At 39.4% G+C, this 144,179-nt stretch overlaps 1 protein-coding gene and 1 pseudogene across 3 annotated transcripts; one reads left to right on the forward strand and one right to left on the reverse strand.

Annotated features, from left to right (window-relative positions):
• Nucleotides 1-14,566: 14,566 nt before the first annotated feature.
• On the reverse strand, nt 14,567-105,613 carry SP4 (Sp4 transcription factor). Of its 3 annotated transcripts, XR_009215589.1 has the most exons (7): nt 105,364-105,612; nt 104,831-104,946; nt 102,782-104,336; nt 55,245-55,473; nt 50,138-50,337; nt 21,996-22,791; nt 14,567-14,590 (listed from the first exon to the last, which is right to left on the reverse strand). XR_009215589.1 is itself a non-coding variant. In XM_032759660.2 (6 exons), the coding sequence occupies exons 1-6, from the start codon at nt 105,368-105,370 to the stop codon at nt 22,544-22,546; spliced, it is 2,355 nt and encodes a 784-aa protein (XP_032615551.1). In that variant the 5' UTR covers nt 105,371-105,612; the 3' UTR covers nt 19,226-22,543. The 3 variants fall into 3 exon arrangements, 2 of the variants coding, with proteins under 2 accessions (XP_032615551.1, XP_032615561.1); XM_032759660.2 differs by lacking the exon at nt 14,567-14,590 and having other exon boundaries at nt 19,226-22,791; XM_032759670.2 differs by lacking the exon at nt 14,567-14,590 and having other exon boundaries at nt 21,258-22,791; nt 102,782-104,327; nt 105,364-105,613.
• Nucleotides 105,614-131,764: 26,151 nt separating this feature from the next.
• LOC116810762 (large ribosomal subunit protein eL31-like) overlaps nt 131,765-144,179 on the forward strand; it is a 78,942-nt pseudogene continuing 66,527 nt past the window's right edge.

Here is a 144,179-nt window from a genome sequence, read left to right on the forward strand (position 1 = left end):
GAGACAATGTACCATAATCTCTGGGACACAGCTAAAGCAGTGTTAAGAGAAATTTACAGCACTAAATGCCCACATCAAAAAGCTAGAAAGTTCTCAACTTAACAACCTAACATCACAACTAAAAGAACTAGAGAACCAAGAGCAAACAAACACCAAAGCTAGTAGAAGACAAGAAATAACCAAGATCAGAGCTGAACTGATGGAGAAAGAGGCCTGAAAAACCCTTCAAAAAAATCAGTGAATCCAGAAGCTGTTTTTTATTGAAAAAATAATAATAAAATAGAATGCTAGCTGGCCTAGTAAAGAAGAAAAGAGAGAAGATTCAGATAAACATAATCAGAAATGATGAGGGGAATATCATTACTGACAACGCAGAAATACCAACAACCATCAGAGAATACTATAAACACCTCTATGCACATAAACTAGAAAATCTAGAAGAAAGAAGAAATTGACCCCCATAATAGACTAAAAATAAGTTCTGAAACTGAGTCGGTAATAAATAGCCTACCAACCAAAAAAAGCTCAGGACCAGATGGATTCAAAGTTGGATTCTACCAGAGGTAGAGAGAAGAGCTGGTACCATTCCTACTGAAATTATTCCAAAAAATTGAAAAGGAAGGACTCCTCCCTAACTCATTCTATGAGGCCAGCATCATCCTGATACTAAAACCTGTCAGAGATACAACAAAAAAAGAAAACTTTAGGTCAATATCCTTGATGAACATTGATGGAAAAATCCTTAACAGAATACTGCAAACCAAATCCAGCAGCACATCAAAAAGCTTATCCACCATGATCAAGTAGGCTTCATGCCTGTGATGCAAGGCTGGTTCAACATATGCAAATCAATAAATGTGATTCATCACATAAACAGAACTAAAGATAAAAAGCACGTGATAATCTCAATAAATGCAGAAAAGACCTTCAATAAAATTCAACACCCCTTCATGTTAAAAATGGTCAGTAAACTGGGTATTGAAGGAACATGCCTCAAAATAATAAGAGACATTTATGACAAACCCACAGCCAATATCATACTAAATGAGCAAAAACTGGAAGCATTCCCCTTGAAAACTGGCACAGGACAAGTTTGCCCTCTCTCACTGCTCCTATTCAACATAGTATTGGAAGTTTTGGCCAGGGCAATCAAGCAAGAGCAAGAAATAAAGGGTATTCAAATAGGAAAAGAGGAAGTCAAACTATCTTTGCATGTGACATGATCCAGTATCTAGAAAACCCCGTTGTCTCAGCTCAAAAGCTTCTTAAGCAGATAAGCAACTTCAACAAAGTCTCAGGACACAAAATCAATGTGCAAAGATCACTAGCTTTCCTATACACCAACAATAGGAAAGATGAGAGCCAAACCGTGAATGAACTCCCATTCACACTTGCTGCAAAGATAATAAAATACCTAGGAATACAGCTAATAAGGGACATGATGGACCTCTTCAAGGAGAACTAGAAACCACTGCTCAAAGAAATCAGAGATGACACAAACAAATGGAAAAGCATTTCATGCTTATGGATGGAAAGAATCAATATCATGAAAATGGCCATACTACCAAAAATAATTTATAGATTCAATGCTATTCCCATTAAACTACCATTGACATTATTCACAGAACTGAAAACAAAATATTTTAATATTCTTATGGAACCAAAAAGGAGCCTGAATATCTAAGACAATCCTAAGCAAACAAACAAAAACCAAAACAAAGCTGGACGTATCACACTACCTGACTTCAAACTATACTACAGGGCTACAGTAACCAAAACAGCATGGTACTGGTACGGGAAAAGACACAAAGACCAATGGAACAGAATAGAGAACCCAGAAATAAGACCACACACTTAGAACCAGCTGATTTTTGACAAACCTGTCAAAAACAAGCAATAGGAAAAGGATTCCCTATTTCATAAATGGCACTGGGAGAATTAGCTGGCTAGCCATATGCAGAAAATTGAAATTGGATCCCTTCCTTACACCATATAGAAAAATCAACTCAACATGGATTAAAGATTTAAATGTAAAATGCAAAATTATAAAAAAAAAAAACCTCAGAAGAAAATCTAGGCAATACCATTCAGGACATAGGCATAGGGAAAGATTTCATGATGAAGACACCAAAAGCAATTGCAACAAAGGCAAAAATAGACAAATGAAATCTAATTAAACTGAAGAGCTTCTGCACAGCAAAAGAAACTATCCTCAGAATAAACAGACAATGCACATAATGGGAGAAAATTTTTGCAATCTATCCATCTGACAAAGGTCTAATATCTAGCATCTATAAAGAACTTAAATAAATTTACAAGAAAAAAAAACCCATTAAAAAGTGGCCAAAGGACATGAACAGACACTTCTTAAAAGAAGACATACAGGCTGCCAACAAACATATGAAGAAAACCTCAACATTACTGATAATTAGAGAAATGCAAATCAAAACCACAATGAGATACTATCTCACATAAGTCAGAATGGCTATTATTAAAAAGTCAGAAAACAACAGATGCTGGTGAGGTTGTGGAGAAAAAGGAATGCTTTTACACTGTTGGTGGGAGAGTAAATTAGTTCAACCATTGTGAGAGACAGTGTGGCAATTCCTCAAAGACCTAGAGGCAGAAATACCATTTGACCCAGCAATCGTATTACTGGGTAAATGCCCAAAGGAATATAAATTGTTCTATTATACATGCACGTGTATGTTCATTGCAGCACTGTTCACAATATCAAAGACATGGAATCAACATAAATGCCTATCAATAATAGACTGGATAAAGAAAATATGGTATATATACACTGTGGAATACTATGCAGCCATAAAAAGGAATGAGATTGTGTCCTTTGCAGGGACATGGATAGAGTTGGATGCCGTTATCCTTAGCAAACTAACGCCAGAACAGAAAACCAAATACTGCATCCTCACTTACAAGTGGGAGCTGAATGATAAGAATACGTGAACACACTGAGGGGAATGACACATATTGGGGCCTATCAGAGGGTGGGGTGTGGGAGGAGGGAGAGCAGCAGGAAGAATAGCTAATGGATGCTGGACTTAATACCTGGGTGATGGGATGATCTGTGCAGCAAAGCACCATGGCACACATTTACCTATGTAACAAACCTGCACATCCTACACATGTACTAGTGAACTTAAAGTTGGAAATTTTTTTAAAAAGGGAGAGAGAAGTTATGAGATGTGGTTAGATTCTGAATATGTTTTAAAAGTGAAGCCACAATGTTAATGTTAATGTTAATGTTAATGATTTGAATATAAGATATATAAAAAGTAATGAGTATGGATTAATATAATTTTTTTCTGACAAAGTAAGGGATAGATTTAAAATGTGATGAAAGGCTGGGTGCAGTGCTCGTGCCTGTAATCCTAGCTCTTTGGGGGGCAGAGGCAGGAGGATTGCTTGAGGCCAGGAGTTTGAGAACCACCTGGGAAACATAGTGAAATCCCATCTCTAGTAAAAATAAGTTTTAAAAAGAGTACCTGAGCATGGTGCCATGTGCTTGTACTTCCAGCTACTTAGGAGGCTGAAGCAGGAGAATTGCTTGAGCCCAGGATGTTGAGGCTGCAGGAAGCCACACTCACAATACTGTATTCCAGCCTGGGCAACAGAGTGAGACCCTGTCTTAAAAAAAAAAAAAAAGCTGAGATAAGGAAACCTACAGAATAAAATAGATTTGAGGAAGGAAATGAAGAGACTGGCGTTGGGTATGTTAAATGTGAGGTGTCTATTGAACATTCACATGGAGATAGTGAAATGACAAATGGATTTATAGTATAGGTTCAGGAAAGAGGCCAAACCTAGATAAATAAATTTGGAAATCATCAGCACAGAAACCGATATCTGAAGTTATGAGACTACATAAGGTTACCGAAGGTTGTATAAAGACCAAATCCTGAGGCTGAGGAGGCACCAGTAAAGAACGCTGAAAAGAAAACTGGTAAAGATAGGGGATAGCAGTGAGAGAGTGTATCGATTAGAAATGAAAATAATGGAGTAGTTACTTTCAGTTGTCAGAAATGAAGAAGCCTCTGGTAAGACCATGATGGTGAGTAGCTGAGGTAGAGTGGGAAATAAAAAGCATATAATGTACAAAGAGAACCAAGTGAAAGCAGATTTCTAGAAGCCAATGGAAAAAAAGGACTTCCAGAAAAAGGGAGTAGCCAAATGTGCAAATGCTGAAGGGTCAAGTGACATGAAGACTTGAATCAATTGTTGGACCTCATCACATGGAGTGGTCATTCATGACTTTGAAAAGAAGTCTGTCAATGGAGCAGTAGGGTCAAAAGTCTGCTTGGAATAAGTTTAAGAGAGAGTGGAAGAAGAAACTTTAGAGAGAGTAAATGTGGAAAACTCTTTCTAGAAGGAACAGAGAAATGGAGTAGAAAGTAGGTATAGAAACAAAAGTTTTCTTTTTATAGGCATTTTCTTATTTTTAAAATATATCTCTGCATTTTCTTTTTCTGATGAAAGCGATTCAATAGAGATGGAAAAGTTGTTGATGCTGGAGAGAAAAGGAAAGAATTGCTATCTTTGAGTAGGTAAGAAGAGGATGCAATCTAGTCTCAAATACAGATTAACCTTTAGAAACACAGATTTCATCCATAGAAGCAGGAGGAAAGGCAGAGTAAGATATAGGTAGCTTGATAAAAGTGGGAATGGGAGACATAGATGCTTATGTCTATTTTCAACTTCTTTTTTTTCCTTTTATTGGTACAGATGGGGTTTTACCCTATTGCCAGGCTGGTCTTGAACTCCCAGCTTCAAGCCTCAAGTGATCCTCCACCTCAACCTCCCAAAATGCTGGGATTTGTGAGTCACTGTGCTGGCCCTGATTGTGTCTATTTTCTAATGAAATAAAAGCAAAGTCATCAACTAAGAATGGAAAATAGGGAGGAAGTGTTCAGGAGACTGGAAAAGTGAATAAACTATGGGATATAGTATATTTGCAGAGCAGCAATAAAGGCCCACTTGAGTGTAATTATCATGGATTTGGATGTTTTCCTCCAGCCTTATTCAACTGCATGGTTATTAGAGCTATGTTGGCTGGATTTCGCCATGACTGGTTTGGATTTTGCCAGGATAGTTTGATTGAGAGCCATTACGGCGGGAGAGTTCAGGGGATATAAAAGTGACTCATTAATATTTTACTATAATAACTAAGCTGGGTAAGGAGGGAAGTGAAGACATGAAGAAATTGAGAGGCAATAAAAAGGCAATGACATCAATGGATTGCTCGACCAGGTAGGGTCAAAGATTTTTAAAGTGTGAGTAGTTGAGTAAGTGAGCTAGAAAGATAGGAAGTAGCAGCAATAATATAATGGTTAGAAGTGAATTAATGTAATGGGGGCAGTTACTTACATTTATTGGAAATGAAGAGGTCTAGGGTAAGACCACTGGGATGAGTAGCTGAGGTAGGGTGGACTTGAGGATCACTGTAAGAGAAGGGGTCACATAATTAAGGCTTTGAAAGAATCATCTCTATGGCTATTGAAAGCACTAGAAATTGTTACAGACATAGTGTTAGACAGAGTGACAGTGTGCCAAGAGCTCTGTGAAGGAGTGGCCAGGGGTCTGGGGATGACTACAAGTTTGTGTGATTATGTGAATTATCTCACATAAGTCTCTCAGTGACTCTAGAGATACTACAGTTATTATCTCCATTTAACATATGAGGCAGCTGGCACTCAGATTAAATAACTCACCTAACATATGGTAAATATGTAATCTCTTGTTTGGGAAAATAGTATTCATGCTGAACACCTCAAGGATGAATTCATACTTGGCTTTCAGTACCAGACTAATAAATAACAATACATAATTATTTCCAGTCTCGTATTATTCTATAAGGAGGAATAATCCAATCTCACAACTCTTCAAATTTGATGGGCAGAGAATTTTAAAAGAATAGGAAGGTTTTGAATAACTGAAAGGAAAAAGAGTGCCCTGAGGAGAAAGGAAAAGGGCAATGTATTAGTCCGTTCTCACACTGCTATAAAGAACTACCTGCGATTTATAAAGAAAAGAGGTAAAATTGGCTCACAGTTCTGCAGGCTGTACAGGAAGCATGGCTGAGGTGGCCTCAGGAAACTTACAGTCATGGTGGAAGGTGAAGGGGAAGCCAGCATGTCCTACAGGGCTGGAGCAGGAAGAATAGAGAGCAGGGGGAAGTGCCACACACTTTTAAACAACCAGATCTCATGAGAACTCACTATCATGAGAACCGCAAGGGGGACATCTGCCCCCCATGGTCCAATCACCTCCCATCAGGTCCCTCTGCCAATACTGGGGATCACAATTTGATATGAGATTTGGGCAGGGACACAAATCCAAAGCATATCATTTTGCCCCTGACCCCTCTCAAATCTTATGTCCTTCTAACATTTCAAAATACAATCATGCCTTCCCAATAGTCCCCCAAAGTCTTAACTCATGCCAGCATTAACTTAAAAGTCCACAGTCCAAAGTCTCATCTGAAACAAGGCAAGTCCCTTCCACCTATGAGCTTGTAAAATCAAAACCAGTTGTTACTTCCAAGACACAATTTGGATACAGGCATTAGCTAAATACTCCCATTCCAAAAAAGAGAAATTGGCCAAAAACAAAGAGGCTACAGGCCCCATGCAAGTCTGAAACCCAGCAGGGCTGTCATTAAATATTAAAGCTCCAAAATAATCTTCTTTGACTCCATGTCTCACATCCAGGTAATACTGACACAAGCAGTGGGCTCCCAAGGCCTTGGGAAGCTCCTTCCCTGTTGCTCTGCAGCACACAAGCCCCTTTGCTGCATTCATGGGGTGGCACTAAGTACATGCAGCTTTTCTAGGAACACAGTGCAAGCCAATGGTGGATCTACCATTCCAGGATCTGGAGGACAGTGGCCCTCTTCTTACAGCTCTACTAGGCAGGACCCCAGTGGAGACTCCATGTGGGAGCTCCAACACACACATTGCCCCTCCAAACTGCCCTAGTAGAAGTTCTCCAGGAGACCTCTGCCCCTACAGCACACTTCTGCCTGGACATCCACGTGTTTCCATACATCCTCTGAAATCTAGGCAGAGGCTCTGAAGCCTGAATTCTTGGCCCTCTGTGCACCTGCAAGCTTAACACCACATGGAAGCTGTCAAGGCTTATTGCACCCTGTGGAGTAGCAGCCTGAGGCGTACCTGGGGGATGCTTAGCTACAGCTGGAGCTGGAGTGGCTGGGACACAGGGAGCAGTGTGTCCAAGGTTGCACAGGGCAGCAGGGCCTTGGGTCCAGCCCGCAAAACCATTCTTCCCTCCTAGGCCTCCAGGCCTGTGATGGAAGGGGCTACTGTGAAGGTCTCTGAAATGTCTTCAAGGCATTTTCCCCATTCTCTTGGCTATTAACATTTGGCCCGTCTTTATTTATGCAAATTTCTGTAGCCACTTGAATTCCTCCCCAGAAAATGAGTTTTTCTTTTCTACCACATGGTCAGGTTGCAAATTTTCTAAACTTTTATGCTGTTTCCCTTTAAAATGTAAGTTCCAGTTTCAGACCATCTCTTTGTGAATGCATATGACCATATGCTGTTAGAAGCAGCTGTTAGAACAGCTTTTGCTGTTCAAAAACAGGCCACTTTTTGAATGCTTTGCTGCTTAGAAATTTCTTCCACCAGATATCCTAAATCATCACTCTCAAGTTCAAGATTCATCTCCAGCCACCGTCTAAGAATATGGCCACTAGGAGGAGCCTGAGGAAAATCTGGGTTCTCTTAGTGAGGAAAGGGGAAAAAGCATTCATTTGGTAGTCAACCAAGGGAGGTATGAAGGTGTTTTTGTCTCAGATGCCCCTGCTACATATATAACATCATTGGAAAAATCACTTTACACTAACATGATTTCCCATAAATGACGAATACTTTATTACTTTTTTTAAAGTATGGCTAAATGTTAAAGGAACTTTATTCTAGCAGAAGCCCTTGACTGAGGTCAACTTAAGATTTTGCAAAGAGAAAAAGAAAAACAAGGTAAAATTGAGAAAACCATGTGACTTGAGGAATTTTAATATCTGGTTTAGAGACAGAAATAAGCAGGTGAAAGACAAATATAACAGGGAACTGCTGTTTGGGTCATCAGATACATAACATGGACAAGGGTGGAGGCAGAGAAGGATTATCCACCAATAGAAGATGCATGCAGATCACAGGCAGAAGTCAACTCATAAGGTAAAGACCATTCAAAGCAGAAATAAAATTAAAGTGATATGGTCTTACCACTGCTGGTTTTGATAGAATAATTAAAAAAATAAAAACAAAAACAAAAACAGCCGAGCATAGTGGCTCACGCCTGTAATCCCAGCACTTTGAGAGGACAAGGCAGGTGGATCACCTGAGGTCAGGAGTTCAAGACCAGACTGGCCAACATGGTGAAACCCATCTCTACTAAAAATACAAAAAAATGAGCTGGGCATGGTGGTGTGCACGCTTAATCCCAGCTACTTGGGAGGCTGAGGCAGGAGAATTACTTGAACGTGGGAGGCAGAGGTTGCAGTGAGCCGAGATTGTCCCGTTACACTCCAGCCTGGGCTACAGCTAGGCTTTGTCAAAACAAACAAACAAACAAAACTGAAGCATTTCTGTAGAATATAACATGAATTTAACAGTTAAAGGAGGAAAAATAGTAAGGAAAAACTAATGAATTTATAGGAAAGAATAATGTTGCAATATCTACAGAGAAAAAAACTGTGGTGTACTGTCAAAAGCAAGCAATCAAGGCCAGGCACAGTGCCTCAGGCCTGTAATCTCAGCACTTTAGGAGGCTAAGGCAGGTGGATTGCTTGAGCCCAGGAGTTCAAGACCAGCCTGAGCAACACGGCAAAACCCCTTTCTACAAAAAAAGTTTTAAAAATTAGATAGGCATGGTGACATGCACCTGTAGTCCCAGCTACTGGGGAGGCTGAGGTGGGAGAATCAACTGAGCCCAGGAGGTCAAGGCTGCAGTGGGCCGTGATGGCACCACTGTATTCCTGCTTGGGTGACAGAACAAGAGCCTGTCTTAAAAATAAATAAATAAATAAATAAATAAATAAATAAATAAATAAAGTAAGCGATCAAGGAAGGAAACAACCACCACAAGAATCTCAGGAGAGGAAGTCCTCACCTAGTACTTGTCTTCTTTTTCTGTACCAATATAATACACATTACCCTACATTATACATAACTGTATAGTTTTCTTAGATTTCCTTGTAAATATCTAAGCCCTTTGAAGGCAGGCACTATCAGGGACTGGGTCATTTTGTTAAATCCCCTGCAGCATCTAACTTAGGCCCTCTAGCAACACTATTGTTCATGTATTTGTTGAATTGAAAGAAGCACTACAAAGATGTTAAGGAGGGAGGGACTTCTGTGACCCAGGAAATTCCAGTAAGGGAAAGAGTTAGAGCCCCTGAAGGAAAAAAGGGGAAGGATAAATCTGTAAAAAGAGATTTAAATTACAGGTAATCAGAACAGGAAAGAAGCTTTATTTTAGGAGTATTAGCTCCAGAGAAGAAAGAAGATTTAGGGATTAAATAAATTCATCCAAAGAATATGAAAGGGAGTTAAGTTGTAGGGGGTATAAGCACAATTATTTCTGAACTTCTTCTAAATCGCATTAAACATCATTATTTCTATTTCTGTTCCTTACACCTTTCCTTGAAATCAGAAATGAAGAGAAAGCTCAGAGAAAGTGGTCAAAGTCAGGCACAGGTGGGAATTAAATGAGGATCTGCAACTCTCTCAGCATTGAGGCAGCACACGTATGTAATTAAAGTGTACATTTGTCTAGTGCTTAATAGTTTAAAGACCTTTCCATATGTGATATCTTACTTATTGGAGAAGGATTAAGGGAGGATATCAGTGTCGTTAGGTCAGGTAAATCTCTGTCTTTATTTTATATTTACTTTGACTATGCACCTGTTGGGTGTGACACTGCTAATTGTTTGCATTCTTGCTTCTCTCTCTCTCTATATATATATATGTGTGTGTGTGTGTGTGTGTGTGTGTATGCATTACCTAATATGCTGGTAATGAATTGTTGCAAGATATAGACTACTACATGTAACTGAAATATTTCCAATTCTTTAAAGATTAATATGCCCTCTTTAAGACCCAAAATTCCACCAGCATCATAAGCTCCTTTCCCAACAACCACCATCACCACTTACCCAGCAATTTCAGGACCCCACAAAGAAGGTATTCCCCTTTGTGACACTCATAGCAAAGGTTGCTTGGGCTGAGAAACGTTCGAGTTAACAAAGCATTCTTTCAGTTCACACCAACGGTTTTTCCCCCCATAACCATACAAGCCCTGTGTGGTGCATGTAAAGTGGAGGATGTAAACACACTAACCCTCTACAAACCTCAGGTTTGTCCTGAAATAGACAAGATCAAGTTCTTAGAGAAGGAAAGGGGTTGATGGAGGCAGAAGGGACATAATAAACATGATCTAAAATGTCTTTCACTGATTCTATGAAGCACATTTCCCCCCCGTATTTTAACATCTTTGAAAGTGAGATGTCATTTGTGGTCTGCCAACAGGCAGGTCCGTTGTAGTTATCATTGCCCATACATCTCCAGCAAAACTTGCAGAATGTATATCATTAGTGTACAGAAAATTCCCAAAGATAATAATGGAGCCTCCTTTTAAGAAATGCTGCATCGTTTATGCTTTTAAGGGTACAGAAGGTATTGGTCGAAAATTGTTGACTTATGGTATGTTATCTATTATTGCATAAAAATTTACCCCAAAATATAACAGTTTGAAACAACAAACACTTATTAGTTTCTGTTGGTCAAGAATCTAGGACCAGCTTAGTTGGGTTTGCCAGTTCAGGGTCTCTCATGAGATGTAGTCAAAATGTTGGCTGGGACTGCAGTCATCTGAATACTTGACTGGGCTGGAGGACCACTTCCAAGCTCACTTAGGTGGTTATTGCCCAGATATCTGAGCAATATTGGGCCTCTTGATAGGATTATGTATGACATAGTGTGTGGCCTCCCTGAAGCAAACAATCTAAGAGAACAACTAAGAGGGAAGCCACAGTGACTTTTTATGACCTAGTGCCTGAAATCACAGCTGTCACATCCACTTTATGCTATTCATTAGAAGAAAGTCATTAAGTCCATGCCACACCCAAGTGGAGGGGAATTAGGCTCCATCTATTGAAGAGAGGAGTATCAAAAAATTTGTGAACATAGTTTTAAAACTACCACTCGTGGGCAAAAACATGATAAGGTTATCACTGGCCAGGCATGGTGGCTCACACCTGTAACCCCAACACCTTGAGAGGCTGAGGCAGGAGGATCACTTGAACCCAGGAGTTTGAGACCAGCCTGGAAAACATGGTGAGACCCTGTCTTTATAAAAAATTTAAAAATTAGCTAGGCATGGTGGTGTGCACCTATAGTCCCAGCTACTCAGGAGGCTAGGGTGGGAAGATCGCTTCAGCCCAGGAGGTCAAGGCTGCAGTGAGCCGAGATCATTCCACTGCACTCCACCCTGGGCAACAGAGTGAAACTCTGTCTCAGAAACAAACAAACAAACAAACAAAATCACTGATGTGAATAAACTATTTCATGTATATATGTATGTATTTTAAATTGGGACATAATTGTATGTATTGTGTAATGATCAAATCAGGGTAATTGACACATCCATCACCTCAGACATTTACCATTTATTTGTATAGAGAACATTCAAAATCCTTTCTTCTAGTTATTTTAAAATACACTACAATTTATTGTTAATTATAGCCACCCTGCTGTGCTATAGAATTTATTACTCTTATCTAACTTTAATTTTATATCAATTAACCAACCTCTCTATCCCTCTGCCAACCCCGTACCCCTCCCAGCCTCTGGTAACCTCTATTCTATGAGATCAACTTTTTTAGCTCCCACATATGAGTGAGAACATGCAGTGTTTTTCTGTGCTTAGCTTATTTCACTTATCATAATATCCTCCAGGATCATCCATGTTGCCAAAAATTACAAATCATTTTATTAGAGCTAAATAATATTCCATTGTGTATATACACCACATTTTCTTTACCCATGCATCCATTGATGGGCACTTTGGTTGATTCCATATCTTAGCTATTGTAAACAGTGCTGCAATAAACATGGGAGTGCAAATATCTCTTCAATATTCTGATTTCCTTTCCTTTGAATATATACTCAGTAGTAGAATTGCTGAATTAAATGCTATTTCTATTTTTAGTTTTTTGAGGAACTTCCATACTATTTTTCATAATGACTGTACTAATTTGCATTCCTACCAACAGTATATGAGGCCTTCTTTTTCTGCATACTTGTCAGCATTTGCTATTTTTTGTTTTTTTGATAATAGCCATTTTAACTGGGATATTTCATTGTCATTTTGACTTGCATTTCCCTGATGATTAGTGATGTTGAGTATTTTTTTCATGTATCTGTTGGCCATTTGTATGTCTTCTCTTGAGAAATGTCAATTCAGATTATTTTGCCCATTTTTTAATCAAGTTATTTGCTTTTTTCTGTTGGTTGAGTTCCTTATACATTTTGGATATGAATCTCTTGCCAGATGGATAGCTTGCAAATATTTTCTCCCATTTTTCAGGTTGTCTCTTCACTCTGTTGTTTTCCTTTGCTGTGCAGAAGCATTTTAGTTTAATATAATCCCATTTGTCTATTTTTGCTTTTGTTAACTGTGTTTTTGAGGTCTTATCCAAAAAAATATTTGCCTAGACCAATGGCTTGATATGTTTCCCCCATGTTTTCTTCTAGTGATTTCAGTTTGGGGTCTTACCTTTAATTCTTTAATCCATTTTGAGTTGATTTTCGTATATGGTGAGAGATAGGGGTCGAGTTTTGTTCTTCTTCATATGGATACCATTTGTTGAAGAGACTGTCCTTTCCCGATTGTATGTTCTTGAACTCCTGGCCTCAAGCGATCTTCCCACCACAGTCTCTCAAAGTGCTGGGATTACAGGCGTGAGCCACCACACCCAGCCTCCAGTTATATGTTCTTGGAGCCTTTGTTGAAAATCAGTTGGCTGTGAATACGTGGATTTATTTCTCAGTTCTCTATTCTGTTCCATTGGTCTACCTAGACTGTTTTTAGGCCAGTATCATTCTGTTTTGGGTACTATAGCTTTGTAATATATTTCAAAGTCTGGTAGTGTGATGCGTCCCAGTTTTGTTCTTTTCATTCAAATTGCTTTGGCTATTCAGGGTCTTTTGTGGTTCCATACAAATCTTAGCATTTTTTTCTATTTCTGTGAAGGATGTTGTTAGTGTTTTGATAGAGGTTACACTGAATCCATAGATTACTTTGGGTAATATATTTCACTTGTATTTCTAATGTAGAAAGAAGAATGATATATGATAAAATATATCAATAAGTCTAACAGCTCTTTTATAAGTTTAAAAAAGCTTTTAAATGGGATTATAGTGTAATTGGCAGGGTTTTTTTTAGTGGTATATGAAATAATCAATTGTATCTTATATTCCATAAATACAGTTAACAGATTTTTTAAAAAAAATCACTGAAAAGACAGTTTAGGAAGTAATCACATTTGTTGACGTACAAACCTGCTGTAATCGTTTCCCTTTCTCTGATTTGCCTTCTAAGATGGTTTGAGGCATCATAATCCACTGAAGCTGCATCTTACATATATTTTACAGTAATTTTTGAGTCTTAAGTATCCTGAAGTGAAATGACTTTTCCACTTGCATTTTCCCTTGATTTTCATGTTTCTCAGCAAAATCTTTAAGTAACTGCATGGGCCTTTTTATTATCTTAATAACTAAAAGAATGGTTTCGGGATTGGGTTTTTCCATACACATACCGGAAGTCTGAAGCATGGGCAGAGAATAAACGCACCTACTCAGGGTGCACATTAATCTGGGACACCAGTATAACCACACTGGTTGGTTATTAAAATATTGACATAATTCCATACAAGGAGGTAATTCCATACAAGAAACTTCTAGTTCCTGACTCCCCTACTACCACCCCATGACCTCCCCAGAACCCAGCAACTAAGGGGAGGGAGGGAAATTGCTCTAGGACCTTCCTCCATTACTATGTCCAGCATCCCTTCTGACTGATGAATGCTGTGCTGTGTTACAATTGAACACAAGAATAAAAGTACTTCCAGCTACTTATCAAATTGGTGGACATATTTACATAGACTTTTAGTACAAATTGGCATCCACAATATCGTGAAAAACAGAGCAAAACAAGGAGAAACGAGGTTTTTTTCTATAGAACCCAAAACTCTGTTCTAGTCATACCTTGCTCCATAAAAACAAAAATACAGGCCAAGCACGGTGGCTCACACCTGTAATCCCAGCACTTTGGGAGGCCGAGGGGGGCAGATCATGAGGTCAGGAGTTCTAGACCAGCCTGGCCAATATGGTAAAATCCTGTCTCTACTAGAAATGCGAAAATTATCCAGGCGCTTGTAGTCCCAGCTACATGGGAGGCTAAGGCAGAAGAATCGCTTGAACTCGGAAGGCGGAGGTTGCAGTGAGCCGAGATCATGTCACTGCACTCCAGCCTGGGCAACAGAGCGAGACTCCATCTGAAAAAAAAAAAAAAAAAGAAAATTTAAATAAGGTTATAAATGATAATCAGAATAGGGCTTAATTTTCTAACAATTTTATGTCTGTCCACATAATTAAGGACAGAGAATAAGCAACTATAATGCCAAACCATAGTAACAAATTTAATTCTGCCTTATAAACTATAAACATATATGATGCTCCCCCTAACATGTACACACATACATTTCATGTGTACATGTATGAACTTGACAAAGAATAAGCTAACGTAAAGAGCTGCAAAAACATAAAATAGTTACATTAAAGTGGTAACTGTTTACAGTATTACTGATTTGGTTGAAATCTTTTTTTCAGTTAGCTTATTGTTTGCCATTAGATTCTTTTCCTCAACAGTGATTTTCAGACTTGTTAAGCTGACCAACTACTTGGAAGCCATAATGCCCTTTACATAGCACCATGATTTACTGATGTATTTAATTCCAGCATAACATTATACAGGCAAGGAACAATTTTACCAGCAGAAAATATAACTTTATTATGGTTCCACATCTAAACATCTAAAAAATACTACTACTATAAATAAAATATTTATGAAACCACAATTCATAGCAACATAATAAATAACAAAATTTGAACCAAGCCAACCACCTAGAAAGACATGATTCAAAGACAAACTGGCGTTCATGACAACTGCTCATTTAATTTCCTCCTCTTCCCTATAATTTGCTTTCGTCTGATCTTAACACCCACATCTGATTTCTTAAGTCTCTGACCCTGACTTGAAACCTGTTAACTTGCTTCAGATTACCTGAGCCTCAGCTCCTCCCCATAGTTATGGTCTGAATAGACCATAGCATCTCTGCAACTGCTGGCCTGCCCATTCCTAGGCATAGGGCAAATGGATCTCACGGAGCTCCAGAAATCCAGCTGAGGTTGGGATGCAAGAAGGCAGAGTTAGCATAGAAAAGAAAAACAGCATCCCTTGTGCCTCAATCTGACACACAAGTGCTCCATAAATGTATTAATTGGAAAAAGCATCTCCAACAAACGTGAGCTTGGGAATGAGCAGAGCAACTCAGAGTTAAGAACAGGATCTGAAGCAAAGGTAAGAGTTAAATGGGCAAGAAGGCTGTAACTGGACAACTGAAGCTACAGCCAGCAGAGATGCCTCAGCCTTGCAGGGCATTATAAGTTTAGACATTTATTCTATATCCTATCTTATCTCACAAAGAATCTAAAAAGCAAAGTAAAAGTAGAGCATCCTATTATCCTTTTCTGAACCAAGTCTGAGAGGAAGTTGTCTAAGAAACTTTCGAACTCCGTATTCCATGTTTTCTTTTTGTGGCTGCAATTTGGTAGGTAGCTGAAAAGAGGGGTACTTTTGCCCTGTATGCCTGGGTTTATTTAACACATATATTTCTAAATATAGAGAATGCTTTTAAATATGGAAAATCATCCACACATATACCCACAAAAGTTAGTGAACAACATATGAGCAGCTGTTTCTGTTTTGCAGTAATTGGTTTGCTTCTTGTTCACCGGTTTGCTTGTCTGTTATCACTTTGTGGTAGGCAAACAGTAATTGTAATTAACATTTAAAAATTAGGAAATAGGCCAGGCGTGGTGGCTCATGCTCATAATTCCAGCACTTTGGGAGGTGGAGGTGGGCGGATCACTTGAGCCCAGGAGTTAGAGGCCAGCTGGGCATGGTGGTGTGTGCCTGGGTGACAGAGTGAGACCTTGTCTCAAGGGAAAAAAAAAAAAAGAAACTAAGATTTAAACCTTTAATTTTTCTTAGAATTGGAAAAAGACTGTCACAAAATTTTGAGGTAGAGTACGGCAAAGTAGCTCACAATTTGAGAAAAATATGTTTGAATTTGGAAATTCCCACTGAAATTTCATTTGTAAAATGGGATTTGAGAATTAACTTTTTGATGTATTGTTGCCCATTTTCAAGACATTTCAGCATTGGTCCAGGTGGGAACTATTCCATGCTCCCTGCTATGGTCTGAGCAGTTATGTCCCCCCCAAAATTCACGTTGAAACCGAATTACCAATATTACCAGTGATATCAAGAGGTGGAACCTTTGCGAAATGATTAGATCATGACAGTAGAGCTCTCATGAATGGGATTAGTGTCATTACAAAAGAGGCCCCAGAAAGTTGTCTTGTCCCTTTCACCATGTGAAGACACAGCTAGAAGTCACCATCTATGAACCAGTGAATGAACACTGAATCTGCCAGCATCTTGACCTTGGACTTCCTGGCTCCGGAAGTAAGAAATAAATTTCTGTTGTTTATAAGCTACCTAGTCATCTTGTTATAGCAGCCCGAATGGACTAAGACACCCCTCTGCCTTTTGGGTTAACTTATAATTAACAATAATAATGTATTAAACACAACTATGTGTTACTCAATATAGTTTTATTTGATCTTAACAGACCTATGTATTATTCATGCTTAACATTAATAAGCATTGCTCTTTTATTCTATGAAGTAGAAAAAGAGAAGTGCTGAAAAGTTCAATAACTTGCCCACGGTTGTGTGCCTACTAAATGGCTGAAGCAGGAATCCAGCCTGAAATCCTCAGACTCTCCGTTGATCTCTTTTGGCACGATGCTTAGCTATTAACCAGGGAGATCAACCCTCTGCATTATAAATAGGCCTTTATGCTCGTTTTCCTTCCCTCTCTCTGTTCCTTCCTTCCACTATTTCTACTTGAGATTACTCTCAGGTATCCAAAAGTAAATAATTTCATTGCCACCTGTTACTAAGAGGAACAGAGCCCAAGGTTTATGCTAATCAGCCCATCTTAAAAGAATGGAAAATACATGCCTTAAAAGTCCTGCTACCGAATTACAAGTTGGTTGTGTGTATATTAAGCAGGCATTACTGTTCGGGCGGTAAATATAGCAATATATTATTAAGATCATAAAGGAATAAAGTATTTCAAATTTGCTGTGACACTTGAAGTCTGTGCACCCCTATAATTAAGCATCTGAACTTTTAATTAAAAAATAAACAATACTGTATATTTTTCTATCTTCAAGTTGTCATTATCAATGGCATTGTAAACCACACCCTATTAGTATTGCTTTTAGCACTGCTTCAACTTTCCTAACTTACTACACCAACAGCTTTTGTCAATTTTCAAGGTGATTTATCCCCTTTTTTCTTTATTACTGTCTTTTTCATGTGGCTGAAATTCCTAGAAGCACAAGAACCAAACTATATTAAAAATTGAAAAACACAATGACATTTTTCTAATTGCACTATCCTTTTTTTTGAGACAAGAGACTCGCTCTGTCACCGAGGCTGGAGTGCAGTGGCGTGATCTCAGCTCACTGCAAACTCCACCTCCTGGGTTCAAGCAATTCTGCCTCAGCCTCCCGAGTAGCTGGGACTACAGGTGCATGCCACCACGCCCGGCTAATTTTTGTATTTTTAGTAGAGATGGGGTTTCACCATGTTGGCCAGGCTGGTCTTGAACTCCTGACCTCGTGAGCCACCCACCTCGGCCTCCCAAAGTTCTGGGATTACAGGCGTGAGCCACTGTGCCTGGCCTGCATTATCCCCTTTTATACAATATCATCCTGATGCTTTCTAATGTGAATTTTTCAGGTAATTGAAGTGTATCTTTACTTTGGATAGAAAACATCCTTTGACAATTCCTTACTGTCTTATTTGACAGAGCAGCATAAATTCTTTGATTCAGTCACTGTTATGAACACATTATTTTACAAAGTTGTAACACAACTATGCCTTTAGGACCTTGCTGTACAAGGTTCTCTATCCAAACACCTTATAGCCCCTGCTTACTACCTAAAACCTAGAGTCTCTGGAGTCTTCTGTCAGTGGGCCAGCGTACTTCTCTTGCTGCCTAACATCCTACCCTCGCCACCCTGGGCCAAACCCTCGCTTTGCTATGTCTGTATCTGGTGTGAGTTTGGAAATGTGTTAGCTGAAGTTGGTAAAATAATGTATTCATGATGTTACTAAAGGTCTTCATGAGATTTGCAGGGCTCTCCCAGGAGGAAGACAGTTTCTGCTTGTAGTCTTTGTGGTATCTATGTGGCCTATATTGCTTCTCAGTGATTCTGTGAGCTTTAATATTTTAATTATGTTTTTCGTTTTCAGGTCTTCCTATAATTTCCTAACATTGATTGCTTAAAATATTTAAGTAAAAAGTGTCTCTAAGTCAAATTTTAATTTCCATAAATGTCTACATCAATGGCTACAAATTAACATGTAATTTGAATTGCGGTTCTTTGGCGGTATGTTCAGAGAAATGTATGTTCAGAGAAATGGTGACCAGATCTCAATACGAGGAATTACGAAGGGTTGCCAATGTGTTCTCCAGTGAGAAGCATTTAACTCTCCAGTGTTCATGATAAGTAGGTTGATAGTTCAAATAATTTATTGCTGCTTTATAGTATACATAATTAAATGAAACATGTTAAACTCAAGGGAATTTTTAATAGGTTACTTGCAATTGTTATTGCAGGCAACAACTTGTACATGATTTTATTTCCAAATCCACAAAAAACAAATTTTATACAAATCAGCACTGTAAAAATGTCAATTACAGCCCCAGAGGCTTTGCTGGCAGAATAATTGTCTAAATTCTAGAATATGGGAAACAGGTTTTTTCTGGATTCATCCTTTTTTTTTCATTTTCTTTTTTTTTTTTTTTTTACAAAAAAAATTTACAAGTGAAATGTTACTACAAAACTTTTTATAAGGAATTTTTGCAAAACATTTACATTTTACCATCAACTATTTCTGTTTTAAAATCATTATGTAGATTTAATACCCTATGCTGCACATCAATTTATGTGGGATGACAACTTAGTGACATGCATAAAAAAACACCACAAGGCATTAAAATGGAGACTTAAATACAAATATTGTTGCAATAAAACAGTTATAAAATTGAAAAATAGGACCTAAACATCATGCTTATCTAAGTTTGACAAATTAACTTTTTCTCCTAGATTACACACTTTTATTACTGCTCTCATGAGAGTGTGATAAATAATGACTTAACATCAAGTTCTAATGTAATCAGCAACACATACACAAACCTAACCAAAGAAAGTATACTGTAAGAAAAAACTATTCTAACACTGGAGTTTTACCATGATAAATACATAGCTTTGCACTGATAATTACAATAAAGAAAAGTTTTATAATGGTGGTAAAGGGAATGAACAGTGAAATGCCATTAAACAAGACTCTACTGCACTTCTGTGCCCTATTACTTATAACAGCTATATCCCACTGAGTCAAATAAAGGACATTGAAATTTACGATTCTTCTAAAGACAGAAAAGTAGACTCAGAATGGTATGCAGAACAGACTGTCAAAATATTTCTGATTTCAGTGGTGAAATGTGCACCTGCTAACACAAATTAACATATTTTATACGCTATAAAGCTATCCAGATTCATTTGATAAATTTATAATAGGCCTCATTGTTGATTAAAAAATAACTTCCATTTCTAATGGACATACATAGGTTTGCATTAGAACTGGTTCATGGAATAATGATGCAAAGTGTTCATACTTGGTATTAACAACAACAAAAAGTGTCACTCTGAGGAAACATGATTAAAACATTAAGAAAGTTTCTTTGCATAAAAAAATTTATAGCACTGATTGTGTAGCATAATGATAGATAAAATATATATTTGATGTTTCAGCTCCTATATAATAAAATTAAAATTAACACTACCAAATGCTCCTCTGTACCAAACAAAACAACAAACCAATTCTGATGTTTTAAAGCCAGATACATCAGTTGTTAAGAGTACATTAAATAAAATATACAAAACAATTTACAAAATCCAACTAAAATTTAAAGACTCTGTTACAAGTCTACAAAAGCTTTAAGAAACTTGAAATTTATAACCACAGTGTAAAAATTTTTTTTTCCTTTAATCTCAAAGCTTTTTTATACAAACTGAAAGCACAAAAGACCTTCAGTTTTATATAACGCTACAAAGGGCTGGCCTAAAGTGTACATAGTGTAAACAGTGATCATTACAGTATTTTTCCTTCATCAAAAATACAAGAAACATCACAATTTTGGAAGAGAATTCGCATGAGTAGTACTTTTCCTGAAATTATAGAGAATGCACAAGAAAACACGTACCTATATTCAAACAGTCCCCAAAGCAATGATGTTAATAAATTGAGCAGGTAGGTAAAAACTTTGTTTTCAAATGGTCAATTTCACTGATTATGATTCTGTGTAAATACTTTTTTAAAACATAAAATATCCTTATTAATATTTAAGTTACTGGTTTATAATCCAAATTTTTTCATATGAAACTTTTGGCCATCTTTCCTAATAAGACCCTTTCCTAGCTGGGCATGGTGGCTCATGCCTGTAATCCCAGCACTTTGGGAGGCCGAGGTGGGCAGATCACCTGAGGTCAGGAGTTTGAAACCAGCCTGGCCAACATGGTGAAACCCTGTCTCTACTAAAAATACAAAAATTAGCCAGGCGTGGTGGCAGGCGCCTGTTAATCCCAGCTACTCAGGAGGCTAAGACAGGAGAATCGCTTGAACCTGGGAGGCGGCAGTTGCAGTGAGCTAAGATCGTGCCACTGCACTCCAGCCTGGGCAAGAGAGCGAGACTCCATCTCAAAAAAAAAAAAAAAAAAAAAAAAAAAAAAAAGACCCTTTCCTGTAAGACCCTTGCATAAACAATAATATATTTTTTTCTTTAGTCACTTACTTCACTGAAAATTATTCTGCCTTTTCAAAAATAAAAATTTTGCTTCATAATATATCTATTATATATTAGGCTAATTTTTGGGGAAAATTCAGTTATTGATGTAACATAAAAACATTACTGTGTTATAATTCCTAATTACTTCTTACATAGCACTAGAAATAAAATGGGACTGGCCAATTTTTAGTAGAGGAAAACAAGAATTACAATGTAGTTAAAAGAGAATTTTCTGCTGGCCTTGGAAAAAAGTATAATTCTTTCTTTGGCTACCAAGTCAAAGCATAAAGAATTCTGCACATTGTCAACATAACTCATATTTACAAAATACGAAACTACAGAACAATTTACACTCTATGCAAATATTTCCAATATAAACATTTTAAATGAAATTTTGTGGTTCAACCTAGGGTTAGGAATATAATCAATCCTAACTTTAGAACATTGCATGTTAAGATGCCTCATTTTATTTTTCTGAAGCTATGATGAGTTTTGTTTCGACCATTTTTTTCCCAGCATTTTCCTAAGGTGTCAACCTAAAAGTTAACCTAAGATTTAACTCTACGTTCCTCTTGTGTCTCCAAATGGAGAAAGTAACTGGACTTCACTGATTGTCTGCATACACACTACTATAATGTATTGGTAATAAAGATCTGAGACGCATCTCAGATTACTGTTTTGGAACTTACCTAATTCAACTGTTGAAGAATTTCTAACATTTAGAAAAGACGGCCAAAACTATTTTCGGTTGATTATCCAAAAATCAAGCGAAGGAAATATGGTATCATCCCTATCATCAGTTAACTATCTGTTTTCTGTGCTATAGAGAAAAAGAATACACGTAAATTATTACTGACCGAATTTATAACAAAGTACTTTCAAAGAAAATTAAGTCCAATTAAGGTCCAGCCTGCAACTACTAAGGTCTTTTTAAACATGTTAACACATGATATTAAGAGATGGGAAGATTCTGTCTAAAGGTTATGTGATATATTTCCAAACAACTACAACTTATAGTATGGAGGAAATACTTTTCTGTTTCCAGTACATCAGTTTGCTTTTTGTATTTTTTAAAATTCAACACTTCATGTGTTGACCCCAAACCCTGGAATACTTAAAGAAGCCAAGAATGAAAACATAATTTCCTACTCTGTAATCCACTTGACCAGCCCATTTCCAGATTTTCAAAGGTGTGTAAACAAGTGCAGCACTAGAGGTCTCTGTTATAAATAACTTTTCAGAATTCTTCCATGTTGGTTGAAACATTGGGAGTTGCTGGATTCGAATCTTGAGAAATGGCTGCAACTGTGACAATTCTTGGGGAACCAAGCACCTCTGTAACAGATGAGTCCAGTTCTCCCGAGGTAACAATGGCAAGAGCTGTCCCACCACCTTTTTTATTCTGGTGCGTTTTGACATGTTTGGAGAGATGATCACTCCGCATAAACCTTTTAGAACATTCCGGGCATTCAAATCTCTTTTCACCTACATAGAAAAACAGTAAATGGAGTTATACACATTTTACTTCAGTGAAATTATAATTCTTAATAATCTCCCTTCTGGTCACATTATACGACTTTTTGTACAGTCTCACTAGTTGCAAAATGCTTTGTTTTATTTAAAAACGTTATCAAATAAGCAATGCAAAGAGAAAGACCATGTGATTGAGACGAAAAGACCTGAAGTTTAAGTCCTGCTTCTGCTACGAACTGGAAATAAAAGCTGGAGCAAGTAAATAGCCACTGGAACCCTCAGTTTTCCCATCTACAAAGCAAGAGGGTTTTTAGCAGACAATTTAAAATATCTCTATCAGGTGTAACAAATATATATAATGTTCAAGGCTCATGTCCACTCTTCTTCAAAACTGCTAACCTGGATTTTAGTTTTAATCTTGGAGGCATGAAGTATCTTAGAACTATTTCAAATAAACTAAGTTAATAATTTAATAGTGTACTGAGCTCTTTACAAGGCAAAAATGGGAGGTAGGCATATGCTACATTTAGAATTTAATAAAGTTTTTAGGTTTCATAAGATAACAGTTTCTGTTGTCCAAAGCAATTCTTAAATATGTTTTCTCCAAAATATAAGATAGTTTTACTGGACTGACTTCTTTGTTTTGGAATAAAAGCTAGTTTAATGTTAACTAAAAAGAAAAAAAGCCATTTTGTTTTTGTGTATAATAAATGAGGCATATCAAAATTTGGTTAACTGGTTTATCCTGATGTGCACAATGAGTAACTGTTAGCCGTCGATCTTCCCTCTAAAATTGTTACTTAAGGGACTGAAACGTTGTTTTCCCAGTCTGATAGAACTTGGATAATAAGTGATAGGGTTTGGCTCTGTGTCCTCATCCAAATCTCATCTTGAATTGTACTCCCATAATTCCCATATGTTGTGGGAGGGACCCAGTGGGAAATAACTGAATCATGGGGGGTGGGTTCCCCATACTGTTCTTGCGAATAAGCCCCACAAGATCTGACAATTTTATCAGGGATTTCCGATTTTGTGTCTTCCTTATTCTCTCTTTGCCTGCCACCATCCACATGAGATGTGATTTGCTCCTCTTTGCCCTCCACCATGATTGAGGACTCCCCAGCCATGTGGAACTGTAAGTCCAATTAAACTTCTTTCTTTTGTAAATTGCCCAGTCTAGGTATGTCTTTATCAGCAGCATGAAAACAGACTAATATAATGAGAAAATTCAATTTGGATAATTTCTTTTCTTGGCCCTGCTTTTGACTTACCAATAAAAAAAATCTATAGGCTCAAGTTGATCCACGTCAGATACTCTCTTTTTCTTTACATTCTCTTTTTCTTTACGTGTGTGCTTTTACTTTTGAGTAAACTTTGAAAAAACCATTAGTCTTCCTTATTGTTATAAACAAATATTAAAACTTACAGGTCCACTGCACTCAATACAATATTGTATTAAACATCCACCTGAAGTAATACAAAGAAGATGCACCTCCATGTCATACCACACACCAAAATACATGCTACAAAGATTTAAAACCAAGTATTAAAAAAAAGGAAAATATTTCTACAACCTAGAGTTTGGAGGTACTTTAAAAAGTACAACAGGTTATTTAGAAACTATAAAGCAGAGAATAGACAAATCTGACTACACAAAAATAAAATACTTTGCATGACTTAAGATCCCATAAAGTTAAAGGAGAGAAAAAAAAGGTCAACAGAAGCATAAAAACCATGTGATAAAATTTAACACATTTTGATAAGAGCTCTTGGCAAACCAGGAATAAAAATTTATTTCTTTTACCTGCTATACCTCTACACATAATTAATGGAGAAACTTTTGAACTATTACTTTATGCATCAGGAACAAGGTAAGAATGCTATTATATATATCATTACTATTTTCAACATAATATGAAACATTCTGACGAAGCCTACATATAAGACAGTAAAATGAACTGAGGTACAATCATTGGAAGAAAAAAAATTGAAATAGATTATTATTTACAGTTATTACTATTTACATAAATAATCTGAGAAAACGAACAATTAGAATAAATTTGTCAAGTGGCCAGATTCACGATCAATCGATAATAAGCAACACCATCCATTAATTATATAAATCAACATGTAATGCAAATATTGAGGCTACAGTGAGCCACTGCACTCTAGCCTGGATGACAGAGCAAGGCCTTGTCTCAAAAAAAAAAAAAAGTGTGTAGACAAGGCCCTGACCCCAGGTCAAACACAAACTATATGCCAAGCCACACTTGGCAAGCCTGGTCTTGGTATCTTATTCCAGGGTCTAGCTAGGTTCTGACAGGAGGAACCTGGGACTTCTCTGTACAAAGGTGGAGGCAGTGGCCTACTTAAAAAACAAACAAACAAAAAAAACTGTATTTAGGCTGGGAGCGGTGGCTCACACCTGTAATCCCAGCATTTTAGGAGGCCGAGGTGGGTGGATCACCTGAGGTCAGAAGTTTGAGACCTGCCTGGCCAACATGGTGAAACCCTGTCTCTACTAAAAATACAAAAAAAGTAGCTGGGCGTGGTGATGCACGCCTGTAATCCCAGCTACTTGGGAGGCTGAGGCAGGAGAATCACTTGAACCAGGCGGGGTGGAAGCTGCAGTGAGACTTGGATGCTAGGAGATAAATTACCTGCTGTAACTGCCCCAGGTGTGCCTGCCTACCAGACATTCCATCTTGCAAGACCACCATTAAAAGTCTCGCTTCCATTGTTCGTGTCTCCAAATCCATTCTTTGGGTTTGGACAGGTGAATGTGTGTTTCTCACAAACCTGGGGGCCTGTCTGGGATCTCTGTGCCTGCATGGAGTGGGATTCCAGCCGAGAGGGGAGAGGTGTCCCACCCCATTTGGGTGGCCCACTCTGTCCAGGAGTCCTGGCTCCCCACAGAAGCCACAGACAAACCTGAGACTGTTACTCAGGAGGCAGCAGAGGTGACACAGGGAGAAAAGCTGGCACTGCAACAACCAGGCAACCTCACGCAGGAGCCAAGGGAGGAAAATTGGACTGTAAGTACTGTCTTGGTGGTTGGGCATTTTCAGAGGTTGAGTGTGTGTGACTGAGATGTACCCTACATATGAAGCAGTGCGGAGTCCCAATCCATGGTTCCGTTCTCCCATGAGGAAAATGGACAAACAATGGACAAAAAGAACGGTCGGAGAATGGATGAAGTGATTCTTGGGGTGTGCAAGAAACCTCCAGTAGGGGGTGCTGAGAACACAGGGAAAAGCTCAGACACAGACTGACCAAAAATGGGAAACAGAAATTCTAGGCCTAGGGGACAAGGGAAAGAGGGAGCCAAAGAGACTCCCTCTGACATTTACCAGGATAGTCCTATGGCCTAAGTTTGGCTCAGATAAAAATTGGGTGTGCCAAGCTTTAATTCTCTACGTGAATAATAAAACCCCAACCTCACAAGAAGAGATAGGTTATGCTCTCTGCTGGATCAAGGAATTAGCCCCCATATTCCCACTTAAAGAAGAAGAAAAAGAGCCTAGTAAAAATCCCTCACCCTGGGAAAAGCCCTGGGACCCCGTCATGCATGCCCCTCCATATATCTCAAAAATAGGGGACAGGAAAACCAAGGGGCAGCAGCAGGGTTAGAAGAGGAAAGACCCGGACACCATGGCGGAGCCAAACCAACTGCTCCTCTAAATCCTTATCCAAATTTAAGAAAAGAACTACAGGCCGGGCGCGGTGGCTCACGCTTGTAATCCCAGCACTTTGGGAGGCCGAGGCGGGCGGATCACGAGGTCAGGAGATCGAGACCACGGTGAAACCCCGTCTCTACCAAAAATACAAAAAATTAGCTGGGCGTGGTGGCGGGCGCCTGTAGTCCCAGCTACTCGGAGAGGCTGAGGCAGGAGAATGGCGTGAACCCGGGAGGCGGAGGTTGCAGTGAGCCGAGATCGCGCCACTGCACTCCAGCCTGGGCGACACAGCAAGACTCGGTCTCAAAAAAAAAAAAAAAAAAAAAAAAGAACTACAACACTGTAAGAGGGATATTGAGAACTTCCCTATTCCTTCCACACAGCAGGCACCTAGCATGTTCCCTCTTAGGGGAGTTCCCATGGGACAGGGAGAGACTGGCTTTGTAAATGCTCCTCATACAAGTATTGAAATTAGGAATTTCAAGAAAAAGATGAAACCACTTCTAGAAGATCCACTCGGTTTAGCAGACCATCTGGACCAATTCCTAGGATCCAGCTTTTACACCTGGGCTGAAATGATGTCCATCAAGAATATTCTGTTCATAGGAAAAGAAAGGGGAATGATTAGGAGCGTGGACATGACCATCTGGGAGAGGCAACACCCTCCCAGGCAAGGAGTCTCACCAGCCAAACAAAAATTTCCAAATGTTAATCCCGAATGGGGTAATAACGATCCCAAGGACCGCACCCAAATGTAGGACCTCCAGGAACTAATAATTAAAGGGATCAAGGAGTCCACTCGTAGGACACAGGACACATTCAAGATTCAACAAGAAAAAGAGGAAACTCCTTCTGCATTCCTATATAGGCTCAGAGATCAGATGAGAAAATGCTCCGGATTAGATCCAGAGGACCCAGTAGGGCAATGCCTTTTGAAGGTTAACTTTGTAACTAAGAGCTGGCCTGACATTACCAAAAAATTACAAAAGATTGATGGATGGAAAGAGAAACCAACTGAGGATTTACTGAGGCAAACTCAGAAGGTCTTTGTAAGGAGAAAGGAAGAGAAGCAGAAACAAAAAGCAAAAATCATGGTTTCCACTGTGGAAGAGGTAGTCAGAAAGCGTTACATCAAGATCCCTCACTTAGGAAACAAGGGAATTATAGATTTTGACACAAAGAAAGAAGGGAAATGCAGGGAAAAGGTCCTAAGACTATGAGTGGATGTTACAAGTGTGGAAAGACAGGGCATTTTAAGAGAGGATGTCCTAAATAGAAAAAAGAAAAGGTGATACCTCTCATGACTGTTGATGAAGACTAGCGGGGGGCAGGAGTGCCTTCTGAGTAGATCCCACCAGGAACCCTTAATAAATTTGAAGGTGGGACCTGAGGGAGAAGTGACATTTTTGGTTGATACTGGGGCAGCTCACTCCTCCCTAATTCACCAACCAAGGGGTACAGAACTCTCTAAGGAAAAACTGACAGTATCGGGGTAAAAGGGGAAGGATTTCAGGTTCCAATATTTAAGAAAATTTTAATTACATCAGGACCAAAACAAATTGAGGGGTCACTTGTTCCTGAAGTAGGAACTAACCTCCTGTGTTGAGACCTGATTGTGAGATTGGGTTTAGGATTAGGAATACAGGAAGGACAAATAAAAGTAATGATGGGCCTCCTAACAGAGGAGGAGGAAAGAAAAATTAATCCCCTTGTGAGGGTTAGGGAAGGCAATAGAGGGTTAAAAATCACACCCTTACAGATTAAACTAAAACAACCAGAAGTAGTTTGCAGATAACAATATCCCATTTCTACTGAAGGGAGAAAAGGTCTCCAACTGGTAATAGAGGGATTAATGATGGACAATGAGAACCCTGCATGTTACAATACTCCAATTCTCCCAAAGAGCCTGATGGGTTGTATAGATTGGTGCAAGATCTAAGGGCTATAAATCAAATTGTCCAGGCCTACCACCCTGTGGTGACTAACCACTACACCCTCTTTAGCAAGATACCCTATGAACGTAAGTGGTTCAATGTGGTGGATCCAAAAGATGCATTCTGGGCATGTCCCCTAGACTTTAGGAGTAGAGAACCTCTTTGCCTTTGAATGGGAAGATCCTATAACTAGGAGAAAACAACAGTACCCCTGGGCTGTGCTGCCACAAGGTTTCACAGAAGCCCCAAACATATTTGGTCAAATCTTAGAAAAAGTCCTAGAGGAATTTCAACCTTCCAGGGGAACCCAGTTGTTACAATACATAGATAATCTTTTAATTTCTGGGGAGAGCAGGGCCGAGGTATCAGAAAGCACCACAAGCTTAATTTCCTAGGAGAAAGGGGATTGCGAGTATCTAAGAACAAACTGCAGTTTGCAGAAAAAGAAGTTAAATATTTAGGACACCTGATTAGTGAAGGGACATGAAGAATAAACCCAGAGAGAATATTGGGAAGAGTAAGTCTGCCTTTGCCTAAGAAAAAAAGAGAACTCCAAAGATTTTTAGATTTAACTGGCTACTACAGGTTATGGATTGACTCATATGATCAAAAGACAAACACTCTATCAAGTTACTAGAAGAAGAACCCGATCCCTTGCAATTGTCCTCAAAGGAAATTCAGGTGGTAAAAGAGCTAAAGCAGGCCCTCATTACAGCCCCGGTCCTGGTCCTCTCATCTTTAGAGAAACCATTCCATCTGTTGGTAACAGTGGATCATCCTTGGGGTGCTCATTCAAACCTGGGGAGAGAAGAGCGAATCTGTTGCTTTTGCCTCCAAGCTTCTCGATCCTGTCTCTCAGGGGTGGCCCAAATATGTGCAAGCAGTGCTGCCACAGCCCTGCTGCTAGGAGAGTAGAAAGCTAACGTTTGTTGGGGCCCTAATAGTAAGTGCCCCACACCACGTCAGGAATATATTAAACCAAAAGCCGGGAGATAGTTTGAACAAATTCTTGGATTCTAAAATATGAAGCCGTATTAGTATGAAAAAAAAATTATTTGCTTGTAACAACAAATATTTGCCTAAACGCAGCCAGTTTCCTATGGAAAGGAGAGGAGAACAAAGACATCAGACCAGAACTGCTTAGATATCATAGAATAACAAACCAAAGTAGGACCAAACCTTAGGGAAGCTCCACTACATGATGGGATAAGGCTCTTTGTGGATGAGTCGTGACGAGTGATAGATGGCAATGCTGTCACTGATGGAGATAAACACTCCCTATATGAGAAAGGTAGATTACCTAATGGCTGGTCAGCCCAAATCTGTAAATTATATGGTCTTAACCAGGCCATAAAGCTCCTTAAAGCCCAAGAAGGCACTATATATACTGATTCTAAATATGCTTATGGGGTAGTACACACTTTTGAAAAAATCTGGACAAAGCAGGGTCTAATAAATAGCAGGGGAAAATAATTGGTACATGGGGAACTGCTCAAACAGGTTTTAGAAAGCCTCCTGCTTCCAGCAGAGGTAGCCATAGTTCATGTAAATGGTCATCAGAAAGGGAACACTATAGAAGCTACAGGAAAAACAGACTTGCAGACGAAGCTGCTAAGCAAGCCTCCCTGGATAAAGAAATTAGACTATGTAGCCTGCTCCCAGACATCCCTAAGCTAGTATTAAGACCCCAGTTTACCAGAGAGGAGGAGGAAGAATTAGACAGGACAGGGGTCACTCAGACTGAAGATGGCAAATGGGTACTTCCTGAAATAAGTAAACCCCTAATGAGAAAACTAGTATCTACATTACACAAATGGAGTCAATGGGAACCCCAGGCTTTGTGTGATACAATACTTAGGAATTATGGGTGTATAGAGATTTACACCCTTGCTAAACAAGCATGTGGAAATTGTGTAACTTGTCAAAAGATAAACAAAAAGGTGATTTAGAAAACAGGAAGACCTCCCGGAGTAAGACCACTTCAACGCATTCAAGTAGATTTCACAGAAACGCCCAAAGGAGGAAGACTAAAGTATTTACTGGTGATGGCAGATTACCTTTCAGGCTGGGTAGAAGCCTTTCCCCTTCCAACAGCCACTGCTGGGAATGTGGTCAAAATAATATTAAAACAGATTTACCCAGCTTTGGACTGGTGGAAAATATTAATTCACACAATGGAAGCCACTTTACCTCAAGGGTGTTAAGGTGAATTATGGAAGATTTACAAATTAAATGGGATTATCTCACCCTTTGGCATCTCCCTTCCTCTGGACAGGTAGAAAGAATGAATCAAACTCTCACAAAGCATATCCCCAAACTAATCTTAAAAACTAAAATGCCTTGAACCAAATGTCCCCCAATAGCATTCCTTAGATTAGAACAAGCCCCAATAAAAGACTTGGGATTGTCCCTCTATGAGTCATTATATGGGCTCCTATGTTTGCGCAGAGCTACCGATCTTCTGGCTATGGAAACCAAGGATCAATTTTTAAAGAAATTATATAGTGGCCATATACTCCACCCTGTCATCCCTTAGGTTAAAAGGACTTCTGACTCAAACTTCACCTCTGGAGTTCATGGCTCACCACTTTCAGCCTGGTAACTTGGTGCTGATTAAGACTTGGAAAGAAGACAAGCTCCACCCAAGCTGGGAAGGTCCCTATCAAATGCTCCCGACCACTGAGACAGCCATGTGAACAGCTGCATGAGATGGACTCACTACACTTGAGTCAAGGGACTGGTAAAGGAGACCCTGGAAGGGAGGGGAAAAGACCAGTGGAAAGTGCATGGGTCACCTGAGGAACCCTTAAAGTTAACTCTGAGAAAAATCTAAAAAGAAATCATGGGCTGGCCCCAGTTCTGGAAGAGTCTTGGTTATATGGGTTAGGGGCAGACATCACAGGGAAAGACCCCCTAGGGTGATTTATTCTCAAACTCATCAAAAACTCAACCCCCTACGTGTCTGGTACTGCTCCAAGCCCAGGCCCTAGTAAACACTTTAGTCTACCAAATAATGATCCTAAAAGGCTAAAAATAATTGAAGTAAAGGATGTAAAGCAAACCTTAAAAATTGAGGGTATGGGGATGTGAATGCCTGGGTTGAGTGGGTCACATTTTTGGTACAAGCCCTCAACAAGAGTAACTATAACTACTATGCATGTGCTGCAGGAGGACCTCAGGCACGGGTGATTCCATTTCCCCTAGGATGGAATACTGATCCTGAAGGAATGCGTTGCATGTTGGCTCTATACCGAGCCAAGGATACATGGGAAAATGAGACTTGTAAGAGTCCATCATTGCTCTTTCCCGCATTGCGGAGAGGGGTCGGAACCCCTCATCCTCTGCAGGGAATATGAACTACTCTTCTTGCCTTTCTAGGCAGGGGGCAGAGTTCAATAAGCCCATGGGAGAACTCTCAACTTGTACCCACATCCTAAGCATCACAGGTGAGTCAGGCAATGGCAATTACTCAGCTCTCCATACACCATGGCTGATGTCTGGTGGTATTGTGGGAAAAAAGGACAGTAAGTTGTTACCGTCCAATTGGACTGGGACTTGTGCTTTAGTCCAGTTGGCCATTCCCTTCATCCTGGTATTCCATAAGATACCCGAAAATACACATGGCTACCTAAACTGGAGAGATTTGACGTATCTTTTGATCCCAATATATATGTTAACTCTATAGGAGTTCCCGGGGGGGTGCCTAATGAATTTAAGGCCCGAAACCAAATAGCAGCTCGGTTTAAGTCAGCACTCTTCTGGTGGTCAACTATTAAGAATGTGGACTAGATTAACTACATCTATTATAATCAACAGAGATTCATCAATTATACTCGGGACATCTTCAAAGGGGTGGCTAGCCAGTTAAATGCCACCAGCCAAATGGCCTGGGAAAAGAGGCTTGCGATAGACATGATACTAGCAGAAAAAGGGGGCATATGTGTTATGCTGGGTGGGAAATGTTGTACTTTCATTCCCAACAATACTGCCCCAGATGGGACCAACAGAAAAGCTTTACGAGGACCAACAACTCTGGCCAATGAACTGGTAGAAAATGCTGGAATTGATGACCCATGTATGGGTTGGCTAGAAGATTGGTTTGGAAAATGGAAAGACATGGTAGCCTCAATCCTTACATCTCTCATAATTGTGGCAGAAGTCTTAACAGCAGTGGGATTTTGTATTATCCCTTGTGTGGGGGGACTAGCACAGAGATTAAAACAGCTATTAAACAAATGCCCATGACTTAACCAGCAAAATAACCTGGTACTATTAGAAACGAAATTAAACTCACTCTCCTATGGAGAAAGTAAAAGACCTCTAGAGCAATTCGAGGACAAAAATGATTTAGATGAAAACGAGACCAAAGGAAGTAAACAGAAAAGAGAAGGGAATTTGTGAGAAAATGTTTTAAATGATCTATTTTCAAGGCATGATAAATCTAAATACTGGCAACCGGCCTGCGGATGTAACAAACTGCAAGGCTCATGCACCTATAAGGTCACAATGAGCAAACAGAATGTAGAGAAGGGGTCAGCCCATAAAAGCGAAGAACGTTTCATCATTGGGAAATCGAAACCTAAGCAGGGAAGGGATTATACCCTTATTAGGGGGATAATGAAAGTGAGATGATGTCTGGGAAGATTGTAACCCTGTAATACTCGGCCAGTGAGGAACTAGGGGAGGGATTTGTGTGCTAGGAGGTAAATTAACTGCTCCAACTGCCCTGGGTATGCCTGCCTACCATACACCCAATCTTGCAAGACTGCCATCAAAAGTCTCGCTTTTGCTGTTCTTTGTGTCTCCAAGTGCATTCTTCAGGTTCAGACAGGTGAATGTGTGTTTCCCACATTAAGTAACATGGTAAAAGGGACTGTGCAGATTTAACTAAAGTTATGGAGCTTAATATAGGGATATTATTCTGAATTATCCAGTAGTGCATAATGTAATCACACGAACTCTTAAAAGCAAAGAGCTTTCTTTAGCTAGAGTCAGGGAGATTAGAATAGTGAGGGTTGAAACGTGCCCTGCTGTTGCTGGAGGGGGCCACATGGACAGTATGAGAAGGAGTGTGGGCAGCCTCCAAATGTAAACACTGGCTCCCAACTGCCAGCTGGCAAGGAAACAAGGACCTACATTCTACAACAGAAAGGAAGTGAATTTAGCTGACAATTCGAATGACTTTGGAAGCAGGTTTCTCCCCAGGGCCTTCAGTAAGGAATGCCGTCCTGCTGAAGCCTTGATTTTGGCTCTGTGAGAAACTGAGGAGAGCACCCAGCTGAGGCCCCTTGAACTCCTGACCTAGAGAAACTATGAGGTAATAAATGTGTGTTATTTTAAGTGGCTAAATTTGTGGTAATTTGTTGTGGCAGCAACAGAAAACTAATCTAGTTACATATGACATAACCTTATAAAAAATTTAAAGCCCAATAAATTATAGCTGACCTAATATATGGCTCAAGATATATAAAAATCATTACAAATATCCAAAGTATGTCAAGAACAAATTTCAAATTTCATTTCTTCATGAAAATCTCAATGTATCCCAAGAAATTTTTAATAAACTGCTCCTTTTGACTAGATTATCTAGGAGAATACCATGCTTTATCACATTAAGAAAATGTAGTCTTTTAAAAGGATTTAAATATAATGTTCATATTTAGAAACTACATTAGACTACTTACTATTGTAATATTCTTAACAGTAATTTCCTTTGGAAAAAATTTGCTGAGATTTCAAATGGAATGATAAATTGGAATGGATGAGTGGAATAAACCAGATCTTTTAAGCTTTCTGTATCTTAAGCACCTATCAAGAGTCAGTTATCTAGCTGTCAGAGTTCTGCCTATAATCTGTTTTTCAAATTGCTACTCTCAAAACTAAGCTACTATAATGTATGAAACATACTTTTTAAATTACTAATGCTATTTCTAAGTTTGTCATTTGATAATATACCTCCATATTTATAAATTAAAATTAATTTCAAGAGCAAATTCAGGAATATATTAGTTTCCTGGGGCTTCTATAAGAAAATACCACAAACTGGGTGCCTTAAAACAACATAAATTTATTTTCTCACAGTTCTGGAGGCCAGAAGTCCAAAATTAAGATCTTGGCACGGCCTTGCTCCCTCCAAGGACTCTAGAGAAGAGTCCTTTCTTGCCTCACCCTAGCTTCTGCTGACTGCTGGCAATCCTTGGCATTCCTTGGTTTGTAGCTGCACTGCTTCAATCCCTGCCTTTGTCTTTGCCTGGACTTTTCCCCTGTGTCTTCTCCTCTTAAAAGGACATCAGCTATTGAGTTTAGGGCCCACCCTAATCCAGTATGGCTTCATTTTAACTTCATTTCATCTGCAAAGACCCTATTTCCAAATAAGGTCACATTCACAGATACTAGGATTAGGATTTAAACATATCTTTTTGGAAGAAACAATTCAACCCACTAAAGGAACATTTTTAAATGTGTGGCATTTAGAGACCGTAAGACCGATCCTTTCTCTTCCTCCTCAAATTCCTACATAATCTGAAGACAAAGATGAAGACCTTTATGAAAACCCATTTCCACATAATGAATAGTAAATATATTTTTTCTTCCTTATGATTGTCTTAACAGTTTTTTTTTTTTTTTTTTTTTTTCTGAGACAGTCTTGCTCCATCGCCCAGGCTGGAGTGCAGTGGCGCGATCTCGGCTCACTGTAAGCTCTGCCCCCTCCCAGGTTCACGCCATTCTCCTGCCTCAGCCTTCCGAATAGCTGGGACTACAGGCTGCCACTGTGCCCGGCTAATTTTTGTATTTTTTTTTAGACGAGGTTTCACCGTGTTAGCCAGGATGGTCTCGATCTCCTGACCTCATGATCCGCCTGCCTCGGCCTCCCAAAGTGCTGGGATTACAGGCGTGAGCCACCGCACCCAGCCTAACAATTTCTTTTCTCTAGTTTACTTTAAGAATCTGGTTTATTATACATATAACATGCAAAATACATGTTAATTGACTGTGATCGGTAAGGCTTCTAGTCAACAGCAGGCTATTAGTAGTTAAGTTTTAGGGGAGTCAAAAGTTACATGCAAATTTTCAAATGCTTGGGGGTTGACTTGCCTCACCTCTGTGTTGTTCGAGGGTTAACTGTAATCATTTTTGAATGTAAGGACTCAAGTTATTCAAACTGAGAGCCATGTAGTTCTTGAAACACCCCTACCTTACTCCCAGTCTATCAGTCCCTCATACACTCTCTTTCTTACTACGCAGCCTAGAATATCTAAAGTCTTTTCATGAGTACCCTAAATTTTCCAGTATCATTTACCTGGGGGTAAAGGTAGATAGTTGCCCTTGGTATACACTAGGATTGGTCCCAGGACCCCGTAGATCCCAAAATCATTTGATGCTCAAGTCTCTTATATAAAATGGTGCATACAGTATTTGCATATAACCTACACACATCCTCCTATATACTTTAAATCATCTCTAGATTACTTTTATGACTAATACAATATAGTTGTTATATGATTTTTAATTTGTATTTTTTTTTACTGTTTATATTTTTTCAAAAAATTTCTCTCTCTAGTTGGCTGAATCTGAGGATGTGGAATCCACATATAAGGAGGGCTGGTTGTAATAAGGGGGGAAAGATCATAATTTGAGAGAAGTTGTGCTTTAATTTTCTTGAAGTAGAAAACCGAGATTAAGGGGAGGTTGAAGGGGAGTGACAAGGGATATAAGAAGACTTAAGGAGGTTTAGATAATAATTAAGTTAATGAGAAAACTGACAAAGAAGACTAAGATTGATAGGCAGTTCTGAGAAACTGGTTGAGATTTGAGACCATGAATTTATACGGACACCAATCTGCATAATAACTGATTTTTGATTTTTTCCTGTAGCAATTATCAACTCAAATATAGAAGCTCTTTGGTTATTTCATTATAAATGCTTTATTTAGGCTATTTAATCCACTTTAATAGTTTTAACTATCATCTATAAATAGATGACTACATCAAGATCCAGATTCCGAAACTCAGCTGTGAATTAGACATTTCCTGGATGTGCCACAGACAGCATCATTCAACATGTCACAAAGAGAACTCATCAACACAAGGATCATTCTAATCCTTATGATGCTTCAGAAAGAAAGAGGAGGCAGGAGCAAAAACAAGAGATGATGTCACTGAACATGGTGAAGAACCTCCAAAACTTTGCTCTTCCATAAAAGCAACAAAAATCTATGGGAAAAAAACTGTCAAAAGCAACCATTTCAGATTCTGGCAATTAATCAAGGCTTGCAGCAATCCATGGAAGTGTTTATTCAAGAAAAATGGCTGAATTTCTGTAAGAGCAGCAAGCTTTGTGGTATTTTCACTTACTAGTCTCATTTTCCACTCCCCAGCTCTGTGCCAGCCTTGAAAAATAACAGCCTGGATTCTTGGCACCATCTGGCAGCCACCAGAGGGAGTGGAACACAGCTGAGGCTCTTTCAAAGCCTAATTCCCAAATAATCATTCCCTGAAGACTCCACTTATAAAACTGTCATATTTAATCTGACTCTGTGAGGTAGCCCCATGTGAAATGCCTTCTCCCAGATGTAAAGCAGGGCATGTGTTTGTCTAAAACAATTAGAAGCAAGTATTTTAACTTCATGGATGCCCAAGACGGGGGATAATACTTGGGACAAACAATAGACTAACCAAAAGGCTTTAAAGGAAAAGCTAGCTGAGAGTTAAGACATTCAGAAGAGCTTTAAAAACCTCTGACATACACATAGGAATCTAGAAGGTCACACATGTTTAGGGCTGTGATCCTGCTCAGAATAGCTTGAGAAGGCCCTAACTAATCTGTGCCTAATCCTGAGGCTCTAGGTAAGCAGAAAGTGAAGGCTAAGGCAGAGATGTCAAATGACTGGCTGAGTGTTGAAGGCAAGCTGCAATATGCACGCAGAACCTTTCAGCACAGGCTGAGAGACTCATTAGTTCCAAGGTGTTTAAAGAAAGAATATTTGAAAAATATGTAAAAACTTCCCCAATTTGGAAAAAAAAAAATAATCTGCATATCCAAGAAGCTCAATGAACTCCAAGTAGGTTAAATGCAGAGAGTCACATGGAGTCATATTATAATCAAACTGCTGAAAGACAAAGACAAAGAGAAAATCTAGAAAGCAGCAAGAGTAACTACATTTAGAGCCTTGGAAGACAATTAGCCTCTTGAGCCTTCAGTTTACTTATTTATGAAATGATAGGGTTGCACAAAATAATTTTCAGGAGTCCCTTTGGCTCTAAATCCTATTATCCTTGGCAGAGTTAACAGAAGTGTTTGCCTGATACTGAGGCATGCACATGAGGCTTAACAGAAAACTGTTTTGAATTCTTAAAATATAAAATAGTAAATCTCTCTCCCTTTTTACACTGTAGTCTCTCAAAATGAGTTTGTTTCCACTTTTTTAACACTTATGTTTTAATTTATATACAGTAAAATTCATTTTTTTGGTATAGAGTTCTATGAGTTTTGACAAATGCATTCAGTCACATAATCACCACCAAAATAAACACACAGAAGAGTTGCTATCACTTCCAAAAATTCCTTTGTAGTGTCTCTTTGTAGTTGAACTCTCCCTCCTCCTTGCTTATGCCCTAGAAAACACAAATCTGTTCTCTGTCCTTATAGTTTTGATTTTTCCAGAATATCACATAAATGATATATATTATGCAGTCTTTTGATTCTCAGATCTTTCACTTAGCATAATTCATCTGAGTTTCATCCATGTGGCTGTTTATTAATAATTCATTCCTTTATGTTGGGGAGTAGTACTCCAATGTATGGATATTTTTATCCATTCACCAGCTGAAGGACATTTGGGTTACTTCCAATTTTGAGTAATAAATAAATAAATCTGCCACACACACACGCATGCACACTCTTAGCTTTTTTGTGTGAACACAGTTCTTCATTCTCTTCGGTAAATACTCAGGAGTAGATTTGGTAGATCATATGGTAATTGTATGTTTATAAGAAAATGCCAAACTGGTTTCCAAAGGCAGCGTGTCATTTTGCATTCCCACTAGCAATATATGAGAATTCCAATTGCTCTGCATCCTCACCAGTACTTGCAGTTACCATGTTCTCATGGTTCTTGCTTTTGATTTTAGCCATTCTAACAGGTGTACAGTAGTATTTCATTATGGTTTTATTTTCCATTTCCCTAACAGATGATATCAGACATCTTTTCATGTGCTTTTCTGTCACATATATATGTTCTCTGGTGAAGTGTCAAATCCTTTGCTCATTTAAAAAAAAAAAACTGTTAAGTTTGTTTACACTGAGTTTAAAACTTCTTAAGGTGTTCAGCATAAAAGCACTTTGTCGGGCATATGATTTTCAAACACTTTCTCGCAGCCTGTATCTTGTGTTTTCATTCTCTTAATGGGATCCATCACAGAGCAAAAGTTTTTAGTTTTCATCAAGTCCTATTTACTGATTTTTCTTTTATGGATTACACTTTTGGAGTTGTATTAAAGCACTCGTAGCCTATCTCAAGGTTGCAAAGATTTTGTCCTATATTTTATTCAAAAAGCTTTGTTGTTTTAGGTTTTGGATTTAAGTCTCTGAATCACTTGGAGTTAGTTTTTGTAAAAGACTTGAGATATGTAGGTGAAAGGTTTTGCATATGGCTAATTCTTCTATACAATTTATTGAAAAGACCACTTTTTCTTTACTGAACTGTTTTTGCACCGTGTGTGTGGAGGGGAATTTCTGGACTCTATTGTCTGTCTTACTTATCCATGTGTCTTTCAAAACTACACAGTGTTGATTAGTGTAGCTTTACAGGAATACCTAAAATTACACAGCGTAAATCAACCAATTATGTTATTTCTGAAATTGTTTTGGCTATTCTAATTGCTTTGCCTTTCATATAATTTTAGAATCAGCTTGTTATCTACAAAAACGCTGCTGGAATTATGAGAAGGACTATACTGAATCTGCAGATATGTTTGGGGAGAAATTACATGGAAACAATATTAGGCCATCCAATTCTTGAATACAATGTGTATCTCTGCATTAATGTAGTTCTTCATTGCATTCTTCCATCAATGTTTTAGTTTTTAGCTTACATGTCTTGCATATATTTTGTTAGATTTATGGCAAAATGTTTCACTGTTTTCATATTACAAATGGCACTGTTTTTATAAACGACTTATATCTAGTTGTTCACTGCTAGGATGTAGAAATACAATTCACTCTTGTACATTTATCTTGTATCTGGGCAACCTTGCCAAACTCACTAGTTCAAAAAGCTTTTTGGTAGGCACCATGGATTTGCTATACAGACAACCTGGTGTCTGCAAATATAGTTTTATTTCTTCTATTAGAACCTGTATGTCTTTTATGACATTTTCCTGCTTTACTGCACTGGGTAGAAATTCCAGTACTATGGTGAATAAGAATGGTAAAATCAGGTATCTTTACTTTGTTCCTGATTCCACAGGGAAGCAATAGGTCCTTCATCATTAAGAATGATGTTAACCGCAGATTTTTAGCAAATGCCCTTTACCCGGTTAATGATGTTTCCTTTAACTCAGTTTGCTGAGAATTTTTACAGAAATACCTGCAGAGTTTTGCCAAATATTTATTGTGTGTTTGCTGTCATGTGATTTTTTTTCTTTTGTCATTATTAGTGAATTACATTGACTTTTTAAAATATTCAAACAGCTTTTCATTCTTGGAATAAACCATACTACGTAACAATGCATTATCCTTTTTATATATTGCTGGATTTCCTAGTATTTTGTTGAGAATTTTGACAACTATACTTATGATATTGGTCTAAGTTTTTTTCTTTAGTATCATGATAATGTGAGCCTCAGAGAGTAAGTTGAGAAGTGTTCCTTATTTTCCGAAAGAGACTGTATAATTTGGTATTATTTATTCCTTAAATGGTAGAATTTGTCAATGAAACCATACGGGCCCAGAGTTTTCCTTGTCAAAAGTTTAAAATTACAAATCCAATTTCTTTAACAGATATAGAGCATTCATGAGCCAGTGTTGGTAGCTTGTATCTTTCAAGGAATTGTTCCATTTTATCTAAGTCCTCAAATTTAGGTTGTAGAGTCATGCATAGCATTCTTTTTACTTCTACTCTTTATTATTTCCCAACTTCTTATTTTGAATGTAATTGGCTCTTCATTTTCTAGTTTCCTAAGGTGGAAGTTTAGATTATTGACTGAGGACCTTTCCTTTTTACCAGTAAAAGCATTTAGTGCTATGAATTTCCTCTAAGCACTGCTTTACCTGCATCCTACAAATTTTATGGTGTATTTTCATTTAATTGGAAATATTTTCTAATTTCCCTTGAAACTTTTTCTTGGCCCATGTATTGTTTGATTTCTAGATACTTAGGGATTTCCTAGATATTTCTGTTATTTGATTTCTAGCTTAATGACGTGAGAACATGCTTTGTATGATTTTTTTTTTTTTCCAGATGGAATCTCACTCTGTCGTCCAGGCTGGAGTGCAATGGTGCAATCTCAGCACACTGCAACCTCCACCTCCAGGGTTCAAGCAATTCTCTTGTCTCAGCCTTCCAATTAGCTGGGACTACAGGCACATGCCACCATGCCTGGCTAATTTTTGTATTTTTAGTAGCGATGGGGTTTCACCATGCTGGCCAGGCTGGTCTCAAACTCCTGATCTCAGGTGATCCACCTGCCTTGGCCTCCCAAAGTGATGGGATTACAGGCATGAGCCACTATGCCAGTCTGATTCTTATTCTTTTAAATTTGTTAAGGAGTGTTTCATGGTCCAGAATACGGTCTACCTCTGTGAATGTTCCATGAGCTCTTGAATAAAACATTCTGCTGGGATATTCTTTAAAGTGGAGTGTTATTCAGACACTCTCTTTATCCAGAGTATACAGTTGGATCCTTTTTAAAAAATGTCATTTTTGAAATACTGTCATTTTGACAGTATCTCCCTTTGGATTAGTATAATTTATACCACTTGCATTTAGTGTAATGATTGATTTGATTAGATTTTAAGTCTATCATTTTATCATCTGTCTTTAAATTGTCTGTTTTTCATGCTTCTGTTTTCCCTTTTCTCCATTTTTTTCAGATGACAGTCAAGTACCCCTTATCTGAAATGCTCAGGCCTATAAGTGTTTCAGATTTTGGATTTTTTTTCAGATTTTTGAATATTTGCAGAATACATACTGAGCATCCTAAACTAAAAAGCAACACACTCCAATGACTATTTCTTTTGAGTGTCATGCTGGTGCTGAAAAAGTTTCAGATTTTGGAGCATTGTGAATTAGAGATTATCAACCTATATTTGAATGTTGTTTAGTATTCTCATTTAATTTACAAAATTATTAAAGTCTATAATACCTTATCAGTCCTATATATAGGAGACATTTAGGTGAGTATCTCCTCCCTACCCTCTCTGTAGTGGTTGGTATATAATATATATCTAACTTTTCAAAATATACATTACAACTTCTATATTTTCAGAGTAAAACAAAGCTGCTTTTTAACTATTGGCTTCCTTACCCTCCCTTTCTGTTATATTGGCCATATGTATTATATCAACATACAATGACAATCTACCAGACAATGTTAAATTTTTTTTTAACTGTAAACAGACATATGTTAAAGAATTTCAGCAGAGGAAAAACAGTCTGCTCTATTTACCCAGGTATTTAGCATTTCTTTTGGCAAGTGGCTGAGAAAACAGAAAAGACTATTTATTTTTGTTTTTTTGCCCTTCCTTCATTATTCAATTTCAAATTTCTCGCTGGTATAATTTATTTTTACCTTGAAGAACTTCCTTGGCATTTCTATTGGGGCAGATCTGATAGCAGCAAATTCTCTTAGTTTTCCTTTGAAAGTATCTTTACTTTGCTCTTGTTACTATACTGTTCTGAGGATACTTTCCTTGGACATAAAATGGTGAGTTGATAGTTGATAGTTCTTTTCTTTCTCTGTCCTCCATAGTTTCTAAGAAGAAATCTGCCATAATTTGAAGTTTTTGTTCCCCTGTATATAATGTGTCCTTCTCTTCTGGCTTCTTTCAAAATTTTTTATCTTTGATTTACAGCAGATTGATTACAATATGATATAGTTTTCTTTCAGTTTCTGTTTGGGATTCAATGAACTTCTTGAATCTATACAATTTATACCTAACATGGGAAGTCCCAGCCATTATTTCTTCAAATTTTGTCTTACAGCAGTATTTTTCCTTTCCTTCTGGGAGCCCGATGACACAAATTTAAGACCTTTTATTATTGTCCCACAGATCCCTGCAATCCAGTTTTTTTCTGACTCCCCAATCTTCTTCCTTTCAATTCTTCAGATTTTATAATTTCCAGCGGTCTATTTTCAATCTCACTGACTCTTTCCTCTATTATCTCCACTTAGCTACTGAGCATCCAATAAACTTACTTTTAATATTGTATTTTTCTAGTTCTAAAATTTCTATTTAGTTCTTTTTTATAGTATTTATAGCAGATTTCTCTGCTAAAAACTTCTGCCTTTCTATTCATTTCAGTCACGCTTATCTTTAGTCCACGGATCATGACTATAAGAGCTGCTTTAAAGGTCTTATCTGATAATTCCGAAATCTACATCATCTTGACATCTGTTATCTTCTCTCTCAATAAAAAGTCAGCTTTACGTGGCTCATAGTATGTTGAGTAATTTTGGATTGTATCCTGGACATTTTGGACATTACATTGTAGAGATTTTAGGTCCTGTTAAAAATTCTCTGGGGAATGTTTTTGTTTTAGCAGGCACTCAAACTGTTTAGGTTCAGACTAAAAGTTCCATCTTGCCCTCTTTGAACAGCAGTTCCAACATTAATTCACTTTTCAAAGGCTTTGTTACGCTTTTTGTCTCTGCTCAGCACATGCTGGGAATTGGATGGTGGTTTTTAAGATGTTTAGTTCTTGAGGCCTTTGCTGTGGTTCTTTGTGTCTGTGCTGTGCATGCAGTGCTCAAGGTTGAGCCCAGCGCAAGGTTGAACCCAGGACTTCTTTTGATCTACACACAGAATTAGGAAGCATCTTTTATATCGCTCTCAAAATTTCCCCTACGCCTTTCCAACCTCCAGTTGTCTCACCTTCTAGTTCCTCCGGGTAGAAATGCCAAGTTACTGGGAGCTCCCATAATGTTCTGCACTTACACCACGACTGGGACCACCTTCAGAGTAGAAGTGGCAAGACAGAAAAATCATGTTGATTTACCTCAGATTTGCTGGAAAACAGACTCTATTTTCTAGTTCCCCTAGCCAGAGATATGGGTATTTTCTAGAGTTTTTTTTGGTGCCTGTGCTGCTACTATTTCAGTGTAATCTGCAAATGGAACTGGTTTTGGAGCAAAAGGCCCCTTTTCTTGCTTTTCTGGTTAGACACAAGAGGTTTCTCTTAGATTGTTTGCTACCTGCATCTGCTATGCAGTGCCCGCAGGGTTAAACCTGGGAGACAAAGGAAGGAAAGAGATCTCTATGAAATGAACACATATGATACACTGTTATTCAAATTCAAGTTTTGACTTCATTTCTCAATTGCCTGCTATAGTTTGCTTTTCATTGTCCTCATTTAGATACTTAAGAAAACAAATAAGTAAACTTGCCCAGAGTTTTTAGTGTAGTCAATGGAACAGACAAGTTGTAGATAACTTGGTCCATTCTGGCCAACAGTGGACACAAGGCACAACAGTTCTGACTGTTTCACATACTAATTAAAACATTTATATAAGAAAATTCTGGGGATGGGCACTGTGGCTCACACCTATAATCTCAGCACTTTCAGAGGCTGAGGTGAGGGGATCACTTGAGGATAGGAGTTTAAGACCAGCCTGGGACCGGGCGCGGTGGCTCACGCTTGTAATCCCAGCACTTTGGGAGGCCGAGGCAGGCAGATCATTAGCGTGGGGATCACCTGGGAGGTGGAGGAGGTTGCAGTGAGTTGTGATCATGCCAGTGAACTCCAGCCTGGGTGACAGAGAGAGACCCTGTCTCAAAAAAACCAAAACAAAACGCCACTAGCTCATAAACTTTTCAAAATCTTTCACTTAAGATTTCATCAAATCACCACTATGACCACGACCACCACCACCACCACCACCACCATCATCATCAACTTGAACAAAAACCAAGAATTACTGGACAATTCAGGAATGCCTACAACACTGGAAAAAGCAAGATACAGACAGAAAAATCATCCTGGAGAAAACATAAAATTCTAGATTAAAAAACTCAGATAATTTCAGCAAGCACCTGCATCCATACAATGAGAAAATGCAGTAAAACAAAACAAAACAAAACCCACCAACAATGATGGAATGCACTATTGGAAATTAAAATGCAATTCAATAGAAATATCTGAAAGTAAAGTTAAAAAATTTCATGGAAAATAAAATGGTAAAGAGACAAAAGATGTAAGAGAAAAGATGTATGACCAAAAAAAAAAAAAAAAATCAATCTAAAGATTCCAAAATATGTCTACTAAGAGCCCAGAGAGACACAGAAACAAAGAGAGAAAGAGAGGGAGAGAGGTGACCCAGAGTACAACTCATTAGCACAACAAATAAAAATCTATTCTTAGATACAGCATTATGAAATTAGCAGAACACCACAGATTAAAAGGTGCCCTTAGAGTTAAAAACAAAACAGGGGCACTTCAAGAAGACACAGGAACTAATGGGACAGACCTTCCAATGGCCAAAGGTGAAACAATTTGAGCAAGAAAATGATAGTATTGAATTGTAACCCAAAGAACAAAAGAAATACTCACGAGACCATACCAATGTAAATAAATGATTGCATAAATAATTGGAAAAGAAAGTATAAGTGGTACAAAGAACAAGGAAAGTTGAAAATGACCTTTCAAACATCACAGTAGTAACTGCTGCAGGCAAGATCCACTGAGGAATGCTAAAAGTGAAGCTTTAGTATTTTATTTGTAAAAAAGCCCCCCAAACTCCTCTAAAATAGTAATTATTGTGGTGGTTTTAACATATGTCCACAAATTCTTCGATACTTCTCCCTTCAGGAGGTGAAGCTTAATTCTCTTCCCCGTGAATGTGGACTGAACTTAGTGACTTGCTTCTAACAAACAATATGGAAAGAGAGAAACTGTAACTTTACAGTGAAGAAATGTGGCACACCCTACATTAACCAATGCATCAGGGTTAACATCACCAATAATGAGATAATCGCATTACATACTTCCTCTTATATGATATGAGAAAGACACTAATGTGCTATTCTTCTCATGACAATTCACAACCTTAGTCTAATCATTAGAAAACATTAGACAAACCCAAATTGAGAGACATTCTAAAAATAGCAAACCCACTTTCAAATGTGTTCAGGTGATAAAAGACAAGGAAAGGACTAGGAAAAGTCACAGATTGCAGGAGACTAAGGAAACATGACAAATAAATGCAGTGTGTTATTCCCGACTGAATCCTGGAAAAGAAAAGGTATATTGGTGGAAAGTGTAACTAATAGTATTGCAACAATGTTAATTTCTTAATTCTCATAAGGTACTGTGGTTATACAAGAAGTTTACATTAAGGGAAGCTTGGTGAATGATATCAGAACTCTATGCTAGCTTTGCAACTCTTCTCTAAGTGTAAAATTATTTCAAAATAAAAATAAAGTTGCAGGGGAGAAATCAGGTCACCTACAGAAAAAAAAAAAAAAAAGAAAAAATAACAAACCTCTTGTTGATAAAACAGATGAAAGAAAACAATAGAGCTGTGACAATGTTTTAAGAAAATATAATTTTCAATCTAGAATACTATATTATCCAAACAACCAAATTAAGTAGAAAGAGAAAATAAAGAATTCTTTAGACAAATTTACTTCCCCATACTTTTTGTTAGGAAGCATTTCAGCACGTTTTCCAGCAACGAAGAGAGTAGACCAAGAAAAATGAAAACATGAGATCTTGAGAACCAATACGAGATCTAAACGAACAGAGAAGGGAAGAAAAATCTCAAGATAATACCCCTGGAACAGGTCTACAGAAGAAACTGTTCATATTCATTAGAAAGATGGAAGGCTCCAGAAAAAAGGAAACCGTGAATGGAATTCACATTGTTCTTAAAAACTTGAAATAACTAAAGATTATTTCAGGTAAAGTCAAACAATACAAGAAAAAAAAAAAGCATTGTCTAACTTTATTGGAAATAGAGTGGTGAGTTAACAGAGAATGTCTGGCCTGCATACAGTTTTTCAAAAGAATCTTAATGTCTTCAGATGGTGCAAAGTGAAGTAAATCCTTAATTCTAAATGAAAGAACTCAATAGATAGTATAAAATATTGATAGATCAATAAATAACAGTGTGTAAGTATATGATTTAGATACATGACAGCCATCCTGGAAAGAACAAAAATGCAAAAATAGTTAAAATAGTTAGCTATGATCTTCTCTGGAAAGCAGGACAGGGGTGGGGCAAAGAGCCTCCTTATTACATTAAACTTTTCTGTGATTCCATTTTTAAATACCATATGCATGTATTGTTTTGAAAACCTTTACAAATTTTTTTAAAAAGCAAACAGATCACTATTTTCAGCAGTGAATACAAGTAACTCCATTCATTCATAGCCAAGTCAACAAGCTTCTATTTATAGTAGTGGTTAGACATCAAATAAAGCATAGTTGTTGCTATGAATGGTTAAGGCTTTCAACTTAACATATTAAATGCTTAATCAATACTTATTTCAAAATGTATTTTTTCATATTCTTTTAGACAAATTTAACAAACAGGAGTTACTCTGTTAAATCTTTAAAAGTAAGAATTTTAAGTATGGTGATATTATACTTAATATTTTTTAGTGTCAACCTGTTTTAATTAAACAATTTTATGTATGATATATTTAAGATGTTTGAACCACTGAAAGTAAGCTTAAAGTATATTCGATTATGAATTGTCAATCCAGTAGATAATAATGGTGTGAACTTTTTTTTAAAGATAGGCCCCAATTATAATATTTGGTTTTGAAGTATATGTATATATAAATTCTTGAATAAATTTGTGTATCTGCAAGTGTGTGGATGTGTAAGAGAAAGGGACTTTACCAACTCATCATTTCTCAGACAAAATGAAGCAATCATAATGTGAGGTTCCAAATCAAACAAAGTAGCAAATTTTCTTGGCTTCCTTAACTTATCCCACTGCTAATCCAGGATGGAAACACTGCATCCTTTCATACAGACCTAAATAGCAGAGTATTTTTCTAAAACAGATATCAACAATTGGTATGGGATTAACTTTTAATCAATCGTATTTGCCAACGTCAATGGTGTGTATACTATACAGAAAGATTTCAAATTATCTTTTTTAAAATTAAAATTCATAACTTTACTATAATGCTAACTTTTTCAGGGATTGCGACGCTATACTAACACAGGGTGAGCATCCCTAATACAAAAATCTAAAATCCAAATTGCTCCGAAATCTGAAACTTTTTGAGTGTTGACATGATCCCACAAGTAGAAAATTCCACACATAAGTACTTAACACAAACTTTGTTTCACACATAAAATTATTAAAAATATTGTATAAGGTTACCTTCAGTCTATATGTATAAGGTATATATGAAACGAAAATGAATCCCCAAAGTATTGCATTGTACACATGCAAAATCTGAAAAAATCCGAAATCTAGAACATTTCTAGTCCCAAGCATTTCAGATAAGGGGTACTCAATCTGTACTCATTTGTATTACTACTTTATGTGTATATCAAATTAAATAACTTTATATTTACCTTTTTAATAGATTTCATAATTTTTTCTTTCCTGATACTACTTTCTAATCTTAAAATGGAGCTAATTTCTATGCCAGTGTTGCTGTTGTTAGAATCAAATGAAGTAATATATTCAAAATATCTGACTATAATATAGCAGCTGATTTAGAAATGTCAGTTTTATTTCTCCCTTTGTCCCACATGTATCCTGGTACAGGTTTAAAGTATAAAGTATAATTCAATAATTTATTGAAATTCATTTATTCAATAATGTAATACTGAGTCCCAAATTCTAAATATTCTGAAAAGGTAGGTGTTCTTGGCAAAAACAGAAAAAAAAAATAAAGAAAGAAGGAAAATTGCCCAACCAGAAGTCAAGACTTAATATAAAACCACAGTCATTAATACAGTTAAGAGCATTGGTGTAGGAACTGGCAAATAGATAAAAACTTCAAAACAGAGAAACCAGAAATTGAACCACACTTAAAGGAGACATTACATAAAAGAGGACAATCAATAGAGTCAGAATGGGCTGTTTAAGAAATGGCTTTCCATACAGAAGAAAAATAAAATTACATCCTCATTTCATTCCATTAACAAAAAGAATCTTGAGCTGGTAAAAGATCAAACTTACAAAAACAAAACTTTAAAGCTATTAGAAGAAATTGTTTTTTAAGACTTGATGACCTTGGGACAGAAGAAAAATTTATAAACAAAAAGCAAAAGACAAAAGAAAAGATTTATATTTGACTAAATAAAAATGTAAGACTTCCATATGACAAAAGGTACGACAAAGATAAAAGAGTAGCAATAGTCCTTTATTGAAAGAGAAAAGTGTAACATATGAATCATATAAATAAGGAAAACTTCTGAAAGAAAAAATGAGAACCAGAATTAAAAAACAAAGCCATAAATGACTAATATACATATGAAAGATGCTTAATCTCATGGATAACCATGAAAAACACAAATTTTTAAAATGAGAAACAATTTTAGATTGAAAAAAACTTTCAAGGCCTGATACTACTGGGTACTGGTGAGCACAAAGTGGAAACTATCAATCATTGCTAGTTAAATAGCCACTGTAGAGACTCTTTAGCCATTACCTAGCAAGACCAAACATACACATTCTCTATGATCCAATAATTCCACTTCTCACACATGTTCTCATCAACTAAGTTTGTGATAGCACACACACACACAAACCCTAGCAATAACCTCAAACAGTATGGGAATGAATTAATATAGTATGGTAGACTCACGTGATAAAATATTATATAGCTGTTCAAGGAAATTCATATATGCAAATATACATATATGTACAAACACAGATCTCAAAACAAGTGAAATTTATAATTCTGCAACATTGTAACATTTCATAATATACACAAAACATTTTTTATGTAGATCCATTAATCATATACGTAAGAGTATTAAAAGTGTACGTAAAACTTAGACACATTAGATTTATAGTAGCTGTAGTCTTTGAAAGGTGAAATGGTAAAGATGATGTTCACTTTATAATTGCTTTGATATATTTAAAAAAAAGCAGAAAATATAGTATTAACAACTGCCCATTCTAAGTGAGGGTTGTTAGATGTTTATTATTCTTGATACTTTGGTGAATTTTCTGGATTTGTTAAAAAAAAAAAAACTAAACTAAAACACACTAATAAAAGCCCCATTAAGATCATAATTCAACTCTCTTTTCACCTATTTAAACACTTATGAAAAATAATGTATGATTTCAACATGCTAAGAATACAATATAAACAAATGGAATAAATTCCACAATCTCATAAATATGCTGACAAAGTTTACAAAAAGTATAATAAAATGTATCTCAGAAATGAGGTTAAAAATGTTCATCTTAAACATCTTCCATATAATTGCTAAAGTAAATGCCTTCTTCATTTGCATATTTCCAATTTGATAGCTAAACTATCACTAAAATTTTCATGTAAAAACTGAAGAAATAAGTAAAAAGTACAAGTCCTAAAATAAACCAACTAACCTGTATGGGTTCTTCTATGTCTCTGGAGCTCATCACTCCTTGTGAATCTTTTGCCACAAAACATCCAGTTGCATATAAAAGGTCTTTCTCCAGTATGCCAGCGAAGATGTGCTCGTAAATGAGATGTTTTGCCATAAACTTTACCACATCCTTCAATATGACAGATATGCTGCTTCTTTTTTCCTGGTTCATTACTGCCTCTAGCAAAAACAAAAACCGAACATTAATTACACTGCCAAATAGTAGGCTTACAATTATAGAAAAATTAAAAAGAATCAAGGTAATTAAATGATGCTTCTCTGAATAGGTTTGATCATGATGCCATAACTGTAGTTAAAATCAGAAAATTTTCAATTAAAGAAAAAATAAAACAGGTCTGTGTACCAAATTGCTATGAAAATGTGTTAATCTCAAGGAGTTTATGCTTTATTATGGACTCATGTTCCTGGTCATAGTGGGCTCTTCCCTTGGGAAAAAAATTTCTCCAAGCCTTTCAAAACACTTGAAACTTCTCTAAAATTTCAAAAGGATGGCTAAATCCAGTTAAAAGTGTAAGATGCAGAGTTTCGTTTCTAGCAGGACAGTGTGAGGAGTTCCATGGATCTGTTTCCCAGTGAAAATTATAAAAAAAGCAAAAAATACCATTTAAAGTCTCTGGAAATGGTCCTAAAAGCAAATAACAGCAAATAAAGAAACATTTATTCAAGAAAATCTCACAGAAATTGGTAAGAACAGTAAGAGTCTGTGGTATTTGAACCAAGACTTTCTCCTTCCCTACTTCCTCCCATCTCCACACAGGAACATTAGAGACTGGTGCAGCCAAGAATATGATTCCTACTCTTCCCACCTCCCGGTCAGAGGGCTATGGCCCCAGGAGGGGCAAGATGTCTGCATTTCTTATCTTACCCTTGGTTGCCTGTTGCTAAATTCCAGGCAAGTGTAGCAGAACCCAGTCCTTAGCCCTGGGACATAAGCTCTACCTTGGATGTGGCATGATGAAAATACTGGGGTCCAGGGTGCCCTTGACCTGGCCCATTCATAGTTCATAAAGTTCTAAGCTGGGAGAGGCCAGTTGAGAAGACCTGAGGCTACTGCTGCCGCTGCAACCAGGCACTCAGCTCTTAAAGCAGGGTTGTCACTCAGAAAGAAAGCCACTGTCTCAATCCCCAGCTCAAGAGCCATAACTCAGAAACACACCATAAAACAAAGAGCTCCAAATATCTTCCCAAAGGAATTGACTTCATTTGCAAGACAACGTGAAGAAGTTCAAGCCTAAGGGTACCCTCAAAAAAAGTAGAGATTGTTTCAAAAGGCAGTTAATTGGGAGAAGACTAACATTCACTGGAAATAAAGGCTTAACTACAGCTTGGCTAGTTTGCCAGAAAGAAGTGAGCCGAGGCTGTGAAGAACCTTCTTAGGGTCAGAATAAATGTCAAACATTGAGATTCTTGGAAAAAGTAAACAAAACTAACAAACCTTTAGCTAGACTGACCAAGAAAGTAAGACTCAAATTATTAGAATCCGAAATCAAAGAGGAGATATCACTACCAACCTTATAGAAACAAAAAGGATTACAAAGGAATACCATGAACAATTCTATGGCAATTACTTGGGTAACTCAGAGGAGACGGACAAATTCCTAGAAAAATATGGACCAAAATACTAAAACTGACTCAAGAACAAATAATCAATCAGAATACACCTACAACAAGCAACTAGACTGAATTAGTAATTAAAACTACTCATAAGAAAAGCCCAAGAACAGACAGCTTCACTGGTAAATTCCACAAAACATTTAAAGGATTAATACCAGTTTGGAGGGAATACTTTCCAATTCATTCTATGAGGCCAGTATTATCATTACCAAATCAGATAAAAACATTACAAAAAGAAAACCACAGACATATCTCTTATGAATATGGATGCAAAAATTCTCAACAAAATACAAGCACACTGTCAACATTGTACCAGAGGTTCCAGACAGAGAAACTAAGTAAGAAAAAGAAACAGAACTCCTGCAGAGTAGAAAGGAAAAAGTAAAAACTATCTCTGTTCACAGATTCCATGACCTTATACACAGAAATCCTAAAGACTCCACTAAAAAAACAAACAAACAAACAAAAAAACTGTTATAACTAATCAAAAAGTTCAGCAAAAGTTGCAGGATAAAAGATTAATACATTAAAAAATGTATTTCTACATACTTGTAATGAACAATCAAGAAAACAGTTCAACTTATAATAGCATCAGAAATAAAATTGGAATTTAACAAAAGTACAAAATGTATACTCTGAAAACTATAAAACATTGATGAAAGAAGTTAAAGATTAAATAACCAGAAATACTTCCCATGTGCATGGACCAAAAGATGTAATATTGTTTAGTTGGCAACTGTCCCCAAAGTGATCTACAGATTCAGTGCAATTTCCATCAGAATACCATCTGGTTTCTTTATAGAAACTGACAAACTGATTCTAAAATTCACGTGGAATTGCAAGTGTCCCTAAAGAGTCAGTACAGTTTTGAAGAATAACAAAGCTGCAGGACTCACATTTCTCGATTTCAAAAGTTATTACAAATCCAAAGTACTCAAGACAATGTGGTACTGACATAAAAACAGACATATAGATCAACGGAATAGAATTGAAAGTCCAGAAATAAATCCATGTTCTATGGTCAACTAATTTTTGACATGGGTGCCCAGAACATTCAATGGAGAAAGGATAATCTTTTCAACAACTGGTGCTTGATGAACCCTTACCTAACACCACATATAAAAATTAACCCCAAATTAATCAAAGACCTAAATGTAAGAGTAAAAACTATAAAATTATCTTAAAAAAATAGGAATCTTAATGACTTCGGATTTGGCAATGAGTTCTTAGATACAATACCAAAAGCAGAAGCAATAAAGGAAAATAGAAAACTCTAGACTTCAAAATTAAAACTTTGGTGCAAAGGCACTATCAAGAAAGTATACAGACAATTCACACAATGGGAGACAATATTTTTCTTTTTTCTTTTTTTTTTTTGAGATGGAGTTTCACTCTTTCACCCAGGCTGGAGTGCAGTGGCACGATCTCGGCTCACTGCAACCTCCACCTCCTGGGTTCAAGCAATTCTTCTCCCTCAGCCTCCCGAGTTGCTGGGATTACAGGCATGCACCACCATGCTTGGCTAATTTTGTATTTTTAGTAGAGACAGGGTTTCTCCATGCCGGTCAGGCTGGTCTCAAACTCCTGACCTCAGGTGATCCACCTGCCTTGGCCTCCCAAAGTGCTGGGATTATAGGCATGAGCCACCATGCCCAGCCAGGAGAAAATATTTTCAAATCGTGTATCTGATAAGGAATTTGTTTTTGTTTTTGTTTTTTTTTTTGAGATGGAGTCTTGCTCTGTCGCCCAGGCTGGAGTGCAGCGGCACGATCTCGGCTCACTGCAAGCTCCGCCTCCCAGGTTCACGCCATTCTCCTGCCTCAGCCTCTCCGAGTAGCTGGGACCACAGGCACCCGCCACCACGCCCGGCTAATTTTTTGTATTTTTAGTAGAGACGGGGTTTCACCATGGTCTCGATCTCCTGACCTCGTGATCTGCCCGCCTCGGCCTCCCAAAGTGCTGGGATTACAAGCGTGAGCCACCGCGCCTGGCCAGGAATTTGTATCTAGAATATATAAAGAGACAATTCCATAATGAAAAATAATATAATTTAAAATGGGCAAAAGATCCAAATAAATATTTCTCCAAAGACACAAACATGGCCAACAAGAAGAAAAGATGCTCAATATCATTAGTAATCAGTAAAAACAAAACCGCAGTGAGATATCACTTCAAACCCACTAGGATAGCTTTAATCATAAAGTCAGATAATGACAAGTACTGGCAATGATCTACAGAGACTGGAACCTTCATACCCTATTGATGGAAATGTTAAATGGTACAGCCACTTTGGAAAACAGTCGGTAAGTTCTTCAAATGGTTAAACACAGAGTTACAATATGACCCAGAGATTCCATTTCTATGTAATTTCATATAGATACAAGAGAAATGAAAACATATGTCCACACAAACACTTCTACACAAATGTTTACTGCAGTATTATTCGTAACAGCCAGTGGGTGGATAAAACCAAATGTCCTTCAATTGACAGGATAAACAAAAATATTGTATATCCATACAGTGGAATATTATTTGTCCCTAAAAAGGAATGAAGTATTGATCATACTGTAACATGACTGAACCTTGAAAACATTATGCTAAAAGAAACCAGTCACAAAAGACCATGATTCCATTTATATGAATTGTCCAGAATAGGCAAATCTATAAAGACAGAAATTAGTTGTCTAGGATGGAAGGGTTGGGATAAGCGGGTGATGCTTAAAAAAGATACAGAATTTATTCTGGGGATGAAAACACTCTAAAATTGATTGTAGTCATGTCTACACAGCTCTGAATATATTAAAAACCACTGAATTGTACACTTTAAATGGGTGAACTGTATGGTGCATGAATGAGTTTTATATCAATAAAGTTATGTAAAAATTTTATGAAAAATAAAAAAAATAGGCTGAGCGTGGTGGCTCACACCTGTAATCCCAGCACTTGGGGGGCTGAGGTGGGCGGATCACCTGAGGTCAGGTGGCCCACATGGTGAAACTCTATCTCTGGGCCAGACCAACCTGGCCCACTTGGTGAAACACTCTCTACTAAAAATACAAAAATTAGCCGGGTGTGGTGGCGGGTACCTATAATTAATCCCAGCTACTAGGAAGGCTGAGGCAGGAGAATCGCTTGAACCCGGGAGGCAGAGGTTGCAGTGAGCTGAGATCGCACCACTGCACTCCAGCCTAGGCGGCAGAGTGACACTCCATCTTGTGGGGGCGGGAAGAAAGAAAAAACATATTTTTTAAAAGTGTAAGGAACAAGGCGGAGGACCACTCAAATTTCATTCCTAAAATAGCCCAACTAATTCCCTTTCTAATATTATATATCAACTTCTAGGCTACAAAGGTAATGAGGTTCTAGTGACCATCATTCCCCAGCCAATTACTTGGTTTTAACTCCTGTTTTATGCCTTCCGAATAGACACAGTTGAAAAATAGAGCATTTACCTTCCTTCTCCTTCCCTACAATTAGGACAGGAACAGGCAACTCTTCGAAGCCTCTTGCCAGGTTGTACCTCTTGATCAGAAGTTTGCTGGCCTTGCTGCAAATGCACTTGTGTGAGTTGGTCAGGACTAACAGCACCTATCGTGGCATTAGCAATTCCTCCAACTGCTACAGTTACAGGAGCTATAGTAGCTTGCTGGACTTTTACTCCATCTTGTCCTTGCTGCTGACCTAAAAAGGAAGAAAAAAAAGAAGTATTGTAATGCTTTCTACACCTAAAGAAAGGATTAAAAAAAAATTCCATGTGCATAATAAATTTTTTCTAACAATCTGTGTAAAGTACAAAAACTAAGGGGTTAATGGCTTATACTATGTCAATCCTTCTAAAATACAGTATTCTTACTTTAGTGGCTCAGGTTGCCTACGTATCTAGATGATGGAACTATATACATAAATCATTTAACCCACTTTGTGGCTTAATTTCTCTCTCCATCTGTAAAATGAAGATAATACTTGCCACTTACCTACTCACTAAAATACTATGAGGATACATGAGATAGTCTAAAAGCATTTTGACATCCTAAAAGATGTTTTATAAACACAAAGCTTTATTACCATTTCCACAGTAAGCAACATATCACAACAAGAAAATACAAGAGTGAAAAGTCACTAAACAAAGGATTAAGTTTTATGGACACCTTGCATTCCTAAATAGTTTAAATAAACATCTCTTTATTGATTCGACTTTTTTTAGTGTATACATAAAGTGGTTTTTAAAATGCAAAACCACCCAAGATTACTACATACTGTCACTGTAATCATAAAAAGACATTTAAGATATTATTACTTTATTCACTCATGTTATATAGCTTAGACTTCATCGCTCAGATTAGTATATATACCAGCTTGGCTTCTTCACTTTGGGAAAAATATAATAAATAATGCACAACAAAACAACAACAAAAAAATCTATTTGCATGGCTTAACATTATCCTGAAATACAATGCTTTTTTTTTTTTTTTTGAGACGGAGTCTTGCTCTGTCACCCAGGCTGGAGTGCAGTAGCGCGATCTTGGCTCACTGCAAGCTCCACCTCCTGTGTTCAAGCGATTCTCCTGCTTCAGCCTCCCTAGTAGCTGGGATGGCAGGCACGTGCCACCATGCCCAGCTAATTTTTTTTGTATTTTTAGTAGAGACAGGATTTTGCCATGTTTGCCAGGCTGGTCTCGAACTCCTGACCTCAGGTGATTCACCTGCTTCAGCCTCCGAAAGTGCTGGAATTACAGGTGTGAGCCACCGTGCCCGGCCTACAATGCCTTATAATTATCTTTTCTTTCACACAGTTCTACATTCTCTCCATCAGGTGTAGGAATAACAAGTATGTGAATGGACTCAAAAGAAAATACCAATTCATGAAAGAATGTTTCTACCTCAGAAAGTTGATGTAAGTATTAAGTAAGTTAATTTACAAATCCTCTACCAGAGCGCTGGCACAGAATTGCTCATTACATGGTAGCTACTGTTACCAATTCATCTCTGCTGAGTTCAGTGGCAATACAAGAATAAAATATGTCACTTTGGGAGGCTGAGATGGCAGATCACAAGGTCAGGAGATCGAGACCATCCTGGCTAACACACGGTGAAACCTGGTCTCTACTAAAAATACAAAAAATTAGCCGGACGTGGTGGCGGGTGCCTGTAGTCCCAGCTACTCGCTACTCAGGAGGCTTAGGAAGGCGAATGGTGTGAATCCGGGAGGCGGAGCTTGCAGTGAGCTGAGATTGTGCAGCCTGGGCGACAGAGTGAGACTCTGTCTCAAAAAACGAATAAAATATGCTAGCAGAAACAAACGTGCTGGTCCTGCATGCAAAATAAAAGGGTTTCTTTCAGGCCGGGCGTGGTGGCTCACGCGTGTAATCCCAGCACTTTCGGAGGCTGAAGCAGGTGGAACACGAGGTCAGGAGATGGGGACCATCCTAGCTAACACGGTGAAACCCCATCTCTACTGAAAATACAAAACATTAGCTGGGTTTGGTGGCACACACCTGTAGTCCCAGCTACTTGGGAGGCTGAGGCAGGAGAATCGCTTGAACCCAGGAGGCAGAGGTTTCAGTGAGCCGAAATTGTGCCACTGCACTCCAGCCTGGGCGACAAGAGTGAGACTCTGTCTCAAAAAAAAAAACAAAAAAAAAATACAAAAAAGGCGGGGGAGGTTATTTCAAAGCTGCACATGTAGTACCTTAAATGTATGCGGCAACCAAGAAGAGGCAATAAAAAGTACCAAGTAAGAAAATAGTACACATTTTCTAAACAAAATTAAACCTCTGACTCTTCCAGCCAAAGTCAATCTCACTCTCCTCTGCATATCCACAGCACTGTTAATCCTTCTGGTAGCACCCATAACTAAGATACACATTAAAAAATATATTTTGTCACTGTTTTAGTAAGGATACAAACCCTCCACTGAAGTTTACATTTTTGTACACCTTTGAATTAGCATGCTGTGGTAAGTAAAGCAATGCAAGTGAAGTGAGAGTTGTAAATTTATGACTGTGCACTCAAAGATCCTCAGTTTCCTCAACTCTAAAATAGTAACACTGACTTCCATAAAATTTCTGCTCCCTATCTACTTTAAAGAGCTGTTTCTGAGGATCAAGTTGATTTTCCAGGGGTAAAGGCTATATAAATTATAAAGCAATACATAAACAAAAGGTATAATCATTTTGTTTCAGTGTTTTTGAACACGTATTCAGTAAAACCAGATGCCTTAAGGATGACCTTGGCTACACAATCTATTCAAACTACCTGTGTATCAAGAAGTACAGTGATACACATACTTTGTTTACTGTAAAAAATGCATTTCTAGAAATGAGAGTACTGTCTGAACAAGCACTATACAAAATCTACAGCATGGTCCCTATGGAGCTGCAGGTATTTTAAGTTGGTAAGTACCCTTTACATCCCCTGATGACACAGGTATTTTTGGCCATGATTCTTTGACTACTTTTCTCCTAACATTTATATAACAGTCATTACTTTAAAGGTCGCAATAATATTTAAGATGACCTTTATTTTGGTAAAGAACTGCTACATGAGTTTCAAGTCAAAGCGAAGTTTGGGGTGAGGGGTGGGGAAGAACTGCTAGAGATTCCTGATCCCTCTGCTCCCCTGACCATGTCCTTGACACACTCTTCAAGCCTCCATATTGTGAGCATTTCTTTGTTCAATGCCTAAACAACTTGGAAAGTTATTTCAATGAATAATAGAGGCAAACTATATTTGAGTTTGTATATTGAAGTCCGTTAATTGACTTCATCTAGATGTTTCACAGACAGCTAAGTTCAACATACTACTTTATTTCCACCGCCATCAGTAAGCCACCAAACTCCAGAGCAAGACCTCCGAGGCCCCACTTAAGTTTAATTCTATTGACTTCGCAGAGTTCATCTCTGTTAGTCTCTCCCTTGCTCACTCTGCACCTGATATTCTGGCCTCTCTTCTGGCCCTCAAACAAATCAAGCTCATTTCCTTCTTAGGGACTTTGCATATACTCTCCAGTCTAAGTGGGGATGCCTTTGCATCCAGATCTTTGCATAGTTGATTCCTTTGTAATATTCTGGTCTGAGTTCAAATCTCTCCTCTTTAGAAATGACATTCCTGACCATCCCATCTAAAAGTGGTTCCCCTCAGTATATCACTGTACCATCACCTAGTTTTGTTTTGTCTTATTTGTCTTAAATTACTTTGTCCTTTTATAATTTGGTCTTCACCTCACTTCTGAAGGTAAAGTGCCATGAAAGTAGGGATCTTGCCTATTATGTTCACTGCTGTATCTCTAGTATCATAGCAGTGCCTAATAACTCAATAACAGTGCCACTCAATAACATATGCTTAATAAATCGAAGTTTAAAAATAAAAAAATGATTTCATCTTCCAGTCTTGCTTCTGCTAATGTCCCTGTTTCAGTAAATGCTACTCCTACTCTCCTTGTTATCCACACTGAAAACCTTAAAATGTCATCTTTTAGGCTACTTCTTTACTCATGACATCCAGTGATGACCAAATTTGAAGACACTACTGCATAATAGCTCTTACGCTAACCTGTTTCCAAGCAAGATTATCATCTTGATCCAAGCCCTTGTTAAATCTGTGCCTCTACCAACCTAAATGGAGCTTTCCCTCCTTTCTCATCCTTCACACTGCTGCCAGAAAAATAAAAAAGTAGTGTTCTGATCATCTCACTTTCATGCTCAATAACGTTTAATCATTCCTCCACTGACCAAAGTCTAGCATTCAAAGCACTCTACCACAAGGACTTACTTAGCTCCTGGTTCACAGTCTTCCTCCTAATGACCAAATCTATTGTGCATTTTCTCAAGTGACCATTACAGGACTGCTCTGCTGCATTTGACACCATTCACCACTCCATCCTTATTCAATTTTGACTCTGTGAGCTAACTTCTTACATTTCAGAAACCCCTTCTTCTCTGTTAGCTTCTTTTTGTTTGGTTGTTTTTTTTTTTTTTTTTTTAAAGAGATGGGGGTCTCACTCTGCTATTCAGACAGTCTTGAACTCCTGGATTCAAGCAATTCTCCTGCCTTGGTCTCCCAAGCAGCTGAGATTACAGGCATGCACCACCATGCATGGCCTTAGCAATTTTTTAAAATCAGCACTTAAATCTAAATTTATGTCACATTCTTAAAAGATTTATCAGCCAGGTGCAGTGGCTCACACCTGTAATCCTCGCACTTTGGGAGGCCAAGGCAGGAGGACTGCTTGAGCCCAGGAGTTTGAGACTAACCTAGGCAACACAGTGAGATGCCATCTCTTAAAAAAATTAAAAAATTAGCCAAGCATGGTGGCAGTGCCTGTAGTCCTGGCTACTCATGAGACTGAGGTGCTGAGGTGAGAGGATCGCTTGAGCCCTGGGGATCAAGACTTCAGTGAGCCGTGATCACACCACTGTACTTCAATTTCAGCCTGGGTGACAGAGCAAGACCCTCTCAAAAACAAACAAACAATCAAACAAAAAACACCCTCTACTCTTCCTAGGCTACTCTCCAGGGTTCTGACTTCTCATTCTAACTCTCTTCTTGGGGGACCTCATCTACTTTCATAACTTTTACTGCTATGTGTAAGCTGATTATCTCGCAGAACTGTGCCTTCCACTCAGAAGCGTCATACTCTTACTGTCAACTGCCAGTGAACACTTCCACCTCAGATTCCTCACAAGCAATCTAAGAACCAGATAGCTTAGCCCACTTTCCTAATATAGTTCTTTTTCACCATTCAAACAGAAAATTTGGAAGTCATTCTTGATTCCTCTCTATCTCCTTCATCCCTGACAACAAGAGCAACTATTGTTTTATATCTACTATGTTGTAAGGCACTTTACTGGATGTTTTCCATATATTGTTTCACTTACTCCTCATATCCTTATGGGCTGAATATTACTGTCCCAACTTTTTATTTTTAAGAAATGGAGTCTTGCTCTCCCAGGCTAGAGTACAGTGGCACATTCATGGCTTACTGTAGCCTCTAACTCTTGGACTCAAGCAATCCTCCTGCCTCAGCCTCCTGAGTAGTTGGGACTACAGATGAATGCCACCACACCTAGTTAATTTTTAAAATTCTTTTAGAGATTATGTCTCACTATATTGCCCATGCTAGACTCAAACTCCTGACCTCAAGTGATCCTCCTGCCTCAGCCTCTCAAGTAGCCGGGACTACAGGCACAAGCCATGGCACCCAGCTTACTGTCCCAATTAAGATGAGAAAACTAAGGTTCTGAGGGGTATGTAAAACATCCAAGATCCTAAAATGGAAAAGTGGCAGAGCTGGGATTTGAACTCGGGCTTAGCCAACTCAAAAAGCTATTCTCTTTCCACCATATACATTATCTATGTTAATCATAAGTCCCTGTTGAGTCTACCTCTTCAAAATATCTCAAATGTCTCCGTTTTCACCATACCTATTGCTTGTACAGTAGTGCAAGCCCTTATCACCATTATGTCAGTTTTGCCCCTTCTAATATTCATATTGCAGACCTAGCTCCCCAAAAAGCCAATGGGCCCTCCATACATTCACAATAAGGTCAGTATTTCTTAGCATAGTACATAAAGTTCTTCATGATCTAACTCTTGCTTAGTTTTATAACTTCATCTCTTGGCATTCCTGCTCCATGCCCACTCTCACCATCACCTACGGTGAACTCCTATCTTCTCTAATGTTCTGTGTCTCCGAGCATTTGAATATTATAGCTGGAATCCAACACATTCTCCCACCCCAAATCTCCATCTCCCTTGGTCTGACAAAAGCCTATTCATCTTAACAGATTTTGGTCTTTAATCCTTCTTACCAATGAAACTGCTTTGTAAAATAATTTAATAACTCAAAATTTCTTGGTATTGTAACTACACATTATGGCGAAACAGACTGAGGATGGCCGTTCTTTTATTTTTCTTCCACATTACCAAAGGTAAAACATTCCAAGGCTGCTTGGAGTAGCCAAGCCATCTTTCTTCTTCCTTTTTTTGTTCTGCTTTTTTTTTTTTTTTTTTTACTTTTTTTCAAATATAGTAACTGGGCCAAGGTAATGGAGGGGGACAGTTTGTTGGTAGGTAGTAAGATATGAGAATTGCTAACTATTCAACAAGATCTAGCTTGTTGGGCATTTCTTGCTCATTTTCTTTTAGTACCAGTAGTCTTTTGCCTTCGTAGAGTAGTAAAATTTGAGATGACTTGAATTTAAGCTAACAGGAAGAAAGGAAGGTCAGGTTTAGCTAGTAAAGGAAAAGGGCATATTCCATATAGAATAACCTAGTTCTCTGGATTGTGAGGCAGGGGCCTATGCCTAAGCCAACAAATTCTAACTTGAATTTTGGTATACCTAGCTCCCTAAGAGATCTCAAGAACTGGTTGAATTAGAATTTAAGTATTTCTGGTCTTACTAGTAAGATACCATCTCATTCCATCATATTAGTCATAAATTATTTCCAACAAAAGCTGCTCAAGAAAGAGGCCATCTGTGTGGTTTTTATGTCATTTGTCCTTTAGCTACCAAGGTTCCTGGCACACTGAAAGTACTTAATGCTTCTTAAATGAAGTGAATGATAATCTAAAATCCATACAAACATACAAGCTTTCTTATGAAACTCGGCCAGCAGTATATCACAGGGCTGCTAGACGACAGCTATTTTACAATACACATGCATATGGGTGACAAGACAGTAAGAAACCAAATCAAGTGGATATCTGCTACAATTCCTCCCTGACTCACTGATATGGCAGTCAGATCATTTAGAAGCAGATCCCAGAGCATAACTCTCAACCTTGGTTCTGAAACTATATACTACTCTCTCAGGTATCAGATTTATCCTACGACATTTGCTATCTACATTCAGCAAGGTTTTTTTTTGAAAAGAGTATTGTAAAAATTTTAACTCTAAAAAATTATAGGCCTGGCGTGGTGGCTCATGACTGTAATCACAGCACTTGGGGAGGCCGACGTGGGTGGATCACAAGGTCAGGAGTTTGAGACCAACTAGTCCTAGCCTGGTCAACATGGTGAAATCTTGTCTCTACTAAAAATACAAAAAAATTAGCTGGGTGTGGTGGCGGGCACCTGTAGTCCCAGCTACTTGGGAGGCTGAGGCAGGAGAATCACTTGAACCCGGGAAGTGGAGGTTGCAGTGAGCTGAGATCTCACCACTGCACTCCAGCCTCGGCAACAGAGCAAGACTCCATCTCAAAAAAAAAAAAATTGTAACTAAACTTGCCATTTAGGGAATAGGCTAAGATTTCTCCCTTTCTACCTATTTTGATGAAAGTAAATAGTTTAGTATTACAAACACATATACTTTAAGTTTCTCTTTCTTCTGATTTTAAGAACAAAGCATGCTCACCACAGAAAACTATGAATGAGGAAATGAAATCATCCAGAAAGTAATTACCCATAGATTACCACTATTATCATTTTGATGTGATGATCTAAGTTCTGTTTTAATCTTTGTTCAATGCATTTTGATGCTGATATAACTTTGCTACATAAAAATTCTGTATTATCCTCTTTTACTTATTTAATAATATAAGTACTTCTAAGTTATTAATATTACAAATTATTTTAATATAATGGTTGTGTAATATTTCATCATATACCATAATTTACAAAGCCATTACTGTACTGTTCGATATTTATTTCCAAATACTTATTATAAGTGATATAAAGTAATGAGCAACTTGAACTAAAATATTGTTTATTATTTCCAAGGGATAGTCCTAGAAGTGAGATTACTAAATCAAAGGACATGAAACATTTGTAAGACTATCTAGATTATAAAATTACAGGAGTATATATAAAGAGCTGCATTCATTTACATTTCCACCAGAAGTATGAGAGAATGCTGTTTCATCTCATGGAGCATGAGAAATTCAGTAAAATCATTTAATAAACAAAAAATTGGATATCTCACTGTAGTTTCTAATAGAAGTGATTACTCCTCTCACCTCTAATACTGTACATTTCCTTAAGGTCTAAGCCAATGTAGTAAGGCAAGAAATAACAGATCTATATAAGAAATAAAGACTTAAAAGGAAGTAATGAAACTGTCATGATTTACAAAAGATATAACTATATTACTTAGAAAACTATAGAAAAATCAACAAATTATTATAATATGACATCTGGACATCAGCAAGATGGCCAAATACAAGAGCAACATAAAAAAGCAACAGTTCCCAGCCATATCAGCCATAAGCAATTGAAAAAGAAAAGAAACACAATTCCATTCATAATAGCAACAATAACCACAAATATCTGAGAAATCAATCTAATTAGAAATATGCAAGATCTTGAAGAAGATTTAATAAAGGATACAAAACAAGACCTCAATATATGTTCTTGGATAGGAAGAATCATTAAACTAAGTGTGTCAATTCTTCCAAAATTATTCTATGAAGTGAATGCAATCACAAATTTAATTCAAAACTTTTCCATGAAACTGCTAATCTGACATGTGAAAAATCAGCTAAGAAAACTCTGAAAAAGCAGAATAGTGGAATAAAGATATGTTATGTAGCTACAGTAATTAAAATAAGGTGCTGTTAGCTTAGGACTAGGGACAGAAATGAACACACAGTTTAAAACAGATGCGTGTGTGTACACAAAATAATCCAACTGTGCCTTATTTCTTCTTTTGGAAAAAACGATTTGCAAGGTTTTTTCTTATAGTAAATAGCAAGTAACATTACTCTGTAAGTAAGACAGATCTGCAAATTTGAAAAACAAAACTATTTATCTATCTACCTATAAATAAACTCACCAACCAATAAACTGAAAAGGACCTATTTAATAATAGTCATACAGCAGGTTCAAAGTACATGTGTTTCTTAATCATGTTTTGTGCATATAACCTAGGGAACAAGGTTTTCTAACAGAACTGATCAGGAAAAACAAAAGCTGTTGATTTCTATGATACAAAACTTGCCACGGGGGCTAGTGGGATTTTTTCTGTTCTGAATACTACTAAAATGATTCTTAACTGAGCCTACCTAGATTGACTTCCTTTACAGATTAAATTTGGAATCTGCCTAAGCAAATGTCTAAGGTCCTCTCAAAAAACATATCTCCTAACATTGCAAATAACTTTCAATAAACACACTCTAAAATAGGATTTGGTTTACATAATGATCTGACTTAAAATAAGCAAGGAAGATGTATATTCCTAAACATAAAAAGATAACCAAATATGCTTAGGGCTGGGGAGGATAGAAAGGAGAAACCGGGAATGACTGCTAATAAGGGTTTCTTTATGAGGTCATATAAATGTTCTAAAACTAGACTGTGGTGATAGCTGCAAAACTCTATCAATATACCAAAAGCCATTGAATATACACTTAAAGTTGCTGTATAATATGGTATGTGTATAAATAAATAAAGTTGTTTTTTTAAAGGTAACTAGATTTTTAAAAAAACCATTTTTTAATTCTACTTTAGTTGGCTCTAAGTACCTTTACGCCAGTGGTTCCCAAATGGAGGTAATTTTGCCTTCCAGGAGATACTCAGCAATGTCTGGAGACATTTTTGGTTGTCACAAAGTGTGAGATTACTGATATATAGTGAGTAGAGGCCTGGGATGCTGCTAAACATCTTACAATGCACAAAACAGACCCCAAAAACAAAGAATTACTTGGCCTAAAATGTCAATAATGCTTAGGTTAAGAAATCCATGGAAACTCAGCATTGGAATAACTCAACTAACATTTATGCCTCTCATTCGTATCATAAACAGCTATAACAAAACATAAGAAAAATTAAAACATGGTACATTTGTGTCATCCCTATAAAAACTACATGAGTCTCCACAAAAACAGAAACTATATGACTCTGAATTAAAGCCTTTGAAAAGAGAGCTATATGAATTTGGGAATAGGCTGTGACAGTTTTTTTTTTTTTTTTTGGAGATGGAGTCTTGCTCTGTCGCCCAGGCTGGAGTGCAGTGGCGCAATCTCGGCTCACTGCAAGCTCCGCCTCCCGGGTTCACGCCATTCTCCTGCCTCAGCCTCTCTGAGTAGCTGGGACTACAGGCGCCCGCCACCACGACCGGCTGATTTTTTGTATTTTTAGTAGAGACAGGGTTTCACCGTGGTCTCAATCTCCTGACCTCGTGATCCGCCCGCCTCGGCCTCCCAAAGTGCTGGGATTACAAGTGTGAGCCACCGCGCCCAGCCTAGCTGTGACAGTTTTGACAGACATATGACTAGAGAGATTCCATGGTACAGTGGTGGAAAAAAAAAAAAAAAAAATCCTAGATTTGAAAATTATGCTTATTAATTACAAAATACTTCTTTGCCTTATGCAAGAGCTTCAATGACATGTTTTCCTATAGATGAACTATAAATGAAAATATTAAGAAATAACTGAGTACCTTCTGTATCTCTTAAATGAAGGTGAACCATATTAGCCAATGACTTCCAGGACTATCAACATACTATGGGTCATGTACAATCTGTGAACCAATATTGAGTTACTGAACAGGCACATCAGTTTAGCAGAGCTGAAAGTAGAACTTTTGGGTCAAGCAGACCTGTTTCTGAGTTCTGATTCTCCCTGCAGTTTCTTCCTTTGAGGACCTGGGAGCTGTGGGAGTTGACTGAAATAGTGTATATAGCATACGTCTTAGCATAATGTCTGGAATATGATAAACACTCAAGAGGAATGTTAACTCCAGTAAAACAAACTGCAAATGTATTAAGTACAAATACTTAACAGCCATTCACATTTCCTTAAGTCCTAGCACTTTGGATGTGGACTTAGTATACAAGTGAGATTTATTCATTCAGCAAACATCTACTGAGTACCTGCTATGTGCTTAATGCTGCTGGAGAAATGATAAATAAGATCTGACCAGAAGCCGTCACCTGCAGGGAAGACACACTCAAATAAATAATTATAATATGCACAATAACAAAAATGTGCATAAAATGCCTACTTAACAGAGAGGACAGTGATTTACTGTCAAAAAGAAACAATGAAGAACCCACTGACAGGTGGAAAGAACAAAGGCAAATGGGAAGGCAGTGGGAAGGCTATATTTAAAGACATAACCCTGAGACAGCACACCAATGGAGATTAAAGTTCAAGGAAGTGAGGGGGCTAAAGATGGGGCTGGAAGGATAGATCAGGAAGGGCCTTAATTAAACTTTTTTTTTTAAGAGACAGGGTCTTGCTCTGTTGCCCAGGCTGCAGTGCAGTAGTGCAATCATAGCTCACCGTAATCTCAAACCCCTAGGCTCAAGCAATCATCCCGCCTCAGCCCTCCCGAGTAGGACAACAGGCAAGTGCCACCATATCTAGCTAAATTTTTTACTGTGACAAGGTCTTACTATGTTGTCCAGGCTGTCAACTTCTTAAAGAAGGGACTTTCTAGGGTAGGAGAGAGGGAATCCTTGTTAAGGTATTATGCCCATCCTTCCCATCCCCAATCCAGAATACCTGCCACACAATAATCACTTGCACTTACTCAATTTACTAAATGGCTATAATCGAACTAAACTATTTTACACACTTACACTTTGTCTAATGCTCTCTTCTAAGACTTGGGAAGGTTATGTATATTTCCCAAGATTACACAGCTGCTATTAAGTGGCAAAGCTAAGATGTGAACCTTGGTCAGCTTGAATCCAGAGCCCTACACTCTTCCGGTTGGCTATATTCTCTCCTTATGCACTAGGATATTATTTGGACTTTGCAGGCAACAGGGAGTTAGAGGTAAACACAGTAACACCTGTCTATCAATTCTGATGCCTGAAGGTATTGCTCTTTTGAACTTCCGTGAGCTAGGAAGGAAAGGCAACTCTAGTCATTTGTTGTTGGAGAGAAAAGCTTAGGAAAACAAAGACATACACCCTCTTTGATACCTAGTTATTTCTATTTATTCTAATCTTGCTCCAGATAACTGTCAACTATAATCAACTCTGTTTATGTTAAGGAAATCCTTCCTAGCCGGCAAACCCTAGAAAGATCTGAATACTTTTCTTAAACAGAATTTGCCATATTTAAAACAAAACAAAAAAAACTTTCTAATTTTCCCTCATTCTACGTTGAACCATACTTGCCAAAGTTGATGATGAAAAATAAATCAAAAAAGGAAAATCTGGCTAATTCTATGTGAAATTTTAAATAGTCTTTAAAAGTTTTAAAGCTACTTCCGGTCCTTTAGATGTACAATGAGTCACCATAGTAGTAATGCATTGCTATAGCCTCTATCACCAACTTTTATTCTACATTGGGCTCTATTACCTCTTGACAGTTTTTATAACTTGAAAAGTCTGCAATTGGAAGCCTATGAAGGTTGTGAGGAAGCTTGGCACAGTGGTGCACACCTGTGGTCGCAGCTACTCAAAAGGCTGAGACTAGAGGACTGCCTGAGCCCAGGAGTTTGAGTCTAGCCAGGGCAACACAGTAAGACCCCATCTCTATAATAAAAAAAAAAAAATAGAAAATAGATTTTTAAACGAAGATTGTGACAAAGGGAGCAGGGGTGTATCAGATCTCAGTTTTAGGAAAACTCTGAAATGTCAAGAACAAAATAAACGTGAAAACCTAGAGGCAGAGATACCAGTTAGGAAAGAAGCTATTTTACCTTCCAGATCATGAGGCTCTGAAACAGAGCCCTGACTGGCCGGGTGCAGTGGCTCACGCCTGTAATCCCAGCACTTTGGGAGGCCGAGGCGGGCGGATCATGAGTCAGGAGATCAAGACCAACCTGGCTAACACAGTGAAACCCTGTCTCTGCTAAAAATACAAAAAATTAGCTGGGCATGGTGGTGGGTGCCTGTAGTCCCAGCTACTTGGGAGGCTAAGGCAAGAGAATGGCATGAACCCAGGAGGCCATGCACTCCAGCCTGGGCGACAGAACTAGACTCTGTCTCAAAAAAAAAAAAGAGAGAGAGAGCCCTGACAAGGGAATGAACCAGATATAAGAATGAATAATAATTATCATAATAAATAGTTGCTAGCACTTCGTGAAATCTTTTCTGTGTTCTAAGCACTGTGCAAAGTACTTTACATATCTTATCCCACTAAAGTAACATGATTTCTGCCATTTTACAGATGAGGACACTCAGATCTAGAGAAACACTTGATCAAGATTTAAGTGGCAAAACCAAGACTTGAACTTTAGAATTATAAACTTTTGTTAACATCATTAATTGATAAAGATCAAATAAATCTATAAGTATTCTAATCTGAGTGACGACGATCCCATTAACAGAAACGGGAACCCCGGAGAGGAAGCAGGCTTGGAAAAAAAATCAGCTCTACACTCAGATGTCTCCTACAGACAGAACCCAGCTCAAACTCTGTCTTCAACTAGAACTGCTCTTCCTCCAAGAAGTCAGGCTTGGCACTATCTCTTCTCCAACCGCGATATTTAACTTCCTGTCCCTTTCACTCCCTTCATTTTTGAACTTAATCTTCATCCTCACTTTGTTCCCTAGTTATGTTGGACACACTCTCAATCCAATGCTCCTCTGGCTTCACTTAGCATCCGTGGTAATCCCTTGTGTCTCTCTGAACTTCTGCCATTCCTGATGGTAATTCTTATCACCCACTTTCTGGTGTTCTTAGGCCGCTAAACACCAAGGAAAGAGGTTACAGGAGGGCTAATAAAGCCCTAAAATTTACATTACCTGAGCCATCACTGTTGCTTGGTAACCTTTCATTCATCCTATGTTGGCAATGTACATAGCCCTTCATTGGCTGTTCCAATTTTTTTCCCTCTGTCCTCAAATCCTCATTCCCCTTTCCTTGCACCTTACAATCTGAAGACGATTTTGCCTCCTAATTTACTGAGAAGTCACCCAGAAGTATCTTGATTCTCCCTTCTATTATCAGCATCTGACTAGTTGTCCAAACGTTGACTCATCTTTTTAAAATGTCATTTTAGAAGCACTTTCACCTGGGTGACCCTGTCTCAAAAAAAAAAAAAAAAAGTTATATATCAGTGCTGTCCAATATGATAGCCTCTTGCCACACATGGTTATTAGCACTTTAAATGTAGTTAATGCAACTGAGGAAATACGTTATTAATTTTAATTAATTTTAGGTTTATAAGCCACATGTGACCAATATTGAACAGCACAGTTCTTAGGTCTTATCAAATGATTCAAACACAAAACCTGCTGAACTTTTCTCAATACTCTCAAGTCAACATTCAATACCATCTGAAATTCCTCTTAGCTGCTGACATACTACCCTGTTCTCTATTTCTCTGATGGTTCTCACTTTTCTTAACTTTCTGCTTTTGGCCCCCAAAGACCAGGTGTAACCCTAAGTTCAGTTCTCATAATTCTGCAATTCAAACTCAAAATTGTCTGCCTCAATTTCATACACTGCCATAATTTCAACCATCATCTCCATGCAAAAGACTTTCATATCTAGACTGCTGATTCTGATCTCTTCTCAGGACCAATCTCCAGATACAAACTAGACACTTTCAATATACTATTAGCTCAGACTTACTAACAAATATCAAAATTCAGGTTCATCACTTTCATTTTCTAAAAGTCATTTCTTTCTTTTTCTTTTCTTTTTTTTTTTTGAGATGGAGTCTTGCTCTGTGCCTAGATTGGAACGCAGTGGAGATCTCGGCTTGCTGCAACCTCCGCCTTCCAGGTTCAGGTGATTTTTTTATTTTTTATTTTTTTATTTTTATTATTATACTTTAGGTTTTAGGGTACATGTGCACAATGTGCTGGTTTGTTACATATGTATCCAAGTGCCATGTTGATTTCCTGCACCCATTAACTCGTCATTTAGCATTAGGTATATCTCCTAATGCTGTCCCTCCCCCATCCCCCAACCCCACAACAGTCCCCGGAGTGTGATGTTCCCCTTCTTATGTCCATGAGCTCTCATTGTTCAATTCCCACCTATGAGTGAGAACATGTGGTGTTTGGTTTTTTGTCCTTGCGATAGTTTACTGAGAATGATGGTTTCCAGTTTCATCTATGTCCCTACAAAGGACATGAACTCATCATTTTTTATGGCTGCATAGTATTCCATGGTGTATATGTGCCACATTTTCTTAATCCAGTCTATCGTTGTTGGACATTTGGGTTGGTTCCAAGTCTTTGCTATTGTGAATAGTGCCGCAATAAACATACGTGTGCATGTGTCTTTATAGCAGCATGACTTAGAGTCCTTTGGGTATATACCCAGTAATGGGATGGCTGGGTCAAATGGTATTTCTAGTTCTAGATCCCTGAGGAATCGCCACACTGACTTCCACAATGGTTGAACTAGTTTACAGTCCCACCAACAGTGTAAAAGTGTTCCTATTTCTCCACATCCTCTCCAGAACCTGTTGTTTCCTGACTTTTTAATGATGGCCATTCTAACTGGTGTGAGATGGTATCTCACTGTGGTTTTGATTTGCATTTCTCTGATGGCCGGTGATGATGAGCATTTTTTCATGTGTTTTATGGCTGCATAAATGTCTTCTTTTGAGAAGTGTCTGTTCATGTCCTTTGCCCACTTTTTCATGGGGTTGTTTGTTCTTTTCTTGTAAATTTGTTTGAGTTCATTGTAGATTCTGGATATTAGCCCTCTGTCAGATGAGTAGGTTGCAAAAATTTTCTCCCATTCTGTAGGTTGCCTGTTCACTCTGATGGTAGTTTCTTTTGCTGTGCAGAAGCTCTTTAGTTTAATGAGATCCCATTTGTCAATTTTGGCTTTTGTTGCCATTGCTTTTGGTGTTTTAGACATGAAGTCCTTGCCCACGCCTACGTACTGAATGGTATTGCCTAGGTTTTCTGGTAGGATTTTAACGGTTTTAGGTCTAACATTTAAGTCTTTAATGCATCTTGAATTAATTTTTGTATAAGGTGTAAGGAAGGGATCCAGTTTCAGCTTTCTACATACGGCTAGCCAGTTTTCCCAGCACCATTTATTAAACAGGGAATCCTTTCCCCATTTCTTGTTTTTGTCAGGTTTGTCAAAGATCCAAAAGTTGTAGATATGTGGCATCATTTCTGAGGGCTCTGTTCTGTTCCATTGATCTATGTCTCTGTTGTGGTACCAGTACCATGCTGTTTTGGTTACTGTAGCCTTGTAGTATAGTTTGAAGTCAGGTAGCGTGATGCCTCCAGCTTTGTTCTTTTGGCTTAGGATTGACTTGGCGATGCGGGCTCTTTTTTGGTTCCATATGAACTTGAAAGTAGTTTTTTCCAATTCTGTGAAGAAAGTCATTGGTAGCTTGATGGGGATGGCATTGAATCTATCAATTACCTTGGGCAGTATGGCCATTTTCACGATATTGATTCTTCCAACCCATGAGCATGGAATGTTCTTCCATTTGTTTGTATCCTCTTTTATTTCATTGAGCAGTGCTTTGTAGTTCTCCTTGAAGAGGTCCTTCACATCCCTTGTAAGTTGGATTCCTAGGTATTTTATTCTCTTTGAAGCAATTGTGAATGGGAGTTCACTCATGATTTGGCTCTCTGTTTGTCTGTGATTGGTGTACAAGAATGCTTGTGATTTTTGTACATTGATTTTGTATCCTGAGACTTTGCTGAAGTTGCTAATCAGCTTAAGGAGATTTTGGGCTGAGACAATGGGGTTTTCTAGATATACAATCATGTCATCTGCAAACAGGGACAATTTGACTTCCTCTTTTCCTAATTGAATACCCTTTATTTCCTTCTCCTGCCTGATTGCTCTGGCCAGAACTTCCAGCACTATGTTGAATAGGAGTGGTGAGAGAGGGCATCCCTGGCTTGTGCCAGTTTTCAAAGGGAATGCTTCCAGTTTTTGCCCATTCAGTATGATATTGGCTGTGGGCTTGTCATAGATAGCCCTTATTATTCTGAGATACATCCCATCAATACCTAATTTATTGAGAGTTTTTAGCATGAAGGGTTGTTGAATTTTGTCAAAGGCCTTTTCTGCATCTATTGAGATAATCATATGATTTTTGTCTTTGGTTCTGTTTATATGCTGGATTACATTTATTGATTTGTGTATGTTGAACCAGCCTTGCATCCCAGGGATGAAGCCCACTTGATCATGGTGTATAAGCTTTTTGACATGCTGCTGGATTTGGTTTGCGAGTATTTTCTTGAGGATTTTTGCATCAATGTTCATCAAGGATATTGGTCTGAAATTCTCTTTTTTGGTTATGTCTCTGCCAGGCTTTGGTATCAGGATGATGCTGGCCTCATAAAATGTGTTAGGGAGGATTCCCTCTTTTTCTATCGATTGGAATACTTTCAGAAGGAATGGTACCAGTTCCTCCTTGTACCTCTGGTAGAATTCGGCTGTGAATCCATCAGGTCCTGGACTCTTTTTGGTTCGTAAGCTATTGATTATTGCCACAATTTCAGAGCCTGTAATTGGTCTATTCAGAGATTCAGCTTCTTTCTGGTTTAGTCTTGGGAGGGTGTATTTGTCGAGGAATTTATCCATTTCTTCTAGATTTTCTAGTTTATTTGCATAGAGGTGTTTGTAGTATTCTCTAATGGTGGATTGTATTTCTGTGGGATCGGTGGTGATATCCCCTTTTTCATTTTTTATTGCATCTATTTGATTCTTCTCTCTTTTCTTCTTTATTAGTCTTGCTAGCGGTCTATCAATTTTGTTGATCTTTTCAAAAAACCAGCTCCTGGATTCATTAATTTTTTGAAGGGTTTTTTGTGTCTCTATTTCCTTCAGTTCTGCTCTGATTTTAGTCATTTCTAGCCTTCTGCTAGCTTTTGAATGTGTTTGCTCTTGCTTTTCTAGTTCTTTTAATTGCAATGTTAGGGTGTCAATTTTGGATCTTTCCTGCTTTCTCTTGTGGGCATTTAGTGCTATAAATTTCCCTCTACACACTGCTTTGAACGTGTCCCAGAGATTCTGGTATGTTGTGTCTTTGTTCTCATTGGTTTCAAAGAACATCTTTATTTCTGCCTTCATTTCATTATGTACCCAATAGTCATTCAGGAACAGGTTGTTCAGTTTCCATGTAGTTGAGCGGTTTTGAGTGAGTTTCTTAATCCTGAGTTCTAGTTTGATTGCACTGTGGTCTGAGAGACAGTATGTTATAACTTCTGTTCTTTTACATTTGCTGTGGAGAGCTTTACTTCCAACTATGTGGTCAATTTTGGAATAGGTGTGGTGTGGTGCTGAAAAAAATGTATATTCTGTTGATTTGGGGTGGAGAGTTCTGTAGATGTCTATTAGGTCCACTTTATGTAGAGCTGAGTTCAATTCCTGGATATCCTTGTAAACTTTCTGTCTCGTTGATCTGTCTAATGTTGACAGTGGGGTGTTAAAATCTCCCATTATTATTGTGTGGGAGTTTAAGTCCCTTTGTAGGTCACTCAGGACTTGCTTTATGAATCTGGGTGCTCCTGTGTTGGGTGCATATATATATTTAGGATAGTTAGCTCTTCTTGTTGAATTGATCCCTTTACCATTATGTAAAGGCCTTCTTTGTCTCTTTTGATCTTTGTTGGTTTAAAGTCTATTTTATCAGAGACTAGGATTGCAACCCCTGCCTTTTTTTGTTTTCCATTTGCTTGATAGATCTTCCTCCATCCCTTTATTTTGAGTCTATGTGTGTCTCTGCATGTGGGATGGGTTTCCTGAATACAGCACACTGATGGGTCCTGACTCCTTATCCAGTTTGCCAGTCTGTGTCTTTTAATTGGAGCATTTAGCCCATTTACATTTAAAGTTAATATTGTTATGTGTGAATCTGATCCTGTCATTATGATGTTAGTTGGTTATTTTGCTTGTTAGTTGATGCAGTTTCTTCCTAGCCTCGATGGTCTTTACAATTTGGCATATTTTTGCAGTGGCTGGTACTGGTTGTTCCTTTCCATGTTTAGTGCTTCCTTCAGGAGCTCTTTTAGGGCAGGCCTGGTGGTGACATAATCACTCAGCGTTTGCTTGTCTGTAAAGTATTTTATTTCTCCTTCACTTATGAAGCTTAGTTTGGCTGGATAGGAAATTCTGGGTTGAAAATTCTTTTCTTTAAGAATGTTGAATATAGGCCCCCACTCTCTTCTGGCTCGTAGAGTTTCTGCTGAGAGATCAGCTGTTAGTCTCATGGGCTTCCCTTTGTGGGTAACCCGACCTTTCTCGGTGGCCGCCCTTAACATTTTTTCCTTCATTTCAACTTTGGTGAATCTGACAATTATGTGTCTTGGAGTTGCTCTTCTCGAGGAGTATCTTTGTGGTGTTCTCTGTATTTCCTGAATCTGAATGTTGGCCTGCCTTGCTAGATTGGGGAAGTTCTCCTGGATAATATCTTGCAGAGTGTTTTCCAACTTGGTTCCATTCTCCCCGTCATTTTCAGGTACACCAATCAGACGCAGGTTTGGTCTTTTCACATAGTCCCAAATTTCTTGGAGGCTTTTTTCATTTCTTTTTATTCTTTTTTCTCTAAATTTCCCTTCTCGCTTCATTTCATTCATTTCATCTTCTGTCAGCGATACCCTTTCTTCCAGTTGATCGCATCTGCTACTGAGGCTTCTACAATCTTCGCGTAGTTCTCGAAACTTGGCTTTCCGCTCCATCAGCTCCTTTAAGCCCTTCTCTCCATTGGTTATTCTAGTTATCCATTCGTCTAATTTTTTTTTTCAAAGTTTTTAACTTCTTTGCTATTGTTTTGAATTTCCTCCCATAGCTCAGAGTAGTTTGATCGTCTGAAGCCTTCTTCTCTCAACTCATCAAAGTCATCCTCCATCCAGCTTTGTTCCGTTGCTGGTGAGGAACTGCGTTCCTTTGGAGGAGGAGAGGTGCTCTGCTTTTTAGAGTTTCCAGTTTTTCTGCTCTGTTTTGTCCCCATCTTTGTGGTTTTATGTACTTTTGGTCTTTGATGATGGTGGTGTACAGATGGGTTTTTGGTGTGGATGTCCTTTCTATTTGTTAGTTTTCCTTCTACCAGACAGGACCCTCAGCTGCAGGTCTGTTGGAGTTTACTAGAGGTCCACTCCAGACCCTGTTTGGCTGGGTGTCAGCAGCGGTGGCTGCAGAACAGCAGATTTTCGTGAGACCACCAATTCAGCTGTCTGATAGTTCCTCTGGAAGCTTTGTCTCAGAGGAGTACCCGGCTGAGTGAGGTGTCAGTCTGTCCCTACTTGGGGGGTACCTCCCAGTTAGGCTGCTCAGGGGTGAGGGACCCACTTTAGGAGGCAGTCTGTCCGTTCTCAGATCTCCAGCTGAGTGCTGGGAGAACCACTACTCTCTTCAAAGCTGTCAGTCAGACAGGGACCTTTAAGTCTGTGGAGGTTCCTGCTGACTTTTTGTTTGTCTGTGCACTGCCCCTAGAGGTGGAGCATACAGAGGCAGGCAGGCCTCCTTGAGCTGTGGTGGGCTCCACCCAGTTCGAGCTTCCTGGCTGCTTTGTTTACCTAAGCAAGCCTGGGCAATGGCGGGCGCCCCTCCCCCAGCCTCACTGCGGCCTTGCAGCTTGATCTCACATTGCTGTGCTAGCAATCAGCAAAACTCCGTGGGCATAGGACCTTCCGAGCCAGGTGCGGGACACAATCTCCTGGTATGCCGTTTTCCAGGCCCGTTGGAAAAGCGCAGTATTAGGGTGGGACTGACCGGATATTCCAGGTGCCGTCTGTTACCCCTTTCTTTGACTAGGAAAGGGAACTCCCTGACCCCTTGCGCTTCCCGAGTGAGGCAATGCCTCGCCCTGCTTCGGCTCACGCACAGTGCGCTTCACCGACTGTCCTGCACCCACTGTTTGGCACTCCCTAGTGAGATGAAACCGGTACCTCCAGCAAATGCAGAAATCACCCGTCTTCTGTGTCGCTCAGGCTGGGAGCTGTAGACCGGAGCTGTTCCTATTCGCCCATCTTGGCTCCACCTCCAAAAGTCATTTCTTTCAATGGCACAAGCACTTTCATGGTCATCCAGATTCAAACTCTACAAAATTACCCTTAAAAGGTTTTTCCTCTCTCCATTCATACATCAAATTCTGTCTTTTTTATCTTTATTTTTTTAAGACTCTTGAGAACCACATACTTTACACTCAAGTTCAGATTTCCCATCACTGATATCTGAGTCAATACTATGCTCCTGAAACTGGCTTCCCCATTATTCCTATGTCTGTTAAAAAATAAAACTAGCTTGGGCAACATGACAAAACCCCGTCTCTACAAAATACAAAAATTAGCTGGGCATGGTGGCAGCACACCTGTAGTCCCAGCTACTTGGGAGGCTGAGGTGAGAGGATTGCTTCAGCCTGGGAGGTGGAGGCTGCAACAAGCCAAGATCACACACCACTGCACTGCCTGGGTAACAGAGTGAGATCCTGTCTTCAAAAAAAAAACAAAAAACTAAAACTAAAACACTGCTTTATAAATGAAACTTCCTGTCCCCTATCCCTCAAAAATATACACATTCACATATCCTTTTCACCTGTCCTTGGTCTGACAGTGTCATTCTACAACCAAACTTCTATGAACCTTGCTAAATTCATTTTCTAACATTCTCCTCAAAGTCTCCACTATAACTTTAAAGGTCTATCCACTCTTTCTTATACAAAGCAGATTCCAACTTCCTATTGAGAGGTGACAGTGTGCTGGCAGCCCTCGCTCACTCTTGGTGCCTCCTTGGCCTCAGTGCCCATTCTGGCCGCGCTTGAGGAGCCCTTCAGCCCACCGCTGCACTGTGGGAGCCCTTCTCTGGGCTGGCCGAGGCTGGAGCCAGCACCCTCGGCTTGCGGGGAGGTGTGGAGGGAGAGGCACGGGTGGCAACCAGGGCTGTGCGCGGTGTTTGCAGGCAGCTAGAGTTCCGGGCAGGCGTGGGCTTGGCGGGCCCCGCACTCGGATTGGCTGGCCGGCCGGCCGGCCCTGCTGGCCCCAGGCAGTGAGGGGCTTAACACCTGGGCCAGCATCTGCGGAGGATGCGCCGGGTCCCCCAGCAGTGCTGGCCCACTGGCCCTGCGCTTGATTTCTTGCTGGGCCTTAGCTGCCTCCCCACAGGGCAGGGCTTGGGACCTGCAGCCCACCATGCCTGAGGCTACCCTGCCCCAGCTGTGGGCTCCTGCGCAGCCTGAGTCTCCCCGTACATCCCCCCCGTGGTGGGTTCCTGCATGGCCTGAGTCTCCTCGATGATCACCACCCCCCTGCTCCACGGCACTCTGTCCCATCGACTACCCAAGGGCTGAGGAGTGCGGGGGCATGGCGCAGGACTGGCAGGCAGCTCCACCTGCAGCCCCGGTGCGAGATCCACTGGGTGAAGCCAGCTGGGCTCCTGAGTCTGGTGGGGACTTAGAGAACCTTTATGTCTAGCTAGAGGATTGTAAACACATCAATCAGCACTCTGTATCTAGCTCAAGGTTTGTAAACACACCAATCAGCTCTGTGTCTAGCTCAAGGTTTGTAAATGCACCAATCAGCTGTGTCTAGCTAATCTGGTGGGGACTTGGAGAATCTTTATGTCTAGCTAAGGGATTGTGAATGCACCAATCGGCACTCTGTATCTAGCTCAAGGTCTGTAAACGCACCAATCAGCACTCTGTGTCTAGCTCAAGGTTTGTAAATGCACCAATCAGCACTCTGTGTCTAGCTCAGGGTTTGTAAATACACCAATCGACACTCTGTACGTAGCTAATCTAGTGGGGACATGGAGAACTTTTGTGTCTAGCTCAGGGATTGTAAACGCACCAATCAGCACCGTGTCAAAACGGACCAATCAGCGCTCTGTAAAACAGACCAATTGGCTCTCTGTAAAATGGGCCAATCAGCAGGATGTGGGTGGGGCCAGATAAGAGAATAAAAGCAGGCTGCCAGAGCCAGCAGTGGCAACCCACTCAGGTCCCCTTCCACACTGTGGAAGCTTTGTTTTTTTGCTCTTTGCGATAAATCTTGGTGCTGCTCACTCTTTGGGTCCATGCTGCCTTTACGAGCTGTAACACTCACTGCAAAGGTCTGCAGCTTCACTCCTGAAGCCAGGGAGACCACGAACCCACCAGGAGGAACAAACGACTCCAGACACACCGCCTTAAGAGCTGCAACACTCACTGCGAAGGTCTGCAGCTTCAATCCTGAGCCAGCGAGACCATGAATCCACCAAAAGGAAGAAACTCCAAACACATCCGAACATCAGAAGGAACAAACCCAGGACATGCCGCCTTTAAGAACTGTAACACTCACCACAAGCGTCCGCGGCTTCATTCTTGAAGTCATTGAGACCAAGAACCCGCCAATTCCGGACACACTGTCTTTTGTACAATGCCTTCCTCCTTTATTCCTGTTAGGGCTCTCCTTTTCTCAAAGAATCAGTTCAAGCCTACCAGACTTCATGGAGTCTTTTATTTCTGCCCTGGCTCTCAGAAGATTCATCTACTCTTAATTTTAGTATTACCATCTTTTACCATTCAACTCTCTTTTAGCATATGCCACTTGTATTACTTCTATGCATTACCTTTTATTTTAATGAATATTCTGTCTCCTCAACTGGAACATAACCTTTTAGAAGATAAAGGCTTCTACCTTTATGCTCTCAGAACTTAGCCTTGTGCTTACACTTAGTAGGAATTTAAGGAATAAATCCCAAAGAAATGGATATGCAGTTGAGAAGTGGTAAGAGGACAAAGTTAGTAAACAAGACCACTAACAATTAAATGGATAAAATAGGAAATAATGGTAAAAAGCAATCTGCCACAAGAGCAGAAAATACGAGCAAAAGCAATCACAGAATCAGGTATTAGTGTACTAACCATCTAAATACAGTATAATCTTACTACAGTGATCATCAAACAATTCTTGGGACTTTTCTGTTTTACAGGCAGTTCATCCAAACAAGTAACGCTCAAAATATATTACCTGGGTAAAACACAGAGTTTATGGTTAGTATCTTTCCCCTCTGCCACAGTATTTATTTTAATGAAATCTGATATACCAAGGCAAGCTGGCAGCTTGTGTGGGTGGGTATAAGAATTCACAAAACACGGTGGCTCACGCCTGTAATCCCAGCACTTTAGGAGGCTGAGGCAGGTGGATCACGAGGTCAGGAGATTGATACCAGCCTGGCTAACACGGTAAAACCCTGTCTCTACTAAAAATACAAAAAGTTAGCCGGGCATGGTAGTACATGCCTGTAGTCCCAGCTACCCAGGAGGCTGAGGCAGGAGAATCGCTTGAATCCGGGAGGTGGAGGTTGCAGTGAGCTGAGATCGCGCCACTGCACTCCAGCCTGGTGACAGAGTGAGACTCTGACTCAAAACAAAACAAAACAAAAACAATTCCCAAAACATTACAATGATAGCTTTAATTCTATAGAATTTTAAATCAGTCTAGCTCTGGAAATACAGAACTAATGCTCAGTGCTAAGAGGGTACAGTATGCCCTGTCAGTTCTTAGGGTCATAGCTTAAAATAGTTGCATAGTTTAGGGCCAAGAGAGGTTGGTCCAACACTGTTAAGCTGTTACGGATCAGTCTAACTCCATAGATGGCTATTTTAAGCTGCATCTCTAAACAGCAAATTGAGCAATCATGAAATACTAGATTTCTACATTCAAGTGTAAATGAACTGGCCACAGATTTTTCTCTAAAATCGTGTGTGTGTCGGGGGGGGGGGGGGGGGGGTGCCACCTAAGAACCATCTTGCATATTCTACCAAGCAATCCAGATCTATCTTCAGTAGTAGGGAATTCAGCTTTTCACCTCCAATTAAGGTGAAAAGAGTATGAGCACTTATTTGGGGAAAAGGAGGATTTTAAAAAATTATTATATTAATTTTCTTGGACACAAATGACTTTTGGCATTTCTGTGGTGAAGGGAGAAGAGATGAGAACACAGGCAAAGAAAAGGTTTCATTCACTTATGTGATGAATCCACAATATGATTTTTAAAAACTCATTTATAGAAATAAACTGGCTGGACGCAGTGGCCCACAGCTGTACTCCCAGCACTTTGGGAGGCTGAGGCAGGTGGATCACCTGAGGTCAGGAGTTCAAGACCAGCCTGGCCAACATGGTGAAACCCTGTCTTTACAAAAATTAGCCAGGCATGATGGCAGTTGCCTGTAATCCCAGCTACTCGGGAGGCTGGGGCAAAAGAATCACTTGAATCCAGGAGGCGGAGGTTGCAGTGAGCCAAGATTGTACCATTGCACTGCAGCCTGGGCGACAGAGTGAGACTCTGTCTCAAAAAAAAAAAAAAAAAAAAAAAATGAGTAAAGTATACTCCTGTAAACAAAATTTGAAGCATACTTCTCTCAGATTTCTGCAGAATTTGGAAACTACTTGTGAGTATTCTTAACTAATGGCAATATAGTTCTTTGCATAAGTGTAATAAAATCTGTTTTCTTTTGCAACAGGACACAATTGGAGAAACTGGCTTTGACTAGAATGGCATGCTTTCCTTTAAGAATCAAAATTGACTTATAAAGCCAAGAAAAGCCCCTCCGGAAAACTGAACTCATACCTTGTCAACACAGTCCCTGTACAGGATTCCTGACCTGTGGCAAGTAAAGAATGTTACTTTTGACAGGCCCAGGAGCCCCAAGCAAGAGAAGGGGAATTTGTCCAATTCATACAGGTATTTGATGGCACCAACTGATAGCTGGGCTTAAGGTTTTAAAAAGCCTTATCTGAGACTCCTTATGGAAGGAAGTTCCATCGAAGCCAATTTTAAAAGGAGCCTATATGGCAAATAATTATTCTTGCTGTGCTTTATGCAACTCATCAGGCCAAGTATAATAGGACTAAAGCTTATTTTGCAAACAAATCAGTCCTATCATAATTTGTTTTTAATAAAAATGAGAACTGGAGAGAAAAATCATGTTTCAAGAACTATGGTACTACTGTTAATAAATTTTAGTCTCATCGGTTGTTATTAAGTTTTTTTCTGCAATTTAGAATAACTCTGCTCATTCCTGTGAACCAACCAGTGATCTCTGGCTACAGCTCAGAAGAAACAAAAGGGATGGGTAATGTAAAAATCTGGGTCAATATTCTAATTCTGGGCATATATTGGAATTGGTTAGCAACCCCATGCACCCAGGTCTCAGCTGGCATGACTAGAGCCGGCATGACTATAGGCACCTGCCTGGCATGTTGGGAGTCTCAGAATTCTCAGAATTCTTTCATCTGTCCTCATCCCCTTATTTCATCTTAACATCTCTACTTGCCCTTTTTGGCCTCTGTCTTCTAAATCTAATAATCTGATTTGTCTCCTCTCACCTTCAGGCCATCCAGCTCCAGATGATCCTCAGTAAAGAATACCATCCTCTCAATATTCAAGAGTCACCCTTCTACAGGGGACTCCTAGACTGCCCATCAGTGGGACATGCCAGAGGCGAAATCCTGCCCATCTCCCCTTGGATCTGGCTGAATTCAGCTTTCATCAACCCACAGAGCCACCCTGCCCTGACAGCCAGACAGCCAGCAAGAGGCCAAGACCCACAGAAAAACCACCATCATCCCTGCCAGCAGGAAGCAGTTACAGAAGACTGACCATCCATTTTCCCCCAAAGAACTGGGGTCTTGGACTCTTAAGGGAGGAAATGTTACAGTAGGTAGTCAGACTTGAGCAGGACAGAGAGCACCCCCGATCCCGCAACCAAGAATATCAGGTGGTCAGGCAGTTGTTAAACTGTCGCTCTAATATAGTAATTGGTCAGGTCACAGCCAGCATCAGGGAAAGGCAGTCTCTCAATAGCTAGAAACACCTGAAGCTGGCAATCAACAGCTTCCTGATAAGATCTCAGGAGTTGGGGGAGTGAGCTCAAGCATACACACTAAGAGGCAAATGGCAGAGTTTAACTGGTATATGAACACTAGACTGGTAAGGGAAAAAACAGCTCAAGAGAGCATGCATAAAACTTCAGCAAACACACTGCACGGGCAGCCCCTCCCAAGTACTGGCAGGCCACTGCACATGTGGACAGCCCAACCGAAGGGAAGAATTATGCAAGATGTAACACAACCTCAGAAGCATGCCAACATATAAGACCCCAAGTCAAAAGTCAAACCGCACACTTGACTCTCACGTCACCTGCTTGGCCCATTTCCATGTACTTTAACTTCCTTTCATTCCTGCCCTAAAACTTTTTAATAAACTTTCACTCCTGCTCTAAAACATGCCTTAGTCTCTCCCTCTGCCTTATGCCCCTTGGTTAAATTCTTTCTTCTGAGGAGGCAAGAATTGAGGTTGCTGCAGACCTGTACGGATTCACGACCACTAACAAAATGACATGCAATTCTAGAACAAACTAGTATGTAGTATATGAAAGATTTTCCTGGGCAGAGAGTTAATACCCTTCCTCACTAAGTTATATCCTGTTTAAGCACTTGCATTATTAAGAATGGATTTCCTTAACATAAATTTCTTCTTCCATCATAATTATATCACAATTTGTTCAATCTTCTGAGGAAATGGAGAACTATCACAAGTGTCTGTATGGAGGACCATTTTTAAGCCACTTCTCAGGCTTCATCTCTCTCTTCCTTATAATGTGGAACACCAAACTGGATCCAATACTTATATGAAGGCCCAATGAAAGAGAATATAACAGAAACCTATTTCACCCCAAAGCATGTATATTTACCTCAATATTACTATGCCCACCAAAAAAGCCCCCTAAAATTAAAAAAAAAAAATCACTTTAAAAAATCCACCAAATTTCCTAAATCATTTTTGTTTCACTGTAAATTATTGATATCTCCAGTCAGCAATTTCTCATGTTGGCTCTGTTCACAATGTGACTATTTGGCCCAGTCAAATTTACCACAAAAGCAGAAATCCTGGAAAATCTTTACAATGAAGTACCTAGCTTAAAGGCTGCTGCAAGTTTCCAAGCTTACAAATCTAATACCAAAAGCCAAATAAAACAAAGTAAGAAAAAAAACATAAAAACAAGTTGAGATACAAATGGGTAGATTTGGGACATAAAATAAGTCTCTTGGATCTATTATTAAAAATAGTTTTGTAAAGTAAAATATAAATAATTATATTAAATTTTAAATTTTAGTTTTGCTAGATGGAGAAACTTATCAATTGGAACAATTACTTAGCAACCGAACCACTGCCACTTGGGATAGGAGAAAACAAAATTAACTTGAATACCTTATTCCCTTGAGAAAGGCAAGAAGAAAGACTTGCCTGTAATTTTCTTCCCAATAAAAAATGCTTACATTTGAATGTCTACTTAAGCCTGAAGGAATCAGACCTAGGTTATCCTGGTTTTGCCAATAACTAAAGGTGTGATTTGGGTAAACCATATATCCACACTGGGCCTTAGTTTTTCCATTTATAAACAAAGAGAGCGGAACCAAAGATGATCTGTAAAGGGAGCTTACAGATGAGAATTTGTCATCTTCCAAATCAAGTTTAAAGTTTTTTTTATACACATACATTATACATATGTGTGTATATATACACATATGTATACTTAAACATATGTACATATTCACCTATACACGCATATGTATTTCAGTACCATTCTGAATCTCTTCAAGTTACTTCCAAAAAAAGCTTTAAATCTAACAATATTTAATACTTTCTTAATAATAAGATTCTTTGGCACAAGGATCGAAAAAAAAATCAGTAGCCCAAAGTTTTAAAAGATAATGTATTAATAGAAAATTGATTGCCACTGAAAAGATAGTTTGTTACAGTTCCCAAGAGGAGGCAGCACAACCTGCCATAGGATGTGGAGCATATGGGTCAGTTAGGAGACAAAAGCAGGGGGAGAAACTGTTGGCAAGATCCTTTATTGTGGTTTCCGACACAAGGAACAGGCAAGGCAGGGTAAACAGGCTTAGGGGTGGCTGGTTTGAATAACTTTAGAAGACTGTGGGGCATACGAGCTGTCCCTAGTTGTTTGGTACCTATCCCTGGGGAGTGATTACAGCAGGTGGTCTAAAGTATGAGAACCTAATATAGGAGGTGGTTAGGATGCAGGCTCTGGATTGGTTGGTGTGTGTTTTGAAAAGTGCATTTGCAGGAGAACTGTTTACTGTCTTTAGGAATTGGTTAACCCCGGAAGAGGTAGTCCTTCCAAAGTCAGCAGACCTCAGATGTCAAAGCATAATACATAAAAGGGTTAATATACTCAATCAAGCCAAGTAATAGAGGAGTCTCATTTCCATTGGCTATTTACTGAACATGCACTATATACCAGCATTGTTATATGTTACAGATGTAAAAATGACAATGTAATAGAAAATGAGACTGTAAAATGTTAAACATACACACATACTAATTTAGAAGAAAAGAGTAAACATAATGATGTAATAATACTTTACACCTATCAGTGCTCTGGCATTTACAATACATTGTCACACATATCACTCCATTTAATCCTCAGAAAAATCCTGTCTAGTAGGCAGGCTATCTTCATTTTATAGGTGTTTATTGCTGAGGCTTGTGAAAGCTAAAGGAGATTCCCACATCACAGACAGTAACTAAAAGAACAGGGAATTGAACCCATGTCTCATTCTTGTCCATTTCTATTTTCACCAGCACCACAATGTCACCTTCATTTTAAGTTAAATCTATATAATTACCATGTAGAAATAAATAGCTATTCCTAACCACTGAGGATTGACTGCTCAATGCTCTTTAATAATAGGCTAATATTACATTAAAAAACATGTAGGATTCTTAATAATTAATGAAACACAAATTCTTTACTAAGAGTACTTGCCAGTGGTACTGGAAGGCACAATTTTCTTTTTTAAAAAATTTCTGTATAATAGTAGTGAGCTAGACCTCAACTAAACTTTCTAAGACATTACTTCCAAAACAGCTCTTTTATTTTTCAGTAATCATGGGTAACTAAATATTTGTTAAAGTGGTTCAATAAATTTAGATTAACCTACAAAATGAAATCCAAACAAATATTATATTTTAAATTCCTGTATTTTATTGTTATTTAATTCAAAAAATTCTTCACGGGAGGTCATTCTGTAAATGCATCCTTTGACTTTCATGCAATCCTATTACGTAAAGAAGTACTTTCTTCCAGGCCAGGCACAGTGGTTCACGCCTGTAATCCCAGCACTTTGGGAGGCCAAAGTGCGAGGATCACTTGAGGTCAGGAATTCAAGACCAGCCTAGCCAAGATGGTGAAACTCCATCTCTAGTAAAAATACAAAAATTAGCCAGGTGTGGTAGCACATGCCTGCAGTCCCAGCTACTTGGGAGGCTGAGACAAGAGAATCACTTGAACCTGGGAGGTGGAGGTTGCAGTGAGCTGAGATCACGCCACTGCATTCCAGCCTGGACCACAGAGCAAGACTCTGTCTCAAAAAAAGTACTTTCTTCCCAAGACAGCAGCTAGAATCCAACATTAAACTCTATGCATGCCAGTAGTTGTGAGGCTGAAAATGGTATTCTCCCTGCCTTAATACTTTAACAGAAAATTCAACAGGTCCAGCAAATAGTTTCCACTGTTCTAATGAGACCTCTTGGACTATAAATCAGTTATGATATTCTTCACCTTCTAGAATATTAGAAAGTTGTCTGCTTTGAAACTGAAATCCAAAGATCCATCTAACTCTTCTACTTCTAAATTTCTAGATTTTACAACTACTGTCCCTGGGGCACACTAACCAGAAGTCCAAGTCATAAGGTGCTAAGGTAATAAAATGGTTAGGTAGGTTAGGATGGTTACCTAAAGTGAGATAGCAAGAAGGCAGCGAAGACTATGGTAAAATCTTTGGTATAAAGTATTGGGTTTTGGAAAGGATAGGAGGTAATATTGAACAGAAGAGCTCTATATTACAGGGTTATACTGCTTGTAAGCTAGAGATGCTCAGGCCTAAGCAATCACACACTGTGGCTTTAAAGGGCAGCTGGTTTCTAACTAGGCATCTTCAAGGTCTGTATCTGCTGGCAAGGGCATTCTGAATAGTCAGATGAGGTCCCAGATGGCAATCTACATGCCCAAGGGTTTAGGGCCCTGGCCCCCATCTTTGCTGTTGCTGAAGGCTGGACATGTGGCTAGTCACAAGGGCGCTAGTGAATGAACCATATTTTAAAACATTCTGTGAATCCTAAAAATGACTTAAACCTAGAGACTAAACTTCTTTAATGGAGAATAGTGTTAGAGTCAATATTAGATTTGGCTTCAAGAATCTGTCAAAACATTTTTTGGAACCCAGGCTTGGGGGGGGAAAGAAAAGAATTTGTCAAAACAAACAAACCCTTATATGAACATGCACCATTCACAGTTTAAAAAGAAATCAATTTGATTTTAAAACTAGCAATATTAGTAAATAGCATTTTTCCTGAGCTTTCCCATTGGCTCACTGAAATAAAATTAAGCTGAATTTAGTATCTACACATTTGTGCTTTATAGAATTCTAACACTAAATGAAAGTACCTATAGAATTCTAACACTAAATGAAAGTATCTCAAGTATTTCATTTTACAAAACACACTACATACACATACATTCACTGCACAAGAGAAAAAAACCAAGACCTCCATTCCCAAAGGTTGCAAAATTGTTTAATGGCAGAGACAAACTGCTACCTAGCACAGAGCTCTTTTTTTTAAGTATGTCATAGTTACACTCTGCTCATCACAAACCACTTACGGAATGAAACATGTCTGCCTTCCAGTTTGAAAATTATACATAGTTACCACTACCAGTTCAGACAGCTGCCAAAGAATCATTTTTAAAGTGCTGAAAACTGTCTAAGTACTTTGATTTCAACAATCAAGTTTTCTTTGTGGCTTAGGGTAAGGATAGGAGTATGAAGAGGTGGGCTAATTTTTAGAAATATCCCCAAATGGGCTGGTATCCTTAATTATAGGGAAGGTGTGGGAGAACAAGGAAGGTGATGAATAGGTATAGAATATAATCCCTTTAAGTTTTTCCTGAATGTGTTTATAATGAGTAAACATATACACTAAGGGTGCACATACCACATATACACACACATATATATCTACCTACTTATGCACGCACACACACACACACACATAAAGACATACAAAATGAACTCAATCATATGTTTTGGAAATATGGACTAAATTAACTATTCTATTTTCATATACTGTGAATGCACTCTGATGTATCAAACTCTTGCAAAATGTAAATTGGTCTTCAATTCTCTTTGGTAGCTTGTTACTAAAAAAAGAGAGAAAATCCTTTTAAAACTTTTCAGGGAAACCATGATTTCCTTGGCCTCAAGGATTTGTGATGAAACAGCAGAAAAAATTTTGAAGCCACACAAACTCTGGGTTCTTTTCTCAATACCCCCCATGTATCAATTCTGTAACCTTAGGCAAATTATTTAAACTTTCTAAGCCTTGATTTTCTCATCTACTAAAAACAGCAATAATCTAAGATGAAGATAAAATACAACTCACCCAGAACAAAGTATAGTCTCCATGCATAAAGAACATGTCTGTTCTGTTTCCCCAGCACCTAGAACAATATGCGATGTATACAATGGTAGATACTAAATATTATTTATCCAGCAGAAAACAATAAAGTTGCAGGACCAACCCTGTCAACTAAGCTAATGCTACATAAAAATTACATGCAGGATTAGCTAAAGAACATAAATTCTACACATATACTAATTCTTAGGGTCTCTGGGTTTTCTTAACGTTATTTCCTTCAGAAAATGCGCATAAATTCCTATCTAATGACATCTCACATCCTCATCAAGAAGCAAGTCATGAAATGTAAGCCTTACAAGGTATATTCTTTTTGGGGTTTTACAACTATTAATGAAAACGAAATATAAGACTCCCTCTTTTGGGCCCTTTTCTTCAAAAAATGAAAGGAAAAAAAGAATACATACACTTATTGGGCTTATATTCTTAGAATCTGTGTTTTTTAATTTATTCAAAATTAGTTTGTGATACACAAATATTTAGTCAGGGAGATGTTATTACTAGCCTCAAATTCCCAATCAACACAGTCCATCAAAGTAATAAAAACTTTCTTTTTCTAATTCCCTTTGTGGCATATGTACCCCAAACCCCCAAAAGAACACAAGGAGTGGAGCACTCGGCCAAAGATCTAGGAATCCATTCCTTATTGAGTATATTACAGTAATTACAATAAAATGCTTTAAGTAGTAGTGGTTAGCTGTAAAGGGAGATTACAGTCCTATTCACCCGGACTTGTTTTATAAAGAATTTTTACTTATTAGCACCCTAACTTACTGGCTATATGATCTTGGCTAAGTAAATTAACCTCTGATAGTCTTGGTTTCCTGTTCTATAATTTGAGGTCACCACCAACACCTTCTTCATAGGATTGTGAAAAATAAACAGTTAATACATATAAAGTGCTTAAAAAGTGGCATATAAGAGAAAAACAATAAACTGAGTCCATAAATGATCACAGAAAACAAACACTACAGTATACAGAGAGTACATAATTCAGGGCAGTAAGTGGTAACAGTACAAGTATGTTAAGACTCTGGTTCCATCATTCACTATGTGGCCATGAGCAAATTACTGAACTTCTATAGGCCTCAGTTTTTATACCTGAAAGGAGAGATGTCAGCAATACTTACCTTACAGTGTATTCTGAAGATTAAATGAGTTAATAGATCAAGTGCTGCATACATTATCTGGTAGACTATAAACATGCAGTAAATGTCAGCCAAAATATAAAACAAACATAAGGTTCAAAGAAGTACGCTTTTACTTCTTGTTTCATTCATTAAAGAAAACTGCATAATTTCTCTCCCCACTGGAATATTATGGAAGCAGGAGTTCAGTTCCATGTTATTCAGTCATCTAAGGAACACATCAAGCCACACAATACAGATGCTGAGTATTTACCTGCTGACTGAATTCATGGATGCAATCTACCAGTAGGGAGTACAGGTAATAGATGAAAGTCTATCAAGGGGATATTAAAACCACTTACTTGCCCTATAATTAAAATCAGTAAAGGCAGTGACATCCTATCAATAAGATAATAAGTGAGAGAAATTCTGAAAATAAAAATATAACATGCTTTAACTTTAAAAACCTATACTAACAAAATCAGAAACAATAAAGTTTGCTTCAACAAGCATGTTATGGTTTGTAGTATTTATAACAAATACCTGTTAAATGTTTGTCTCAACCTGGTTCATATGTAGATTTAAATATTTGGAAAAACCTGCAGAATTCACAAACCACTTTAAGTATTTCTTTCTCTTACATAAATCCCGTTAGTACTCGTCATCATATTCACCTAGTCTCTTCCTCTTCCCTTTTCTCCTTCAACTCCCTGGCATAGATATCCTCAACTAGACCGGAGCAAGGATTTTCCACCCCTTTCCCAGCCCCACACCAGGCACAGATACCCACTTACCAAAGCACAGATCACTATCTCGTTCCTATACGCCTGTGCAAAAGCAGCTCCGCTTCTGTGAACAAAAAGCTATGGTGACTTGACTCATTATTTACAGAACTGTACTAAACCCCTTCTGACTGGCCACATTATAAGGCATCTACATAATAATATCAGAGGGACAGAATCAACCTGGAAATTTTACATACCTTCAATTTCTTCTCAAAGTATCCCCTAACTGGTAAGATTCTCACCTTCAACTGTCTACCAAAACAAATGAAGCAATCAGATTTAAATTCCCTTTATTTCCCTTTACTCATCACTTTTCCTTTTACGATCATAAACTCTCTCACTCCTTTTATATCTTGAGTCTATTCCAACGATCTGTCCATCCTATTCTCCTATGAAATCAAAGTTCTCCACCTGTGTCCTTTCTTCTGGTTCAGTATCAGAATGACAGATACTGAGCAATGCTCATCAAGGTGTGAGAAACACTCAAAGTATAAATTAATACACATACTTACGTATATAATACAGACTCTACTTACATGAGGCTTACAATTCAACTTTTATATGAATACTCCTTGAGCTAAGTCTGAATTTTGTAATGTCCACAAAATACTAATTGAGCCGGGCATGGTGGCTCACACCTGTAATCCCAGCACTTTGGGAGGCCAAGGTGGGTGGATCACCTGAGGTCAGGAGTTCAAGAACAGCCTGGCCAACCTGGTGAAACCCCATCTCTACTAAAAATAGAAAAATTAGCTGGGCGTCATGGCAGGCACCTGTAATCCCAGTTACTTGGGAGGCTGAGGCAGGAGAATCACTTGAACTTGGAAGGCAGAGGCTGCAGTGAGCCAAGATCGTGCCATTGCACTCTAGCCCAGGCGACAGAGTGGGACTCTGTCTCAAAAACAACAAAAGAAAAAACTAATTGAATTTCAAAAATTGCATGTGAAATCCAACATAACCTGAAGTGGCCCTTTTCTTCCTTCTGACATGGTAAACTTTTTAGTCATCCTTTGAGTCTCAGTTCAGTTATCACCCTTTCCATGAAAACATTCCCAGAACCCTACAAGCAGAACTAGTTCTTCTTTCCTCTGGGCTTCTATAACACTTCATTCACAGCTTGTATAAACCAAACACCACAAAGTAATTTAATTAGCTATATATATGAGATATATAGATATACAGATGATATCTATCTATCATGTACTATTGAGTCTAAGATGCAAGTGATCATAAGAAAGAAAAAAGTTTTGCTAATTAAACTATGACATACCTTTGATTACAAGGTGTGTTTTAATTTCAAAGATTTAAAATGGGCCTGGGCGTGGTGGCTTACGCCTGTAATCCCAGCATTTAGGAAGGCTGAGGTGGGTGGATCACCTGAGGTCAGGAGTTCAAGACCAGCCTGGCCAACATGGCAAAACTCCCCTCTCTACTAAAAATACAAAAATTGGCTGGGTGTGGTGGCGGGTGCCTGTAATCTCAGCTACTTGGGAGGCTGAGGGAGGAGAATCACTTGAACCTGGGAGGCAGAGGCTGCAGCGAGCTGAGACTGTGGCACTGCACTCCAGCTTGGGTGATAGAACAAGACTCCATTTCAAAAAAAAAAATATATATATATATATTTTTACACACACACGCACACACACATAAAATGAAATAAAAATAAAATGTAAAAAGCATGTCCTAGAAGCAGAGAAATACAGTGAGTCTCCAACAACAGATAATATATTCTATGAGGGCAGAAAACATGTCTCACTTCATCTTTAGTTTCTCAATGCCTATTATTCATGCTTGATACAGAGCAGGGGAAAAGAACAAACAAACCTGATGTTTTTACCTAATCCCTTACCATGTCTTTCATGTCACCAGTGTAGGTCCTAGAGAAGTTCAACAAGCTGTTTTTTATATTTAGTAACCATTTACTTCACTGCCACAGCCTTTCTAGGGACCACTGTGAATTCATAACTAAATTACTCCAACAACATCCTTTTATCTGAGCTCCTGATTTCTAACTTTTCTACACTTTTATCTACAAAGAAACATTCTAATAAGTATCATTTCCATTGCAAATATTTTTACTTAATATCTCCAATCCACTAGATTCAAGTTTTTCAAATTTATTTATTACTATTATTTTGGCAGAATCTCTTCCTGAAACAAAATGTTAGGAAATGGTTCAACAAACACACTTGTGTGGTTGATGCAGGAGTGGAAGGCTGTTTGGTTGGCAAACCCTGAGCTACTCTGTGAGACCACCAAGCCTCTAGGAAGCACACAGAAGAGAACCCATCATTCCCTGTGTTAGTTATAAGCTTCCACATGATAGCTTTGTGCTTTTCCAATCTTTGGTCCCCTCAAGCTCATTCCAAGTTTAGCAGCTTGACTCAAGCCATCCTCACTCTTCACTTGTCACCCCCAAAGTCTCAAATGTCTACTTTCCAAACCAATCTTTAAGGCCTCTTTCAAGTCCTATCTCCACCAGAAAAAGCCGTTCTTGTTTACTCCCCACTAACCTCACTGACTTCTGAGCTCTCACACTTGTTTTCCATGCCTCAAAACCCAGTACTTAAGTATAAACTCTCGTATGTAGTTGCAGCTGCCATATAATGGTTTCATGTATGCAAGTCTTTCTCCTGAACACAAGCATCATTTTAAGACAGGTTTAGTTAGTATCTTCAGAACCTAACAAGGGTTAATCAGACAGCAGACATTTAGTTCTTACTATACTGAAATACACCACCTGTTTGTTGTTGTTGTTGTTTTGAGACAGGGTCTCGTTCTGTTGCCCGGGCTGAAGTGCAGTGGCACGATCTCAGCTCATTGCAACCTTCGACTTCCAGGCTCAAGCAATTCTCCCACCTTGGCCTCCCGGAGTAGCTGGGACTACAGGCATGCACCACTATGCCCAGCTAATTTCTGTATTTTTAGTAGAGACGGGTTTCATCATGTTTCCCAGGCTGGTCTCAAACTCCTGAGCTCAAGTGATCCACCTGCCTCGGCTTCCCAAAGTGCTGGGATTACAGGCGTGAACCACCACGCCTGGCCACACCACTTCTTTTCCACCTGTTAATACACCTCTCTCCATACACCTCACCTCACCCTTGCTTGCACTTTACCAAAGCTTTCTGATATTCCTCTTATACAAATTTCTCATTTACCTCTGACATATAACTCAAGCTAATATCCATACCTAAAATATCTCATTCCCCCACTTTACTACTTCACATTCTTCTAGTGGGTGTCACTATGTAGAGATGTCACCAGGTTACCACCTCCTGCATACAGTTTTCTTTACATTATTCAAAGCCTCTTCATACATATTAACTTATCTAACCTTTGAGACTCTATGAGGTAAAGAAGGTAGGAACTAATATCACTATTTTGCAAATGAAAAAAAGGAACTGAACTGCAATTAGGATGTTTGCCCAGAGTGGTACAACTAATTGGTGGGGGTTGGGAGCACCCAAGTGAAAATGTGAGTTTTAATTCTTAGTGTTGTGCTCTATGAAGCCTCTAAGTACATGTGGTCTGCACTAATAATAAACCTACTATAAGAACCATACCTCTGATCAGGCACAGATATTTCCTACCTCCTTAACTTTATTATCATCCCTGAGGAAAAGAGAAGCTTCATATATTTGAATTATCACTTTTTCTATTCGAAAGATTCTTGAGTCTTAAACATTTTACATACATACAGACATATTTTTAAGAGACAAGGTCTCACTCTCTCACCCAAACTGGAGTGCAGTGATGATCATAGCTTACTATAACCTTGAACAGAACTCTTGAGTTCAAGCAATCCTCCCGCCTCAGCCACCTGAGTGGCTGGGACTACAAACATGGGCCACCACACCCAGCTGATTTTTTACTTTTTCCTTTTTTCATAGAGGTACAGTCTCACTATGTTGCCCAGGCTGGTCTGAAGCTCCTGGGCTCACGTGATCCTCCTCCCTCAGCCTTCCAAAGTACTGAGATTACAGGATGAGCCATTGCACTTGGCCTCAAACATTTTCAAAAAACACCTTTGTACTAGACATTTTGAGCCATAAAGAAAGGGACTACTGCAGCAGGACTGTTCACAGAAAAAAAAAAAAGAAAGAAAGAAAAGAAAGGAGGGTGTGAGGGGAGTAGAGAATGAGAAATTACTTAATGGGTACAGTGTACATTACTGCAGTGATGTACACACTAAAAGCCCTGCCTTCGCCACTATACAACATATCAGTGTAACGAAATTGTACTTGTACCCAACAAATTTATACAAATAAAAGATCAGCATAAATAACTCAAAAAAAAAAAAAAGGCATACTAGATTTGCTTGCTCTGTAGGGAAAACTGACAAATTTAAAGCTGTGAGTACTTCCCAGAATTTGGGTTCTTTTAGGATCCTAGATTTTCCAATTGTTCTCAAATTTCCACTCAAGAAAAAGTAATCACATTGTTCACGCTAAAGTGACAGTATCAGAAACACAACTATGGTTAAAGAGCTAGAGCAGCCCCCCCATATCAGAGGGGGGAATATGTTCCAAGACCCCCATGGATCCCTGAAACCATGGACCGAACCCTATACATATTGTTTTTTCATACATACATACATACCTGTGATAAAGTTTAATTTATAAATTACACAAAGTATGAGATAACAACTTCTCTTTGGCATATATTTGGCTTATCTTGGATATATCCATATTGCCAGCATTACTACTTTTGCACTTTTAGGCCATAAATATGTAAAGTAAAAATACTTGAATACACTGATACCACAGCAGTTGAGAAGGTTACTAAGTGACTTGTTAGCATATACAGAGGGCATAACTGGACAAAGAGAAGATTCCCATTCACCCTGGACAGACTGAGATTTCACCACACTACTCAGAAAGGCATGTAATTTAAAACTCGTAAACTTTGTTCTAGAATATCCCATTTAACATTTTTGGACCATAGTTGACCACAGGTAACAGAAACCATGTTTAAGAGGAGACTACTATACCGAGATAAAATATCGTAACTATAAATTCAGTGTCAGAACTCAAGCATATGTTTAAGATACTAACGCTTTGGTATTTACCAAATAAAAGAGCAAATGACATAGAAAAATAGCACCTAAGCACATAGTAAATTTAAGAATGAACAGAAATATATTAATTTACGAATTAAAGTGTTACATTTATTGCTTAATAGAATTCACCCTAATTATATAGCCTCTATAAGAAAAACGGCAAATATCACCCACAATCTCCCTCACAAAAATCCCTAAATACTTACTCATGTAAGTTTAAGGCTTACGGAGAACTCTGACCATGTGCTGGATGGCAGTACCCAGAATGAAATAAAATATATACTCTAATTTCATAGACCTTAAATTTTAGAATTAGAAGAAGACTCAGAGTTTATAGTTTAAGCAAATTTTCTATATGGTACAAGAAATTCTTCTGCAGTCTACAGAATCTTTGACAGATGAACATCCAATCTTTAATGAATGATCACTACTCTGTTGTGTAACTCTAGTCTGTTTTTGTGTGTGCATATACATATGTTTTTCCAGGGCCAAACAAAATTATAGAACTACGTCAGAAAAAAAAAAAAAGCCCCTCATATATCTAAAGACAGCCGTCACAATTTCTTGTTTTCTTTTAAAGATAAAACTCCGTTCTTTGATTATTGCTAGTATGAAATGTTTTCCACATTCTTCATTCTGGGAATCCTTCTTGATACATTTGCGCAGCTGTCAATGTCCCATTTAAAATGTGCCACCCGGTACTGCGCACAATATTGCAGAAGTATCTCACAAGCGCAAGGTACAGAAGCTTTATTCTACTCTCAGTTCATTTTAAGCCAGTACATCCCAAATCATTTTCACAAGTCCTCCTGCCAAGCCAGGTTTTTTACCTTGTAGGTATGTAATTCCCTCCATCTTAAGGAGAGGATCTTACTTGTTAAATGTATCTTACTAATTCTGGCCCACCATTTCAGCCTATTAAGATCACTCTGAATCTCAGTTCTATCATATAAGCACCACCTCCTAGCTTTGTCTCATATTTGAATTCAGTAAATTCAGCCATCCTTCAACCTGGTATTTTTAAAAAAAAAAAAAAAAAAAAAAAGTCAAACTACATCAAAATTAGAACCCCATGCCATAGTGTGACACCTCGTAAGGAGGTGAATAATAATTACCACTTTTCATTCAATTGTGCAACCAGCTATGAGCCTTCAAAGAGGCCACAACTATCAATACTAAAATCAAGATAAATTATGTTAACATTATTTCCTTTGGATACTCATCTGGAAATCCTAAAGAAAGAAGATATGAACCTAGTTTCTTAGTGGACCCATACTGGCTCCCAGTGATTCCTCGGTTCTTTTTTAAAATGCTCAAGAGCCAACTATTCAATAATTCATTCAAGGACTTTGCTAAGGACGGTTATCAAGCTCATTTGTCTGAAGTTAAGAATGTTTTAAAAAATTGAGGTGTTATTCATGCTAAATTTTCTGACACTTTTTACCATGCAACATAAATTTTAAGTTATTGATACTAGCCTGAAACTGAATCTGAAAGTTCCTTCTGACCCTAGGATAACATCCATTTTTATCATCTTGACTTCCAAAAAGCAAACCCAGAAATGCAGGAGAAAGACAACTGGAGGAGAAGTCAAGATTCTAGCCCTCACTTTGCCATCAAATATAAGAGGGTCATTTAACCTTTCTGGGCTTCAATTTCTTCATTTCTAAAATAGGGCTAAGGAAAGAGGGTGGGAGAAAGAGGCTCATTTATTTTGAAGTTACCTTAGTAATTACAATTTCATTAAGCCCTCATCTCACCACATACTTAAATAAGCAATTTGTGGTTCAACAGGTTTCCTTTGCCACAATTTGCCCATTCACTAGGTAGCAAAATGACAAGCATTATGAACATCCAATCTTAACATCCAATCTTAACTCAAACCTGCATCAGAAAAGTACAGAAGAGCACATATATGTGTATAGTCTGATATTAGGTCAGGTTCCCCCGTTACTGTCAATCCTTACTGTGTCACCCCCAAGTACTTAATGTAGCAGTGCAGAATCTTCGACCCATATTTCTGCTTTCACTTCAAACAGTAAAAACACAAAATGCCTTTATAAATAGACTTTAGCAGCAGTATCAAAAGGTTACAACTGCTGAGCCGTCATCTCCAAGATTCTTTCCACCTACAATTCTATCATTTTGTAAGTCTGTTATTTCTACAAGATCTATGCGTAGCACCATTCCCTATCTTCCTTCTTGATTAAGCAAATTTAGAGCTGTGAGTGCTTTCATGCCTGCCCCAATATTCTCAACCTGCTTTCATGCCTGCCCCAATATTCCCTAAGCGTTACTCATTATATATTCCCTGATTCAGAATTTGAAAAGCAGGTGATTAAAACTCTATTTTCAGCCAGACACGGTGCCTCACGCCTGTAATCCCAGGACTTTGGGAGGCTGAGGTGGGGAGATCACCTGAGGTCAAGAGTTCGAGACCAACCTGGCCAACATGGCAAAACTCCATCTCTACTAAAAATATAAAAATTAGCCAGGCGTGGTGACGTGCCTGTAGTCCCTGCTACTTGGGAAGCTCAGGCTGGAGAATTACTTGAACTCAGGAGGCGGAGGTTGCAGTGAATAGATATCGTGCCACTGCACTCCAGCCTGGGCGACAGAACGAGACTCCATCTCAAATGCAAACAAACAAACAAACAAACAAAAAACTCTATTTTCCTTTGCTACTCTATCCTGAAACCCTTCTTAAAAAAAAAAAAATGCCCTTTTAAAAAATTAATGTGGCTCTACATTGAGTACTTTTCATCTTCCATGAAAAGATCATTCAATAGGTAAAGCCAGCTTGGTAGTTCAGAACCTAAGTCATTCGTACTGAATACAAGATTTAAGTTTCTAATAATGAATTCCAATCTATAACAAACAGTATTAGAAGATTTAAAGAAGTAAGATTACTGGAGTAAATCTGACTCTTCTGAAAAAAAGACTAACCAAACACAGGAGTACATGAGTATGTATATATACAGATGCCCATTAGGGAAATCCAAATTAATAAAACATATATGGCAAAGGAAAGCCATATTTGTATCAAACCTCAAGCCAATTTTCCACCTTTAGTAGCTCTGGAAAAAAAGATCAGTGTAAGAAGTTAATTCTACTGGATTAAATTGTTTTAAAATTAAATATAAATTTTAATTATTTTCTTTGGTACCTATTTTTACCAATAATGAAGAATTGGTCCTTCCATTTCTGGTTTCATACTATATCCCCAGGTTTCATATTTTAATTCCTCGGAGAAGTAAAGAAATTAGGTAAGAGAGTCAAGTTCTTGAAGGGTCAGTAGTATCTTAAGTCTGAACTTCCTCTGTGGGAGAACCAGCATAAAATTGTTAATTTCCACTAAAATTGACAAAGAAATATTCATTCATCAATCAAAAGGCCTACAGTATGATCTCTGTTACTACATATGACGATTACTGCCAAAAATCAGTCACATTGTGGACCACTCCAAGTTAACTACAGATTTAGATATCAATTGTTCCTACATAGCTCTAAATTCTTTAAGGAAATGTAACACCTGAAATTCACTTTATTTAGGGCTCTTTGACTACTAGAAGACATTGTGAAAACAGGTAGTTAACTCTCCTCACTTAGTTAAAATAAAGCAGCTTAAGCCAGAGGTACAATTAGTTGTCTTTGAGCTTAAAGTAAGGTTTCTGCTTTTCCTTTGAAGTCAAACTCAGCATGTTCACACTTATAAGTGGGAGCTAAAAAAAAAAAAAATGATTACACATGGACATACAGATGAAATAACAGACACTGGGGACTACAAAAGGTGGAGGGCAAAAGGTGAAGGGTAGGGTGAGGGTGGAAAAAATACCTACTGGGTAAAAGGTTCACTATTTCGGTGATGGGTACACTAAAATCCCAGACTTCTCCACTATGCAATATATCCATGTAACACAACCGCACTTGTACCCCCTAAATCTATTTTTTTTTTAAAAAGTAAAAGTAAAAAAATTGTAAGTCAAATTTAGAATCCCAATAACGAAACAAAAAGTATGCAGAGCATACACATATTTAGTTCCTACTACAATTCTAACTAATGCTCAGCATGAAGCTCAGGATTTACAGCTGAGACCAAAGCACAGAAACACATTATACTGAACACATTATTAATAGGAAGAGGATCCCCCTAGGTTGTCGCTAACATTCTCATTTCATAAAACTAAGTATGAAGCTCCCCAGCTTCAAGTACTGGTTTCATTAGATTTACCTTGTATTTTACTTTTTTTCTGTTCATGTCATCTAGACTTCCCTTAATCTCCTGAAGAGTAAAATGAGAATAGTGGATGGTGGAGAGTTTTAGCTCATTGTCCTTGAGCTAGCAATTACATTCCGTCAAAGCTACTAATTTTTGAAGCCTTGGCATAAAAATTTCGAGCAAAATTTTCCCCACAAATTAAACAATACCATTCTCTTGGGGAACAACATGAACCAACCAAGAAAGTACTTACAGATGAATGGGGACACAAAGTAAAAGATCTGAACTTTCAGGGCTCATTTATAAAAGGGCGATATGGGTACTTATTGCTCCTTCTCCCCCTTGTCAAGACAGTAAAGTTCCTGGTGTCTCACTCTTAGTGTCTTTTTTTTTTTTTTTGAGATGGAGTTTCGTTCTTGTTGCCCAGGCTGGAGTGCAATGGCACGATCTCGGCTCACTGCAACCTCCGCCTCCTGGGTTCAAGTGATTCTCCTGCCTCAGCCTCCTGAGTAGCTGGGACTACAGGCATGTGCCACCACGCCTGGCTAATTCTGTATTTTTAGTAGAGACGGGGTTTCTCCATGTTGGTCAGGCTGGTCTCGAACTCCCAACCTCAGGTGATCCACCTGCCTTGGCCTCCCAAAGTACTGGGATTACAGGCGTGTGCCACCGCACCCGGCCCACTCTTAGTGTCTTAAAAATGCAAAGTCAAAAGAAATTAATGAAAACAAAGTTGTTTTACTAGCTTCATTAAAACCATTCCAAGGCATTGCTCCTAATTACAAAGTGCTACTTTCTCCATCATCTTTTATACCTTAGTTCAAAGAGCATTTGTCAAGCACCTACTATGCTAGGCAATGGGGTAAAATCTGCAAACTAGGCCTAGATTAACTGTATTGACTTGTACACATCAAGCAAGGTACATTTCTGGTCTTTGTCAAACTGCTGTCTTTTTAAAAGGATTGAGCACATTTATTAGAACATAAATAACATCGATAAAATTTTAAATCTTTGGTTTCGGGGGAAAAAAATCCAACTATGTAGAGTTCAAATTTCCTCCTATACTTAAAACAGAACCACCCAAATCATGTAAATCCTTTAAGTGAAAAAATTATCCCTGAAAATGAAGGAATAACCACACCTATTGGCAGTGTTCAGCATACAGTAACCATCTCAATATACATTTGTGAAATAAAAACTAAAAAGTTGTAGTTGCCACCGATACCTATTCTCTGAGGCACAAACGAACTAGCTCAACACCCCCACCTGCTTCCATATTCTGTCTTCTGGTTCACTGCTGATGACCACATACTTGATTCTCAAACTTCAGTGAGTTTGTTTGAGAGAGGGTCTCGCTCTGTCACTCAGGTGGGAGTGCAGTGAGGCAATCACAGCTCACTACAGCCTGGATCCCCTGGGCACAAGCGATCCTCCTACTTCAGCCTCCCAAGAAGCTGAGACCACAGGTGCGCTACCACACCCAGCTAACTTTTTAAAAATTTTTTTGTAGAGACGGGGTCTCCCTATGTTGCCCATGCTGGTCTTGAACTAGTGGGCTCAAGCAATCCTCCCACCCTGGCCTCCCAAAGTGTTGGGATTACAGGGATGAGCCACCACACCCAGCCACTTCAGTGAGTTTTAGAATCACCTGGAAAGTTTGTTTGAAAGGCAAATCCCTTGACCCCCACAATTCAAAACTTACAGTACCAAAAACTGGATCCTGTGTTTATTTTAATGCACCATTCAAGTTAATCTAAGTTTCGGTGGCCAAAACATTTCTTTACCCTCACAATGGCTAAGAAAAAACCTCTGGATTGCAAAAGTTATCAACTAGAGAGCAGAAAAATTGATTACTTCTAACCTAAATTATAAGTTACTCAATTCTCTTAATCCCAACTCACTAATGTTTAATAAGCAAGATGAAATGGAAGTGAAATAACTTCTGCTTTCACAATGCAAACTGTCATTCAACTCACCAAAAACACTTTTCTGAAACACTACAATTATTGTCAAAGTTTTTAGCAAAGGAGTAGAAACAAAGCAAGTTAAGTATTGTAATCCAGAGAAACATTTATGTAATTACGCTGTAATAGTTTTAGGAGAAAAAGTACCACAATCAAAACACTAACTAGACGACTGTGCTTGCCACTAGCCACATGTGGCTACTTAAGTTAAAATTAAATAAAATTTAAAATTCAGTTCCTCAGTTGCCCCACACACATTTAACTGCTTAACAGCCACATGTAGCTAGGTAGATAGAGAACAAACATTTCCAACATCACACAAAGTTCTGCTGGATAGCGCTGGCCTAGAAGCACTGGTATCTAGATAAAAAATATAATGTCGGTTCTCCTGAATCAGAAGGTTTTATCTGGCAATTTATGATTTTACTATATATGCCTACTTTAGGTATTAACCATAAAAGAAGAACCCTAGCGTAATTTTTCTGCAACTTGTTTCAAGAAAGATCATTCAAAAGTGATAAACTTATTTATCTCAGATTATCAAAATAGAAATATTTAACTAACAAGGTCTGGAAGTATCAAAGGCACTAAAACATAACGAGGTTTTCATCAAATCAGAATCAATGAAAAGGGTTTAATTACTAGAAAACAAAAGTTATTAGGTACAATAAGACTGGTCCAAAAAAGATTAAAACTACTTCCCAAGTACTTTAGAAGTATCTATTTATATGCATAACAAATAACAACTGCTTTTACAATTGGCTTAAAAATAACTTTACCACAATTAATTCAAATTAGTGACATTTTACTGTCAACATTTTTCATTGCTTTCCACCAACCTTACATTAAACATCTACAAATCACACAATGACCATAAGATTTAATTAAATATAATTATATAAATGAAGGATTATTCATTCAAATCCTGATATTAGCATAAAAGTAGGCAAAAAGTTAACCAAACAATTTACAACTTAAAATTATCTCTCAACTGCGTCAGTATCTAGTTTAAAACCAGTGTAATAAAACACAAAAGCATGGGCGACAAGATGCTGAAGCTTGAGAAATAACTTCCACTAAAAAAAAAGCCTTATTACACCACAGAATTAAAAGTTCAACAGACTCACAATTATATATACCAATTCAGTTTAAAACTGCTCTCCCTCAAAGAAAAGATAAATATCATTTCGACTAGGGTTCTTTCTGAAGAGTTGGAATGTACTCAAATAAGACCGCTAAATTACAGAAGGCAATTATGATTCTAATCAGAAAGCTCTGTCCCATAAAATAATACTTTAAAAAAAAACTAACAAATTTAACACATTATGAAATCTACAAAAGTGAACATGTCACATTGATTACTACAGAGCTATGTTTGTTAGTATAATATTCCTATTTCTGGTTCCTTATGATCGTGTGCTTACTTCAGAGGTCTACGTCAAACCTAAGAATTAGCAAAGAAAAGCAGTAATTGTTATGAAAAACTATTTAAAAGGTACTTAAAAAGATGTCATAACTTACCTGCAACACTAGTGATTGTAACGGGAACTCCCTGCACTTGAACACCTGCAGCACCCAGGTTGGCAACGCTCACTGTCTGAAGGTTAGGCACTGATGCAAGCTGGGCAGTATTCAAAGTTATTGGGGCACCAGCAACAGCCACAGGAGCAATCTGAGCAAGAGTTGTGCCACCACTTGAAGACACTGGGGTGATGGTTAATTGTTGGGATAACCCAGCATTCTGAACTTGCAAATTTGAAAGACTCTGAATATTCTGAACCTGTACAGTTTGCCAACTGATTTGCCCTGAAGGTGTTAAAGTTGGAGCCCTGATAAGCACCTGAGTCGGATTTACTGCTTGAAGTTGAACATTCTGCAAAGGCTGCTGCTGGATGGTCTGAATCGTCTGCCCTGATTGGAGTTGAAATGACTGTGGTGGAATAGCCTGAATGATCTGTTGCTGAGGCTGTTGGATCTGGATCTGCTGTAAGATAGGTTGGCCTACAATTTGCACCTGCTGAAGAGAATTTGATTGATCTTGTGCATTCTGCATTCCATTAGGCTGAAGCTGACTGGAGCTCTGGGCTTCAGACTCAGTAGCAGCAGGTGTTTGAGATTCTTCAATGGTGCGTTCAGAACTACTGGCTGATGTGCTTGCATACTGGCCCGTATCTGCTGAGCTCACTAATGTGTCACTGCTTGTCAAAGACGTTGAAGCAGTGGTTGTGCAGGTAGTGGAGGAGGAGGGAGATTCCGGCATAGTACTGGCAGAAGCAGTGGTGTTGGTGGGTGTGGAAACTAACTGATTCCCATTGGAAGTCCCACTATCAGCAGTAGTAGCAGGCTGGCCAACCTGCCCAGTCCCTCCTCCAGCAGCCACGTTATTTATCACTGGCAAAGCTAGAGTCACTCCTCCAATGTTAATTGGTAGGGTTGTTACAACTTGAGCCTGAGTACCAGGAAGAGTCTGTAACTGCAGTGGTATTGAAACACCAGGTCTAATTTGGACTGGAACTGTCTGATTTGCCAGGTTTTGAGCAAGAATATTCCCAGAAGCTGTCCTGTTAGCAGCTGTGAGTATAGCTTGATTATTACCTGCAGAAATGAGCTGAATTTGACCCTGCAAATCCTGTAGAGATGAACTACTAGTTGGATTGATTTGAATTTGTTGACCTTCCACTGTCTGAAGTTGTGGAATTACTTGGTACTGTACACTACCACTTGGATTTTGTACTTGTATGACTTGAAATTGACCAGGAGTGGAAGAATTACCTGATTTAGTTTTTGTAGGAGATGCACTCCCGTTATTACTGCTGGAAGAACTAGACGAACTAGAGGCTGGTTGAGAAACGTTATTCTCTTTTGAAGCAGGAGGAGTGGAGGCAACAAGTTGCCAAGCGTTTCCAGCAAGTTGCGTTGTTACCAGTTCTAGCTGTTGTGGTTGATTCTGAAGTTGCACCAATCCTTGACTTGGATCTATAATAATTTGTTGTTGTCCAGTTGCTTGATTTTCACCAGGAGTCCCTATTTTGCTGCAAGTAGCTGCCAGTAAAGCCAGAGGAGAGGGCTGAGAGTCCTACCCAAAATGGGACGGTAAAGGAGAGGGGGGGAAAAAAAAAGTGGGCGGATTTAGTGGAGGCCAGTAGTTGCCAGGGGGTTACTTATTTTGACAGCTCTACATAACAATTTAGGAAGGAGCAGAAATCAAAAAGAAATACGAACAAAAGTAGGTAAGAACTATATGAATAAGGAAGCAAGTCCTATAATATCAAGTTTAAATAAAAGGAAATTCTTTAAAACTTTGTAAAGTGTTATGTTCCAAAACTCAAAATGCCCTTGGGAACACACACACCGTTTTCTTATAGTCTGAATTCCTGATGTAATTTTAAACAGCGTTATACCCTCAAAGAGATAAAATCTTGATGAATTTACAATTTAAGTTCCACACTCTCAGAAAGATGCTTTGAGTGGATAAACATTTTTATTGTTACTTCTGGACATTTAAAGGGCATAACTCCCTCTCTCTCCTAATGTGTCGTGATGAATTTTTTTTTATTTGTTTGCTTTTACCTGGGAGCCTGAGGTTTTGGGTTTTTTATTGTTATTCTCTGGCTCAGAGGTTTTCCCTCCTTCTGTAGCCATCGCCGCTGCCGCTGCCGCCTCCTCCTCCTCCTCCTTCTTCTGATCTGCAACAAACCCCCCCACCACACACACACGACAACAGGTTATTAGGATTATTATTCTTCTTCTTCCTCTCCTCTTCTCCCCCCTCCCCCCGAACATTAATCTCCATAAACCCGCGATCCACGCACACCGGCAGGGGGTGGGGGAGAAGGAGGGAAGGGAGGAGGGGGATATCACAAAACGTGGTTTGAAACCCGACCCATCGGCTCCAGAGCAACACCCAGAAGGAGGTTGTTCTCTCTCAGACATTAAGACAAAACACAACCCTCCTTCCCTCCCCCTGATTCCCTCCCGCCCTCTCCTCCTCCCCTTAAAGCATCTCAGCGGCCCCGGGGGAGCGGGGAGAACCGAGCAGGGTCTGGGGAGGGAGGGAGAGAGGGAGGCGGCGAAGGAGACTGAGGGGGGTGGAGAATACGTACCGCTCATCCCGCATTAACAGGACAAACCCTCAGACGGAGACACTGGGATAGAGGTGGGTGGGGGTGGGGGCGAGGCGGGAGGAGAGGCCGGTCCCGCCCGCCCGCGGTGGCTCGGAGGAGGCTGTAGCTGGCACAGGCTCTGCCTCTTTTTCCGCGAATGGCCGCCGCTGGGCTGTGGCGTAGCAGCTCCTCTCTCCGCCCGAGCCCGGCTGACTCGCCCTTGATTGACAGCAGCGGCGCGCGGCGCGGGCGGCGGCGCGGGTCGGGGGCGGGGCCAGGGCGGTGCGAGCCCGGCCGACTCCCCACCCCCCTCGGCCTCTCTCTGCCGGAGCCTCCGACTCTCCACCCCTTCCCCCAGCGGATTGGCCGCCGACCTGCCGGGGGCCGGGGCGCTGGGGCCGCCTCCTCTCCACCCCCTTTCTCGGGGTTATTCTTTTAGCAGCTCTTGTCCTCCTCCCTGGCTCCTCTGGCGCTCTTTCTCTCCGCGTTCTAGCTCAGGAGCGCTGCCGGTAGGCCCTCCATACAGCCAAACTTGTTGTCTCAGGATATCCCGCCCCCTACTCATTTCCCAGCGCCCTCCACTCAAAAACCCGCTCCAGCAATCCCTCCAATTGCCACTAAAGAAAAAAGTAGGGCCCTTGCTCCAGGCAAGCGAGAGCGGCGGACGTGGGCGCGCGCGGACCATCGACAGCTCGGCGCGCTGGGTGAACTGCCCGCTGCCCCCGCGCAGGGAGCATGGCTTTCCTGAGGCGCATCCGGACCCGGGCGCCCTTTTTCCCTGGCTCGGTCTCCATTGGCTGAGCCCAGGGTGACGCGCGCTGAGTGGTGGGAGAAGGGGGTGGGGCACTACCGCGAAGGTTGTCGGTACTCGTAGTTTCCGGCGGCCGCGGTGCCTTCTTCGAGGCACCGCCTCTCTCCCGCCCCCGACCGAGGCCTGGCTGCCGAGCGGAAAGCTGCCCGAGGGGGCGGTGGCGGCAGGGCGTGGCCGGGGCCGAGTGGGAGTTGAACTGAGCGAGGAGGAGGGGGAATGGGTGTTGTTTGCCTGGGCCTATCCGCCGCGCGGGGCTGCCCAAACCACCTCTGCCACCGCCTCTTCGGCTCCAAGCCGCTCCCCGCGGGGCGAGCTCACACCCGGAGCGCTTGGCGATTGAGCGGGCGGCGGCGTGGGGAGGCGGGGTTTGCTGTCCTCGGGGTTTGAATGAACCCGGCTTCTTGAAGCAGCGACCTCGCCTTGCCTTTCTTTGCTCACCTTCCCCTCAGGCCCCCCGCTTTGAGTCCGAGGCCTGTTTTCTCACAGAGAAGGATCTTCCATTTTTATTTGTTGTCTCTCTGGCTGGCAGCTGGTGCAGAGCAGTGACCCGCCTTCTAGGGTTGCATCGCGTTTTGCCTAAAAGCCTAAGTGGTTGGCGGAGTTTTAAGCCTTATCTGACAAGAGTCTCCGGGCGAAGAAAAGCCCAGCTCCATAAGGGTCAGCCCGGCTTACGGTGTAGCATAAGCGTAAGGGCAAGTGGAATTAACATCTAGCTGCACAAAGCATTTTATTGTCAAATGCACTTGAGCAGTGTCCTGCCTCAGCTTTCCTACAAAGTCCTGAAGTCAGGATGATGCCATGGAACGTAATCAGCGCCTGATCAACTGTACCAAAGGTGGAAGTGACCCCACATGTAAATACTGGCCTTGGGAACAACGCATGCTTACACCCCAGGCTCAAAGCCAGTCTCTCACTTCTTACCTGGGCTCCACAGTCAGCCTTGGGCATTTTTTGTCTCCTGCCTGAGGCCTGACATGTTGCAATGGTGAGGAGGTCCCAGATGCTGAACTTGACTGGCATTTCCTTCGCTTGTTAAAGTAATTGCAAAATCAGCTGGTGACAAAGCCATGCAGCAAGACAAAGCAATTCGAATAAAGAATTCCATAGTATTGTCTACCCCATCTTATAAAATGAGCCAGAGATCCCTGAACAACATGCCTTTTCCCCATCGTGTACAATACAGAAAGCTTAAAAGTGCTTCTTGCATTTACGTATATACTGTCTCTATCCTCAGGTCCCCTCCTTCCCCCAGTTCACCAAGATAAATGAAGACATTTTGCAGTCTTATGAATTGGGGCTTTCATTGTCGTTTTCATTTAGAAAACCTGCTTCAGAGAGGCAATGTCAGTGACTCTGAACCATAGATTAAAAATAATGCTTTGTGAGGCCGAGAAGGGCGGATCAGGAGGTCAGGAGTTCGAGACCAGTCTGGCTAACATAGTGAAATCCTGTCTCTACTAAAAATACAAAAAATTAGCCAGGTGTGGTGGTGTGCGCCTGTAATCCCAGCTACTCGCGAGGCTGAGGCAGGAGAATCGCGTGAACCCAGGAGGTGGAGGTTGCAGTAAGCTGAGATCACGCCATTGCACTCCAACCCCGGGCGACAGTGCAAGACTCCGTCTCAAAAAATATATATATAATAATAATAATGCTTACCATTAGTATGAATCTGCAAAGTCCTAAATATTCTCCACCCTATAGATAAGTGGGAATACTGGTATCCATGAAACCTAAGTCCTGCTTTTTATGGTGGGCCAAAGTCTTCTGGCTATTATGAACTGAATGTTTGTGTTCTCTGCCCCATTCCCCATTCATGTGTTGAAATTCTACGCGGGGCGCGGCTCACTCCTGTTATCCCAGCTCTTTGGGAGGCCAAGGCGGGCGGATCACTTGGGCCCAGCAGTTCCAGACCAGCTTAGGCAACATGGTGAAACCCAGGCTTTACAAAAATTAGCCAACGTGGTGGCGCTGTCCTGCAGTCCCAGCTTCTTGTGAGGCTGAGGCGGGAGGATCGCTTGAGCCCAGGAGGCGGAGGTTGCATTGGGCCAAGATGGCGCCACTGCACTCTAGCCTGGGCAACAGAGTGAGACCCTGTCAAAAAAAAAAAAAAAAAAAGGGAGGGACGGAGGGGAAAGGAAGGGAGGAAGGAAGGAGAGGAAGGAAGGAAAAATTCTACCCCTTCGTGTGATGGTATTAGAAATTAGAAGGTAGGGTCTTTGGGAGATAATTAGGATTAAATATGGAGCCCTCATGAATGAGATTGGTGACCTTAGAAGAATCAGGAAAGAGCTTGCTTCTCCTCCCTCTGCTCTCTTGTATTTGAAAATAACAACCAAAAGTCCTCAGTGTGATACCCGGTGGAAAGCTAGTTTTGCTAGGGAGGTGATATTGACAAAGACTCTCTCCTTTGACCAAACTTTAATCTGGTTCCTCTAAGTCCTCTTTCTGACTAGGTCCTGACCTGGAACTCTGTCCTTAGTTTAGTGGCTTTGTTCATTTAGTCCAGTTTTAGCAAGAATCCTGCTGGGTCCGTTGGGTAAAAACGCCTCACCCTCAATATTTGACCATATTTGGTATCTCATCAAATTCCTTATCCCCTGTTCTCGTTATCTTAGCACCCTGGCCTGCCTTCAGCAATAATCCCATTAACTTGGTTTAGCCAGAATCCTCCTTTATTCTGGAAATTTCCCCTTAGTAATTTTCCATCCACTGACTCCATCCTGCTCCTTGGCTTCAGATCTCTAGTTGTCTTTGTATTCATAGTTGAGCCCAATCTCTCTCTCCCACTGCAAGACCCCATTGGATAGTCTCTCCTTGACTAAAGTCTTTATTGCTGTCTTTAACAAGTATCCTGAATTATTTTTTTGTTCAACAATGTAAATATAAATTCAACAAAATACTCAGCCTCAGGCCTGCGAGGGTGGTCTTTTCCCTGAGGAAGCAGTGGTCTAAAACCATTCCTTCCTATGCTCATTATTGCCTAGAAAACAGTGACTTTCAAACTTTTAAAAAAATTATGACCCACAGAAATAAATATATTTTACATCATGGCTGGCCCAGTAACTTTTTTAAAATTTATGACCCTAGGCCAGGCGCGGTGGCTTACGCCTGTAATCCCAGCACTTTGGGAGCCCAAGGTGGGCAAATCGCTTGAGGTCAGGAGTTCAAGACCAGCCTGGATGAATCACTTGAGGTCAGGAGTTCAAGACCAGCCTGGCCAACATGGTGAAGTCCAATCTCTACTATAAATACAAAAATTAGCCAGCCATGGTGGCGAGTGCCTCGGGAGGCTGAGGCAGGAGAATCGCTTGAACCTGGGAGTCAGGGGCTGCAGTGAGCCGGGTGCTATAGTGAGCTGAGATCATGCCACTGCACTCCAGCCTGGGCGACAGAACAAGACTCCGTCTCAAAAAAAAAAAAAAGGAATAAGTATATTTTACTTTATGGCCCAGTATATACACACAGAGGAAATCAGCATTTGTATGTGAAATATTTAATGACACTGAGCACTGACCATTCAGCTCAAACACTTCCATAAAGCTGAAATAGTGTCCTAGAGGTAGAAGTCCTCTGCCACAAATTATCCTTGTAGTTGTGGAGTTGAGAGATCCAGAGGGTGGGGGAACAATGAGGGGACTTGCCAGAGAGGGGACTTGGACACTAGTTCATGGCATAAATGAGAAAAAGGGACTGTATTTGAGTGTGTCTTTTAGGAAGTTCCTTTTTTTTTTTTTTTGAGACGAAGTCTCATTCTTGTGCCCCAGGCTGGAGTGCGATGGTGTGATCTTGGCTCACTGCAACCTCTGCCTCCCAGGTTCAAGTGATTCTCCTGCCTCAATCTCCCAAGTAGCTGGGATTATAGGTGCCTGCCACCATGCCTGGCTAATTTTTGTGCTTTTTAATAGAGACGGGGTTTCACCATGTTGGTCAGGCTGGTCTCGATCTCCTCACCTCACATGATCCGCCAGCTTCGGCCTCCCGAAGTGCTAGGATTACATGTGTGAGCCACTGCCCCCAGCCAGGAAGCTACTTTTTAAATACCTGTTAAGCTGCTTCATTTTTTTTCTTTTTTTTTCCTAGCACCCTCCGAAAGTTATACAAATCATTTTGTATTTGGGAAGCAGATAGCAAAGATTTGGAGAGACCATAAACCAGAGAATAGTCAAAGCTTAACATCCACCTTTGCTCAAAAGTGTATTAACTGAGAGTATAGCCAACCAGAAATTAGACACAGGACTCAGTGAACGTATTTCACTTAGAACAAATAGCCTCCTTAGTACATCTGGACCATGCATAGTTGTTACTATAATAAGGCCCTGGTAGAATATAAAATCACATTAAAAATAAATTCCTTAGCCAACAATAATTGTTTTCAGGAAGGAGAGAAAGTTTTAGAAAGTTTAAGTGTGATGTAATTGGGATATTCATATACATATACATATGTAACTGTCACCGGCGAGTGAATCAAGATAAACCTGCAGAGTGCTGTGTTTAGTAGATAAGTAGATGGCCTTGCTATTCCTAACATGCATGCATTTAGCTCTCTCATAGTCTGCCCACACACAACTTCAGAGAAGGTTTAATTCACAATTTTTAAATGTGTAAAGTTTATTATTTCAGCCCAGTTACATGTATAGTTAATTCACATTAGAACACAATTAATAGCTATTGGCAGTTATTGGAACATAGCATATACAACTGTTTAATATTTTATATCAATCTATATGTGCAAAGGAGTATAATGTGGCTTATTATTGTTACCATAAAAGATATTCGGTCAATGTGGAAGTTAAGACATAGATGAATTAATTTTCCTAAGGTTATATATGAACTTGGTGATTGCCAAGTGCAGTGGCTCATTTCTGTAATCCCAACAGTTTGGGAGTCTGAGGTGGGAGGATCACTCGAGCTCGGGAGTTCAAGACCAGCCTGGGTGATATAGTAACACCATGTCTCTAGAAAAACTTAAAAAAAAAAAAGCTGGGTGTGGTGGCATGCACCTGTTGTCACAACTACTAAGGAGGCTGAGGTGGGAGGATCGCTTGGGCCTGGGAGGTTGAGGCTGCAGTGAGCTGTGATGGTACCACTGCCCTCTAGTCTGGGTGACAGAGCAAGACGCTGTCTCAAAAATAGATAAAAAATAAAGTTGATGATTTAAAATCAAGAAAATATAGAGCAAAAATGCCTACTGTATTTGCAATTGTAACTTTCCAAAACATGCCAATTCCAGATACTCAATTTATTATTTTTTCATTAATAATCTTTCATTGGATAAAACCACTCAGATTTATATTCTGGTCTGCTGCTTATTAAAAGTGCAACCTTTGGGCAAGTGACTTCAACCCCTCTGAGCCTCACTCCTTCATTTATAAAACAGTAAAGATGATAATATTACCATCTCATGAGGTTGTTCCAGGAATTGAATGAGATTAAAAGATTTTTTAGAATAGTCGCTGGTAAACTCTCATTAAATGTTGGCTGTCATTTTAATCATTATTATTAATGTTATTACTAAATTATGCTAGTTTCCACAAGCAGTACACAGAGGTGTATGAGTGAAAGGCCTTTCTATTCTATCTACTTCTATTCCAAACACTGAATTCATCAATGTTAACTGATGGTATATCCTTTCTCACTTTTCTCTAGTTTACACATATCATATATGTGTGTTTTTGAGGTTTTTAACATAAAATTGCACACACACACACATACAATATATATATGCAAACTTGGATTTTTTACCTTAATATATTAGGGTTATCTCACCAGGTTAAAAATACATAAATTGAAATTACTATTTTAATACAACATACTGCTCTATGATATGAACATATTTTATTCAGTTAAAATACCTGGATTGATAGCCACTGTTTTCACCCTACCATAAATTGTAATAAACCATAAATTTTAATAAATTTAGTTATACCAGTACTTGTAAAAATCTTCTTTTATGTTGTTACTTTTATTTTACTAGAGAGTTTCTAACAGTGGAATTGCTGACACAAAGTGGATGTTTAAAATTTTAATATATACTGTAAGATTACTGCATGAAAAAGTTTTTTATTTCACATAGTCACCCAGTAAGTGTGAAAGTGCTCATTTTCCTATAGTTTTACCAGCATAGATTATTCCAAACCTCATAAATTACTACAGCTCTGATGGGTAAAGAATGTATTGACCTGACTGCTAGAGAGGTTGAGCATCTTTGCATCTGCTTACTGGCCATGTACCATTCCCACTGCAGCAAACTGCCTGTTCATATTCTTGCCTCTTTTATTTTTTATAGTATTATTTGTATTTCTCTTACCCATTTTTAGGAGCTAAATGTATTTTGTAAGATTAAGGCTTTGCTTGTCATTTGTATTGCTAATATATTTTTCCAATATTTATTTATGTATTTATTTAGAGATGGAGTCTCAATCTGTTGCCCAGATTGGAGTGCAGTGGTGCAATCTCGGCTCACTGCAGTCTCCGCCTCCCAGGTTCAAGCGATTCTCCTGCCTCAGCCTCCTGAGTAGCTGGGATTACAGGCGCCCACCACCAAGCCCAGCTAATTTTCATATTTTTAGTAGAGATGGGGTTTCGCCATGTTGGCCAGGCTGGTCTCAAATTCCTGACCTCAGGTGATCCACCCGCTTCAGCCTTCCAAAGTGCTGGGATTACAGGCATGAGCTACCACGCCTGGCCCCAATTTATTAACTTTTATCTTTTGCCACATATTTTGTATAATGTACTTTTAGCTCTATTTTAGAAAGGTTATTCTTAACCTAAATGAATGCTTTTCACAGTTTATTAAAACATATTTATATCCCAGCACTTAGGGAGGCCCAGGTGGGGGGATCACGAGGTCAGGAGTTCGAGACCAGCCTGACCAATATGGTGAAACCCCGTCTCTACTAAAAATACAAAAATTAGCTGGGCGTGGTGGTGTGTGCCTGTAACCCCAGCTACTCAGGAGGCTGAGGCAGGAGAATCGCTTGAACCTAGGGGGCGGAGGTTGCAGTGAGCCAAGATCACACCACTGCATTCCAGCCTGGGCGACAGAGTGAGACTCCATCTGAAAAACAAAACAAACAAACAAAAACATGTTTATATATGATATACATAGGGATATGTTACCTTTTGTACTATTTAGGCAGAATCCACTATAATAGGAGTGGATAATTGTTTTCTGCTTCCTCTACCTCATTCTCCTCCACCATAACCTCACCCATGCCCCTGGCATATGCACATAAATCCTAAATGCCTAGAAGAATGCCTGGCCCATGGTAAGCATTTGATACATACTTATTGAGTCAATGAATTTTAAAGTTTTATTAGAACTACACAAATAAAATGGAGTTATTCCATCACAGCAAAATTACAGCAATTTTTCTTTTTATCAGATTTGGAAAAAAAATGGAATGGCTGAATTAAAACATAAACTATGAAATTCACTAAGAAGGGGGCTAGAGGAGTGTATACCAGAGGAAGCACTCTCAATATTATTAACAGTCTCCCTAGCAGCTGCAGGCATTGATTTTTAGTGATAGTTATGGATTCTCTTAACTATCCAAGGGCAGCCAGTAATAATAACATTCAGGTTCTATTTCCTGATTTATTTTCATTGATAACATTTTTCTTCTCAAAAGAACTTGAGTCATAGGTAATAAAATAGTAAAATATAAATTGAAATAGAAAAAGCAGTTCCAATGAAAAAGAGAAAACAAACATGACCAATAGTGTCAATGTATATGTTTTATCTGAGCTTTAATTTTGACCCTGAGCTTCCTAGCAGCCACAGCAAATAGAGAAACATGGTTGGTTGTGTAATTTCATATCAGAAAGAAAAAAATTGCCGGTTTCTCAGAGATAGCAAAGCATTTCCTAGCTCTAAAGACTGATAGCTATTTCATGAATGTCACTTGAATGTTAGGGCTATGACTTTGCCATTTCAGGTATTTAAAATGCTTGGAAGGGGGCACATGTTCTCAGTATCTCCTGAGGGCTGTGTCACAGGCAAAAAAATTGTTTAAAAAAAATGCTTGGAAGAATTAATTGTATTAAATTTAGGAAAGTAGTTTGAACTAATTAATAAATTACCTGCGTGAAATTATTTTTTAAATGTTTGTGTTTATTTTGAGATTAATAGAGCATTAATCAAATATTGGGTAAAAAATTATTATTTTATTCAAATACTTATAGACTTAAAAATTGACCAATAAGGTGTGAAAATTGGACTTGAAGGCCTGAGGAAAAAAACTGTGACTTTAATAAATCAAATGTTAATTTAAAACTGAAGGATCTGTAAGTTTGTTATTCTAAACTGTTCAAAAGTCTCCCTTGGGATCAGTCATACCCCAAATCTCAGCACCATGCAATATACCCATGTAACCAACCTGCACATGTAACCCCCTGAATCTAAAATAAAAGTTGAAATTATTTAAAAACAAAAAAGAAGACAAAAGTTACCCTGGGACATTTATAGAATTTATACCAACACCCTTAAAATAACTAAATGAATCAACTGGAAACTAGATATTTAAGAATTTCTGCCGTTGCCAGAGATTTTACTCTTTAGATTTTAATTTAATTCTTCTTTCTAATAACAAGAACAGTTGTGTACAAAGGCTACTCTGTTTTTTTTGTTGTTGTTGTTGTTGTTGAGACGGAGTCTGGCTCTGTCACCCAGGCTGGAGTGCAGTGGCGCAATCTCGGCTCACTGCAAGCTCCGCCTCCCAGGTTCACGCCATTCTCCTGCCTCAGCCTCCTGAGTAGCTGGGACTACAGGTGCCCGCCACCACGTCTGGCTAATTTTTTGTATTTTTAGTAGAGACAGGGTTTCACCGTTACCCAGGATGGTCTCGATCTCCTGACCTCGTGATCTGCCCGCCTCAGCCTCCCAAAGTGCTGGGATTACAGGTGTGAGCCACCGCGCCCGGCCAGGCTACTCTGTTTTTTAATAACACAGATTCTTAGTTTAAATACAGTAGTCAAACAAGGCTCAGAGGAACAAATATCAAGTTCGTGTATGAGTGAATTCAAAGTTTAAAAATGAAGTATAAGGAAGATGGGAAGTATTCATTTTAAACTACTCAGGATTGTTTTCTGGTTTGTCAAGCCACTACCCTTTAGGCCTACTCATATTTCTGTGGGGCCATGAAAATACAAATTTTTTTAGAGTATCATTAATAGAGTTCATGCAGCTTGGCTAATAGCCATTCCAAAGTGAGTGAAGTCAAGTAGGGTAAAACTTAGCTGGCTTTGAAACCAGACAAGCAAGGATTACCATCTCAGTTCTCAAGTGAGTTACTTAACCTCTCAGAGTTTCCTCATTAGTATGTAAAAATCTTCATCATAATTTCTACCATATAGAGTTATTAAGAAAGTAAGAAAGTTAAATAAGGTAATCTCGATGGCAGGTACTTAATAATTAATTTGAATTTCTTTCCTTCTGGTTTACAGTGTTTATACCATCTTTCATGAAAATTAAACCTTGATTTTGCTGTTCCCCTGTATGTAGTGAGCAAATAATAGCTTCTGGGGTCATCAGCCTTTTTGGGCTTTAGGGTCTATATACATTTTTGCTTTTTAAAAACAATTTACTATAAAGCTTACAGAAAGCAGTTCAAATTTAATGTAAGAGGGTGGAGAAGTCTCCTCTTATCTCCAAAACAATCTGAACTCTGAAGTTTACTAACTTCTAGACCTAAAAGACTTGAGTTTGTCTAACAAAAGGAAAAGGCATTAGGGGAGATGAGAAGGGCTCTTTAAGGTAATGTAGAAGAAAAGTAGGAGGAGAAGAAGGGCTGGGATGCAGGGGAGAGAGTGTGGCAAGGACAGCAGCAAGGCTGAAAACCGCAGGCATACATGGTTTGGCTTCCCTCCAATGGGGCATATCACCTGAGTGTCGCTTGTGCACTCAAGGAACATGATACAGGAGTTGGGGTGCTTCTCCATCTCTACACACCGGGGAAGGTAACGAGTTCCTAGACAAAACAGATGGAATATTGGGAAAAAAACAAAAACAGAAGGCAAAAGGTTGAGAGAAATCCATGTAGAAAAGGATATAAATGGCAAATGTGACCAAAAAAGAAAAAAATACGTGTAATTATCCTGTTCAATGAGCTCTGCCCACAAAGATTTTTTTCCGAAGGTGGTAAGTGGTTCGAGAAAATTTGGGTTAAAGTATGATTATGAAAGGGGCTAATGCCTGTCACACATTTTAGACACAGTGGTGTTTTGTGCGAGGACACTTGTAGGTGTGCTGTCTTCTGAGATAATGTGTCTGTAATATGCCAAGAAGCCTTCTTGTTAAGTCCTGCCAAATCTTTGGCCAACTCCTGACAGATCATATGAATGTGAACAACATAACCAAAAGAAAAGTAGGCAGCATTTCTCAGGACTATGAAGGCTGGGGTGGAAATACAATCAGGGTACCATGTAATCGGGCAAGTTGCAACAGTGAGTCAAATATAATATCAGTAATACATTTCCGTAGTGATGAATGCAAAGTCTTCAACAAATTAGTATAGCAGTAGGGTTGCTTTGTTCTGTCAGTCAAGCCAAATCCAGAATGTTTTTTAAGAAGGACATCAGCAACTGGAAGAAAAGATGGGCCAGGATGGCAAGAGACGAGAATGGTTCTAAGGATGGTGGATGATTTTGGAAAGAGTACTGTAACAGTCTTCAAATACTTCAGGCCTATTCATGAAGAAAGATTAGGTTTACTTTAGGTATAGCAGATCCTCAGATAACACTGTTTCATTCAACATTGTTTTATTATAACACTGATGAGAAAAAGAAATGAATTCCCAGCAAGGCCACTCTGTGTGGAGTCTGCACGTGCTCCCCATGACTGTATGGGTTTTCTGCAGTCCTCTGGTTTTCCTCCCACATCCCAAAATTGTGCCCATTAGGTGAATCGTCATATCTACATGGTCTTGGTGTGAGTGAGTGTGGGTGTGTGTGTGAGTGCATTCTGCCACAGGAAGGCATCCTGTCCAGGGTTAGTTCCCACCTTTGCTCTGAGCTTTGAGGATAAGCTCCAACCACCTTTGACTCTGAACTGAAATAAGCAGGTAAACATTATATTGTTTTATTAATCTTTCTTAAATGTATATATAGCTCACATTTATTTCAATGTTTAATATTAGAAGTGTCTGGTCTTGCTCTGACCCCAGGCTGGAGTGCGGTGGCACGATCATGGCATTGTAGGCTGGAACTCCAGGGTTCAGGTGATCCTCCAGCCCCAGCCTCCCAAAGTGCTGGGATGACAGGTGTGAGCCACCATGCCTCGCCTGTTTGGGGTCTTTATTTAAGTTTGGCGATGTTTTTGTGACCAGAAATATGCCATAGAAACTTAACACTTGTTTATATGAATTAGCCTGTGGTAAAATTGGTTTGTTGTTTCTCTTAAAGTCACAGTTTCCAAGAACCTATTGATGATGTTAAGTAAGGACTTACTGTAGTTTCAGAGGACTGAGCTAAGATCAATAAATGGATGTTGGCAGGAGGTAGATTTTGGCCCAATATAAAAAGATTTTCTAGGTTGGAGAGATGTTGGTAAAAGGATAAATAATTTAAATGAATAAATCCTAAAGAATTAGAATGATCTGAAATGAAACAAACTCTCTTGAGGCGGTGAGCTCGTCTGAATCAGAGGCGTTCAAGCACAGCCTCAACTATGACTTATTGGGAATGTTGTAAAAGAGGATTTATGCATCTGACAGCAGCAGGAGCAGACCCAAATTCTGTATAGACCAAAGTTTTTAAGGTTGGGGGGCACTTTTTCCAAACAAAGGATACAAAATTATGAATAAAAATAGATACAGAGGCTTGGAAGGCACTTTTGCAAGTGAATGATGGTCCTTGAAACTTAAGCTTCAATAGCTTTGCAGTAAATTCATATCAAGGAAGTCAGTGGATATCAAACAACTGTGAGACTTAAATTGTTTCTAAATAATGAATAATTCTTCTTCTTCTTTTTTTTTTTTTTTGGAGACGGAGTCTTGCCGTGTTGCCCAGGCTGGAGTGCGATGACATGATCTCGGCTCACTGCAACCTCCACCTCCTGGGTTCAAGCCATTCTCCTGCCTCAGCCTCCCAAGTAGCTGGGATTACAGGCACCCACCACCATGCCTGGCTAATTTTTTTGTATTTTTAGTAGAGATGGGGTTTCACTATGTTGGCCAGGCTGGTCTCGAACTCCTGACCTCGTGATCTGCCCAATTCGGCCTCTCAATGTGCTGGGATTACAGGTATGAATAATTCTTCTTAATTTTAAAATAATTATCCTGTTATCTCTGAGACAGCATGAAGGTAGTGAAAAGAGAAAGGAAATGAAGTAAGACACACCTAGCTTCCTATCCTGCCTCAGCCAGGAAACCTTGAGCAAACTACGTGATCTCTTTGAGCCTCAATTCCTTTAACTGTAACATTGAAGTGATGATGTCTATCTTGAAATATTTGAGGGAAAAAATTAAATAAAAGTGTGTATGTAAAGTGCTGATATATAGAAGTTGTGCAATTCATGATAGCTAAACTGAAGGACTAATAAGATTTGGGTAGTCATAAGGATAAGATATTTAAAGATGTCATTTGGAGTTATCGTGTCATCAGGAAGATAACACATAATCTTATTGTACATCCTCGAATTTAAGGCATAAGACAAGGTTCATAAAATGTCACCAAGCTGTGATAATCATATTAGGCTTCCTTCAGCCAATTCTAGCTTGTGAATAGACTGGAAAAAAATCACTCACATAACTGGTTGGCCAAGATAAGAACCTTTGTACTCTTCGTTCCTTCTTTCTTTCAAAGTTTGGGATCAGAATCAAGGACTGTGGCATTTCTTGTCACTCTGTATCCAATAAGCAAGTGGCCAGGTTTAAGTGTACACAGATGGGCCACATTATCAAGGAGGTAGTAGGTTGGCAGGAAACTGTATATCATGCAGCTCTAGGACACCATTCATCTAGAAGACTGTATTCAGGTTGAACTCCTCAGTCCAGCAGAGATGGTATCACTTGGGAGCTTGTTAGAAATGCAGAATCTCAGCCCCACCCACGTGTTTTAATAAAATTTCCAGGTGATTCGACACACAGCAAAGTTTGAGAAGTGCTAAACTAAACAACGATGTCCATGGCTCCCCCCGGCCCACAAACTTCCGTAGTGCTCTGCAGTTCTGAGGATCCCTCCCTTGGGTTCTTGGAATGCATTTTCTCTTCTTTTTTTCTTTTCTTTCTTTTTTTTTTTTTGAGACTCTATCGCCAGGCTGGAGTGCAGTTGCGTGATCTCGGCTCACTACAACCTCCGCCTCCCAGGTTCAAGCGATTCTCCTGCCTCAGCTTCCTGAGTAGCCGCGACTACATGCACGCGCCACCACGCCCAGCTAATTTTTTGTATTTTAGTAGAGATGGGGTTTCACCATGTTGGCCAGGATGGTCTCGATCTCCTGACCTCATGATCCGCCCACCTTGGCCTCCCCAAGTGCTGGGATTACAGGCGTGAGCCACCGCGCCCAGCCTGAATGCATTTTCTTTTATAAGGTCAGAAAGGTAAGAAGGAGTAAGGGGCTGACCTTCTTTTCCTAAGAAAAGGCCCAATCTGCCTGATTCTTACTGACCTTTCATTCTGTGGGTTCTCTTCCTTTCATGTAACTATGAGACAAGGTAGTTCAAACTTGAGGGCAAGTTATACTTTGCAGAAGGTCCAGGCATCTCTCTCTGGCTACCACATTCCCTTCTAAGAGGTGGAAGAGGAACGATGGGGCCAAGGGTTGGTTCCTACTCCAGAGAGAGGCCCAGATTCTCTAAACCAATTCTCTTTCTTTTTCTCTCTCTCCCCTCCTCTTCATCATCATCCTTTTTCTTTTCCTCTCTCTATCAGCTGGACAAAATAAGCCAGGGAGCAAATTCAGTGGGAATGACTCCTGCCCTAGGAAGACCTAGATGACAGGCTCAACCAGTGTTGGAGCTCACTATCTTATCTTTTACAAGCTAATCAATATGTTCCAGATCCACCTTTCCTAACCTTGGCTGTGGTCTTGAGGAAAAGGGGAAAGAGGAGGAGAAACATATTAGGCATGTATTATTTTTAAACCTCTAGACTAAACAAAATGAATCCTCTATTTGTCCTAGCACAGCTTCTCAGGATGCATTGACATTTGGGAAGGCTCATTTAGTACAAAAAGACGTGCCTTTGTTGCCAGTGACTATGTGCCTGTTAATTACAAATACTTAGCACTTACTGTGTTATATATAAGCACTTTACATGTATTGACTCATTTAATCCCACATTAGCTCTATAAGTTAGGTGTTATAGTTGTTCTCATTTTACAGATGTGAAAACAGAGGCACTCAGAGTTTTAATAATTTGCAAGATTACCCAGAAAATAGAGGGTAGGGAGTGGGGATTTGAACCCAAGTGCCTGGTGCCAGAAACCTTGCTCTTAACCTGCCTCTGACACTTGTCTCCCAGGAACCCTGCAAAGAGAGTTGTTTGGTTGGCATGTTCCTGCTCCTCCAGCCAGTTACCATCCTAATCGCATTACCATTCCCTACAGAGCTCCTTTGTCAAAGCACAGCCACAGATTTTAAATCATGAAGGATGTGTCTGACTTTGGTGAATGCGGCTGTTTGTTTAGTAGACCAACCAGATTTACAGATGAGAAAAGGAAGCATATCATAGGCTCAGAAAGACTTCCCACAGCACCAATAGTTTTTTTTTTTAACAACAAGAAAACCCTCAACAACGAAAAAACATAAAAAACAAAAGAAATATGAAGGCCGCATAAGATAATTAGGGTAATCCAACCAAAGAGAGACAAAGAGTTACTCTTTTCCTAAAGCGAATTTTCTAAGGGTAAGATTTTCAAAACGGAACCAATTAAATGTATTTCCTGTTCTCACCCACAGCTCCTTGCTTTGGGTAAGCAAGTATGCTGTTTACAAAGTACTTTCACAGATGTTTACTCTCTGATCTTCACAGCACCCCAAAGAGGTTGAGTATCTTGCCTAAAATAACACAAACTAAGTGGCAGAGTTTAGACTGCAGCCTGGTGTTCTGAGGTAGAGAGGCAGCTTCACTGCTTGCTCTCTGTTCTTCAGTGATAAAAGAAGAGTGGAAAGACATGTGAATCTCATACTTTAAATTTGGAAATTTCCAGTCACACAGAAATAACAGCTAGCAAGTTATCAAGGGCTTCACCATTCACCAGATGCTGACCTAAGAATGTCACATGGTGTAATTTGTTTAACCACCAAAATAGATCAGTGAAAAGCCTGTTATAATCCACATTTTGCAGATGAAGAAACTGAGGTATGGAAAAGTTAAATGACTTGCCCAGGCTCATCATTCTAGCAAATGGCAGAGCCAAGACTCCAACCAGGACACCTGTTTCCAGAGCTGTTCACTTATTACCAAGCTCTCCCATCTCTGCTGAAAAATTAAGATCAAATTGACAGAGAACTCAACATCATTAGTTCTCAGAAACATCTGTGATGGAAAAGGGAGAGTACAGAACATGTTTGTAGTGGGAAGAAATATTATTACAGTACTCGCATGTTAAATAATCATTTGAAAGTAAACAGGATTATCAGTTAGGTGTCAGCATGGAATATTAATGATTAATAAAGTGTATCAACTTATATAATCTGAATATCTTCCTGTGTAAGGAGCTATGTGGAGTGATGGGGGCTCCAAAGACAAGCAAAAGGTGCTCCTGGCTTCAAGAAGCCCACAGGGAAGCTGGAGAGATGACAACCCATCATCACAAGAGAAGTTATACAACCCAGAAACCATAAATAAAAGTTCAATTGAAGCCATAATTGAAGAGATGTCACAAGGCAGTAGGTGATTAATTGCAAAATGAATTCTCCAGTCAATAACTGTAATGGGAGTTTAAGGCAAGGAGGCTGGGGCTGTGAGAGAAAACTTTGTCAGGGAGCTTGAGCTTGAATTGGATCTTGAAGGATGCCCAAAATGTGAATAGCTGTAGGGTGGGAGGGGAAAGGAATTCCAGACAGAACAGTGTAGGTGAGCAGAGGTGTAGAAGCAGGAAAATACTGGGAATGCACATTTGAGGTGGGAAAAACAAACAGGAGGCCTGACCGGACCTGACATAACTCCAGGGCCAACCCCTCAACCCTTGGAGCTGCTGCCGTGGAAAACACTTCATAAGGCACCCTGGTACTATCCAATCTCGAACCATCCACCTGTTCTCTGCCTGCCTTCCTACTTCCAGGCCAGGGAGCCCTTGGTAACACATGCAGCCACAAGATGGGCAAATCCTTCCAAAAATCTTGTGTTCTTCCCACACTCATGCCTGTTGCTGTTTCTCATGTGAATTCCTTGAGAAGTACAATCAACCCAGGCAGCCTGTTAGGAATATATCTTTTGGAAAGCCAGAAAATTTTACCATACTTCCCATCCCTGTCTTTATTCTTAGAGACTTTCTTAAAAGCAGGTTTCTCCTGTTACAGTAGGTAGCTAGTCAGACATGAGCAGGGCAGGACAGAGCACAGCCGCTTGCCTCCACCAAGAGGCAGCCTCCACAAAGATGTCTGGTTGAACAGCCAGCAGGTGATGGTCAAGCAGTTGTTAAACTGTTTCTCTAAAATAATAATTGGTCACAGCTGGCACCAGGGAAAGGCAGTCTCCCATTATCTAGAAACACCTGAAACTGGTGATTAGCAGCTTCCCGATAAGATCTCAGGAGTTGGGTGAGTGGACTCAAGCATGCCCACAAAGAGGCAAAATGGCAGAGTGAAACTGGTATATCACCTTCCTCTAGGAGCACTGCACCGGTAAGGAAAGAACGCCTCAAGTGAGCATGCGTGCAACCTCAGTAAACATACTGTGCATGCAGCCCCTCCCAGGTGCTGGCCAACCACTATGCATGTGGACAGCCCACCCCAAGGGAATGATCAGGGGAGGAGGATGATGTCATATAAACCCCAAGTCAAAGGTCAAACCATGCACTTGATCTCTCAAGTCACCTGCTTGGTCCTCTTCCAAGTGTACTTTACTTCCCTTTGTTCCTGCTCTAAACCTTTTAATAAATTTTTGCTTCTGCTCTACAACTTGCCTGGGTCTCTCACTTTGCCTTATGCCCCTGGATTGAATTCTTCTTTTTTCTGAGGAGGCTGCAGACCCATGTGGATTAGCCGCTGCTAACATCCACTCTGCCTGTGTGTCCCATACTGCTCCAGGCTTCCCATCAGCAACCTATGCCCACAGGTCCACCTACACCTCCCAGGGTGCCCACTGGAAGGCCCCTGCATGGTGACAACAGCTGACATGCTCACATTCTTCCCTCCCTATGGCTTCCCTCAATCGAAATATTTCTCTGAGTTATCTCACATACAGCACGTAGGGTCAGAGGCCTGCTCACAGCCATTGCCACTGCCTTCATTCAAAAAAATAGCCTTTATGCCTGCTATGGATATAGCAGTGAGCAGAATGATCAAAATCCTGCTGTCTGGTAGTTTACATCCTTTGGGAGTGGTTAACTGGGGAAAAAAAGTAAATGTATGTAAAGTTCAGTGGTGATGAATGCAAGGGAGAAAATCTAAACAGGGATGTAGAGTAGGGACTACCTGTGGAGGTGGCACAGGAGGAAACTAGGAAGGGGACAGCTAAGCAGAGATCTGAAGGAGATGAGGGAGCCACTAGGGGAAGAGCTTTCCAGACATGAGAGAGAGCAAGTGCAAAGGGCTTGAGATGGTCACAAGTTTTGTCAGGTTTGCGGATGGCAAGGGAGTCAGTCTGGCTGGAGCAGGATAGGCAAGGAGTAAAGTGGCAAGAGATAAAGTCAGAAAACAGGGTAGGCTAGTCAGGGAAGGCCACGGTGAAGATACTAGGGGTACTCAGTGGGAGGTGCGATGCCACGGGAGGGTTTGAGTAGAGGAGTGCAGTATCATATGACATCTATTTGGTCTTTGTCCCCAGTTCCTGTCACAAAGCTCCTGAAGCCCTTGGAATTTTCTGAGTGACAGGAATGTCTCTTTTCAAAATGAACCTCTTTCTATAACACCTGAGCTTATGCTAATGGAGTGGCTTAAGGTGAAGCCTCTCTTAGATAACCTCAGAATGGGGCCAGTCACCAGAAAGACCAAATAGAAGATTAGAGGGTTAGAACTTTCAGCCCCACCTACTAACATCTGGGATAAAGGGAGCGGAGTGCTGGAGATTAAGCTCTCTGAAAACTCCAACTAGAATTGATAAGCTTATGGCTGCTTAGTATGTGGAGGTGATGGGAGGGTGGCATGCCCAATGAGGGCATGGAAGCTCCACTCTGCTCTCCACACATACCTTGCCCTATCCATCTCTTCATCTGGCTGTTCATCTGTATCCTTGATAACGTCCTTAATAATCAACCAGCAAATGTAAGTAAGTGTTTCCCTGAGTTCTGTGAACACTCATAGCAAATTAATTGAATTCAAGGAGGAGGCCATGGGAACCCCAGTTTGTAGCCAAGTCTGTCAGAAGTAGAGGTGATGGCCTTTTGCTTGTGACTGGTGTCTGAAGTAGGGTGCAAGTCTTGTGGGACTGAGCCCTCAACCTATGGGACCTGACACTGTCTCCAGGTAAATAGTGTCAGAATTGAATTGGATTATAGGACACACAATTAGTGTCTTTTGGAGAATTGCTTGGTGAATGGAAAACAAAAACAAAAAACCCAAACATCTGGTCACAGAAGTGTTCTGTGTTGAGTGTGAGAGAGAAAAACAGAGAAAAAATTTTTTCCTTTATAAGGAGTAACATGGTCAGAAATATATACAAAAAAAAAGTTTCACCCAACTGCTAGATGATAGATGCAGGGAAATAGGTTCAGAATGATTCTTCTTCCACTATTTTATAAAAATTCTGCATCTGTAAGTAAGGTCATGCCATTCAGTTGTTGCACACTCTCCATGTGTGCAACACTCACCTTCATACCTCTACTTCCTCATTGTCAGTCACTGAAGACCTCAGCCCTGGTTTCCTCTTCTCAAGACTTGCCATCAAACAGAATTTTTTCATACTTGGGTCCTCCATTCAACTGATTGTCTTCTTAGCTCATTGACTTTATTTCAAATATCTTCACATCTTTTTCCCAATTAGCCATTCAGTCTCATTGCTAGGTCAAAACTCTACCTTCACCTGGAATTTGATCTACTTTTGAAATCATTAAGTAAGCATTCCATTTTCAAATTCCAATTGCCTGCCTTTGCAGTTTTCTTGCTTATTTACTCCTAATTCAGGTATTCCCCAGCTTCATGGAAAACACCAGTTCATTTCCTGTTCACTCTAACTCAATCCTTCCTACTCAATCCTTCTACAGTCATTATGGCTATTTCAAACATTCTTCACACTTTGCAAACCCTTCATCCTACTTGCCCCCTCAGTGACTTTGAAAATGAAATGCGTCAAGCTCCTGTCACCCTGTTTACCACGCTCATCCCTCCTTCTTTCTTCAAATCCCACAGAATGAGGCTAATACTTTCATCTTGCTCAGTTTCTCAGCCTCTCCCACCTTAGGCACTTGCTCCACAGCTGTCCCTGCTCTCAGGACTCTGGCTTCTTCCCTTCAGTACTTAGTCATGCTCACATCTTTCTTACTTTGGAAACACACACACAAATAACCCCAAGCACTCTACCAAACCACACCCCTTTTTCTTCTTGCCTTATCTTTTGCTCCTCTTCACAGCCAAACTTATTGGAAAAGTGTTCTATTCCCTTTTTTGTCCTCAGCCTTCCTTCCCATTCAATTTTGCTCCCGCTTTATTCCCTAAGATTGCCCTTGATATTCACCAATTTCCCTCTCCAGGCTTCAACACTCTGCACTCACCATTACTGAAGCGGCCCAAAGACAGGCCAAGCTCATGTCTGGTATACTCTTTCCTCCACTGCAGTAGACTAACTTCTGTTCATATTTCTTGTTTCAGGAACTCTCAAGGCTTCAGGGAAGCTATTGCTAACACACCATACCCTCCAAATTGCTGGGTAAGATGCCCTATGTGCTGTCATGGCATCTTGTACTTGCTAACATATGCCCATGGCCAACAGACAAAATGGGCCCCCTGTGGCTAAAGGAGCTGCTCAAAGTTAAAACATGAGAATGAGGCAGCCATGACTAGGTGAGGGAGCAGTCACCTACTCTGTGTTCTTGGCTACAATCAAGCCAAATCAGTTCCTATTGTCAGAGTCAAGATAGACTACAGCTGAAAATTCCCCAACTGACCACCAACAGACCACCTGGTGGCAACCTACCACTTGGTGAAACCTACCACCTGGAACCAGCCACTTAAGAAAGACTAATTATTTGGGGCTTAAAAGTCATCCAATCAAGATCCTATTCCTCCCTCCCTTTCTCTCCCTCCCTTCCCTTTCCCTCCCTTTCACTCCTTGCTCTGCCTTTATATAATAATCCCTAACTCTTCATCCTCCCCCACCCCACTTTGGACCACATTTTTGTTTGCACTGAAGGCTTGTATCTTTCCAACTGCAGACTGCTTTTAGAAAATAGAGTTCTCAAAAAAAAAAAAAAAAGAAGAAAAAAGAAAATAAAGTTCTTCCTTTTTTCTCTAAGGATCTCATGGTCTTTTGTTAACACGCTTAATCCTTATTTACATTTATCACATTGTATGGACACTTTACTCATGAGCCTCCCTTGCTAGACCATAAGCTATTGGGGTCAAGGTCAATCTATATGACAATTCTTTGTGTATGCCTGGGTTGTTTCTGTTTGATACATGCTCCTTTAAATTAAGCATACAGCTAAAGGTGCATTACGAGTAACGGCATATGGAACTTGCATTTTTTCTCTGATATTAAAAAGTAATTGAAAGTGTTCAACCAAAGGAGTGGCTTGATCAAAAGTCTAATTTTGTAATAATCTCTTTTACTCCCTGGTTCTCTTTGCCTCTATCAACCATCTCATTTCATGGAGCTGTCAAAGGACAAAATTCCAAAAAATGTAGTGTAAAAATCTCAGTTGGCTTTATTTGTGGTTCTAAAATAGAGCAATACTTCATTCTATAAAATATAATGTATTCCAATGAGCTGAGCAGAAGAGTTTGGCTTCATAGAGAAGGGCTGAAGAAAGCAGAAGCAAAGAACAAAGAGTATGTTAATTACTCTTAGAATAATAGGAAATAACTAGTTAACATTAGGTTATTTCAGGCTCCTTTATAAATAATTAATTAATGTTTAGAGGTGGCGTCTTGCTGCATTGCAGGGCTGGTCTTGAACTCCTGGGCTCAAGGATCGTCCCACCTCTGCCCAGGATACCTTTTTTATTGCAAAGGAAATTTCAGTATCATACCAGTTGAAGATTTAAACTGATCTGTTTGGGAAATTGGCTGTTATTTCTTTCTCCTAATTTCTTAGAAAGTCAGATAATAACTTAGTTTGGGTTTGGTGATGTGGAACTTTTAGCATGGGTGACTTCATTTTGATTTTTAGTCTGTTCTAAAATGTAGAATCTTAGTCCAAAACAATGGTTTCCTAGAATTTTTATTTGACAGGGCTTTATGAAATTCCTATTCTACTGTGTGCAAAATTACGCTCACCCTCGAAGTCTTTCTATTTTCCAAAATAGGAAGTAGAGGAAGATAAGTTGGATAGAGAAGGAGCAATGTTGGGTATTTACATTTGAAATGTGTGTGGGATAATCAGGTAGAAATGTCCAGTGGGTAGCTGAGTAACTGCTTCTGATGCTTAGGAGAGGTCTGAGCTAGGGACATGTAATTTGGACTCATCAGAAAATGAGAACGTGTGTGTGCTCACCAAGGGAGAGCGTGGAAAGAGAGAAGTAGAGGGCTGACATGTGGAGCCCTTAAGGACACAGCATGTGGAAATGGACCCAGGAAGAAGATTGGCTGCAGAAAGTAAAGTATAAGGGACTGGTCAGAGAAGAGGGAAAGAACCCAGGAAAGGCCTATGGTGGCCTAGGTCTAAACCCCAACCTTGTTCTTTGTGCAAGCCCTCCAGCCTGTTCATTCTCCCTGTCCTCCAGACCCTGAGATGAAGGCTACAGAACTCTGCTGCTGCTGCTGCCTTGACACTCCATACATGCAGGCAATCTAATTTTAATCAGTTTCTCACCACTGGATAGAAGTAGTTTATCTTTGACCAATTCCTGTCACATTAATCCCAATAGCTATTCTAAATCTCCACTCTCCCAAGAATTGTAATCATTCTCTCTCTCTGTTTTTTAAAGTAATATCTTTATTAAGATATAACTCATATACAATTTACACATTTAAACTTTTAAAATTTAAAAATTAAAATAATTTGATAATTAAAAAATTTAATGATTCTTAGCATATTCACAGATTTGTATAACACTACTACAATAAATTTTAGAACATTTCATCACCCCAGGCCAGGTGCAGTGGCTTATGCTTGTAATCCCAGCACTTTGGGAGGCCGAGGCAGGAAGACCACCTGAGGTCAGAAATTGGAGACCAGCCTGGCCAACATGCAAAACCTCGTCTCTACTTAAAAAATACAAAAATTAGCCAGTCATGGTGGTGCACACCTATAATCCCAGCTACTTTGGAGGCTGAGGCACAAGAATCACTTGAACCTGGGAGGTGGAGGTTACAGTGAGCCGAGATTGCACCACTGCAGTCCAGCCTGGGTGACAGAGCGAGACTCCATCTCAAAATAAAAACAAACAAACAAATGAATAAAAAAGAGAACATTTTATCAACCCAAAAAAGAAATTCTGTTCCCTTTAGCCATCACCCTGTTCTAGCCAATCACTAATTTACTTTTCATCTATATAGATTTGTCTACTCTGTTTCTTATAAATAGAATTGTAAAATATGTGGTCTTTTGTGACTGACTCGTTTTTCTTAAGATAATGTTTTAAGGTTTATCCATGGCACAGCATTACTGTAAAATACGAAATATATTTGGCCTTTGTCCTTAATTCCTGGCACAAGAGCATGTCTTTCTGTTATTCATTATTAGCCCCTTTTGACCACTCCTGAGTTTATGCTAAACTTAGAGTGGCCATCCCTAGATAACCTCAGAATGGGAATGGTCACCATAAAGACCCAGTGATTAGAGGGTTAGAACTTTCAGCCCCACCCACTGATCTCTGGGAAGTGTGTTTGGGAGGGAGAGTGCCTATAGATAAACTCTATAAAAACTCTTGAACAATAAGATTTGATGAGTTTCTGAGTTGCTGAACACACGGAGGTGCTGGGAGAGTGTCATGCCCAAAAAGGGCATGGAAGCTCTGCATTCTGACTCTCAATCTTACCCTATCCATCTCTTCATCTGGCTGTTCATCTGCATCCTTCATTATATCCTTTATAATAAACTGGTAAGTGTGTTTCCCTGAGTTCTGTGAGCTGCCCTATGGTATTAGTCCATTTTGCATCGCTGTGAAGGAATTCCTGAGACTGGGTAATTCATAAAGAAAAGAGGTTTATTTGGCTCATGGTTTGTAGGCTATATAAGCATGGCACCAGTAAATGTTTGGCTTCTGGTGAGACCTCAGGAAGCCTTTACTCATGGTAGAAGGGGGAGGGGGAGCAGGTGTGTCACATGGTGTGAGAGGGAGCAAGAGAGAGAGGGGGAAGGTCCCAGATTCTTTCTAACAATCAAATCTCATAGTAACTCATTACCATGGGGAGGGCACCAAGCCATTCATGAGGAATCTACCCCCATGAGCCAAACACCTCCTATTAGGCCCCACCTCCAACATTGTGGATCACATTTTTAACATGAGATTTGGTGAGGAGAAATATCTAAACCATATCAGCTAGAAAAGTAATCAAACCCAAGAAAGTGTTGTAAGAACCCTGACTTATAGCCTATTCATCAGAAGCATAGATTATGTCTATTACATGTTATTGGCATCTAAAATGGGGGTAGTCATGTGGGACTGAGCTCTCAATCTGTGGGATCTGACACTACCTCCAGGTAATCAGAATTGAATTGAGATATAGGGTACCCACACATCTGGTCACAGAAGTGTTCTGTGTTAAGTGTGTGAGTAGAGGGAAAAAACAATTTGTTTTTTTCCTTTATGGGCATGCATCAGAACCTCACTCGTTTTTATGAAGAAATACATCTGAATGATAGTTCATAGTATAGATATAACACATTTTGTTTTTCCATTCATCGGTTGGTAACAGTTGGGATATTTCCACCTTTTGGCTATTATTGAAACTGCATTTGCAAAATTATGACTGAGACAGTGAAAGAGACCCAACCTAATTGACTCCATCTTGCTTTTAACCTTTAAGCTGTCCTTGTTCCTTCCTGGGTGTAGGCTGAACTAACTTTGGGAGGAACTTAGTTTATAGTTTAAAACAAAGACAATAATAGCCCTTTCCTAAAACAAACCTCCTTCTTGCCTGGGGACTAGACTGCCTTTATAGGACTAACAAATTTGCCACGAGATTAGAAATTATGGCTTAGGAGACATGCAGCTGGAGGTTACAAGATTCTGACCTTCCCTAAACTGCTCCTAAGATCAGTGCTTGAGATATTTTGCAGACCCTGCACTTAATGGATCACCTGGCACCACCCAGATTGATAAACTGGCTCATCTGATCTTGTGGCCCTCACCTAAGAATTGACTCAGCACAAGAGGACAACTTCAACTTCCCATGATTTCATCTCTGACTCAACCAATCAGCGCCCTCGAATCACTGTCCTTCCCCGACCCACCAAATTATCTTTAAAAACTTTGATCCCCAAATGCTTTGGGAGACTGATCTAAGTAATAATAAAATTCTGGTCTCCTGCATAGCTGGCTCTGTGTGTATTACTCTTTCTCTATCTGTCTTGATAAATTGACTCTGTCTAGGCAGTGGGCAAGGTGAACCCATTGGGTGGTTACATTATGAATAATGCTGCTATGAACATTTGTGTACTAGTGTTTTAGTGGACATATATTTTCTTTCTCTTGAGTTTATACCTAGGAGTGGGATTGCCAGGTTATATGGTATATTAGTCCATTTTCATGCTGCTGATAAAGACATACCCAAGACTGGGAAGAAAAAAGGTTTAATTGGACTTACAGTTTTACATAACTGGGGAGGCCTCAGAATCATGGTGGGAGGTGAAAGGCACTACTTACATGGAGGCAGCAAGATAAAATGAGGAAGATGCAAAAGCGAAAACCCCTGATAAAACCACCAGATCTTGTGAGACATACTCACTACCACGAGAACAGTATGCGGGAAACTGCACCCATGATTCCCTCCCCAAATATGTGGGAATTGTGGGAGTTAAATTCAAGCTGAGATTTGGGTGGGGACACAGACCCAAACCATATCATATGATGACTCTATGTTAAATTGTTTGAAGAACTAATTGCCACACTATTTTCCAAAGTGGCTGTCCCATTTTAAATTCCCATCAGCAGTATATGAGGGTTCCAATGTCTCCACATCCTTACCAATACTTGTTTTCTGTCGTTGATTTTAGCCATTCTAGTAGGTGTGAAGTGATATCTCATTGTGGTTTTGATTTGCTTTTCTTTGAAGACTAATGATATTGAGAATATTTTCATGTGTTTGTTGGCCATTTGTATACTTTTTATGGATAAATGCCTGTTCAGAATCTTTGCCCTCTCCTTTCCAACGTGTGCCCAGCAGAATGGCTCCCACAAAGAAAGGTGGCAGCAAGAAAGTTCATTCTTCCATCAATGACGTGGTAACCTGAGAATACACCATCAACATTCACAAGGGCATCCATGGAGTGGGCTTCAAGAAGCCTGCCTCTCAGACACTCAAAGAGATATAGAAATTTGCCATACCAGGTGCTGTGGCTCATGCCTGTAATCCCAGCACTTTGGGAGACTGAGGCACATGGATCACTTAAGGTCAAGAATTTGAGACCAGCCTGGCCAACATGACGAAACCTTGTCTCTGCTAAAAATACAAAAATTAGCTGGGTGTGGTGGTGTGTGCCTGTAATCCCAGCTGCTTGGGAGGCTGAGGAAGGAGGATCACTTGAACACAGGAGGTGGAGGTTGCAGTGAGCCAAAATTGTGCCATTGCAGTACAGCCTGGGTGACAGAGGGAGACTCTGTCTGAAAAAAAAAAAGAAAAAGAAAAAGAAAAAGAAATTTTCCATGAAGGAGATGGAGATTCCAGATGAGGGGATTGATACCAGGCTAAACAAAGCTTTCTGGGCCAAAGGAATAAGGAATGTTCCATACTGTATCCATAAGCAGTTGTTCAGAAAACGTAATGAGGATGAAGAGTCACCAAGCAAGCTCTATACTTTGGTAACCTATGTACTAGTTACCACTTTCAAAAACAGTGCCACTGCAAATGACAACCACTGGTTGTCAAATCAAGTTATAAAATGGCTCTCTCTCTCTCTCTTTCTCTCTCTCTCTCTCTCTCACACACACACACACACACACACACACACACACACACACAATCTCTTTTTTTTAAGAGATGATATGTCACTATGTTTGCTCAGGCTGGCGTGCAGTGGCTATTCACAGGCATAATCATAGCATACTACAGTCCTGACCTCCTGGACTCAAGCAATCCTCCTGCCTCAGACTCTCGAGTAGCTGGGACTGCAGGCATATGCCACCGTACCCAGCTACTGCCCAGTTCTTAAGTGGGTTATTAGTCTTTTTATTATTGAGTTGTAACAGTTCTTTATATATTCGAAATACGAGACTCTTATCAGATAAATGTTTTCTCCCATTACATAGCTGTAATCCCAGCTACTCGGGAGGGTTTACAAAATGATGTCCTTTGTAGCACAAGAGTTTTAAATTTTGTCCAATTTAACTATTTTTTCTTTAATTGGCTGTGCTTCTGACATATTTAAAAAATCATTGCTTAGTCCAAGATCATGATTACCCACTACATTTTCTGCTAAGAGTTGTTCTAAGTCTGTTTCCTCTTCTCCGAAGTGGAGCAAGTTAATAAAAACACTTACCTTATAGTAATGTTTTAATGCTCCACTAAGTTAATGTTTGTCTAAGCTCATAACACATCTGGCACATGTAAGTGCTCTATAAATGTTAGTTCTTAGAGACCACCAAGTGTAGCTTCCCAATTCTTCTTATTTTTATTTTTATTTTTTGAGATGGAGTCTCGCACTGTCGCCCAGACTGGAGTGCAGTGGCGCAATCTCGGCTCACTGCAAGCTCTGCCTCCCAGGTTCACGCCATTCTCCTGCCGCATAGCTGGGACTATAGGCGCCCACCACCACGCCTGGCTAATTTTTTGTATTTTTAGTAGAGACAGGTTTTCACCGTGTTAGCCAGGATGGTCTTGATCTCGTGACCTCTGGATCCGCCTGCCTCGGCCTCCCAAAATGCCTGGATTACAGGCGTGAGACACCGCGCCCGGCTCCAACACTTCTTTACCAACTTCAACACCTCAATTTTAACTTCACTTCTATATCAGAGCAAGGGTGTAATTGACTTTTTACATTTATTACAAATAATACATAATCACAATTACATTGTTTAATGTACATTCTATTATCTAAAACTGTGATGGTTACTTTCCAAGCTCTAACTTTTGGGTGCATTCCTATATTTGTGTTATGCAGGATAGTACATGATATTGATCATTTTAGCATTACCATACAAGCTGTGTTTTCAATGAAATGGAATTACAGCATTTTTCACTTTGCATTATATAAATCAGAATGTATTACAGCTATTAATTTGGATAGTAAAAATAGTCTCTTTATACAAAATAGATGAAAAAGGGAAAAACCCACCAAAACACTTTGTTTCCATATAATTATATATTCCATTTATTTATGGAATAAATGACCAGCTAACAGTATAATCTACATTAAAGCCATTATCATTCTTCATGAAGTTGGTTGGGAGTTATCTAAAGCTCTAGTTAGTCCACTTTCTTCTAGTGGATAAATAATGTGAACTACCACCAAGGATGTTTTAAGAATCTGGCTGGTAAGCTTCATTTCCAGTCTACTTCTGGGTCAGTGGTTCTCAAATTTTAGTTGCATTAGAATCACCTGGAGGGTTTGCTAAAACACAGATGCTAGGCCCCACCCGTAGTTTTTTGTTTGTTTGTTTTTGAAACAGGGTCTCACTCTGTCACCCAGACTGGAATGCAGTGGTGTGATCATGTCTCACTGCAACCTTTGCCTCCCAGTCACAGGTGATCCTCCTACCTCAGCCTCCTGAGTAGCTGGAACTACAGGCACATGCTACCACACCCTGCTAATTTTTGTATTTTTGGTAGAGATGAGGTCTCGCCAGGTTGCCCAGGCTAGTCTCAAACTCCTGGGCTCAAATGATCTGCCCTCCTTGGCCTCCCAAAGTGCTAGGATTACAGGTGTGAGCCATCGTGCCAGCTGTGAGCCTAGAGCTTCAGTAGAATTGGAGTACAGGCCTGAGAATTTAGATTTCTAAAGACTTCCCAGGTGTTATTGACACTGGTGGTTGGGGCCCACATTTTAAGAACCACTGCTTTAGTGCAGTTAACAAACATTGAGGATATCTAGTCTACAGTTTTAAGTTGGCCAACATTTAGGAAATTCCATGGTTCTTCAAGATTCCATCAGATACACTGAATCTCCCTAGAGGATCTGTGGAACTCCAAACATCTCACAAATCTTATAGCCTTCTAGATAAAGATGGGAATATTTGAAAAATTACGGGGATGGTACTCCTCAAATTTCTAGGAAAGCTTAAGGCCCCTGGAGACTCCACTGACTCTTGAGTGCAGACAACAGAGTTATCATGTAGCCTAACTATGTGCTTGGTCTAGTGATTTTGCTTTGATTTATGTTCCCCAGCAGAGCAGGCCCTGTAACAAACTGGCTTCTAGCACCCAACTCTTGCTCAATGATTCCTTTGTAAAAACAGGTCCATTTTATACACTCCGAAATTTATAGCCATTTCAGTGAGTTTTATGATGATTATAATTTGCTTTCTAGTCTCTCTCAGAGCTGACACTTTTGTTTGACTAACAAGCTTTTCTTCCTTTTTCCTTCTTCTGGTTTCGTTTTCTCTGCCACCAGCAGTAGGCCTATGACTTGAGTAATGTCCTTGGTCTTGCTTTAGAATTGGAGTATAACCCATCCCAAGCAAAAAATTAATGGGGTAAGTTCGTCTTTAATGTGAACTCACAATGCTGGAAACATATAACTCTGGGGCCACCATTAACCATGATCTCTGCAACAAAGAGAAAGACTCTCTTTACCATGATACCAAAGTTTGGGCTCAGGGAATGATACCCCAAAATATGGAGATTTGACACACTGAACCAAAGGAGCAGTCTCAGATCTCTCTGACTTTCCCCACTTCTTAATCCTCTATCTCTCCCAAAGCACAAGGTGAGGCTGTTCTCTGGATTCCTTTTCTACCTAGAAACTGGGCCCACTGAAGAGAAACATAATTGCCATTGATTCTTTCCTCCAAATTTCATTAACCAGAGAAGATTATTATATCACAGAGGAAGAGCCCACATTGGGCTATATCACACCCAGAGCCCACATACTGTTCTCTGGTCCCATTCAGTTCTTAAAGACTTATTTACTAACCATTGTCTGTGCAATGGACCCATTCATTCCCCCTAAAAATAATTATGCCTCAAAATGGCCACATTTTCCACATCTTCTTTTCTCCTATGAAGAAGGGTATATAAGCATCTGAACCTCATTGGCTTGTTGGATAATCATGTTCTTGCAATACCTCCATGCATAAGCATGTTACATAAATTTGCATCTATTTTTCTATGAACCTACCTGTTCTCAGTTCATTTTCAGCAAACCTTTAGAGGGCAGAGGGGAAACTTTCCCTTGGCCCTTACACCAACATACAAAGAGAAATAGAGCCAAGAAAAGAGAAATTGATGACATTGTTTGAACCTATATTAATAGCAATAGCTTTGTCATTCTGAATTATTTGAGCCAATACATTTCCATTTTAAGTTAGCTAGTTTAAGTTGGGTTTCTGAGCTGAGAGTGATAGGGCACACCTGTAGTCCCAGCTACTCAGGAGGCTGAGGTGGGATAACAGCTTGAGGCCAGAAATTTGAAGCTTTGCAGTGTGTTATGACCATGCCTGTGAATAGCCACTAGAGCTACTGCACTCCAGCCTGGGCAACCTAGCAGTACCTCATCTCTTTAAAAAAAAAAAAAAAAAAAGGTAAATGACAACTCATCTGCATGTCTCTTTCTTCATTAGTAAAGTGGTTGAGCCTATTATCTTCGATCCATGGTCTATGCCTCAACAGATAACTACCTCTGATTTTAAAGCCAAGGAGAATTTGTGATTTTAAGAGTTATACTTGCAGATTCCCCAGAAAGGAGCTAAATAAAATAATGCTTCAAGCTTGGAATATTGAACATTTTTTCTCTCCTCATACTCTCAAAAAATGTTTCATTTGTAAAGATATTGTACTGGCTGGAGTGGCAGTGAAGGGCTCTGCTTCAACTACTGTGGAGGAGAGTTTTCTTTTTTCCCTTTTTTATAGGACAGGGGCAGACAAGCCTCAGTAGGCTGGGCGTGGTGGCTCACACCTGCAATCCCAGCACTTTGGGAGCCTAACGTGGGAGGATTGCGTGAGACCAGGAGTTTAAGACCAGCCTGAGCAACCCTGTCTCTACAAAGACACAAAAGTGAGCCAGGTGTGGTGGCATGCCCCTGTATACCAACTACTCAGGAGGCTGAGGCAGGAGGATCACTTGAACCCAGGAAGCGGAGGTTGCAGTGAACCATGATCTCGCCACTGCATTCCAGCCTGGGTGACAGAGTGGGACTCTGTCTCAAAAAGAAAAAAAAGTCTCACTAAACTCAATCAACAAGAATTTATACTAGGGAGGGCAAAATGACAAAACAGCAAATAAGTTTCGTTCATTCTCTAGTGCTAATACGGATAATTTTGTCCTGGTTCCAGTTAATTGGGCGTCAGAATATTTTGAAATAAGCTGTCATTGAACTGCCCAGGACAATTAGTGGACAGAGGATGTTTTACCATGAAATTCTGATTTTGAACATACCTTTCCAGAAATAGATGAGTAACACAAGGTACTTCATTTTTGTAGCAGAGACATAGTCCACATGTTGTTTGAATTATAGGAGGAAGACTTAAAAGAGGTATGACTCATTTAAAATAAGATATGGGGAACTCTCCATTTCTCTCTCTCTCTCTCTCTTTTCTCTTTCTCTTTTGCTTTGTTTTTGACAGTGTCTCACTCTAAAGCCCAGCTGTAGTGGTATAGTGGCATGATCATGGCTCACTGCAGCCTTGACTTGCCAGGCTCAAATGATCCTTCCACCTCAGTCACCCAAGTAGCTGGGACTACAGGTGTGCACCACCACACCTGGCTACTTTTTTATATTTTTTGTAGAGATGGAGTCTTATCATGTTCCCCAGGCTGGTCTTGAACTCCCGGGCTCAAGCGATCTGCCTTGCCTTGATCTCCCTAAGTGCTGGGATTACAGGCATATGAGCCACCACACCCAGCCAACTCTCCTTCCAATATGTATTTTAAATTTTTTTTTGCAAGGGAAAATTTCATGGTGGATTTTTTTGTGAAGGTAAAAAGAGCAAAGAGAGTATTTAAACTGAAGAGCAACCTCTTTACAAGCATTGTGTGATTCTTGAAAAGGGACACTCCCAACAGTCCCTGGACCTGTCTAAAACAGCGTGTATACTGGACTGTGCATTACCTAGCATAGAGGAAAAATTGAATACTTCTATATGATAATTTGAGATTTTTGAGCCGCATTTTGCCATAAGGATGGTACACAAGGGTAGCAAAATGTGGTGTTTGGCTATTGTTTTTGTTATTGTGTGGTTTTAAAGAATTAGTAAGATGTTAGTGAAGTTCTCCAGTAAATGAAAAGTGGGGATTGTAATTTCTACAAGGAATCTTCATGGATATGCCACAGATATAGTCCCTCAACTGAATTCCTTCTTTTATTAAATTTTTAAATAGAGTCCACTGAGTGGATTATTCTTTCTTACAAATATCTCTTTCTGTATGTGTTTATTTATATTTTTGAAACATAGTCTCAGCTCACTCTGTTGCCCAGGCTGGATTATATACAGTGGCGTGTGTGATCATAGCTCACTGTAACCTTGAACTCCTGGACTCAAGTGCATCCTCCCACCTCAGCCTCCAGAGTAGCTGGAACTACAGGTATGCACCAGCATACCCAGCTAATTTTTTAAATTTTTTGTAGAGACAGGGTCTCAATATGCTGCCCAGGATGGTCTCCAATTCCTAGCCTCAAGTGATCCTTCACCTCAGCCTCCCAAAGTACTGGGATAACAGGGATAGGTCCGTGTCCAGCAACAAATAATGTATTTAAATAAATATTTTAAATAATGGGAAACAATTCATTATATGAACTGCTACCAGAGGGCTTATCACAAATGCATTCATTTACTAAACTGGATTTTGTAGTATTTTACAAATATAATATTGATGGTATTTAATTATTTTAAGTAGCCCTGCAAAATATTTTAGAACTTAATACTATTTGCTGTTTTATCATATGGTCACTTCCTACATGATTTCTTTCTTGTTCTATTTACTAAGACTGGGCTGCTAACTATAAATTTGGCCTCATAATTTTTTTATTAATTAATTTTTATTTATATTAGACACATAATAATTGTATATGCGTGTAAGGTACAACATGACATTGCAGTGCATGTATACATTATATAATTATTACAATTATTTTAAATCCATAATATGTGTCCAGGTGGCTATTGTTTTCTTGAAAACAGCTGTGATTTTCCCATGTGTCCTATTTCTAAAACCTAAGGTTTTGGTCACAAAACAGGAATAATTGGTAAGATTATCAATGAGAAGAGGAAAACGTAATAATTTTAATAATTTAAATTTCTGGCCATCTAATTAATACACTGCTAATCTGGTATTCTAAGCATTGTATGTAGCTGTCAATAATACCATCATCTAACCTATTTCTTTATGCTTCACGTTGATGATTTGTTTAATTCAACTGAATTTTCCAAACTAGTTTGTGTATTATTTGCTTAGTGGGTGAGTTAAAGGTCACATGAACCAAGCAATCTACTAACTCTCTCATAAGTATAATAAAACCATAAAATAGGTAATAGTAAAGTAGGTCTAATGCAAGTAACAACTTAGGTGGCCAAGGAATAATTATGTGCTAGGAAACCTAATCTAAGAGAAAGTAAACTGAGTGCTAAACTTAACTCTCAACTTTGAGGACATAGAAGATAAAATGGAATTGTGATATGTTACAGAACGTACCTGTGTATCAAAATGAACAAACTTTTCCTTACCATGTATTTTAAGAGGTATATATCCTCCAAGGATCTCGACTGGTATAGTGAAATGCATTCAAAATAATTTTTAAAGGTCAGGGAGGGGGCAATTTGTGTTTTAGTTCTACGAAAGCAGAGGGTAATATGTTAGCTCATAGTCTGTGAAGTCATTTCCATGAGGGAGCTACAGGGTTATCCAGGTTTACAGGTTACTGATGAATTAATCTGATAAAGGCAGAAAGCCTAGAGGATCTAGGGCATTGATCCTCAAACATTTTTATTTCTATACATCCTAAAATAATTTTAAAAATTTCTCCCTTAAATGTTTTAAAATTAATATCTAAAACAGTTCATAAGAAGTTAAAAAAGCTAAAAACAATATAATTTTTAACATTTTAACTGTGGTATTTCTAAATGGAAACTTTTACAGTACATTTAAAGGCATAAAAGATCATTTAAATACCATATAGACTTGGTAGCACCATTATCAGTTTAAAATACAAGAACAACATTTAGTAGTCAGGAATTTTACATTGTTCCTTATTATCTTTGAACGCAGATTTTCATTCTGCTTCTGCTATAGAACTATCTTTGGAGATAATTATTATTGGCATTGTATTGCTCAAAACAATCTAATTGTATAATTTTATAGAAATTATTTTAAGTATAATTGGTTAATATTGCTGTTTCTTTCCATTCAGATTTCTGCTCTTCATATTTCCCTTTGGATTAGATATTGTGGGAGTGGCTGTGGGGATCTTTTGGGGAACCAGGTAACAAGAAGTTGAGATGGGAACATGTTTAGTGTGTATTTAATGGGTTAAGTATATATGAGGTTGACATTCACTTCCATCTGTAGTTAGGTAGCAGCTATTAGAGAAGAAGTAAAACCTACACTATTTTGTCAACTCACTTGGAGTCTTAACACATAGGTTCGGGGCTAGAGATTGAACGATGACATGAATGCAGACTTGCACCACAAGCATATAGGTGGTGGAGAAGAAACAAAGCTGAAATTAATGGAGACAGAAGCTAGTCTGTGAAAAACTGTCAGCAAAAGACTTGGTTTCCATAAACACTTGGTCAAAATAGAAGTTCTCACTTATTAGGAATGTGCTTGGTAATGCAACATGTGCAATTGGTAAATGTACCATACAGTTTCCTCCTTTTTGTTAAAAATCACAGAAAATAAGGCTGGGCGCAGTGGCTCACACCTGTAATCCCAGCACTTTGGGAGGCCGAGGCGGGCAGATCATGAGGTCAGGAGATCAAGACCATCCTGGCTAACATGGTGAAACCTTGTCTGTACTAAAAATACAAAAATTAGCTGGGTGAGGTGGCGGGTGCTTGTAGTCCCAGCTACTCAGGAGGCTGAGGCAGGAGAATGGTGTGAACCCAGGAGGCGGAGCTTGCAGTGAGCCAAGATCACACCACTGCACTCCAGCCTGGGCAACAGAGTGAGACTCCATCTAAAAATAAATAAATAAATACATACATACATACATACATAAAAATAAAAATCACAGAAAATAGAATTTCTTTGCCAGTCACAACTCTTTAGCAATATTACAAATAGCATTTATGTCTGTGAGTAAACTCACATGTTTTTGCATCCAAATGATCAATAATTTTTTAAAATTGTTGAAGCCTGTTGTTAAAGAGAATACTGAATCACATTCCTATTCTTTCTATAAAAATAAAATATTAAAATCATTATTATATGAAAAGGCTATGGACATATGCAGGCAAAGTACTGTAAAAAATAAGTTAGAGACGTATTGAGTACTTACTGAAAATGTAATAGTTCTAGATTTAGAAATATTTGTGTTATCTCTTAGCATCACAAAATTTGTAGTGTTTTATTTCTTTTTTCATTCTAAATGTTAACATTTATACCTAAATTTATGTACTTTTTCTTAAAAAGCCCTCCTCTCACCCCAAATAATAAAAACCTCAAGCCCCCTAAAAGTTGCTTACACTTTCTTTGCTTTGATTTTGTGGGCCTCTGCCTCAGTGGTGATCTATAGTTACACAGCACACGGACTGCAGTACAAGAGGATCCTACCCTGTCCTATAGCACATCTCAATCCAGAACATCTCAAAGTTCCCCAAAACAGCCTGTTCTACTGTGTGTTTTGTTGCTGTTTTTTTTTTTTTTTTTTTTTTTGGGATGGAGTCTCACTATTGTCACCCAGGCTGGAGTGCAATGGCACGATCTGGGCTCACTGCAACCTCTGCCTCCCGGGTTCAGGCGATTCTCTTGCCTCAGCCTCCCAAGTTGCTGGGATTACAGGCATGCACCATCACGCCTGGCTAATTTTTTGTATTTTTGGTAGAGACGGGGTTTCACTATGTTGGCCAGGCTGGTCTCAAACTCCTGACTTCAGGTGATCCACCCACCTTGGCCTCCCAAAGTGCTGGGATTACAGGTGTGAGCCACCGCGCCCAGCTCTTCCAGTGTTATAATTTGCCCTTAATGGAAATATGATTAAGTCAAGGAATAAAGTGTCATAGATATTTTATTGGGGATGTTTCACAGATAACAATTGTTTGGGGCTCCTGAATTTTTTTCTCCCAACTTTTAATTTTGGAAAATGTCAAATGTATGGGAAAGTTGCAAGTGTAATATGATGAATGCCCATTTATTTTTCACCTAGACTTAGCAATTGTTAATGTCTTATGTTTGCTTTCTCTTTCTAAATAAAATAATAATACTAGTAGTAACAGCAAGTATATATTATTATTGTTGTTGAACCATTTGAGAGTAAGTTGCAGACATCCTGATCCTTTATCCCTAAATCAGTAACTACTCTCTAAGAGCAAAGTTATTCTCTCAGGTAAACAGATCCCTCTTCAAGGAAGAGTCTGCTGCCCAGATACAGTAAGTGCCAAGCTCCTTTAGGTCAACCCACCTCAGCTGCAAGGAACTGCCTCTTCAGTATAATGTCACCTTCTTCCCAAAGCAGCTTTCCTCAAGTAACTAAAGCAGGTGATGGCAAAAATAAAGTTATTTCAATGGACTTGGGATGACTCAGATAGGCAACAGTCACTCCAGAGCTCCCTTGACCTACTCCTTAAATGCTGTTTTTCCAGGATCTCTGCCTCAATTTTCTTCTTTTCTGACTCCAGATAAGTGTTTTCCTAAGATTTTTCGTATCTAATGACTACATTGTTCAGGAGAGGAAGCCCAATTCAAGATACTTTTAAAAAATTAATCAAAGATATCCACATATAAAAAAATTAATTTAGACACAGACCCTTCACAAAAATTAACTCAAAACGAATCATATACCTAAATGTAAAATGCAAAACTGTAACTAAAAGATAACATACAAGAAAACCTAGATATCCTTGGGTATGGTGATGACATTTTAGGTATAGCACAAAGGAATGACCCATGAAAGAAATAATTGATAAGCTGGACTTTGTGGAAATTAAACACTTAGGGTGTGTACAGTGGCTCGTGTCTGTAATCTCAGCACTTTGGGAGGCCAAAGCAGGTGAATTGCTTGAACTCAGGGGTTCCAGACCAGTGTGGGCAACACGGTAAAACCACGTCTCCAGAAAAAACACAAAAATTAGCTGTGTGTGGTGGCATGTTCTTGTAGTCCCAGCTACTCAGGAGGCTGAGGTGGGAGAATCACCAGAGCCCAGGAGGTTGAGGCTACAGTGAGCCATGATCTGCCCATTGCATTCCAGCCTAGGCAACAGAATGATACCTTGTCTCAAAAAAAAAAAAGAGAGAAATTAAATACTTCTACTCTGACAGACACTGTCAAGAGAATGAGAAGACAAGTCACAGACTGAAAAAAGTATTTGTAAAAGACATATCCATTACACTGTTACCAGTAGTGAATCCACACAGGTCTGCAGCAACCTCCATTTTTGCCTCCTCAGAAGACAGAATTTGACAGAGGAGCATAAGGCAGAAGAAGAGACACAGGCAAGTTTTAGAGCAGGAGTGAAAATTTATTAAAAAGCTTTAGAGCAGGAACAAAAAGAAAGTAAAGTACACTTGGAAGAGAATCAAGCAGGCATCCTGGAGGACAAATGCGCCATTTGACCTTGGACTTAGGGTTTTATATGTTGGCATACGTCTAGTATTTTGTGTCCCTTTTCCCTTGATTTTTCCCTTGGGGGGAGCTGCTGGCATGTGTGGTGGGCAGCTAGCACTTGGAAGTTGAGCATGCTCAGTGTGTTTACTGATTAAATCTGCCATTTTCCTTTAAGTGACCGAACCTTGACCCCACTTGCTCAAGCCTGAGTCTTTTTTTTTTTTTTTTTGATACGGATCCCCCAGTGGCGCAATCTCGGCTCACTGCAAGCTCCGCCTCCCGGGTTCACGCCATTCTCCTGCCTCAGCCTCTCCGAGTAGCTGGGACTACAGGCGCCCGCCACCACGCCCGGCTAATTTTTTTGTATTTTTAGTAGAGACGGGGTTTCACCGTGGTCTCGATCTCCTGACCTCGTGATCCGCCCGCCTCAGCCTCCCAAAGTGCTGGGATTACAAGCGTGAGCCACCGCGCCCGGCCAACTCCTGAGATCTTATTGGAAAGCTGATGACCATCAGTTTCAGGTGTTTTGTTTTGTTTTTTATTTGTTTGTTTGTTTTTGAGATGGAGTCTCACTCCGTAGCCCAGGCTGGAGTGCAGTGGTGCGATCTCGGCTCATTGCAATCTCTGCCTCCGAGGTTCAAGCAATTCTCTGCCTCAGCCTCAGGAGTAGCTGGGATTACAGGTGCCCGCCACCATGCTGGGCAAATTTTTGTATTTTTAGTAAAGATG

This window comes from Hylobates moloch, unplaced genomic scaffold (assembly GCF_009828535.3).
Source record: "Hylobates moloch isolate HMO894 unplaced genomic scaffold, HMol_V3 SCAFFOLD_1, whole genome shotgun sequence".
Classification (NCBI taxonomy): Eukaryota; Metazoa; Chordata; class Mammalia; order Primates; family Hylobatidae; genus Hylobates; species Hylobates moloch.

Bases quoted from the DNA above. Each gene is read 5' to 3' on its own strand.
- SP4 (XM_032759660.2), bottom strand. The intron at 104,337-104,830 runs GTAAAAGCAAAC...CATTTTGGGTAG, and splicing joins CCAAAACCTCAGGCTCCCAG to GACTCTCAGCCCTCTCCTCT. The intron at 50,338-55,244 runs GTAAATGCTCTA...TGTTTTTGCTAG, and splicing joins TGTAGGGAAGGAGAAGGAAG to AGGCAGTAATGAACCAGGAA.